Here is a 144179-nt window from a genome sequence, read left to right as displayed (position 1 = left end):
TGATAGGCAACTAAGCTAAGGCTTTCAAGGGAAATTTGAAAGGCTCAAATTACACACAAACTATAAAATGAGTAATATGCACTTAGGCCTCTTAATAGGACTGCCAGTGGCCAATTTGTTGCACTTTAGACCCCAGGTTTCACAGGCAGTTGAATAAAAGTGTACTTCCCTGGAGTGTAATAACAGCAAAATAGGACTGACCAGGGGTGAATCCTTTTCATCTGAGTCACTCAGTAACATGCAACTACTCTGTAAACATAACAGTAGATGTTGCTTCATCAGTTCCTTCCAAGCTTATCTGCTGTAGAAAAGGTTAAGCATGTTGACCAGGTGTTGCCTTTTGTGATATGTTTATTTTATTAGTGCATGTCCTTGAACTAACGCTGCATTTCATGTACCTGCCAGATAAGTGACTGAAGGAACTTGGCATCTGGGACTGAGAACTCAGGGCAGGGAAGATGGGAAGGAGATGGCTATATTTCAGTACAGATAAGGAGTTCCAATTCTCATGCTCATGTGAATGGCAGGGACAGAAGTGGCTCACCTTGTGGAGGACAGATTTGCAAACATTTTACTCTTCAAAACTGATCTTGGAGTACTAGGAATCAGGTCCCATTTCAAAATCCCCCTGTTTTTTCCCTGCTGGCATCTACTTTAGCCTGTGAGGCTGTCTCTGTTAGGTGGGACATTTTGGGATAATGAGAAATCTCCCAAAGGCTTATCCATTGCCTAAGACAGACAGGTGGGTAAACTTGAGGAACTCCTTTCTGTAGACTGTCACTGATGGTACTAATCCCAGCATAGACTGGTTTGCAGCCTGTACACACCACCTGACATGGATTCATTGCTTCCAGAGGAGCCTGGACTGACCTGGGCTCAGGCATGTGCCTAGCCAAGCTAAGAGACAAAAACTACTCCAGCACAGTGAAGGCTTACTTCAGAATCAGAGCCATTGAAAAGCATGTGCTTGGCACTGACCTCCCTGTCCTGTGGTCCCACTTTGACCTCCAGGGTACTGCTGCAAAAGGAATTCAGCATCCTCCAGTAGCTGATGGGTCTTCAGGTTCAACCTGGCAGTCAAGGGCCAGGTGGGTCCAGCCCCACACCAAGAGGGTCCCTGAGAGTCAGCTCTTTGTCCTCTTGCTCAAGACAGACTGCTTCTCTTTCACTCTGGACTTCTGCACCTTTCTTCCTTTAGGAATGCACCTTCAGCAGCCCCATATGGAAGCACAGCAGGAGAAACCTTCTCCTCACAGATGTCTCTCAAACTGCTGCTTTGTTCCAGAACTAGCAGATGCCCTTTATTTTAAGTAACCTTTTTGTCAGATACATACTTTAAAGGCCACTACAACACTTCATGGTTTTAAATTATTTCTATTGCACATGCCCACAGTTCACAGTTAGCCACAGAGTGATTTTCTCCTTCGTATCCCTCCAGTTGCCCACAGCTACTGGCCACACACAGATTCACTCTCACTTTACTCTGAGGGCTTGGTTTCACAACTCTCCATCAGCAATTAAAACAGAGATGGAGCAGATCAGCTGAGAATTTCAGAAGTTCTGATTTTGCAGCCATTTGCTTCTGTTAGAAGCTGAAGACAGAGACCACTAGCTCATCTCCTATCTGTCACTAAATGTCTCAGTAGGAAAACAACATTCCCTTACAAGTGCTATGGAATCTATGGAATGTGTTCTGAGCTCATCTGAATGCAGATGCTGAGGTTTGATGCTTATTATAAATGAGCACAGTTAGCACACAGGCATCAGGCCTGTGATCCTGCAGTGTCAATAACTCCACAGCTTCTCTCTGGTGTTCCTCTCCTTTTTCTTCCTTTGCCTCCACACCATTTTCTTTTCCTTACACTTTCTCAAGCCTTAAAAGCCCTCCTGTTTTTAGTATTTCTGTCTGCTTTGGTTTTCTTTATCAGGGATTTGCTCTCCTCTCAGTTCTCTTGGCGATTCTCCATTTCCCTCGTGCAAACCAAGAAATTCCCAACAGCTGCACTTCCCATCTTTTGTTTTGCCATCATCGTCATTTTGTTTGTGTGAATGTTCGGAGAGTGTGAGGGGAACCCAGCCAGCCAGTGACACGGTTTGAATCCCACAGTAACTGCAGGTGGAGCCAAACACTCCATCCATCCTTACAGCAGCTGCTTCCCTGGAGAACAGCAGCCACAGCTCAGTGACAAAGACCAAGCTCAGAGCCCCAGGAGCACCTGGGAGAGCCCAGAGCTCTGTGCCCTGACACATACATTTACCACCAGATTTCCTGAAGCCACACATCTGTACTTCCCCCTGCATGTTTTTGCTCTTGCTCTGTGCTGACTTTTTTACTTTTATAGCAGGCAGCTGTACTCTATGAAGAGGCTGGGCAGGATTTAATCAATAAATGTTAGAAAACTGACCGTTTTTCCCCTTATTTGCTCTCCAGTCTCTCAGCACCGCTTTCCCCCCTACATGCACTGCCTGGTTTTTCAGTCTATCACTCTCCTTCCTGCTCTAAGACCTGCACCAGCTGGTGCTGTAGTTGTAGGGTCAGATGCTCCCCCACATTGACCAGAAGTTATAACTGACAGTGATTCTGGACAAGCAAGAGTCATTGATGATACATATCAATGATTTTGAATAAGGGTAAGTACTGAATCCTACAAGCTCTCTCCATAACCCATTACCTCTGAAACATCTCTCTCTTTATGACTCAGCATCTGGTAGTCAGCTGAATCCAAACTTTTATAGTATTGCATTAAAGCCATCTTCAGAATGATTTCTTCATGTTCCTAGAACTGTACAAAACTGCAGGAGCAGTCAAGCAAAATACGCAAATAATTCATAGTTATCACAGCAACAATAGTAAAATATGTATTTCCTGCTTGTTTGTTTTCTTGGGGCTTTTTGATTAAGAAAATTATTCACATGGCATCAGATGTTTGGAAGGAAATCCATCTTGTGGTTTGTTAATCAGAACAATATACTCTAGACTATTGAGAGAGAGAGCTCTCAGGGCTGAAAGGCTCTGCCAGTTACTTCCTATAGGAAGATGATAAGAGTTTATATGCATTTGTTAGCCTGAAATTGGATGCTGCCTATCTGTAAACATTTCCAACCTGAAAGCACTTAAACATATGGTTAATTTTAAGCATATAAGGAGTGACAAAAAAATCAAGCTGAGTACTTATAACCTGGAACACAAACTGGTTGAGTTGTTGAAAACCCTCAAAAAAGCACAGAGGCCAACATATTTCAGAGATTTGGTTAGGAAGTTTTATATAGATTACTTCTTTTTCTCATCCTCTAATATTACACTAATATTTTGTCTTTATCATTAGCTCATGCATGTGACATCCCCAAGCACTACGATGTCTCTCTTGAGGAATGGTTGCATTTCAGCTGTCTCTGCATAGCTTATCAATTTTGGTGTTATTCTAGGGCTCCTGGTAAAGCTGTTCCATAATGGTGTGATCTTGTAAATAATCCATTATAAATTATTCTTTGTCTGCACACAGGTAAGCAAATGTCTCACACCTTTCAAATGTTGTTAGCTGAGGTGAAAAATCACCAGCTGGCTGTTGGTTTTAGCAGAACAATCAGCACGAAGTACCAAAAGGTGGCTATGTCTCTGCCCTACTGTGTGGCGTGATCAGCTTGAGGCTGATGCATTTTTTAGGTATGTCCTTTGTTTAGCAAAACGAGACAGCTGAGGACAGGATGCAGTCCTAGAGGCATGGTGAGCAGATCACATCTATCTTGTTCATCCATTTTTCCAGCTTTTGAGAGATCCACTGGAACACAGTATCACCAGAAAGATACGTGTTTTATAAATAAGCAATGACAGGCAAAAAGCAATTGAATTAGATCCCCAAAGCTTCACAAAGACAGATGATCCTTGAACACACAGCTAGGATATTAAACATAGTGAAAGTATAATTCTTAATTTCTAGGCATCTGCGAGAATAATTACCATTCTTTTGGGAGCATTGTAGTGACTGTAGCTGGTAGATGTCTAAATGAGACAATATTTCCTTTTGATATTGCATCATTAAGATAACTGATTCCTACACCCAGACAAATGTTTCATATAACTCTTTCCTCCCTTTTCTTAATGTGTGCAATTGTGAAAGAGGAGCACTGTGGGGGTTTAGTGGCTGTATCTCTATATGAGTCTGAACTGTGACATGGCAGACTTGCTGAGTTTATTGATTTTAATTTCTAATATTTGGGATTTATCTTCTCAGCTTTACTTAACAGCTCAGAATACTCACAATGTTGATACAGAAGACTGGCTACCCAAGGGCAAATTTCAGATCCTCATTTCTCCACCTGTGTGCTTATTTTTCTGCTCCTGGATGGATACCAGCTGCCAGGCTTTGATCCAGACTTTGATCAAGAGTGGCTGATGGGTACACTGTAAGAGAGCATTCTTCTCTCTCAGCCTTCATAACCAGAGCTCAAAGTATCGGGGGGCCTTAAGTGGATTTCCATGAGTATCAGAGGAAAAGATCAGGTATTCCCTTTGAAGAGCCTCTGTTATTGAAATCTAGATTATGACCTCAGATCTGGCTTGAAAACCCGTAACTACAAGGCACACATTACTTCTAGGGGATAAAAGGGTCTGAAAGGCAGGGGGTGATAGCTGTAGGTGCAAAGATATATTTTTTTCCCAGGAAGATGGCCAGAATGGTCCTGAAAGCAAAGACAGAGAAAACCTGGTGAGAAATCCCATTTCCAGGCTGTTACCTAGAACCATCATCCGGCTTTGCAGTAGTGAGGAGAAGTTTGGAGTTTTTGGTTTAAACCAGAGTCAGCAATTCTCAGGCCATTTCAGTATAGGAAGGAGTGTTGAGTTAGGTTGATTTCCTTACTAGACCATTTAAGGACCAAGCTAATAAGGAGCTTTATGACTGAGAAATCATGTCACAACATAGGAAAAGTAAAGAGATATGAAACAATAGATGGAGCATGTCTGTCATCCTCAGAAGAGGCATTTCTTCCTGTGGATCACTGAACTTTGGTGTCAGAAGAAACAATACCTGTCAATGATTTATGGTTCCCCTTACTCACTTAACTGTTCCTTTCCCCATGGCACCATTTTTATCTTCTTCAACTTCCTTGATGTCTATGAGGAAGGTATTTGTGCCCTATTGTGTCTCTGCATTCCAGCACTCAGAGCCATAGCCTGGATATTCCTCCAACCTTAGATATTGCTGCCAGAGAGAATTAATGGCCATAGGTCGCCAGGGGTAATGAACTCTAATGACTTCTCACTTGAGACTGTCTTGGTTCAGTAACACAAGGATTGATGTAAGATTTTTTTTAAAAGATATTTTACTTACATGATTCCTCGCCTTCTTTGGTCGCTCTACCCTCCCTTCCCTTCTCTCTGCCAGTACTGCCAAGACTGGCAGACCATTACTGCTTTCTCCATCTTCTATTTTGAGATGGGATCAACACCAACCAGCCACAGGGCAGGGCTCTGCCCAAAGCCTTTTCCAGTTCTCCAGCATGCCAAGGGGCAGCACGCATTCATACCCATTATGGTGCTACAGTGGACTCATCCATGGACTCACTTAGTCCTGCTGTGAGATTGCCTTGTCCCAGTGCTGTTTTCCTTGGCACAATCCATGAGACAAGAAAGAATTTTTGCATCAAAATTACTCCATCTCTGGGAAACATTTCCCCATGCAAGAGATCTACTGCATCCGTAATCGCGCTCAGCACTTGGAATGCGGTGACGTCTCCGCATTTCATGACCAAACATAGTCTTTGCCCTTGCCCAAGGGTGGAATAGGCTCTACCAGCATTACCCTGTGGTCCTCTATCTCCTGCATTTTTCATGCTCATTTTTATGTGCTTGGAGGAAAGTTGTGTTGTCTGCTGCTATGATGCCTCACTGCCTGGCAAAGGAGACTTGCTGTTTTTGTGGTATTTCTGCTCTCTCCTTTAGCTTTTTAGGCAGCAGCAAGTCAGTGTTCTGCTTTGTGGTTCTCTCCTTCTCAATGCTTCTGGTCTCATGAAAGTCTTTTCTAAAATTCATGAATGCTCATTGCAAGCTGACCCATAAGAGGCTCAGTGCTCCGGCTTTCCTTTCTTCTGGGACAATTTAAGTAAGGACAAGCCACTGTTTTATCTGATGATAGGATAATGCACCAGGGTGCAGTTCTACCACATAGTACTCAGGCCTGGATGCCAGACCAACTGAGACCAGTGTCACAGTAGGTTTATTGTCAGAGGTGCCAGAATGCACTCTTTGTACAGTAGCTTCAGATTAATCCTGGTATTAATGAGTCCTGAAAAGAAGCACAGAAGGTTTCAATCAACCAAAGCACAAACAGTTCTCACCTAGGGTGGGAGGGGAAATGATAAGGGTGATTTCATCCCTTCATGTCTAATGCAGACTATGACAGATGGGGGAACCATGGAGCATACAAATAAAATGGGACAGGAAGGAGAGCCTTCACAGTGGGAACATCTGACTGCTGAGTTATCCTCATTCCAGGTGCCTCTTGGGTGTTTGAACAGGAGTTACTTCATTTGCAGTCACAAGCACACACAGTTCCTCCCACAAACTGGTAATGCACTGACTCCTCTCCAGCTCAGTGTCTCTCACACTCAGTGCCTTTTCTTGGGAAAAGCTACTTCAGGTGTCCCCACACTTAAAAGTGCGATTCCTATTTCCAGCATCAGACTGGACATGTTCACTGCCAATGGCTTTCTTACACCTCTGTGCCCACAGCAAATAGACCCTGCTGATTAACACAGATGCAAACTATCCTTTTAGCACTGTGATTAGTAAAATCAGAATTAAAAAACAAGAGTTTCCACGTTTTTCCTTTTTTTCCTACTCCACAAATAAAATCTATGGATATAAAATATGAATAAATCTATGCAGGATGTTTTAGTAAAATATTAATAAATCCATAGAATTATGGATTTATTCAGGGTAGTTTTTTGGTATCTTCTGGAAACTGTAGCTCAGCTTGAGTTTGGATGAACATATTCATTGAGCCTACCAGATTAAGATTTGTCTCTGCTGATTTTCTAAAGGGGCAAATGAGCCCTTTAGCAGCCCCATGGCAGCCTGGCTAAATTGCTTATTGTGCTAACTAAATTAGTTATGGTTAGTTTGATAAATCTTCTCTACATCATGCAATATAGATAAAACTCAAGACAATGGAGCAGTACTACCCTTTAATAACTTGAATCAGATTGTAGGTGAGTTCATGAGCTGCAGTCCAAGAGAAGCAGTTTGCTCCAGGCATCTCTGCAGAGAGATGGAGGTTGAATATGAGAATAGAGGTAAATAATTCTGAAAGAGTTTTTAGAGGGGGTTCAGACAGAAGGAAGAGAAAGGTTTGGTAGCACAGAAGATGTACAGGTGAAGGCTGAAAAAAGAGAAAACAACCACTGTCAGGAACATTTCCACAGCCCAGCAATCAGCATCAAATACCAGTCTCTTTTTCTGTGCTCTCAAGACACTCCTAAAAAAGCAGCAGGAGCTGTGCACTGACCGAGATGTTTCCCTGCTTGAGCACACCAAGGCCTGATCCTTGCACAGGGACTAAACCCTACAAGGCTGGGGCAGCCCAGAGGTTGGAGCAGAGGAAATGTCCTACAGGGAAGGCTTTTCCTTGCATCACTAGATCAGACCAGCACTCATGCAGGAGGCATAATTAAAACACAGTGCATTGACAGATAGCTGCTTAATGAAAAAATTAACGAACCAGCTCTGGAAGATACAAATCTAAGGAAAAACAAACAACACACTGGTGCCCAGCCTGACAGTCAGGCTATCACAAAAAATTGGTTTCATTTTTTAACTACTGTTTGTCCTTCCCAACACTTAATTGTTGGGGGTTAGGTTTGCTCCTTTTTTACTTTAAAGAATTTTTTCCCCATAAGTTACCAAGGAGACTAAGTGTTGGATACTTAAAGAGTACTTGACCAAAACAAAGAGATGGCCAAAGCTTGATTGGGGGAGGTTTTTCTTTATCTGTTGTAACTCCAGAAGGGAGGGGGTAACTGCCTTCCATGATAACAAGCCAGCTGTTAAAAACTGGGTGGGGTATTGTCTCTTATCTCTGCTCAGTCTTCCATTGCCTCCCAAGCCAGCTGTTAAAATCAGATGGAATAGTGTTTCTTATCTCTGATCACTCTTCCACTACCCCCATGGGAATATCTTCGGTTAATGGACCATTAAAGCTCACCAATGGCATGACACATTTCATCATCCTATTGTAAAATGCTCCACCCAGTGAGAAGGAGCCAAACCATTTCCACCAAGATAAAAAGGAGTCACAAGTGTCACCAGGCACTCTGGTGTTCCCACGAGACTCCCAAAGGAAGACCAGACCCACCTCAAGACCCTTGGCTGCACAGGATCATCATCTCTGCTTTCAACAGGACCACATCAGCCACTCCAGGAGGGCTGACTTTGGACTGTTTCCAACACCCTGACCAACAGGGAGTGTGGTTGTATTTCTGACTCTATCAGGGTTTTCTGGGATTCCTTGTTTGTTTGCTTATTCCTTTGTACTACAACATTTGTATTTTTAATATCCCTAGTAAAGAACTGCTATATCTATTCCCAAAACCTTTGCCTGACAGCCTTTTAATTGCAAATTTATAATAATTTGAAAAGGGGAAGCAGGGGGGGCTTACATTCCAAGGGACACTCCAATCTTCCTTGACAGATACCTGTCTATCCAAACCAAGACAATGTCCTGTGCATTTTTTCCATTTTTCAAACAGTTTGCACCCTTGAAGCCCATTTCCATATGGTTCTGGGGAGAAAATGTTCAGTCCAGGCTCCACCTGCAGTGACAAAAAATGTTCCCAGGCAGAGGAGGGTAAAAGGTATGCCTTCCACTTTTCAGGTTACTTACTTGCATCAAAAGAAAATCTAGAAGAGATTGATGCAGGAGAGGAGCTACAATTGGAGATGAGAATTAGCACCATCTCCATAGCACTGGGGAAGGAGATTTCCAGCTGGCCTATGCAAACAAAGCCGGGGGTGACTTCAACTCATTAACTCAGCATAAACCATTTTCCTCTTTTCTGTTGTACTCTTTTTTCTGCCAGATTAGTGAGCTGAATCAGCATAGAGAGGGTCCTACAGGTGCCAGAGCTTGGATAAGTGGCAGCATTTAAAATGACTGGAGAGAAAAGAAGCTTGGTGAACAAACAGTATAGGCATCAAGAAGAAGATCTTACCCCATCTGAGAATAATGTTAGTCTGTAAAATTGGTGAGACAGGGATTGTACTTCAGCACATCTGTGCACTTTTTGATCTGTACTTACATCTGTGGAAGACAATTTATAATACAACCAGAATAAAGTATAAGCTATGATGAACATACCACCACCTCTACATAGGAGTATAATATAATCTCTACAATATAATTGGTAGGTGGGTATGAAAAGCAGTGATCAAGGTTATGGACAGCTGCTGTTCCTGGAGGACCAGTGACATTTGTAAATTGTGCATGGATTCTCCCAGAAGTCTGTTTAACATCAGTTGAAGTACAAGCCACTGCCATTTTCTGCACCTGTGGTTACAGCCAAGTGTATTGGACAGAGACCTCCTCCAGCCTTCACAGAGGACACCTGGCCCCCCTAGGACCAGCTTAGCCGGACTGTGCTAATCCTGATCTCCTGCCTGCCAAGAGGAATGGCAGAGTCCCCTACAAACACCCTCCCCTACTTACTGTACCTGCTGTCAGTGGGAGAGAGATGCCTCAAAGGTGCACAAAGGACAAAGGAGAACAGGCTGGCTCTTCAACACCAGCTCGACACTCTCACACTGCCAGGCTGCCCTGCAGACTGGCCTGGGGTAGGTGGCACAGCTACACAGCCACTTGCATGACGAAACCAAACAGCCTCCTTGGTGCCACTCAGCCCTGGTCATTCAGGAATGAGTCACAGCAGTGGCCATGGCTTTCCCCTGTTCCAGAGAGTCCCAGCATACGCATTTGTCACCTGCTGACCATACACTCAGAGATTCTCTTTTTCCTTTTTTTTTTTTTTTTCTTTTTTTTTTTATTTTTTTTTCTTTTTTTACAAGATAGTGAAGCTTATGGTGTATCTGATTAGCTAATATCTTCTTGGTGCCTGTGGGAATCACTATATCCAATGCTTTTAGAGAAGGTATTTGTACCACTTTTACCTGCCACTCTCCATATCGATCAATTGCTGCTTTCAGGAATTTATTTCTACCATATTACAAATATCACCTTACTTCAAATCCACTCTGTCTCCTGGATATGTGTTAGCAGGAGAAGTATGGCTTGTGTTGCATTTTCTTAGACTATTATTCTATATTAAAAGAAGATTAATTATAATGACTTTGTTTAAAATGTCATGGTGCGATGACTTTCAGTTCCCCTAATTTAAGGTACTTAAGGCTACTCCTCCTGTTGTGTGTCCTGTGCTTGCATTATTTATATTTTTTCCTCCAGTAATTTTTCCTTCTGTGAAGTCTGCTGGGTAATAGCACTGGAGCCTGCAGGCTCACATCTGCAACCAGTACACTGAGTGTCCCCTGGGAAGGGGGACTGCCAAAGGAGCAGCCTCTAAGAGGAAAGTGAGGAGCTTTCTCCAGGTCCAGGACTGGCCCCTACCCCTGCCAGGCTTGGGCAGAGACACACGGGCAACTCAACACAGGAAGAGAAATTCAAAATGAAACCTCTGTCAGGTAAAACATTATAAAGAACAAATAATAAACAGTCTGCTCTCAAATATAAGAGAGTGAAGAATGCTTGTTTATAATCTCATCTGGTACAGAAACAATATAATATATAGTGTTATACTGCATGATACATAGGATATTTCAATGGGGGTGCAGTATCTGGAAACAAAACTTCAAAAGAAGAACTGTTTTTCAGCACTTTATGATGAGGTACATTCTTCCCTTACAAGGTCCTCACACCTAAAGTCCAAATGCTGATCAAAAAGTGTCGTGGTTTTAATTCAAACCTTCTGCTTCTCAGTGCATTGTCACATGGAAATCTATAAGCTTCTGCTCATCCTTGCTTTACAAAATAAAAAAAAAAAATTGAAAGTCACCTAAGCATAGTCATTATTGCTTGGCTGCTTGCCATTTTAGACAAAATCTGCTCAGAAGAGAAGCCTTGAGCATTGCAGTCACACCAACAGGAGATATTTGTCCATGGTGAAGACCTCCCTGAAGACAACAGCAATACATCATTGGTAAATTTAATCTATTGCATCACTAGTTTGACACTCCCAGCCTCCACCTGCAGAGAGTTCCCAGGGACTTGGTGCTGATCCAACTCGTCTCCTGCCTATATCCAAGGTAGCATGCCAATCAAGGATGAAGTGGGAAGGGAAGCTTTGGAAAATACTACCACATAAATGGAAAAAAATTGGAAAATTCCTAGCTTGGGTTAATTTCAGAAATTGTCCAAGAATCTAGTGTCAGCAAGCTTTCAACTTGATGATGAAGGGGGGAAAAAAAAAGGAAAATAAAAAAAATATTCCTAGCTGATGGAAAGATAGACATAAATACATAAACTAAAATTCACTGAGATATAGTAGCTTCCAAGTCAGTTACTGACAATAAAGACAGTATCCAGGATATGTTATTTGTTTATATTAATGAAGGAAAAAAAAAAGTAAATCCAACAAATTGGGAGCATGGTGCAGAGAGAAACTTCCTGGGTCATAAAGTCCAGACTATGAGTATCCCAGGCACCACATAATTGACTCCTTTTCATCTGAGTTATCTCTGGTCTCCTAGATTGATGTGGAAAGAATGTAAAACAGGAGATATTAACAATAAGAAAGTAAAAAATGACTGTGTCATAAACAAAGCCACACCAGCACTGAGAGCAGCCACAAACATAACAATGCGTAAGGCTCAGACAGGTAAGGCAAAGACTAAAGTGTAATGAAAAATCTGATTAATTTTTGAAGAAATGTGTTGTGGTCTCAACAACCTGTACCACAGGGGTGGCAGAAGGGCTCCTGGGCAGGGCATGGAAGGAGGGACCATGGATGGGGGGCTGTTTGGTGCCTCACTTCCACTGTGTGCTGGGGTTTCTTCACTCCTACCTGGTGGTCTGTGAACACTCTCCACCAGAGCTTCAGCCCATGGTGATTAAATGCTCAGCTTAATACGACCAGAGGTTGACAGGCATGGGAACTCAGCTGTGTCCTGCAGGGATAAACCACGTCTCTGGCAAGAGATGTCCAGAGCTGCTGATTCACTGCTTTTGCCAAGTGGTTTATCATCACTGTACTAGGCATCAGCATCAGCCCTCTCTTCCCTGTCCTGCAGCATCCACTAAGCTGCAGGGTTGTGTTTCCATTCAGTCTTCTTGCCTCCATCACCTTTCATTACGTCTAATTCACCTCTGTGAAAAGGGAGATTTGGGAGCTCAGTTCTTGGGTAGAGGTGGAAATCAAAGTCTTTATCTTTTGTCAAATTAAAGCCTCATGTCTTTTACAGAAAGGGAAGGAAAGGGGAAAACAATTCCAACTACACGAGGCAGAGGGAATTGATTGCAACCAGCCATATGTAATTGCATTGTGGAGGACATTTAATATTTCAACTCGATCTTTGCTGTATCAGGAAAGCAAAGAAAATCAACATATGAGGAAGAGAGAGACTGCAGTGTCTCTTGATTTGAATTGTAAATGCCCACAAGCAAAAGCATGAGGTACTTTCAGACAATCTGTACTGGTGTTGACTGAATGTATGTGACCCAAACTGCAGGAAGAACCAGAAATCCACTGCACCTGCTTGGAGACAACAGTGGCCCTAAGCCATTGCGGCAGGTCCCCAGCACAGCAGGTATTTAATCCAATTCTAGTAATGAATTATTCTCTCCCCTTCACTCCTGGGTAGCTACAAACACAGTGGCAAAGGGCTTTCAGACCCCTGCAAGGAGGAAAGAGCTTTGTATTGTACAGTCTTAAATGACCCTACCCTCAAAGCCAGACCTTATAACTCTGACTGGACCAGTGTGTCTGTAGCACTTTGGCCACCTACCACAGAAATGCAACTCCCTGAGGTGGATCAGAGCTGGCTCAAGCTACAGTTTACATCGCAGAGGGAATAATTGCCCCAAGAGCTCCATATGCTCATCCTTTCCCCCAGCCTAAAGCTGCCAAACACCTCTCTGTTTGTCCTGATCACTTCCACACTCACTCAGCCAACTGCAATCCAGCTGTACATATTAATTATTGTGAAAGAGGGGGAGATTTACTCATTGTTCCAGATGATTAATCAGCTAGTCAGGCATAACACCACCCATGCTATCGTAATTGCAGTCAAATAATAATGTTACATGTACTGCAATCATAGCCACCATCAAACACCGGAGGAGCCTGGTAATATAAGCAATGTCATCTCTTCACAGCCTCCACAACCTGAAATTTTCTAGAATCTGGAGTAAATTCTTAAAGACAGCTCATAAGATCAAGGTCTTGGTACAGAGGAAGACGGGAAACAGGCCAGTGATGGAAGCCACAAGAAGAGAGGCTTTTTGGACAGCATGTAGGGACAAGGATGCAAATCCCTTTAAGTTTTGGTTTTCCTGACCGGGTGGTACACATGTGCAGACAGGAGCTGGTCAAGAGGTCAGTGCACTACAAAATGCTGTTGCAAGTTGCCCCACTCCCTGCTGCTGGGACACATTCCCCCAGCCCTGCTGCTCATCCCAGGTGAGGGTGGAAGCCACCCCTCACCACCTAATGGAAAAGAGACACAGGGCCAAGCTCCTCAGTATTCTGTGCATGCAAAATCTTCTCTTGAGAGTGACCACCACAAAGGTGATCTGGAGAGAGAAGTGAGATTTCTTGGCTGATTACTCCCTTAAAATAAACTGCAGTGTCCCTTTTGTTATCCACTCTGGTTTTGAAGCAGCCTCTGAATAGCCGAGAGTGGGAATTTGTTTAAAAGGATTTACCAGGTTTGCATCCTTATTTATTGCACTTCCTGGTTGGCTGAGTAAGTACCCCAGCCATTGGGTTACCTTCTCAGTAATTCTCCATGCACAATTGGCCCTCTCATCTCACTGACCTCGTCACAGAACTTACTGCAGTGAAATGTCTCTGCTAAATTTCTGTTCATTCATTCTCTTCATTCAGATCTCAAACCAAAACCATAAAAATATTACTATTTATCCCCCAGTCCTGTTGCACAGAAGCCACAATGTGCATTTCTTGTCTGCATTCTCCATTTCACACAGGATCGATACCTTTGCCAACTTTCTAAACCAGTAAACTTCTGAGAAGGGATCGTAGTCTTGCGTCCTGAAACTGGGCTGCAGCAAGGAGCAATTTTCACTGCCTATATATTCATATGAGTACCCAAAGTATGTATTTACTAGGGAATGCAGGTGAGGATGCCCCAGGGCAGATCCAGAATAAACACAGAGACCAACAGTGCAGTCCCCAAAGCCAAACACACACGTAGTAGGCAAGGGCACTGTCTGTCTACTCAACTGTCTCAACCCCTCTCAGATTCCAAAGCTGCTTTAAAATACTGTGTGTGCTTACATAAATGTCTTTAACTCATTATAAGTTTGGGGCAAGCACCTGACTTCTACCTCACCACTCAAAATAAGCTCAACAAAGAATATTTCTCTACCTGTCAGCCTTGTAGCACTACATCTTGCATCTTAGCACTGAAATGAAAAGACTAGATGATGTAGCCAGAGCCTAGAAAAAAGGATATAATGAAGAAGCAGCATGAGAACTTACAGTCATCACAGAAGGTGTAAAAAAGTATCTTCTGTACTGTTACTTTTTTTCCCCAGTGTGTATTTTGCCCAAGGCTGGTGGTATTCACTTGTTGAGCAGCTCTTTGGTGGTCTGCGGGAAGCTGATCAGTCTTCTCAGTGGGGCAGTTTTAGTTTGGAACAGATAATTTAAGACAAAGGCTGTCAGCCTGTTGTCTAGCTTACAAACAGTGGCTGAGCCTGCCCAAGGCCTGCCTTCCGGTGGAACTGACACAGGGATCTTTTCTCGGCTAAGTAATGAGCTCTATTGATTTTCCTCAAAAAGAAAATTGGACTTTTACAAACAACGCAACAAGCTGCTTGAGTCAGGATGTTGCTGAAGGGATCTTGTGACCACCACAGACTCTTGTGCTTATCATGAAAGAAAGTGGAAAAAAAAAACCTCAGCAGGTTTCTTCTGCAAGGGCGGGTTACACAGTCAAAAGCAAATCTCCCTCTTAATACCTTGGACAGGTACCAGACCAACATACCCTGCAGAGGAAATTGACATTCACTCCTTTGAAAAGCATCTGCATGAACAACTTTGTGCTTGTTCTTGTGAGTCAAGGCCAAAGACTGCACCGGGAGGCCACATCTCTCTCCAGCCTTTTCCCAGTCTCATGGAAATGCACCCACTGCTGGCTGGACACCTCAGCAGCAAGGACCACTGGGCCACTCCATTTAGGCCACCTGGTAGATCACTGCTGTTCTTCTGGGCAAAATAACTCCAAGGGCTGAGACCCTGGCAACATCTGTCAGCTCTTCCCTGAGCTATTGAGTATTTTGGACCTTCTGAGGAAGTCTCATCACATGGCAGAACACATGGGATTGTCCTCTTCATTTACATTAGATTAATCAGGTCTGGCCAGCAAAGGTTCAGTTCTTACCTCCTAAAGCTTAATATTATTAGCTATAATCTCCATTTCAATCTCCAAACCTACAGCATATTCCTGAAGCTGATCTGTGAGGAGAAGAACATTCAGACAACTTCTAAACAATCAGTGGAATATGACTCCTGTCCCAGTACCTCTCCAAAGGTTCTGGTGGCCTGGTACAGAGCACAGAGCTGCACACCTGGGACCTGGCTGGGTCACTCAGGTTCACCTGGACACCTCTGTCCCCTCACTCTGCCAGGACAGATCATCCATCTCTCTTTCAGAGGGTGCCACTCTCTGTGCACCCTTCCACCCAAGCCTGGGCACCCTGATATGCAAGGATGCAAAGGCAAATCCCCTTCCTCTACTAAAAGTGATCATTGCAGAGCATCTGAAAGAATAAACCTAACCATGATGTGACAAGCTGGTCTAATGAGTCCAGGCTGCCCCCAGGAACCAAACCCCAGCAGGGTTTGCATTGTGCTCCAGCCCCTTTGGGCTGCCACATCCTCACATCAACCCCAGTGCCACCTCCAGTCCCCAGCTACATGCTTGCAGTCCCCAGCTACGTGCTTGCAGTCCCCAGCTACCTGCTTGCAGTCCCCAGCTACCTGCTTGCAGTCCCCCAGGAGGCACCACCAGCACCAAGGCAGGCAGGAAGGCAGTGAGGGTATTCCCTGGATATCCCAACCCCAAGGCTTTGCCATGCAGTGCATCCTCAGGCATCCACTGCTTCCATTGGCCCCAGAAGGCAGCAAGACACCCACGCAAAGCAGGAGGCAGCTTCGGCCTTGGTCTCATCTGTGATGAGGCAACACCCAAGAGCCTGACTGCTAAATGCCACTGCATCCAATTGTTCTTTGCAGTTTGACTCAGAGATTAGTTGACACCTAGCTTTGTCTTAAATTAGGTGCCTTTGGACTCTGAAATTAGGCACTTATGGGCAATAGTCTCTCTAAACAGATATGGACACCTATAGAAACCTACAGAGAAAAAAAGAAAACCCTAATCAAAGTTTGCAAAATTAGAAAACTAAAAAAAAAATCAATAGCAGTAAGCTCAGCAGAGACAAGAAGTGTTAATTTTGTGTTGGTAAATGGGAATTACAAGAAAATGGAAAATACATAAAATGGTAATTCAAAGTCACAAAAAAACACAATTAGAAGAAGTAGCTGACATGCTTACCTGGGCCAGAAAGGAACGCAATTAAAACCACAAAATAGGCTTTTCTAATATTTTCCATATCAGTAATTTTTGTGTATTATTTAGTGCATTATAAAATCTGGAGAAATATTAAAATCTCTCCAGTAAGCCAACGCCTTATTATTTCATTTTAATACATGAGGGGAAGAAAGTTTCACAAGAGCTCTGGCTTATAAAATGAGATGTTTGCCTTCCTAATAGGATAAATAGAGATCAGGGCAGCAAGCAAAGTAGAAGTAGCTATATCTGACCTAACTTGAAACACAAGAGCTTTGGTGATGTGTGTAAAGATCAGCACCACGTTGTAGTGATGGGCTCAGGTCCCAGCTGTCTGCCTGACCCAGCTCCTGTGTGCTGCATTGTCCCCAGGAACCAGGAGCAATCTGCTGTACCCAGCCCCACTGGCAGTACGTTGAAAGGAGGGGTGGAAAGGCAGAGGTGATCAACATCTCAGAGCAAGGCATAATAATCCCATTTTCCAAAGATCCCCCGCTTACAATCCCTCTTCCCTTTAATACCAACTGTGTTGTTTTAATGATGAATGAGCTTCTTTTGACCTGGTTTTGGGAAATAACAGGAGATCTCCAAAGCTCAGGCTAGCAATGCCTTCTGCAGACAAAAAAAAAAAAAAAAAAAAAAAAAAGTAACAAATTTTGCTCCCTGCCTTAATATAAGATGCTGATGTCACCTAACCAGATTCACACAACACCTGCCCTCCTTCTTAAAAATATATTAAAAGCAGCAAAATATCTCCTCTAACCTTGTTACCATCCCTTCAATAATTCTGCAGAATTAGGCTGAATGTGCTGATTATTTTCCATGTGCATTAATCATGGCTAAATCATGCTAGAGAAGAAAAATGTACAGCCTGCTGTTCCTTCTCAGCATCCTCCTCTCACCCTGCTCTCAGAACAGTCTCAGCCTGGAGGGCATCCTGCCAGTGTGATTAACAGTGTGAAGTGGGGAAGGGAAAGAGATGGGAAGATGAAGGAAAAAGACCTTTTCTTAAAACTCAGACATTGCTTTTGGCTTATGAGAGCAGCAAAACCTTGAGAGCATCATGTACATGCACCCATGAGCTTCCTCAGCCCATAAAATCCAGACATGATGGACTGCTGTCATCTTCTGCATGCCCTTCCAGTCCCTGTCCAGAGCCCCACTCCAAGCTTACATATCCTAACATAAGATTCATGAGAAATGCCTACCATCCTTTTCTATTTTTCTGCTGTGGCTGTGCTTATTAAAATATTCAGTAAAGGTTTAATAAATTATGAAAAGCTGTGAATGGTCAGCCTATTGCAGTAGAGTTGGATGGAGCCCACCAGGACGAAAGGTAGAAGGAAAGTATGCTATTCCCTCCTTGACCAGAATTCTCTTTCCCTGTGTTGCAGCTCTAGAGTAAACATTTTCCTAGAGCTGGCCAGGAGGTTCCCTTCACCGTGGACCAAGAGAAAGTGAGTGCTCAGGGTGACTCATCTTGCCTTAATGCCGACATTTAAACAGGCTGAATCTATTAAGTCCTGGACTGGCTGGTCACTGTACTGAGGAAGTTCCTAGACTATCATTTGGCAAGCATTGGAAGACACTTACATTCACCTGCTCGGGCTGGATTCTGGAGTCAAAGTGAAGCTGCATATACCTAGTTAGAGCTGTGAATGTCACATTTCAAGCTTGATTTGGCTACCACCTCTCCCTGCAGGGAGGCAGCTTGTGCTACCAAGCAGAGAGAGAAGCACAAGCTCTGATCCTCAGCCTGTAAACTCCTCCAAAGAGGATCCCTGCTGCTGACTCTCCTCCACGGCAGCTGCTGCTGTGTCAGAAGAATGGGTCCTGCCAGGAAGATTTTTCCATCTTGCTTTTCTTTTGCCAAAATCCTTGAGGGCACTGTCACTTTAAAAAAATTGCATCCAAAAGAAAGCGGATCTGAAGTGGCGACTACCTGGCAGAAGGAATGGATGACAAGGCCAGGAAGTGAGCAGTTAGTGCTGGGCTCTTTCCAGAGGCACTGTGGTCATGCCACACATTAATAAGTTGTGACAGGCATAAAGATGGGGAAACATCTGCCTACAAAGCCAGCTGCTTCATCCACAGATACAGTCACTGAGAAGCCTGAGAGAAGGTTTAGTCCCTGTCTTTGTGGAGCAAGGCTAGAGAGTGAATTCCCCTATCCAGAATAGGGGAAACCCAAAGTTCAATTATAAAGCCTCCAAAGATTGTTGATGCAGCTGGGGATGGAGAAATACACTCAAGTTTCATGTACCATGACAAAAGGATTAAGATACATGTCAGAGCACTTTGTGCACAGTGCCCAAGTTTTTCCCAAGCAAGTGCAAAACTCTCCCCTCCTGCAGTGTTTCAGAGAGAAAAAAGCAGGACCTTGCAGAAGGGTTTTTGCTGCAAGATGTTCCTCCTCTGGCCTGGAAATCCAAAATCTCTAAGTCATTGCACATGAGATTCACATTCTGTATTACAGCTGGTTCATGCTTATAGCATAATACTTTGGGTTGCATCCAAAACATGCTGAAAATTTTGTACTGTGAGGTGGATCAGATAGCAGAAGGCATGGAACATGACATGAAATTTCAGATTTACAATGGTTTTGTTCTCTGGGAACAGAGAGACATGCAGCAATCTGCTGTGACAGCAGGTGGCTTGAGGAGTATTTACTGAAAGATGGATTTTCCTCCCCATCATGCCCAGAGCAATGCAGTCGGGCAAAACAAAGGGATCACAAAAACTACACACAGTGACAGAACCAAAACATGGCACAAGAACAACGCCTTCTGGTGTTGTTTTGGTTTTGAGGGGGGCATCCCTTTTGAGTATTGAAAAGGTCCCAACACTGTCATCAGTCATTCAATCAGTTTCAAAACAGCTCAGAGAAATATTGTGGCTTTGTCCCTTTGATAGTTCAGGCACAGTTTGGGTTTAAGTAGCCCCTCTCTTTAGTAGTGAGGACTTGAAGCCATCCAGCTTGCAGGACATGGGATGCTCCAGCTTGCAGGGTCTATTTAAGTCCCATGAAGCATGGTTTTGTGCAAATCATCTTGGAGACAAGGCTGCCAAGCAAGGGCAGAGAGGGATCTCTGAGCTTCAAGGTGGAGAGTTTGCTTACTACCCTCAGCCCAAGGGACTTGGTATACAACTGTCTGGCCCTCCCTGTGCCACCTGACAGCTCTCCTGGCCTTAGGCATCATGCCAAAGGATTTGTCTAATGGGCTAACAAAGGTGAGAGCAGCTGAGGCCACTACAAACCCCCTGGAGAAGTGCAGCTGACACCTACCAACCTTTTCCATTAGATCACCTATTGCTGACTCCTGGTGTGATCTTGGCTTCTCAGTCCCATCATTACATCATCTACATTTTTATACACTCAGAAGCAGATGAATTAAATGCTTTTAAGGACATCCAAGGGAAAATTTTCCCTCCAGAGACATACTCTCATTTATACTTAGGAAGGGTCCAGTGCTACCCAATACAAACACTCCACAGGCTGGTTGTCTCAGTGCCTTATTATTGTGTTCTCCACGGACACTGGTCATAAAGGAAACAGGCAAACCTTTCCCCAGCATACATGGCAAAGGTCAGGTGAAGCCATCAGGCAGGGCTGGAGAACCGTGCACTCTGTAGGGTGTATGTCCCCTGTACCCTTGCCTGAGGTGGATTGCTCTGATCAGTACATTTCAAATAAAACACACTCACAATCATCAGCTCCAAAGGAAGAAAAAAATTTCTTGTAAGCTTCTCACAGAAGGGCCAGAGGACAGCTGGATCACTGCTTGGAAAGGGCAAAGTTGGAGCAAAGCTTAATATTAGATTAGTGAGAAGTCTATCAAAACACTCCAAAACTGCTTGTATGCTGTCTGAGTTACTACTGAAGGGTACCCTGAAGGTTTTCAATCATTTGCAAGGCCTTGGCACCAGTATTGATGTTTGCAACCTGAACTCACTTTGAACACAGTGTTCTCAGCTGTTGGCTGATGAAAAAAATCTGCTTGAGATGCTGAGGCAAAGATGTGCAAAAAAGAAGAGAAACCCATCTTGCTGCTTCTACAGGATTCTCAGGAACAGTGCACCAGAGAGGCAAGGACAGCCAAAAAGGGCCTGAAATAGTTGAACAGAAAGACAGCTTTGATGTGGCCTCTCTTGCAAGGACCATTCTTTCTTCTACCCCATCCTTTGATATTGTTCCTGCTTCTGCTTAGAAAATTAAAAACATCAGAAGTCAACAGTGGGCTACTCCTTTCCTTATGTGAATGCCATTGCTGATGGGAAAACATGGCCATCCACATGCCATTCTCCTGATCCCCAGAAACTCTCACATATTCTCAAAAATCCTCCCAGAGCCATGACTGGAGATGGCTGCCAATATGGCAAAGTGTGAACCTGCAATCCAGCAGCCTGTGGGCAAACGCTGCTCGTTCATATCCACGTTTCTTTCCAAAGCTCTGCTTTGGATTCCACACAGTCTGGTTCCTGCTGTGTCTCTGAGAGCCTTCAAGCACATCCCCTGCCTCCAATGAGAGGTCTCCATCCCTCCTCCTCTGAAATGACAGGCTGTATTAGACCGTTCAGAATCACATTTGGTTCTCATTTTTGAACAGACATCCAAGATATTATTTTTAGAAGAAGCTATACTGGTATTTGCAAAAAATAGCCTTCTTTGCTTTTATCCCAAATGGGGTCTTTTCCAAGCTTCTTTTCCTACTTTAGTCATATCTCTGAAGCTGTTTGCATTAAACAATCCAATTCCAGAAGCACATTAATCAGACTCTCTTTGGGCTCCTCTTGCATGTGCCTTTCTCTGTGTCATGAGGCAAAAATACAATCAGCTCAGCTATCACCTAATTCTCTTCCCCAGCAGAGGAAACCCCAATTTGAGGGCCATATATGAGTGATAGCAGGTCCATTCAGCATTGGCCTGATGCCACTGACATCCGTGCATCAAGAGGGAAGCCTCCCCAGACCTGTGCCCAACCACGAGGAGTCGGCCCTCACCAGTCCCACAGTTAAAAATGCAGATCAAGAGCCTGGTGCAAGTCATCAAAAGGAGAGGAGTGCTGCCAGCAAGGGCTGGCTTTCCCAGGTGCTGACCTGCCTGCCTGGCTGTGGTCCTATGGGGGCCCTCAGAAATTTGGTCTGGAAATGGTTTCTCTACTTGGCTATGTTTACAGCTCTGAGAAAACCTGGCAGGATATGAGAAAAGACATCCCTGATGGCTATGGGGGTTCTGCTGCCTGCTGGCAATGAAACTCAAGGCAATTCAGCAGCACAGAGATAAGCCATAAAAACAAAGACAGGTTTGTTTGAGTTTTCTTTAGCAGATTCCTAGAAAAAGACCTGGACTTAATGAGGTATTGCTGCAGCATCCAGAGGCAAGGCAAGCATGGAATGCTGGTGTGTGCAAACAGATTGCCAGCCAGCCTGCAGCCACAGGAACAGGAGGGCAGAGTAAGGCTGGAAGCCCCACAGTCTGGCTGCTTCCTCAGGGGTCTGCAGGTGCCCCTCAGGTGATGCTGTGAGCACTGGGGATGCACACACCTCAAGCAAGGGCCATCATTGTGGGCCTCGGTGATCCAGGCCTTGGTGATTCCAGCCTTGGAATCCAGGCCCTCTTGCCCACCACCAGTAAATTGTAGAGCTGTCTTTCCCAGGCATCATGGGCACCATGGACCCACAAGCCCACACAGACCAGAAACGTCCTTTCCCAGCAGGAAACCAAAAGGGACCCTAAAGACACCAAAGGACACAGAGAACAATTGCCACCACACCCAACACAAATCCGCCATCCCCAACCAGCCTCTGAGGACCACCGTGAGATTAGTAATGGGGTGGGCAAACATGCCCACACAGCATGAGACCCCCTCCCAGAGGTCCTCAGCATCCCCTACCTCCTGCCAAAAAGCTGGCCAGGCACAGCTTCACACCAAGCTGAATGAGATCAGCTTTCTGGTCCTGTTAAGCTTCATCAGCTGGCCCATGCTGAATTATTTAAAGCCATCTTTTATTAATCTACCACAGCTTTTTTCACTCAACCTCTAGCAAGTCACTTAACCACTCTGAACAGGTTGCACTGGCTTCATCCCCATGCAGTGATGCTGGCAGAGGTGAGAGGCACAGGCCATTACTCTGCTACTGCTTCTGAAATATTCCAGCAGACCAAAGTGGTCTGTTGGACAACAAGAGCGCTGGATTTACCCTCACTCTTGATGGGAGGTCTTAACTAAACACACAAGTCTTTTTGCTGGGTTATGACAATATTTTTGTTTAGAAAATTCCTGCTAGGATAGTCCACATACTTTTAAAACAGGCTCAATGTAGCATTTTGGTTGCAACCATGCAAATTTTGGTTACAATACTGCCAGTGCCATCACAGGGGCCAAACACCAGCACTAGGAATTGGGCACTGAAGGAAATATATCCCCAGCCCCACCCATCCCAGTGTCCATCATCACTTGAGCCCTGGATGCATGACAGGCTCCATGGCTGTAGCTCTAAGCCATTACTGGTTGGACCAAACCAAGGGTCATTTTTTCAGTCTCCACTCACTGGCAGGTGGATTTTGACAGCAAGACTCATTCTAGTTAAGCATTTACCACCAAGCCCAAGCAGCCAATTTCTGACTCAGGGACAGTGGCCCCACTCCTGCTCTGGTGAGGGATACACAGCATCAGCCTGCACAACTGGTGAGGAATTAGCTGCCCTCCTTCAGGCAAGATGCCATTTTTCCACATTTTCTTCTCCAGGAACGTAATTAATCTGTATGAAGCAATGCTGTTTTCTTCTCAGTTTGTGTCCACTGGCCTGATAAATGAGAAGCACAGGAGAAAACCCTTCCCCATGAGGCCTCTTTCCCCACTGAAGATGAATGTGGCAGGAGAATAGGGTGACAGCCTGCACTGAAGTGGTACCTGAAGTCCCAGCAGGTTGTGGCTCAATAATCCCAGAGGAAGGACGACCACATTCCCACATGGGCTGCCAAAGACAAGGCTCCAAGAGAAATTTAATTCATATCCACAGATGAAACTCCCATGTAACTCTGATCTTTGAACACACTCTGACATTCAGATGATGTTCTAGCTTTGCTGCCCACATAAACATCCACTGGGGCTGCTATCTGGGGGGAAGAGGGTTCTAAATATTTAATTTCAGTCTATTTCATCAAATATTTAATCTATTTAATATTAATTAAATCTTGGTCTGAATAAACAGCTAAAAATTCAACTCTTCCTCCAAACATCTGATAACGTGGAGATGTCAGTCTATGCAATCCCAAGTGAGATGTCAATTAATAAGAGGGGAGGGTCCTATCTTTATGTTCTCAGTTGCTGAAATTGCTGTGGTGGATGGTTTGCCTCCCATAGCATTTCAGACTGAATCCTTTTGCAGTTGGGTGTACAGGAGCATAATCTGGTTTACACCAACCATTTCCACATACAGCTTCACTGTGTCTCATTTTCCATGGACTTTATTTGTACACCCCCAAGTGTGTGTCCTCATCCCACTCCCAGTCACTGCTGCATCCTCAGCAGTGGGAATCCACGTAGCTAAGGTGATGAAAGCAACTACTGGGCTTAGGGCAAATAAAACCCAAGCCCCTCACAGGTGGACATCACTGGTGTGAATTGATTCCTAGTCCTTGACCACCCTCCTGACATGGTTGCACATCTCCCATATCACCCATCAGCATGGTCAGGAACAGGCATTTCTGGGAACAATGAGCAACAGCTACAGCAGGAGCAGATCATTTCCAATGCAAAGGTTTAAGCCAATTAACACTGGGCTTTAAAGGCAGTTGCCACCATTGCATCTGTTGCTACAACCATCTTATTTTACTACAGAAAACCCTGTTTGGACCAAATCCCGCCTATACCAGCCAGAACACACTCTCTAATTAGCCCCCACCGAGCCAACAGTGATGAAAGATTGCCCTGCATCCAACACTGCTTACCTTGCTCTCCTCAGTGCATGCCCAACTCAGCAGAGCAGCATTTAGCTTTTCTTTCCTCCCTGCTGCACTGTTTAAAAGCCATCTCACCCAAACACTGGCTGGTGTTGATGAAAGCAATTATAGTTTCTCCAAATGTATCGGATGTATCCTCATTATCCTGAGACAGCAATGCCAAAGGCCTAGATGGTAAATCTCTCAAAGTAAGCAAGTCAGGTGATTTCATTTGAACTGGACATTTTAACTCTTCTGTCCCCGTAAAATTTTGAGGCTGGTTTAAAGCCATAAGGTATTTGTTCTAAAATAATAAATGCAGGATTACTTGTAACTAACATCTCTGAAGTATAAATATTTGGGTTGTGCTTAGGTTACAGGTCAAATCCATAACCAAGAGAAAAAAAGGAGACTCCACTCCCTTGTCATATTGGCATGTGGTTGACTGCGGTCGTGCCACTACTCAGTGTTTTGGGTAGTCCCTGGGGAAAAGGAGAGCTCAGTGCTGCATTTGGTGTTGCCTGTGGAAGTGTGCCCTGTCTGGGTAACAGCGCAGCAGAGACAATGAGCATGGAGAGCTGTTTGTGCCAAGGAAAGGCTGCCTAAATTAACAGGAACTTTGTTCTGGCAAACCCTGTTCAAGGAGCCAGGTCAAGTATCTCTATTTCAGGTCAAGTATCTGCATCCTGGAACCATGAACAAACTCAGCCTTACACAGAGAGGACTTATCACTAGATTATCCAGGAACTGTGACTGCAGGAATAAGATGGGAAAGGGAGGCTCCAGCAGGATGTCCCAGTGCCCAAGCTGCCAGGTCTGCCACACTCAGGGTCCAGCCTTGCATGGTTTGGTCCGCAAGAGGAATAATTTGTCCAAATTTTTCTAGTGCAAAAGTTATCCTGGTAGCAAAAGACCAGAATTCAGCTTTTCACTCTTCAAAAAAGTTCAGTCAGTTCAGAAAAGAAGTTTGGGTGCAGTGTCCTAATTATTTATCTATACGTTTATTTCATTTTTTACTCGGGGAATCTTTCACTAACACCTTAAGTTGTCAATCTTAAGATGAATACTTTGCAGCAATGTCACGTGCACAGATGAAGAAAAGGCAGCCTGCACTAGAAATTATTTTATCAGAGATGTCCAGCAGTGAGAAGCTTGTTCTTTTCTTCTTTTCTGTGGAGAGCAATTGAAAAACAAACAAGAAAAAAAGGCCATAAAGTCATGGTCCAGCAAAACACAACTGTTTCAAACAGCAACAGAGCAATCTATTCCTCCATGTAGCAGCTGACTTAAAGCAAATGTTTCTCATGTCTGGGAGTGAACCCTGCAGCAGGTCACAGAGCTCTGGAGGACCTCAAGGCTGCTCCTGTAAATGTAATATCCTGGGCTGTGCCCAAACCAATTTGGGCCAAAGGCTGCAGGTGCTGCCTACAGGAAAGCAGGGATGCTCAGGTCAGCTCATCTCACCTCCTGATAAAACCCATTCACCCCATTACTCTCACACAGACCCAACTGCTGGCTTTTGACTCAAACATGCTTTTGAAAGCCATCCAGACCCCCCGCTGCAGAGCACTGCTGACAGGAAACACATGTCAGTGGAATTTCTCCACTAGTGCAAAAGGCACTGCTGGCCCCAGGAAATCCCAGAGCACCTAATGACCCCTGAGCCTCCTGGGAAGGGTCCTTACTCTTCACTATTCCCTAAAATCTGTTACAGGCCACTCTCAGAGCCACAGATGCAAAGCAGGACCTTAGATCCAAGCCAGCATGGATGCTCTCTCCAAACTTAGCCAAAATGGAACTGACGATCATAGTAACAGACTAAACTAGAGCCAGCTTAAGCAGTGCTGAGCTACTTTAAGCCAACAAGTTCATACCTTTGTTGATGACACCTGTGCTCAAGTGAAGGAGTTGTCTTCTTGCTCCTTTTATGGTCTATCCTCATGTCCGCTTGTTGGATTTGGGTGCTGAGACCCACCTCACACCCTCACACTCCTGGATGTGAGATGACATCCTCAATATTTGTGGTCCTCCTTGGGAAATGAATTCTCTACTGAAATGACCAAGAAGGTCTCCCAAGATGGAAGAATATTGAATGACAGCTCAAACATGAGTATCTCCATTCAACACCTCTCAACAACCCCTGTTCCACAACAGCAGGCCTCCTCCTCCTCCACTGCTCACATGACACCTCCCCCTCCTGGGACTAGCCATGGTCTGACACAAAAAAGGCATGGATTTCTGTGCCCTCCACAGCCCTGTTCACCATCCCCTCTGCTCAGCATGGAGGATATTTGGGATTGTGCTGTAGCCTCTCTGCACTGTGCATTCCTGCACTGTGATCCTCAGATGGAATTTCACCTGGATTTCCCAGGGCTCAGACTATGACATTTTCTGTTTCCAGAGAGGCTGGGATCTGGTCCTGAGCTTTTGTGAGCTGAGTGAGTACCAGTGGCTACTGCAAGGGTTGGGCTGACGCAAATTCTGTTCTCTCTTCACTCCATTTCTACAACTTGAGATAAGGCACAGAAATCACAGCTACTACAACCACTTCATAAGTCACAGAGATGTTCCTATAAACCCTCTGCAAAGAGCAGTTAGCACCAGAGATGATGAGAGCTGCAAGTGGAGCTGTCTGCCAGGGCACTGGCTGTAATAAAGGAGCAATCTCAATGGACTTTGAACTTTTCCAAAGAACAGGGAATTAGGAAATAAGACAAAGAGCTTCAACTGGTGAAAGTTGCACAGGCAGTGGGACCACCATCCAATGCAGAGGGAACCTTCCCCTGGGCAAGGGGATGTAGGGTGGGACTGGAGGTAGTTACAGCACAGGAAGGCTGATGGACATTGTCTGAAATCTGCCAAGGCTCCTCTGGGTCTGGGAAACTCATTTTGTGTGAGCAGTGTGACTCAGGCCAAGTCCCTCCCTTGCTGGAAAGAGGCCCCTCTATGTGACCAGCTCCTTGGCCCCCTGAGAACATGGACCAAAACCCCATGGAAACAAATGAATACATCAGTAGTTCTGAGGGAATCAGGGATAAGCCCTTGGGCAGGCAGCCACAGGTCTCTGCAAGGGCAATCCTGTTGCTCATGCAGCTGTCCCTGGAAGCATTTTAGGACATTTGCTCCACTAGACCAACTCACCTGAGCCCTTCCTGCACATCCCTTTGTGCCCTCCCTTGGGGCCCCACACAAGGCCTGGCATGCAGGGTCACCCCACAGAGGAAAGTGCTGGAGAAACATCTCCCAGGGCAGAACTGACAGTAGCTTCTCTGGCTGGTGTTTGCTGAGCCAGCCTGCCTAGCTCCCACCCAGCTGGGGAGACAGGTCCCCCTCCCTCCCCTCACACCATTAACCTTTCAGCCCCAAAATAAAAGGTTATAAAAAACAATCAACATTCATTACAGCCCTTAATGCATCATTTGCAAGGGAATGACCTGGAAGCAATGATGGGGAAGGAGTCATGAAGGGGAAGGGCCTCAGTCTCCCAGCCCCAAACCCACCAAAATACCCTACTGTCCACACTAGAGATTTGGCAGCAAGGATTTTGGCAACTGACAGCCAGAGGGGTGGAGCAAGGGTGATCAGTGGCTCTGGATCACCTCATGTCCCAGGAACTGACCCAGAGTCTCCCATGGGATCTGCTTTGTAAAACCTTCCAAGGCCATCATGGTCAGCCAAGACCAGAGTGGAAACAGGACACTCTACCCAAACCAAGTTCAACTGGCCTGCAAAGGCCACCACAAAGTGACAAGATGTTCATCTCTGGGCCACTATCAGGTGCCCTACACCCAGCAGTGATGCTGCCTGCACACCCTGGCCCCCTACCACCCTGCCAAGCACCTCCAACTGCAGCCCAGGGGCACTGGCAGAGTGGGACCGCTGGACCAGCAGCTCCCACACAGGACTCTGGTCATTTATTTTCTCCCCAGAAGCAGTTCCACATGGGAGAACCTTCCCCCATCATCTCCTTCAGGGAGGGCCTTGGCAGCACTGGTGGAAGGGCAAGCAAGCTCTAGCTCCTGGGGACTGGAAACAAAGGCCCACTCAGGTGGCCACTCCTGCATCTATCACAAAATGCTGCTTTCCAGCCTAATTGTTTCTTATCCCATTTGCAAACCGATTATTAAAAACCCTCACAATAGCTGCAAACACCACGCCAGGCAGGCATCCCCAGCAGTAGTGCCAGGCTGCACTCCCAGGTGCAAATCACACCCTCAAACCCCACGCTCTTTTCTTTAACAAACACATGAATGCCCTTACTGTGGCACAAAGAGGGGGGTGGAAATACCCAAGAAATATCAAGGACTCATTTGTTATTATGCCACTGCACAATGAACAGAGCCATTGTTCCCACCTGGGCTAACAATCCCTTTCAGACAACACGAGTGCTTTTCCCAGTGTGTTCTTCAAAAAATGGTAAGACCAAAGCTACCGGCGGATCGGTGAACAGTTCAGAAAATAAAATACAACAAAATAAAATAGCTAACATTATTCAGAGGATTTTCACACTTGATCTGTAAACGCTCTTTTATTTAATAAAAATAATCATCCATTATAGCAACTTCTGCTTGTGGTTTGGTTTTGTTTTGTTTTTACATTAAAGCACAGTTTATTTGCTTTCCTCACCTCTTGAGGATTCAGTTCTGAAAATGCAAGTGAATGTAAACACTGCTCTCCAAGTCCCAAGATGCATCTGGGGATACTTGGAGTTAATTAGAAAGTCAAAAGAGAGAGCAAAATCAACAAAACACTTCCCAAAAGTAAAAACGTATTTTTAAAGTCTCTTCCTGTGTACCACACAACTCCAGAGAAGGCAAATTCATTTATACATTCAATGTATACAAACTTTGCTTTCTCCAAACCATTTCTGGGACTTGTCAGCATTTGATAAAGCTGTTTTCCTAACATTAAAAGACTTGCAGACTCATTTATTTAAATAAATCAAAAGTTTTTCCTATAAATGTTCTCCAGAAATTTATTCATGGCACAAGGATGTTCGATTTGTTCTGTCCATTTTTTTTTTTTTTTTTTTTTTTTGGAGGGGGGTGGGTGGGTTGGTTTTTTTAGCACAAAGAGCTGAAAGCCATTTCAGGAAAGAGTGTAAAAGTAGTATTAACTCTCTCTCCTGCTCCAATCTCACAATATTTACACATTAATAAAGAAAAAAGAAGAAAAGCTTAATTACACTATAAAATAATGGAGAAACTGGAAGTTAAGTTTCCCATTTCAGAGTTTTGCCTTGTATAAGACTGAAAGAGGGATGCTTCCCTATTTCCTAGGAAAGATGAGACTGGCAGGTTAAAAACTGAACTCTTTCTTAATTGAGAAAGACAACCAGCCACTTTGCACAAACCCCTTCCCTTCTGCAGGACATCCTGCAGAAGTTAAACCATCACAAATCACCACAGATGAGATAACATGATATGCAGAGCCCTGCTGTTTGCTTTGAAACATTACCTATTTACAGTTGAGGTGGAGGAAGCAAGTGAGCATCGAACACATTTCAGTGCTGCAGAGTGGTATAATATCAAACAAGATTAACTCGTGGGGAGCTTGGCAGGGTCCCAAGGCTCACGTTGCAAGGGAGACAGTCTCTGTTGCCTGGGACATCCCTGCCTGCACAGCAAAGCCCCGTCGGGCTCTGCTGTCATGAGTAACGAGATGGCAGTTGCCATCTCAGCTGTGTTGTGTCACAGGCAACACAGAAATTAAACAGAAACAGGTATGACATTAAAAAATAGCAACAAAAATAGCCAGTCTGGTGAGGTCTGTGATCCTAAGCTTTACAGCCAAAACAACAACAACAACAAAAAAAAAAAGACAGGAATTTAGGAATTTGGGTAATATTATCAAACTGTCAGGTAGAGGGATGGCTCTAGTTGTTCAGTGGTTTCGAATGAGGGGCTTTGCAGGGGGTAGGAAAAGAAAGACTTTTAAAGTATCAAAGATAATTAAAGCATTCACAGTTTCAAAGCTGCTTGCCTTACAAAAATTAAGACATTCAAATTCAAGAATACAATACTGTATTTTACAAGGGGGTCCAAATTCATTACATATACAACAGGGGGGGAAAAAAGACACAACAAGATTAAAAAGCCAACACCTCTGGTGTGGCATACTCCCTCTTTATTGTTCCTCTTGCAGAGCTGCACGATGTTTGCCTTTAAAGAGTCAAAGTGAGCAGTCATGAGAATATCCACTGAGAGGTTCTGGCAAAAGAAAAAAAAAAAAGGAAAGAAAGAAAAAAAAGAACTAACAAAATAAACCAAGCAAGTCAAAGGCCATCCTCCCCTGGCAAGCCAAATGCCACAGCTTGGACCTGCACTTGCCTGCTGCTCCTCACTGCTGCTGCCCGGTGCTCCCACAGGCTTATCTCAGCTTTTAAAGGCTTCCTGCTCACGAGCTGAAGGAAACCATCCCATGCAAGCACAGCCTGAGAGAGACATACTTTACACTCCTACAAAGTCTGGATTAGTCCTGCCAGTAACAAAGGGTCCTTCAAACACTCCTTTTCCTCTCTATCCTGCAGAGGATCCTTTTGAAGGCCCGTCTGAAGTCATGGTTGAAAATGGTATAGATGACGGGGTTCAAGGAGCTATTGCAGTAACCAAACCAGAAGAAGAACTTGAAGAGGGTGTCGGGCACGGAGCAGCTCTCGCAGACGGCCGTCAGCGTGTAGGTGAAGAAGAAGGGGAACCAGCAGATGACAAAGACCCCGATCACCACTGCCAGCACAAAGGTGAAGCGTTTCTCCCGGTTCTGCCTGCCCCTCCAGCGGGACCCTTTGGTGTTCCTCTCCTCCTCTGTCTTCCTGGGCAAACTGTCCCCGGGCTTAATTTGGCTCAGCTTAGTCTTGGTCTTTCCTCTCGGTGGTCTCTCTGACTTCTTACACTGGTTGTTCTCCTGGTGCTCGGAGGAAGAGGTCTCCTCCATGTCTATGCCATTGACCTCTCCCTCTTGCCCACCACTGCCTCCTGCTGCCTTCTCCCCGTTGAGCTGTGCCGTGGCTGGCAGGTCCTCCTTGTCAGTCAAGCCATTCTGCTTCTTCTCGGGGCGCTCTGCCCGCTTGTTCAGCGGGACCCTCGTTCTCCTCTTGGCTATCTGGTAGATGCGCATGTAGACCAGAATCATGATGAGGCAGGGGGCAAAGAAGGAGCCAATGCTAGAAGAGATGATGTACCACTTCTCATCGTTGATCTTGCACTCTGCCACCCCCTGGTCAGCCTGCTGCCCGCTCTTCTTCTCGATGGAGATGAGTGGTGGGAAGGAGATGACAGCCGAGATGACCCAGACGATGAAGATGATGCATTTGATGCGTCGCGGGGTTCGCTTGAGGTTGTACTCGATGGCTTGTGTGATGGACCAGTACCGGTCCAGGCTGATGGCACAGAGGTGCACAATGGAGGAGGTGCAGAACAGCACATCCAAGGCCAGGTAGATCTCACACCAGACTTTACCGAAGTACCAGTACCCCATCACCTCGTTTGCCAGCGAGAAGGGGATGACCAGCGTGGCCACCAGGATGTCAGCTGAGGCTAAGGAGACCAGGAAGAGGTTCTGGGGGGCTTTGAGCGCCCGGCTGGTGAAGACAGCGATGATGACCAGGACGTTGCCAAAGACGGTGAAGAGCATGAGCAAGCCGGCCAGGCTGATGAGAGTGATGGTGGTGTGCAGAGGGTACGGCGTGCCCCAGCCCGGCCCGGCCCCGCTGTCGTTGAAAGTCCCATTGGTGCCGGGAGGGGGGTAGCCCTCCTCCTCCTCCAGCTGCCGCTGGTACTCCATGGAGGAGAAGAAGTGGCCCCTCTCCGTGAACGGGCTCTCCAGGTTAAACATCAACCCCGGCCGCGCGGACACCCCCGCCCTTCGCCCCGGCTCCACCCGCGGCTCCTCCGCGTCCTACAGAGCGGCCGGCCGGGGCGGGGCGGCGCGGAGCCGGGGCCCGGGGGGCTGCGGGCGGGCAGGGCGCATGCTGGGCGCTGCCGCCGGGACCCCCGAGCGCGGCGGGGCGGGCGGAGCGGAGCCTGGAGCTGGAGCTGCAGCCGGCCGCGGCTGCTCTGCCTCGCTCGCCGCCGAGCAGCTTTATAGCCCCGGATCGGGCCGGGGCTGCCGCGTCAGCCCCACGTGGGGAGCGGCCCCCGGAGCGCGCACACGCACACACAGCACAGGCACACACACGGGCACACATGGACGGGCAGGCACACACACAGACACGGGCACACACACACGAACACACACAGCCCCACGGGCACACCGCGCAGCCCCGCACGGCACGGACACTCCTGTCCCCGCACGGCCCTCGCTCGGCGCTCACACCGCCCCTGGCACTGCCTGTGTTCGCTCTCCCGCTCGCTCCCCGCACTCCGCACACACCGCACCCGCTGTCCCGCTGTCCCCAGCCCTGGTCTCGCCCAGCCCGGCTCTGCGCCCCGCCCGGAGAGAGGGGCGGCCCCCACTGTCCCGGGATGGGCGGCTGGAGGCGACAGCCCTGCGGCCGCCGCGCAGCCCCCGGGTGGACAAAGGCACTGGAAGCTGCCGCCCCGTTCCGCGGGTGCGCTGCCGGGGACCGGACGGGCTCCGCTCCGGCTGCCGGGGGCGCGGCCGTGCTCGCTGGGAACCCCGAGGGCAGCGCTCTGCCCACCGCCCCGCGTGTAGCAGCCACGGAGGGCTGGGCTGCCGGCCCGAGGGTGGGGGCGCCGCGGGGATGGAGGGGCCAGGGGGATGGAGGGACCCGGGGGATGGAGGGGCCCGGGGGGATGGAGGGGCACGGGGGGATGGAGGGGCCCGGGGGGATAGAGAGCCCCGGGGATGGAGGGGCCCGGGGGGATGGAGAGCCCCGGGGGATGGAGGGCCCCCGGGGGGATGGAGGAGCCCGCGGGGATGGAGGGGCACGGGGGGATGGAGGGGCCCGGGGGGATGGAGAGCCCGGGGGATGGAGGGGCCCGGGGGATGGAGGGGCCCCGGGGGGATGGAGGGGCCCGGGGGATGGATGGAGAGCCCCGGGGATGGAGGGGCCCGGGGGATGGAGGGGCCCCTGGGGGATGGAGGAGCCCGGGGGATGGATGGAGAGCCCCGGGGATGGAGGCCCCGCGCACGGAGCGGGCGCTGCCGGCGGGGCGGGCGGGCGGCGGCCCGGGCAGGCGGGGGGGCAGTGGCACCTGGCGGCCGTGGCGCTTCACTGCACCCGCCGGGCCCGGCGCCGTCCCCCCGGAGCCCCGGGACTCCCCCAGGGCCGCGGGGAGGGCGGGCTGGCCGAGCAGCACCGAGCCCGGCCCGGCTCAGCCCCGCTGCACCCCCGGCGGCCCCGGCCCGGCGCACTCGGTGCTGGCAGCCCAGGGCAGGGCAGGGCAGGGCAGGCAGCTGCCCACAGGGTGCCCCTCACCCGGAAAGCCTCCCCGGGCGTCCCCGACAGCACCAGGGCTGGCATCACCCACCTCCAGGGCTGCAGCAGCAGCAGCGTGGGCGCTCTGTAACAGCAAGAGAGCAATAGTGACCTCCGGGTATCCCACCCAGCCCCAGCGCTGCCGGCCCTCAGCACGTACAGATCACTGACCTGCAGAGCACACGGCCTCCAGCCCCTCGCCCCTCGCTTGCAGCCTCTTTTCCCTCGTTTTCAGACGGTTCTAGGGATGCTCACTCCGTGCTCCAGATTCAGGCTGCTCTCAGTTGCCGTGCTGAATGCTCGGGCCAGTGAACCGATTTCCTCTGCAAGAGGAAAGCCTTCAGGGAGGAAGGCCTGTCATCTTTGTCCCTGTGCCACACGCCGTGTTATAAGCCAGGCCCAGGAGCAGTGACGCCCAAGAGAGGGAACAGGAATGGGAGAGACAGGTCTGGGAGCCAGAGCACAGCCTCTGGGACTGGCACAGGGCTGAGGGAGGGAAAATGAGGGGGGATCCCATTGCCTGAGCAAGTGAGTGCAGGGCCCACTGCAGTGCTGTGTCTGGGAAAGGGGCAAAATGCAGAGAGTAACTTAAAACCTGTAAACTGAACCCAAGATGACTGACATTCCCACAGAAAAGATCTCTGTCTGAGGGTAAATGTGATGTATAACCACAGACTTCACTGCAAGGATGAGAGGACTAAGTCACCTAAGTCTCTGGCAAGGCCAGGTGAGAGGTCAAGGATATGCTGGACTCTGCAAACACCTCCTGCCTTCTGCTGTTTGCAGGGGGCTGCTGTGCTCTGCAGGATGCCTTCTGTGCCCGGCAGAGGGTCTTCCTTGGATAAGGAGTCTTGGCAGAAGCCTCCTTGGTCACTGCTTGGGTGGAAGGGCCCAGGACAGGGAAGAGTGCCCTGCCTGCACAATCAACCCCTTCTGTTTGATCCCAGTTCTGACAGCTCACCTTCACCAAGGCCACCAGAGACTGTCTGAGACACTTTTCTCAGACTTGGGATGAGACTTGGGATAGTGCCTCTGGAAACTCCCTGCCTTCCCCTCATGCTCTCTGCATTCCCCAACACAGAGAGAATGCCAATTTAAATGACAAAGCATGACCACCTGCCTTGATTTTCTGTCTCTTTTTGTAGTTAGACACCTGCAGTCTGCCCGGAGCTAAACACAGCCAACAAGTTGTTCCTGATCCACTGGATGGCAAAAGCAGCTTTGATCAGTTCAGTTTGCTGGGACAAAGAGCTCGAAGGGAACATGAGGCCAAAGGCTTGAAGAAAAGGGTTTGTCCCAGAAACACCTTTAGAAAGACAGCTCTCTGCAAGTGGAGAACAGCTGGGATGGTATTGTGTTCATCTCAGGGAGGGGAAAAAACCTGCCTCATCAAAGGCACTTTCCTCTCATTGCCACCATTTTTGCGCGTGTGACATCTCTGTGATTTTATTGACACCAGAAGTGCTCAGAGCTGTCTGCAAAGTGACTCAGTAATGCTAGGTCTCCCCTTGATTTTCTCTGCAGGTTATCTCATGGCTCTGCCCAATTGTTGAGATGAAGGCTGGTCAGAAATTGCAAGGGCTGACAAAGTACCCTGAAGATCTCGCATGACAACCCGTGGCACATCTTGTCCTATGGGACAGACATCTTTGCAAGTCTATACCATGCTTGATGATTTGTAATATTCATAAAGCTTTAACTCCTGGAGTCCTGAGATTAGGCAGGAAACTTGAATTTTTAGCCCCTGGAAGACTGTAGAGAAAAGTTTCACAGGGACAGAAAACAGCTAGAAAAGAACATTTTTATATCAATTCCCTGGCGTTTGCATCCAGACGCTCAATTTTTGCATGCGTGCTGCTGACAGCGTTAATATGAGTAATAAGCCTCTGCAGATCAAACTCAGTCGACAAGTGTCTGACAAGACAGCCCAGGAAACAGCCTGTTCTCTGCAGCATCCCACACGGAAGACCTGCAGGAGCCTGCCCTTTCCCCAGAAAGCAGCTTGGTTTCTCCGCAGAGCCCCACAAGGAATGGGGCTCGCCAGACAAGGGGAGATGGCCTGGGTGCACACTAATGAGTGAGGCTGAAGGCTGTGATGGCTCCCCCTGTGCCAGCTCCATCCCGGGAGGGCAGCACTGCCCTTTCCCAGGCTCGCTGGCCGAGTTCGCATTCAGCACGCGCGCCTCGAGCGCGGCCCCCGCAAACAAACTGACCTTTACGGCTGGTTTCAGGTCATTAATTAGCCATGCTGCCTCCATGTTTATACATCTCTTCCACTCCTCGACTCCAGCATCGCTTCCAGCATCATCTCCATCACGGGGAACCGGGACCACTCTCCCCTTGTTGCCTCTTGGGGAGAAGGAGCCGAGAAATGTTCGTGCAGCCTCGGAGTTGTTCACAGCACGAAGAAAACCACATATGGAGAGAGAATCTCTGGAAAGAATCGCTATGGTAATAAGGCTGCAAAATGTGTGTTTTGAGCAAGCAGCCCCAGGAATTGTTTATTTCCAGAAAAGCAGTGAGATTCTGGCAGGAGAAAATTTAAAATATACTGGTGAAGGACCAAGGCTTGCTTTTTAGACAGTCCGGTTCAGGCCTAAAGAAACTGGACAAACCTAAGATTATGTCAAGGCATGGCAGCACAGACTCCTGGGGGAACCACATGAAAGGGGCAACCATTGAAAAGGTGCAGAAATTATTGCTCAGCAGAAGCTTTCAAGAGCAACTTGACACAAGCATAAAAGAGGGAAGCCTTGTAGCTGTGGGTGCTGTGCAGCCGGAGGTAAACAGTCACAGTTTGCCTTGTACGACATCTGTGAATTGTACTGATCTCAATATTTGCATATCCATGGCAGGAAGCCCTTTTTGTAGCTGTGTATTTTGATCATGCTACTGGGCTTATCTGACTGTATCAAAGCAGGTTGTCTTTCAGGAGGATTTGCCTTACTAAGTGTTCAGTTACTCTTGGGAGTAAGGCACTGAAATCCCATGGCTTGTGACACCCTGTGAACTAGTGACTGAGTAGCCCTTCACAGCAGCTTCAACTTGGTCAGTTTTCCTGCAGGTCCAGGACAAGCCAGCAGAGATGCATCCAAGTTACACAAAAAAATTGTTTTCCCTTTTATTGTGTTAGCTTTAAGAGGAGAAACAGGAGCTATCAGGGAAGAGGCACAAATATTCTGCAGGCAAACCTGGCTTTGCTGCGTTTATGGTGCTGCCCCTGCAAAGTAATATAGCAAGCACACCATCCATTTCCAGACAGATGTTTCTAATGTTGTGATTCCTATTTTCCTTCTATTTCTAAAATGAATTCAAATACTGTCAATGTGGCCACCTCTCCAGCTGCTTTGAGACCCCAGGCACTTTTCCTCCTACACACATTCAGATCCACAGCCCTTCCATTCCCCACCCCTACTGCACGTGAGAGTTTGGGGTTTGCTCTTTTCACAGATCTCACAGCAATAGCTCCTGCAGAGCTAGGCATGTTTTTCAACAGTTTTTCTGAACTCAGCTGCTGGATGTACTTTTCCAAGTTATTTGAATAAATCAGTAGGAAATGGATAGCTGCAGCAGTGGTCTGTGCTAGCACCTAATCCCCTTGTGAGCAGGGAGGCTGCCATGGTATCAGATGTTCAGAGGGGAAGGAAAGGAGACACACTGAATATTACCTACAGTGGCAGTTCTTCTCTCCCCCCATCTGCAAACACCTGGCTCAAAACAGCACAGGATGGATGCTGTGTGACCAGCTGCTCCTCAGGTGCTTTTTTTGCAAACAACTTGAAAGCTTTGCTTGCCTTTCCTCTGCTGTTCAGGTTGCCTGCCCTGTTCAGCAGGATTTTAACTACCAGATTTGATTGCACAGCCCTAAACCAACAGCCAAGAGAAACATTTCCATGCTACAGATTTTATAGCGTGGCAGAGTCAGGGGCGAGGCTGACATGGGGATTGTGCTCATGCAAGGTTTATTCACTATTTTCCCTCTTGCTTCTGCCTGGTGTCACAGTGGCCTCTGGAACATAAAAGGCTCGTTTCAGCACTGCAGGAGGAGCAATGCACAAGAAACCTCCCTGGCTGTCTGCATGTCATTGGCTTGTGCCCCTCGGGCACTTCAGTGCCTGTAGGAGAAGGGAGAGTGAAATGTGCATTTTCTCTCTGCAGCACCCACAAATACACATACAAACACGTACCTGTGTGCCAAGCACAAGCTGAGTGTGTTTTTATGAAGTGTTGTTTTCTTTATTCAGTTCCCTGTTTGGGACTTCTCCTTCCTCGCTGCATCCTGCAACATGGCCAGAACTAAACACCAGGGGGCCATCCCTCAGTGCCGGGGAGCAGCTCTATTCCCCTCCCCAGGCTCCCCAGCCTGCCAGCTCACAAGATAAATCCCACTGAAATTAGCCAAGAACAGTGGAAACATAGCAAAAAATAAACCAAACCGACTATGGAGCATTCCTAATATACTACAGGGACCTTCCATACTGCTCACTATCTCGCTCAGGGGACTGACTCATTGCCTCTCATAAAACCTTGCACCAGACTACAGTGGGTTTTTCCATACCTAAGGACCACAGGGCCAAAACGCAGTGAAAACATAGCCAAATCCTTCCATTCCCCAGCCTCCGGCCTCACTCCTGCCTGGAGGTTGCCCACACACAGCCTTGCTCCTGTAGGCACTCCCTGATCTGCTCCTGTGCAAAGACTCCCCTCAGCAGCAATGCCCAGCAAGAAATAACCAAGCCAGAAGCACTGCCACACTCCTGGAACCTGGGCAAGCAGGGCAGCGTTCCAGCCAGTCACAAAGGGAATGGCTCCTCAAGCCTGCACTGCAACAGCTCACCCCAAGATGTGGTAGATGCCCCATTCCTAAAAGTGTCCATGGTCAGGGTGGCTGGGGCACTGAGCAACCTCATCTAGCTGAAGACATCCCTGCTCATTGAAGGGGAGTTGGATTGGACTAGATGACCTTTAAACTGCCTTCCAACCCAAACCATTCTATGATTCTATGAAAAGCAGGTCATCCTGGGCATGCAGAGTGGCACCCAGGCCAGTATTCAGAGAGCAGAAAGGTTGGGGACTTTATAGCCCTCCCTAAATGAAAGCAATAAAGTTTCTGCAGCTCAACAAGCAGAGGCCTGAGCAGAGTCAGCCTATGTTTAAGACAGAATTGAGACTGCATCCCCTTAAACATTTCGTTTCCCAGCTGGGAGACACTGGCATTCAGTTACTCAGATGAGGAGTAACTCATCCCTTCAAGTTCCACTCCCCAATGCCCAAACGTGTGCACCTGCCCTTTCCCTCCCCGTTCTCCACCATCTACTTTGCTGCCTCTGGGGCAGGGACTGACATTCATTCAGTCCCTCTTACAAAGGCAGGCGTGCCCCAGGGGAGCTGTAACTCTCCGGTCCATCACCCGTCCAAACTCCTCCAGCACAGCCAGAGCAAAGCTTCCAGTGAAGCAAACAGCTCTGAAAAGAGATGGCACAACAGAGAGCAGCCACACAGTGATTGCAATTCCCACCTGCCGAGGTGTGGGTCTCACAGCAGGTTCAGGTCCTCATGGGCAAGGGGAAGCAGATCATACACCCTCTTCAAAAACCAGACCAAAGACACCTTTCTGTACATCCCTGCATAAGGCAGGTCTGCCACCTCTGTCTAACACAGTTTGCCACATCCACATCAGTGCAGGGTAGCAGCACTGGAGTTAAAAAGATCAAAGAGTCAGGGTGGCAGTAGCAGTTCTTGAAGGCTGAGCTGTATAAAATGTCCAGGGAATAATTGCCTGAAATTGCCGGGTTCCCAGAAAGCAGAGCACGTCAGTGTGGTTTCACAGGGAGGGAGGCACAGGGAACACAGCCAGACTTCCTGTGTTTTCCCTTATTCCTTACTTCACCATCTAGTGGCAAAAGCAAATAACACCGAGGAGCCATCCAGGAACGGCGGCAGCTTTGGAAGGAGACTGCTCCTGCATTTAGCTCCTCCTGCTCACATCAGCTGCCTCAGCTGGGGACACAGAGGAGGACACAGGCATCATCCAGAGCCCTGCAAGTCCCTCAGTCCTAAATCATGGCTCTGTATAAACACTCCTCTGCACAGGCTGAGTCCCCTCCCAGGTGAATCACTGCCCACGCCGTGCCGCTGTGTCCCCGCTCTCCCTGTGCCGACTGTAGCCCACTACCTTCTGTAATTCCTCCCCAGGCTGCAGTTCTTCCAGCCCTGCTCCTGCCCCAGCTCCCGAGGGGAGAGCAGGCATAGACAGCCCAGGCCTCCTGGCAATCAAACCCAGCACAGGCTGAGCCAAGCCCACAGGAAAAATGCCATGGTGAGCAGAGCCTTTCCAAGTTGAGACTTTTCCTTCCCCACCTCAGATGAATTGTTAACCAGAGATGCAGTGAGTAGAGGAAAAAAGGTGGAAAGAGACACGTACCTCCAAGGAAAAGCCTTCACAGTGGACTCAGCTGGGTGTTACAAGTACCTGGGGTGCTGGGGAGATCTTGCCTTCATCAGCTTTCCAGAGTTTTCTCCCTATGCTGCCCCTTTGCCATCAGGCCATGCCAAAGGGGAGAGTTCCACCAAGGCCAGGCCTCCTTTCCACATCCCAGGCACAATCCCTCACTCAGACATGGCAGGAATGCTTGCACACCATCTGCTCCGTGAGAGGGAAGAAGGGGACCTGTCTCTGCAGGGAGACTACCCAGAATGGGGAGGTCACAGTAGGTTCAGCCCCCAGAGCAGGGCCAAGTGCTGCCCCACATTTGAGCTCCAGCACGTCCATGGTCCAACACCTTCTTGGCCTGCGTGGTGATAGCCAGGCAAGTTAAAACCAGAGCAAAACCATCGTCATCTGGTGGGCAGAGGATGAACAGTTCTTCTCTCCAGGGCTGGGGTTTCCATCCTCATGGTGGTTTGCAGATTCTGCATCCATCATCATTGCTGTGCTCATTCCCACACTACTACAAGACAATTACCCCTATGCAGATTGCACGGGGATGGTGCAGATTGCAAGGCACAGTCACAGGAATATTGCATAGGGATATTACAGATAGCAAGGTACAACTTGTTTTTTTCCCTGAGAGACTCAAATTAAGTTTAAACACCAGCTTTTGATGTATTTGCTTATTCAGCACTGTCAGTTGCTTTTCAGCAATACAAACTGGCTCTCTCCCCAGGAAACATTTATCCTATCTGGGAATCAAGGGTGGTAATGTGTAATGAGGACAAAGCACTTAGAGAAGGCAGGCTGAGTGAAGCACTATATCTCCACTTGCACTTTTTCAACTCAGATTTTCCTTTTCCCTGGAAGCATCCTAGGTACCAAGGGAAATTCCTGCCATACAAAATTCAAGAGCAAAATAATCCATGCCATTCCCTGAAGTGTAACAGAAAACCGAGCACATGTCAGTAAGCATTAATCTCTGCTGCTGCAAACTCTTTTTTTTTTCTTTCCCTGAGAAGTCATTTTCAACCCTGAACAGAACAACGGCAGATTCTTCTGCCACAACTTTGTCTCTGCACTCTGATGAAGGATACAGCAGGTCAGTGGTCCCATCAACACAGGACACCATCCCCATTTTCACAAGCTTTGATGTCTTTAACACCCTCTGCCACTCCAAGAAAAACTGACAGGAGCCACAGCTGAGGGAAGGGAAAGGAGCAATCTCTGCTACTTCATGTATCTTCTGCTGTTCAGCTTGTCAGACCCAGTAAAACACAAGGGCAGGAGAAGCAAGAGGCAAAGCAATCCATGAGAAACACTGGAGCTCCCCAGACAGGGAGCACTGAACCCATCCTGAACTCTTTCTTTCCACTTGTTGAGGCCAAGCCATTTGCTGGGCAAAAATCGCAATGTGGAAACTGCCATACAGCATCCAAGCACTTCCAGAGGCCCTCAGACATGCAAAAGAAAACAGCACAACTGAAATCTCAGCACCCTTTCATTCTAGCTAGGCTAAAAGCATCCCCCAAATCTTCAGAAAGGCAGCTCACTGCTGCTGCAACTGGCTTTAACTGACAGCACATCAAAACCATTTTGTTGAGGAGCCCTTCTGATGTACCCACCCAGCTGCCAGGCTCACGGGCTTCCTAGGAGGGTTCTCTGTGTCCCTAAGCACTGGGACACCTTGCCAGGCCAGCAAAGTCCTCTGGAGCTGAAGTCACTGAAGATCACCATTGATTCCTTACTACAATCCAATTTCAGTTTTCTCTAAGCAGAACAAAAGACAAAAATGATAAAAAACAATAGTAACAAATATCTTTTAAAAATGTAAATTTTTTAACATTTCTGGGGAATTACGTGTCTGTATGAAATGAGAATGTCATTTTCTTATTAATACTTCACTAGCAATTTAACTGGGAGCATGTGGGTTTTCCTAAAGCAGAAATGATGAATATTATTAAACATTACACATATTTCAGAACTCTTTACCGGACTGTTAAGCATTTTGTGTCACTTCAAAAATTAAACCATCCATCCTTATTCCTAAATGGTTTGGGGCACAGATTGGCCACAGAATTGCTATTAAATCAAAATTCATTCATTTCTGAGTCTTGACATGCACCCCAAGCCAGATCTTTTATCTGGCAAGTACTCAGACATCCATCCCTTTACAAGGAATCTGAAACACAATGTAAAAACCTGGCTGTGTCCAAGGAGCCAGCAGAGAAGCTGTACAGCAATGCACAGCTGTGCCATGTGCAGCTGATCCATCTTTTTTATTTTCCTCTCCCAGCCATCTGTTCCCAAATCCTGTTTTTCTCTTGGTGTTTCCACTCCGCAATAGAACTGGAGAAAAAGAGCTCATAACCAATACAAAGCAAGTTCAGAACTGGCTGCACCAACAGGTTCATGGGGCAGAAGTCACTGGTCCTACACCATCTTTTTGCTCTCCCTGCCTTCCTCCACTTACTTCAGCTCAGCAGAGTGTGGGAGGCACAGGGCTGAGATACCTGGCTGCTGGCAAAAGAGTGAAATCTGAAGAGAGTTGGCCAGTAAGAGCACAAGTGGAGAGGCTAAGATCAGAGTTCATAGGAGTTGGAGAGTTTGCAGAGGAAAAAGAAGCAATGCCAGAGAAGCCCCTCCTTCTCATGGGGGATTCTGCTACTTCCAGATATGTTTCTGTTTTAAAGTGACATCAACCCTTCCCAACTTTCAAAAGCTTCCTCAGAAAAAGCAGTGGCCTCGCCTCAGGACCATCCATCTGGTGGTGCCACAGACCCAAGAATCTTGGCTGTGCTCTCCTGCCTGTCTATGCCTGGAGCTGCAGCCTGGGCTTCTGATAACATCAATCAAGAGAGGCTGGCAGGGTCCAACCCGCTCTGCACTTGGCTCAATTTGCTTTTAGGGAATTGCCTCCAGTGCCTTTCAGTCTTTCCAGGCAAACCTCTCACTCCCTAGTGCTGCTGGGACTCTCTCCTGGTCCCCCACATCAGAACCACATGGCGCTGTCTGATGTGGCTTTTTGGGAGGTTGGAAATGCCTGGCAGGCCTAAAAAGAAGTGCTTGACTTGGAGATGATTAAAAAGCCTGAAATCAGAGCTGCCTCACTGACCAGAAGCTCCATACCTAGTTAAATCTCTTGCCCGCTGCTGCTCTGGCAAGGATAGATAATTCTAAGTTAGTTATAACTTCCCACTCAGTTAACATTACTTGGCAAAGACCAAAAAAAGATTAAATGGACCCAAAAATCTTGAGTCATAAAGAAAGAAGAGTTTTACTGCACTGTCTTTACCATGGCTGTTTTCAAACATCTTAAGATTTTCAAGGAAAAAATGTATTTCCATTAAAACTGACCACATGAAGTTTGGAAATCACTTCGGGCAGTACAGCTGTAATAATGCAGGACAAAATGCAAACCAGCTCAAGCAAAGCCAAGTACCAAACTACAGCAAATTAAGGATTCATTATGAGTCTTAACAAAGAAATACTTTACTAATAGAAAAGAAAAAGAGGGTGTTGTGGAAAGAGCTTTTAAAAGGGAACACTTGCCTGCAATTTTGCAGATAGCATCTTACTTGGAGGCAGTGGGGTAAGATTGATCTCTAAAGACTCTTAAAAGGTTTTGCACAGGAAAAAAATAGTTGCAAGGCACATAGTCAGATCATTAACTGTGCAGCCCAGGCTGCCAGCTGCTCACTCAGAAACTCCAGATGGCTCCTCCTCTAAAACATCATCATTTGATCTTGGTAATCAAATTATCTCCCACTCCTACAATCCAAAGTGAGGCAAAGGTTGAACGAAGAGATGATGTATTTTATTTGACTAAGATTGTGAAAATGAAACAAATTAGGCTTTCAAGGCACTCAGCCTGTTCCAATTGTATCAAAGTTAACCATCTCCAGCCCTCTAACACCTCTTTTTCTACCATGACCATCACAGAGTTCACAGCACCAGGTTATGCTCTATAGAGTTACCCAGTGTTCAGCTTTTATGCAGTGCACTATGTTTGTACACTAAACAACACAGTGAGTATCTAAAATGCTCAGTGGAGAGCAGGACCTGTCCCTAGAGAGCAGTGCTGAGATCCTGGGTATCCTGCAGCACTTGGGCTGGATTAATCACACAAACATGTCATCTGTTTGTCTCACCAGAGACACACAAGACACCGTCTGCATATTTCTGAGGACTTTTGTACAGCCTTAAGGACATGTGGTGGCAGAAACAAGACACATTCTTCACTTTTCACTCAATTAAAGCCAAACAGCATGGTTCTTGATGCCAGGCTTATCTGGGTATGCTCACTTCAACCATCTGAACAAAAAGTGGTCACAACCAGCACGTACCCCCCAGTTCAGGTGGCTGCCAAGTTCTGGCTGACACCAGTTGTTGGCAGGATGCTCCCTGTCATAGAAGGGTCAGGGAAGATTCCTTTTCTTCTCTCTCTTTTAACTATGTGAATTTCTTATGTAGCTTTCTACAAAGACTTCAAGAAAGAAAATAAAATCCAATGAGCAGTCTCCAATTTCTCTTCCAAAAAACAGTAATACCAGAAGTTTCCCAGTAGTTTCAGAAAATGTTGGGCTTTGGCAGTTTAAAAAGGTCAGCTGAAATATTCAAAAGTCACATCTTCCAAAACAATGAGCTCTTACTAGCATGAGGAGAGTATTTTAAATCCTGGCATTATTTAAATCAGCACACCATGAAAAATTTCATATTAATTCTGTTTTTTATACCTAGTTGCAAGAGATGATGGAGGACAATTATAGGTAATCAGAAAAAAACAATTAATTATGGCAGAGGGTGGCCTACATCTGAAGTATAAATCCCAATCTGATCCTTGCCTAGTGGGATTATTCCTCACCAGAGTTTAGTACTAAACTTTATCATCCACTCATCTTTAATTTTCATAACAGAACTGTACTTTTATTTCACAAAGCAGAAGTACACAAAGAACAAAAGAGGTTGCTAAAGGCGATGAACTAGGAAAAAGACTCAGAGCTGGGACTAGAAAACCACAGAGAAAGGCAGCAAGAATTATCACAGAATGGAAGAGGTTTTGTTTGGAGAAAGCTAAAAAACTAAAACTCCATGACTTGGACAAAAAAATGCTACAACTTATGAAAATAAACTCAAAAATTTCAAAAGTGGTGAAAAGCAGATGAACAGGAAAAAAACTGTTCATAAATTTGTAGTTCTACAAGAACTAGGAGTTACCAAATGAAATAAGGTGGCATGGTTTGAAACAAACAAAAGGAAGTACTTTTTCACCCAGCACATAATTATATTGTAGAATTATTAGACACAGGATGTCGCAGAGGCCAGAAATACAGAGGGATGTAAAATTAAAAAAAAAAAAAGTTTCTTCTTCTTTCAAAAGGAAAAATAAAGTTTGCTTCATCTCTCAAGGTTACTAAATGCAGTGATACAGATGCTGTTTCCTTTTTGCAAGCCCTTCATACTGTGGTTGGTGAGATCTGGAGCAGTACAGCAGAGGAACTGCACATCTGCACAGCCCTGCCAGACAGGGGTGGATGGCAGGTGGTCCAACACCAGGGCAGGGACTGCCATGCTGGGGAGGAGACTGGCCTGTTTTCAGACTGTCGGATCACTTACGGTTACAGGGACTCACTCTCCTCAAAGACCAACATTTAGGTATTTTGATCAGACCCTCTACTGATTTTCATCAGCAGGGATTTGATGAAATGACAGAAGCATTCCTTATTGCACAAGTGACTGCTGCACACGATGAGAGCTGGTTCCAGCTTTTTGAAGTGACCAGCTACAGTACTCTTTCCCCATGTCCAAACTCCTGAGGTCTTTCTATTCTGACTTCCAAGGACACTGGCTTTTTGTTTGTTTGTTTGTAGGACACAATGTAAGCATAACTTTCTTGAAGGAGTCTGTACAATGAGCTCCACAGAGCTGGAAGATATCGTTTTAATCAGTGCCATGGCAGCTTGGCAATATTGTCTTTTATTAAACCTGAAGATTAAATGCTGGTGTCTGTCTTTTAGGCATCACAATTCTATACCTACTTTAATTTTGTTGCTGCTGAAATGCATTTTGCACTAAAATCCAAGATTTATTTTCCCCATCAGACAGAAAGCTGTGGGATTTTTTTACTACATGCCCTACTAAATCATAACAAAATGAATATAAATTTTTTACCAGTATTTGCTTTACAGAAGGTCTCCAGTCTACATGACTCTGAGTAAAGAAGTTACTATCATCCAACTCTTGAAGTTTGCTGTAATTGCTGTACATGAAAATCTATATTTTGAGATCTTTTGTAGAGTGGTAATATAATGAGAAAGCAGTTCTTAATAATTTAAGGTGCTACAAAAGTAGACTTACACCAAGGTTAATGTCAAACTAGAAATACCAGAAAACTTTGAAAAGACTCAGTGGCAGCTTATTTACAAATATACTATTTATAATGAATGCATTGATACAGAATGACTCTTATAAAAAAGCAAGGCAATCTTTTATATAGACAGAACAACATTACAATAATTCAGATTAAAAGTACATTTTTGTAGACTGTTTACACTCTCGCTTAGCTTTTAACCACAAAATTAGTGTGGTCTGATATTTTTCCACAGCAAAGGTCCTGTGCAATCCTGGTTAAGATCTAAATCAGAATAATAATAAACATAATTTTTGATATTTGCTAATGTGAAAACAAACCCACTCATAGATCCTATCATTTGTTTGTAATCATCCTTACTGTGCCTTGACGTTTGTATTGTGCAAATTACTGCCAAATGCACGTTTCTAAATAGAAGCTATTCTGGCATGTCTGTTTGATACAACTGAGCTGTGACACTGACAGGAAAATGCTTCGTTGCATCCAGATAGGAAAAGGCTCCTAATATGGATTTGTGCTGATTCAGAAGTTTAATTCTTTTTTGGGTTAAAAAAAAAAAAAGGGGGGGGGGGGGGAGAGAAAAAATAACCTCTCAGAATTTTCTAATTGTTAAAAAAAAGATATTTCTCAAACTCAGAGGATTGAAGATGACACTTGAATTCCAGGTGACACAATGGGTGTAAGCACTAACCAGAGAGACAATCTAGGTACTAATTGTCTAAATCATGTACATGAGCAAACACAACCTTCAAGATTTCTAAACATGCACTAAATCAAAGAGAGGCACTGAAGCAAATATTCTACAATCCAAATCTTTCTAAAGAGGGTGCATGAAGGTCAATATTTCCATTGGCATCTGCCAAAATGAAAAGTCCCAATTATACAACTGTGTGACCCAACTTTACAAGCAGCATTTCCACTCCACTTATATCAGACAATTTTGGTGACAAACCTGAATATGAGACAGTGAGAGACACAATGTTAACAGGCTTATGCTAAAAAAACTTTTGCAAAGAATTATCAAACAAATTCCTATTTAGTAAATTAAAATGCAATATGTGACCAACATGTGTCACAACAGCAACTGTTCCTTCTTTTCATGGTTTAGCAAATCTCTGATCTGCTTTATACCTTTCCAGACTTCCACAATACTATGTAGTCTCTAATAATTTAGCTTGTTAAATCAAGGCATGATTCAGGATAGTGTCTATGGGGCATGAGTATGTATGTACACAGGCACAGAAACATACAAAATTGATATTTTGGTTATGGACAAGAATCAAGGTCATGATTTTCACCCAAAGTAAAGATTGTCACATTTTTCAATTAGCATTCTGAACTATTTCCCTCAGTATAGCGAGAAGGATAAACATTTAATACAAGTATCTGGGAATCACTTGCTTCTCAATCTTATTTCCAAAAATGCTCCAAATAATTAATTTCTCCACCTTGTCTATGCTTTCATACATGTATACACAAATACTTTTTTGTATTTATGTATACATACAGTTGTCAGAATGAAGTTCTTTCCATTCATACTTTAACTGATTATGGGCAAATAAAATTCTTAAACATGTGCAAGCCAGTATGTGTGTTCAACTGAATGTCACCAGGCAATAATAGCATTTAAAAACTACACCAGTTAACAATCCAGCATCCTGAAAAAGGCAAAAGTCTGTTATTTCAGGAGGTAAGACTATTTTGAATTATCAAAATGGATGGATTTATATGGATCTGTGCACAGATCTGGATACAAATCCATGTATTGTACTTGTATGGATTTATATGCTTGTATTCCCAATCTGTGCCAGATATTTAATACTTAAGCTTTCAGATAATTTTAAAGAACTTTTCAAATTCTTCTGACTTCTCACACTGCTCTTATTCAAATCTCCTTTGAGACACCGAAAAAATAAGCATTCACCTCAAAGTGTGTAAAATTAAACTCCTAAAACAGGGCTCAGGATTCTCTGGCATTGCAACAACCATACTAGTACAAAGATAGTTTGAAAAAAATATCCTGTTTTTAATATAGTAATGAATTAAAACATAGCTTTATTTATTCCTATTTATTCTGAAAAGAATAGCTTGTTTTTAAGTGAGTGTAACAAGCACTATTTTGGTAGCCAACTTCTCCACAGGAATTTATGTGAGAGAGGGTCAGCTCCAATCATACAGTCATTAACCATGTACCTTAACAAGGTGAATAATCAACATATTTACAAACTAAACAAATTCAATCCCTTGAACTCTTATAAAAACGGGACTGAGGAGCAGACAGGGAATGAGACCAAGACGTTTGGAAACACAAGGGGTCGCCACTTTTGCTTTAAGGAACAATATGAATCAAACCAGTTTCCCCCCTAGTGACCTGAGGGCACAAACACGGACTTTGCAGTATATTCAGTATTACAGTCTTGATACTAAGCATTTCAGCATCTTCATATTTTAACATCTTAGTGCTGAGAAAGACTAACTCAGGCAGAACTGTATGGAACTAGCCTTTTATAAACTAAAGTCTAAACTGAAAAGCTACAGTAGATGTAAAAAAAAAAAAAAAAAAAAAAAAAAAGGAAGGGGGAAAAGACAGAGAGTGTGTGAGAAAGAATAGAACATTACTTAGTAAAATCCAGTGACATCTACAATAGTTTTACAGCATGTTTAAGCCCTCTAAGGTTTTATATCTCCACCTGCCTTCCATTTAAAACTTACTCCTTATTAATGAAAAGACATACAACAAACCAAAATGCAAGTAGATCGAGGAAATATGTCTAAATAAGCACGTCTGAAAGCCAGAAATAATACTCCCAAACTTCTGCATGTGAAACAGATTTCTCATGGCATCCATTGATTTAATTTTGTGCAAAAGGTACAGTCCTGTAAGTCACACTACCCCAGCAGCAATTCCAGTGAATATAAACTGAACAGTTCTTGGGTAACCATGGAATGTGACTGCCTCAAGTTCTTACCCTCCTGAAAAAGGACAACTGGCCCTGCAAGTGCAGCAATAGTGTAAATCTCCCTGAAGCATCTTCTGCCTTCTAAACAGCCAAGAAATTCATTATAAAACTGAATGTCCACTACTTACAGTGTTTCTCTTGAGCTACCAACATCTCTGCACAAATGAAAAAGGTGCCTCTTTTTTAATAGATCGGTTTAATACTGAAACAGATAGGATGAAGTTAAAAAAGAATAATCAAGATACTGAACTGAATATTTTGAAGCAAGTGCCCCAGCTGTGGGGAAAAGTGCATTTAGTTCAGCAGCAAAACAGCACAGTGTGAAGATATTGTGCTTGGACACAGAAGTTCCATAATGGAAGGAGGTACAAGGCAAGTCAAGATATAAAACCATAGTACATTGTTAACCAACCTTAAAACTTACATATATTGCAGTGTTTAAAAGTAAGACACATTCATTTATTGTACAAGGTCTATAAGGAATCCTTAAAATTGCCTGTTGTAGTTTATGACTCAACATTGTAATAAAAATGTACATATATATTATTTCCTTGTCACTTAACTGTACTGTTAGACCTCATGGACTTGTTACTCCACACAATGAAAACCGCTCTTCACTGAGGATACTCCACATTTTGACCAATCTGAAAAGGTTTTACTTGTGCTAGAAAAGACCAACTGCAAAAGGCTCAGTTCAGATATGTTATGCCTGCAACTGATAACTCAGGGAAGCAAGACTTAAAAGGAATTCAAGCTTTTTTTTCTTTTCTTTGTGTTTTGACTGCATCCTTTTCACCTGCCAGTTGTTCTGATGAGTATGTTTTTAGTATACAAACTGGTTGATAAAAATTCATCAGCAGAGGCATATAAACTCTAGATATGATTGATTAAAACAGAGTAAATCAGAATAAAACAAAATCCAGTGATTTACTCTGACTGTAAACAATATAAAAACACCATTTGCTTCAAATCTCAAAATAAGTTAAAAGAAAATCACAACCTCAGGGCACTTGACCCTTTCAGGTTTTGACACAAAAAAAAAAAAAAAAAAAAAAAAAAAAAAAAAAAAAAAAAAAAAAAAAATAAAAGGGGGGGAGAGCAAAACAGAAAAGTTCATTATATAAAGGTTATACATTTCTCTTAACTGAAAGTAAATCTAAGCAAAACTGGTTTTGTCCCTTAAATTTAAACTTTAAGTTCATTGGCAATTGCTTTAAATGAACTGGCATTTTCAGATTATTCAGACAACTTCCATCAAGTTCAGCAAAGAAAACTTAGACAAGCATTTTTACAGAATAAAAAAAAAAATCTAAATGGCTATGATTCCTCTATTAGCAGAAACACATAATGCAGTCTTAAATTTGCCTTTTTATATTATTTATATATTTATATATATATAATATAATATAAACCACATATATTATATTATATATACATATACAGACAATTACAACATTAATGCAGTTTGTATTTTTGTACAGTGTATTGGACAAGTCGATGAGCATCAGACCATGGCACGATATGGTCCTTGCATTTTTAGGAACTGAATGATGAAGGAGGGTCCTCCTGCAACAATCTGAGGTGGAAGGTGGCTGAGCGGGCAGTTCTCAATACTCATTATTGACAGTTTGCTGCAAAGAGCCAGCTCAAAGGGAAGGCTGTGCAGATTGGGGTTGTCATTCAAATACAGTTCTTCCAGATTCTCCAGTGTACCTGGTTAAAATAAAATAATAAGTAGTAGTAATATCTTTATGATTCATGCAGTTTATAACTTTTTTAGACAGATGCTCTGAGTCCACTTGAAGACTGTTTCCTATACAGAACCTTGAGTCAGTGAGACTCCCGTTCTCAAGCACAGCAAGTTCTGTTCACCAGTACCTAAGCAAGAGCCAATTTGTTTTAGTTTCTCTGTAAAAATATCCATTAGTGCATCTCCTTTAGATAATACATGAACTGCAATTATAGAGAGTAAGAGAACTGAGAGAGACTTCACCATAGCCATTCAAGAGCTATGCAAGTGCAGGCAACATGGAACAGCTATCCATTCAAAAGGACCTTGGAAATACTTATACCATACAGGATGTAGTCTCTCTTTAAAAATATCTATGCCATTCCTTTTATGTAATTAGAATCCATATATTAAAGACCTGAAGCCATAACTGTCAGGTGTCGCAGGAAAAAAGCAGAAGAGTGTGACTTCTCTGCACATAAAGATTAACTTACAAATTTCTTAAACGGAACTAACAAGTGTGAAATTTTTTTCCTGAATTCAAATTTTGCAGTTTGCCTCTACTACAGACACTGCAATGCAGTGAACAGAGCAATGGAGAACAGAGCAATTTCTTCTTAAGACTTCCATTCCTCCTTTCAAAAACATAAAAGTCCTCCCCAAAATATTCCCCACTTTCCAATCTCATGTACCATAAACATCTCCTATAACCTAAGAGACAATTTAATCTTTCACAAGAGAAAGCAGTAGGCAGGACTCATGGCAAGGAAAACCAACCAAAAGGAGACGCTATAGAGGAAACAATGAGAAACAGTTGATAGCAGGATACAGGAAACAGTCACACCTGACAAAAAGTAACTATTCTCTCATCTGTGAAGACAACCAGCTTTAATAACCAAACTGTACTCCTACAATGCTATTTAAAATGTTCTTACTGATTCTAACTCCACGGTTTGTTTCCACAGCATCCAAACTCTCTCCACTAGCTCATAAATTACAAAGCCCTGGGTTTAGATTATTTTAGGTTTTTCTCACATTGAGGCACATAGAAGATGAGCAGCTGTAATGGCTCCTCACCAAAGATGATGTGACAGACAGACCATGCCTTCTTCTTCTGCACATCACTGTTTCTGACCACATTTTTCTTGGTGTAGCTTGTCTCATCATTTTTTCTTCCATAATAAGCCCAAACGTTAAGATTTTAACTTAAGTGCTCAGAATGGTGCTCTGGACCAGTATCATGGAAACCATTTATAGAAGAAACATGGGCTCTCAGTTTCAGATGCTCTGAAACCCACCTAGTCTGAATGTCTCAGGTAAGCCAAAAAAAAAAAAATCCTATTCCCTCCTTTCTTTTTGTAGATTTCCTCCATTTCCTTTTCTAACCTCATCAAGGTGAAAAACAATATGAGGGCCTATAAATAAAAGTGTGTGCAGGACTACCAGGAAAAACATTTGCTTTAAGCAGTCTACACTTTACACAAGGGTTTTGTCTACATCATGGCATTAGAGTAGGATCAGTGCACTTCCTTTCTCTCTCCAAGAATAGATTAATGAAGTGGAGTCATGGATAACACAAAAATTGTGGGAGAATTTGGAGATAAGGAATGTCACCATTACAAGTTGGTGTGTGTTCAGCAGCTTTCTGCAGCAGAACTGAAAGAAAATAGTGCATCCTTTCCACTACAGTTCAGCAAGATAAAGATGGTACCCTAGCGCTGCTCCTGTGGCACATGCTTCACATCAGGCTCTACATATTTAGAAATTTCAAATTAATTTTGTGGCTTTTACTGATGAGCAGAATAGCTAGCTATGATATGTGCTTTGCCCAGACACACTGCATCAAACCAGATAATGGGATCTTACCAATTTCCTCAGGAAGGTGTGTGAGAAGGTTCTCTCCGAGCCCAAGGTGCGTCAGATTGGTAAGGTGACCAATTCCTCTGGGAAGGGTGGTCAGCTGATTGTTAGTCAGAACCAATTTCTACGGGAAAAACACATTTTTACAAATTAGCTTAATGATTTTTGCTTGGAATGACAGCAAGTAACAGGACATGTAGCTGACAAATGAAGGAGTTCTACTCTCCCAAATTTGAACAAGAAAAATTTCAACCACTCAGCAACATTTCAAATCTCTATTAAGCATCACTGAAGGTAAAAATAAAAAGGTGCCTAATGAAACACATGCGTAAACATAGAAGATTTCACTAGCATGACTGAAATAATTCCTGGGGTAGTACTGCACTCATAGTACAGCAGTTAAAATCTTTTTCAAGTATTGACTAATAAAGCTGGGGAACAGTTAATAGGGACTAATTGTGGGTGGAGTTGCAGGAGACTCTTAACTTTTGTTTCTATGTCCAGTCTCAAATAGTTTCCACTCATCCAACAAGCTGCAATTAAATCAGCATAGTGTAAATAAAGGACGTAAGATGTTTATCTCGAGCAATTATTGTTTCACCTGCAGATCCTTGAGGTAAGCTATTTCATTTGGCAAGGATTCCAGTTTGTTCTCCTCTAGATCTAACTCTCGGAGTTTCCGCAGATTTCCAATTCCATGGGGAAGTTTCTTTAGGAGATTGTTTGACAAGATAAGAACCTCAAAAAAGAAACAACAAGCAAACACAGAATTTCAGCAACACAGTAAGTAAATAACAGATTAAGATAAATTTTAAAATATATTTTCAAGTAATGAAGTCCAATATTAGCCTATATTTACATTAAGGAAGTAGTTGAAAAATTAAAAAAATAAAACAAGTCAGTGATTTAACAACTTTTTGAAGTCCTTAATAATACAAATACATACATTAAGGATATACTTCTTTCAAATATTAGTATACGTAATAATAAATGCAAAGCAAAAACAATAGAAACCTTATTTCTTCAAATGACCAAAGAAAAACAATTTCTTCCTGAATTTGCCTATCATTTTGTTATGCTTCCTTATAGCCATCTCATAATCATGTTTCACATTATTTGCTGTGCTTGCCAAGTTCTCCTTAAAAAGTTTAGTACTTCCTCGTCTCCCTATGTCCCCTTTGGTTAGGAGCAGCAGCAAATAAACACACAGATGGGAGCACCTAAGCAGAACACCGGCTTTCCAAAATGGGCTGCCATCACACACCCACACCTACTACAGTGCTGTCCTCTTGTTTTTCTCCTCTTTTCTCAGTTAAATTATAAATACCCCAGGTTCAATAAGTATATCCTTATTTGCAGGGTCAGTTAACAGAGTTATTCATTATTCCACAGGCAAGTTAACAGGGGTTACACTAATACACCATTTCTCCTAATACACCATTTCTCCTCCAGAGAAATCCTGCAGTTCTTGGAAGTAATCAAGCCGTGAGTAGTCAGGTAATTAATTACTGATTAAACAATACTATTATCTAGTTCTTTAAGAAGGCACATTGAAACATGAGGATGTGAAAAAGCAGTCAGCATGGACCCTCGTGCCAGCCACACACAAGCAGCCAAGGTTGCAAGTGCCTGTCTTCTACCAATAATCCCAACCCTCACTGGCTTCATGTAATGTGAAAACACCACAGGCAGGAACAAAATAAAGACACGGTGAGAATCAAAGTGAAAATCAAAGTGGAAAAAAAGTCAATGCCTGAGGATGAGCACAAGCAGCATTTCAGTGGCCATCCTTTATGCACTACAACATGCATAGAACAGTGAGAACAGTAATGTTTTAATCACATATCAAGAAACAAAGGCAGGAACAGACAGTATTACCTACGTGCAATGCAGCTGACTTAGCACTGCTGTGGGAACCTTCACTTTTGTGTAAACACCGCCCAAACAGCTCTTTGTATTTGATTTTTTAATTACAGAGAAACACAGTGGTAACAGGTCAGCAAACCAAGCAGCTCTCCAGCTTCAGCAGCTGACAGACCACCAGCAAACCCAGCTGTTAGAGGTTACTAATTTCCCAATCACATCAACCACAGCCTTAACTTAAAAGGGAACTGGGCAATTAAGTAACTATTACTCTGTCATAATTTTTGCCCTACACAACAGGAATAATTAAATATTCCCAGAAGAAGTCACATTAGAAATTCGCAGTTTCAAATATGCCATTTGTTATAGTTCTTCAGCGGATTTTTCCCACCAGCTCACAGAGCCCACAAAGTCCCCTCAACTGCCCAAACAAGTACCTCTATCTTTCTGTCCCTCCAAGGCAATAATTTGTCTCTGCTGATGGTACCCTGAGAAACAGGATGAGGGGACAGAGCAGGTTTAATTCATGCTTTTAACCTACGAGTTCTTCCCCCACAAAGGCTGAGAATTCCCACCTGGCTGCCTACAAGGTTCACAGAGCTTCACTTAAGCCACCCCCAGCTGTCAAACATTTCATTATGTTTTTCTGATCTCTGTTGCTTCCAGGCTGGTCTCCAGGAATTGAACTGAGTTCAGCAACATTGTATTTACAACACTAATTCCTGTTGAGAAAAAATTTCTTTCTACCTGGCTAAAAAAACCCCTGTACATAGTGGTTTGTGCACACTCATCGAGAGCCTAAAGAACAACATTCAAAAGCTGTTGACAACAGCCACAAACAAATGCAACAGGGAATTAAACAGCACAGATACATGTAGTTATTTAGCTTTATTTGACCCAAAAGTAATATTACTTAAACCTGAAGCAGAGAATCCCTATGTTGCAAGTATTCACTTAGCTATCAATTTATACTCTTCTCACCTCAAGAGAAACAAGCCCAGATACATCCTCAGGGATTTTTGTGAGCTGGTTAGTCGCTAAGTTCAGCTCTACCATACTTGTCCAAGTCCCGAAGTCCAGGGGGAGACTCGTCAGCTGATTGTCCTGTGATTTAACATATCAAACATTTAGGGTCTGCCCTTGCAAGAAGCTGGGAAGGCATCTGACAGAATAAATGAACTGCTAACAGAAATACTTCACAACAACATAGTCGATAATGAAATCAGAAGAATAAAATGTTGGTAATTGGCCGATTTTTTTTTTTTTTCAAACTCCACCAAATATTAGTGTTACCAACCTAGAGTTACAGAATTGACTCTCTGTTACTAATATGAAGTGAAGTGGAAAAATTAGAATGATGCAACTCTCAAGATCTCACACAGTGGTTAACACTTTTTTTTTGTCCTATTTCTGCTGAATACAATGGATGGTGGGTTCAAAAAAAGAACAGAAAGTTCACCATAATACTGATAAACGTGCTATCAGTAAATGTTTGAATCCTAAAAATATATAGAGTTAAAAGAAAATCCAAACAAACCAACAAAGAGAATGAACACCACCACTAAATAAAACCACCAGAACCCCACTGAGGGGAAAAGACCCCAACAAATCCACAACCAAAAAAAAAAAAAAAAAAACAAAAACCAAAAAAAAACACCCATATACTTTAATGGCTCAGAGTAAAAGCATCTGAAATTACTCTGAACATGTTACTCCTCAAAATGTTTCTAAAATATTTGATTTAGACTAGACACCACAAAATCTTTTAAAAAATGGTCATACAAAGTTCTGGTTAACAGGCAAAGTTACAAATAGAGGTATGTGATAAAAAACTGGACTTAATGCAAATTGAGGATTCATTTGTGTCAAAGTGTATTCTAAAACAGTGGCTGAGCCTAGCTACTGCTCAAGCATTTCTTGAAATAAATCTATTCATAGAAGAATATCATCTCTTTTCCCTACTTTAACCATATTAGCACACTTAAAAGTTCTCTTGCTGTGTTCTTCAAGTATTCCAAAAGTCCCTAGACTTAGGTTTTGAAAGACTATATTATAAAAAATTGTTTTATACAATTCTGTTTATAATATAAACTGTAACAGTGTCTGAGGGAAAAATAAGCTAATCTACATGCTTGTGTCATATCCCATGTGGATATTCAAGAACTTTGCAGGCAGCTTTCTTATTTTCACTGCTCAAACTCAAGCAAATGTGACAAAATCTTAACTAACAAACATAAAGACAAATTAATAATATCTTGATAGCACAATTTTAGACTAATACAGAATTATTTATATATGTGATAGCAGCACCATCCACTTCAGCATGATAAATTCATTCCTTACATTATTAAGTCTGCCAAAATTCAAGGAGCACCAAACAGTGCTCCTCATTGATTTTACACAGTAGCATGTTTCTGTGCCTCACCTTCATGTTCAGCTTACTTAATACTTTAGCTCTAGAGAAAATTCCAAAGGGGATTTTATTGATGCGGTTGTGCTCCATGTTGAGAGAGTAGATTGTGGAGAACTGGGACGGGCCACCCACAGGATAGGACTGGAAGCAGTTCCTGGCCAATGTTAAACTAGTCAGTTTGACAAGGCTGGATAAAAGACCCTGTAGAAAGAAGAAAACCACCCAAGAACTTAGGACAGATTTATTTGAATGCATCTCTTTTCCCTTATGGGTCTAATTAAAAATGTATTTTCCCCCTCAAGTCCATTCCCTGAAGAAGTGTTGCAACACACAAACCAGTGTTAAATTTGATAAAACTTCCACCAGCAACAACCTCTGCTCATAATCATCAGCCACTACCTTATTTCCCCCTTCCTCCTTGCATGCTGACAGATACAAAAAAAGCAAATATACCACATTTAAAAGCACAAGTTTGGGAGGTTTGGTAACTATTTTCTCCTCTGAAAGCAATTTTTCTAATGACACATTGCTCCAGGAACACTGGGGCAGCGTGTCCATCCCCAGCAGCTATTTTGGCTCCAGCAGCTCACCCACATCCAAACAAGGCCCAAAGAAATATCAACCCCATACAATAGCTCACAAAAGAGGCATTTGATACAGTACAATCTTTGGTAGCCTCATAAAAATCCATATTGGGATCACAACTTGTCAGTGCCTTGTAATTATACCATAATAGTTTCAGATAATCTCAGACAGAGAAAAAGAATAGGATGGGTTTGAAAATTCAGTTGTTTTTCCCTCTTTCTAAAATATTCCTAAGTAGTTACTGCACCATTCCCCCCACCCTCTTAAAAAACGAAAAGAAGTCTGTAGTTAAACTGGATAGCAACAGCTGTCCTTTGAATCCAGACTTTCATTTCTCTTGACAATCTAATTAGATTTTAAAATCCCAGCAGCCCATATCTCAGTTTATCTGTTAGTTATGTGCCAAGCACGTTGTTGGAACTGTGGAGATGAATAATGAGATCTAAATTACTGCTGAAGTGTCACCTTTGCTTATTACTACACCAACTTGAAGCCAGCCCTATTTGCTTAAGTATTACAGAAATTGGAGATTTATGCATAGTATTACATACCATAAATAATGCAACATCTGCAATCAGGAATGAGCAGTAACAAGATAATGATTCCAACCATATTCCTAATGTCAGTATTTCTGGATTGCAATTTGAGCTCCATATTCACTGTAAATACGCTTTAAGAACATGGCTTTGCTGTTTCACCAGGAAAGCTCTGGCTACTTTTATAAATAGTTTATTATCATTATTGTAAATGAAATGGTATATAATAGGGACTTATCTACATGCCCTGGCTAAAATTTTAGACACTGGGGGCATCTCAGCAAATATCAGTGAAGCATTTTCCCCCCTGCAGATGAAATAATGGATCTTCAAATCAGTATTAATCTAACCTAATCATTAATTAGTATTATCTTTGGTTAGGAAATATTGTTTCTACCTATACTTCTTAATTAACAGATATTAAGTCCTAGGGTTAGGCAGTCCCTGAGCTCTAACACATTTTATTGCTTCAGATGGATCTTGAAATTTCAAAAAGCTGATTTTGAAGTCTGCTTGTATACCAAAAAAAAAAAAAAAATCTAAAATATGTTAGCTAAATCACTCTAATAGCCTAGAGTAATTAAATGCATTTGAAGGGAAGCAAGAGAGCTTTAGCAGTACAAAGAAAACAATGCTCTTACATCTATGAGAGCTGTGGCAGTGATGCCTTCTTCCAGCCCATCCTTTTAAGATAAAATATTTATTAGGCATTGTGTCAGCAGCTTCAGCTATGTTTTGAAATTCAGAAATTTCTTCTACAAATACAGTTCTTATTTTTAACAGATTACACTATAAACTATACACTTCTGCAAACTTAACTGTTAATGTATCACTGGCAAATATACCTGAAGAAGGCAGCACAGTCACAAAGAAGTTTGTATTATAAACGTGTTTTAAAGCAAGTAATCATCCCTCACATTAGCTTTTTGTAATTACACCATTGTTGCTTTTGTAATATGTCTGGGTGGGGTGGGCTAGCTTAGCTCTCATCCTAAAAGCAGCCTGGTAGTTTCACTCTAGCATTTTCTTAAATTATAGTCTTGCCCAAACGTTTATTAAATTCTCTGTTTCAGTCTATCATTGCTGAGTTCAGAAATTCATCTGTAGAAAACTGGTTACTTACTGCCCTTTGTTACTGTAAATGCTGTGACTAATTCTGAGTGCACTTTTTTCTTCTGTTTATAATTTGCTACATACATCTTTAGATAACCTTTTAACTCATTTTATACTAGTATTTTAGACATCTTGGGTCATGGTGATGATAGCTTAGGAAAGCAGTTTGACCATCATTAAAACAGGAGAGACTATAAACTTTATGTTGTGTCATGAAGTCTTCATATTAAAAGGTTCTAAAGAAATTGAATAAATATCCAAAATACGAAGCAATCACATCAGATTTTTTTTCTGTCATCTGAGCAATTACTTCTAGGCACTTCATGAAGCAGAAACACTGAGAAACACTTATCTAGATTGAAAGGTGGGAATCTGGACTCATTATTTAAGATTTTCTAAAGATACAGGACAGCAAATACAACCACATGAGTTGCTCCCAGTTTTGACTCAAGTTGTATGACATTAGTCCTTCTATACTGATTTAAATATATTAGGAATATTTACACGATTGACATAATTCACATTACTTTTGGGTTAAAACAAAGGGTATTTCTCTGAGTTAAGATACAAGATTAAATAATTTCCCATGTTCCACTCCCTTTACCGCCCTCCAGCAGCATTCCCTCCCCAGTCCATTCCCTCTGCTCCTCACCTCTGGTAAAGTAGAAATGTTGTTGTTCTCCAAGTTCAGCTCATCGAGTTCACTGCATTTTGCTAAAGACTTGGGAATTGCTGACAGCCTATTGTACCTCAGGCCTAGACGACTTAGACTGGACAGATTTCCTAAGGGTAGAAAACAGGTGTTATTATACTGTGAGAATCACACAAATGCACAGAACAAGGTGTGACTTCCGATTCTTCTGTTGCCTCTCACTCTACACTTCAAAATTTCAAATGGTGAAACGGAGCTATCATCCCAAAACAGGAGATACACAGATTTCCAATGCTGAAGTCAACCATACAGTAGATTGTGTATATTAAATATATTATTCTGAGGTTCTGCATAATATGATAAACAAGCAAAGCTTATGTCCTATTGTAAAAGTCCTTTTATCCTGATCTTTCTATCATACTATCATTTTCCAGATGTCCCCAAAATGACTTTTTAAAATTACAGACAGTATCATTCAATGCCATGACTCATATTACCAGAACCTGGGTGTGCATCATACAACTCAGATCCTGGCAAAACAATTTCCTCTGCAGGGAAAAAAAAAAAAAAAACATAGCTTTATCATCCTCCAAAAGCAAGAAAGCCTTTAATAGGTGATAGGAAAAACCCCAAAATTTCCAAGTGTTTGAGTGATACTCAAGGAAAAGTCTGGAGGAAGTCCACGAAAATCTGGACAGTAGTGAATGTAAAAATATTTCTGAATATTGCTAGGCTGTGGTCCCATTTGATATGTCTTTCTGTCAGGGAATAAAAATCTTGAGAAACCTGCAACTTAAAAATTTCCCATCTGAAGCTCCCTTTAGCTCCAGCCTTTACCAACAAGTACTAAAGACCAAAATCAGCTGCTCAAGGTTGTTGTTAAAGGGTGCAGGGGATTTAGTCTCTCCTGCAGGTAGCAAGGCCTTGAACTTCACTGAAAAGTTAGTGTCAAATTGTACAAAGAAACTTGACCTCTGGCTCATCCCTACAGTCAGAAAAGGTGTCTGTGCAGGTATGGACTTCACACTGGGGGAGCTTGTGAACAAAACATTTGCTGTGTTACACTGGCTTTTACAGCCACCCATGGAACAACACCTTTGTTCTGCAAATTGAACTACCAGACAGACACATTAGAAAGGAAACACAGGATTTAACAAAAGGTAGGATGAATAACCAGAAGTCATTTTAAAGGATGAAGGGGTCCTTAATATGTACAGTCTAACTGCTCGTTAACTGAAGGCTGTATTAGTGTCTATGCATGTGCACTTATACAAAGGTCACTGGAGCACAGCAAAGGAAGAAGTAAACAGAGAGTATGTCTGCTAGGCAGAGAAAAGCTTTCAACAAAACAAATAGCAAAATATCTCCTTCCTGAACCTGTCAAAATATACAGTAAAAAATGCCCAAACATCACCAAATAATTGGGAATGTAGATAATAAAAACTTGAAACTGGAAACAATTATGTATGATTCGCTGAGAAGTCACAAGAGTAGTGAAAGTGAAACAAAAATAAGCACAAAAAAAGAGAGCAGAAAACAAAAACCTTAGTTACCCCATAAAACTGCAACTGAAAAAAAATCCAAAACCCACAAACCCTTTAATATAGAAAAATTAACTCCATCTTACAAATCAAGAAAAAAAGAGGATGAGTTTTCAGTGCATATCTGATAATTATCTTAATAAGCTCTGCAACAAATTTTACTTAGTACCATCAACAACTAAACAAAAGTGAAAACAGGTAGCTACACATCATTGCTTAAATAGCGGTATCTTCAACTGAGATTTTGACTTCTGTTTTTGAAAGTGCTGGATTCTAAGCAAGTATAAAATTAATTTTTATAGAAGCAGCAAAGAAAATCTTCACTTAATCAGAAAAGGGCATTTAAAATCCAAAGCTCTCAATATTGCACTCCAGCGCACAAATCTTCATTTTTCCTGTTAAATCCTGCCATGCATATATACACTAAAGAGATTAATTAAGATATATTCTGATCCTACAGTCCATTAGTATAAAGACATAGATGTGTACGTAAATTAGCTTTTCATGCTGTATTTGTGAGATCAGGCATTCGTGGCTGAATAAGAAACTGGCCTCACTTCACACAAAAAACATTCTGTTACAAGGCTCCAAGATCATTAAGATTTGCCATCCTACGGATGAACAAAGCACACCCTGACTGTATTTCTCTGAATTGCTATTTAATATTTTACTAAAGAATGAACAACAAACTTTACACTAAATAAGATACAAACCTACTATTCTTTTCACTACCTAAAACATGCGCTAGATGCTGATCTGGGTTTTTCAAGGGAAAAGGATGAACAGGGAAGTAGACAGCGTGATGCCAACTGTTGCTTAGCAATACAACATTGCTGTGCCAGTTCCAGATTGTGAGCGCAGGCTGGATGTATATGGCTCTCTTCCTACCAGCAATGTGGCATTTCAGAAAAATTAAACAAGGCAGTCACTAGAGAGAGTCAAAATGTACCACAAAGAGGAGAATGACACACGTTGGCGATCCTCATTACATTATCAGAGAGGAGGCATAAATAGCAGCTCCCAGTAATTTCTCTTTATCATAAGCAGCATTTCTTAATAGAACTTTATCACTGTTTTTTTACTAGTAATCTTTCTTCTTCATGGGAAAGGCACACAAAGGCATTACAGAAGACACATCCTGTGTGTACTGCATTCCTTATGATTGTTTTACACACCACAGCACTAAATACAATTATTCCTGAGGACAAAACCAGTATGATTTCAGCTGGAGCTGCATCAGTAGCACCTCTCCCTCTGCTCCTGGAAGGACAGTCCTGGGCCCAGCTGATGCAGGCAACATGAGCCACCTTCTCATTTCAAACCAGAATTTGTTTACAGCTCATTTACAGCCACTCGGTCTTCTGTAAACAAGACTCAGGTATTTTTCATCCTCGGAGTGCATAGCGAACCTCACTGTGAATGCATCGAAGTGTGAAACCCTTATCAGCTTTTATCTTCCCATGCTGGACAAGCCAGATCTTAGTCCCACCCTCACAAAACAGGATGATCCCTACAGCTCTTCCCTCTGCCCAGTGCGTTCAAGTTAACTTTTCTTTTTAACAGGAATGCACCACTACAATGTTAACATTTGCCTCCATGCTCAGAGGCCAGCTAACATGAAAACCAAGTAACAAACTGTTTTACCATAGAAACCGTTGTAAGTTGCTCAAGACCACACCTGGTGCACTGAACCATCAAATGATCCCACTTACAGCTCCCTGAGCTCAGGGTTACCCAGCTGATACTCGTATCTGGAGTTGCTCTACAGTGCTTGCACTCATCTCCATCATTTCCAGCTCAGCTACTGCTTTCCCAGACGGAACAGCACCGGGTATCTGCTGGTGGGCTGTCAGCTTAGCTCTAAGGAATAAGGCAAGGAAGGTAACAACTGATCAGATCAGCTCAGTCACACTGTCATCAGGACCATTTGCAGTTGTACTTTTGTCACTGAAGCCGTACCTCAGCAGCTCCTCTGGAACAGCCCCTCACAGGTAATGACTCAGAAAACGCTGCACTAGATGTGCATGTACGTGACACTTTGAGAACCACAAACGAAAAGCAGATACCAGCACGAAAAGCAACAAGCAAAACCCCTTCCAACTTGTTTTCTTGAGAACCCGTTAGGAAAATCCTTGTAGAATCAACTGCCTTATTCATTGGTACTTCTAAAAATAGGATTGCAAAGCCTAATTAAGCCCTAAACTCACACCAGGCCTAAGCAAGTCACCAAAACATTGCTTTAATTCAACTTCTGTCAGAAACAGTCACTTTTGGGAATCAGGTTTCACAGACACCTTGTCTCAGGTCCATTTTCTCACCAGTACAATATGAACACCCATGAGCAGATCCCAGCTCTCAGGCTTGAACCAACCTAAGCACAGAATTAATAATCCCTTCACTGGAGTGACTTTATGTCTCTCTCAGGATTAGTTGCTTCATTTACACAGAAGTGAATTAAAAATCCTTGGAAGCATGCAAATCCAGAAATATTGAATTAAACTGTTACAATAAAAGGGATCCAAAATAGATGGTTTAAATTAATTCTTTATTAAAGGTACTTCAAAAATATAAATCAAAGGAAAAACAGGTGTTTGCCAATCCCAAAACAAAGAGAAGACAGGAAATAAAGCAGGAAATTATGCTAACAAAACAATATTTTTTTTAAAGATCACCTGAAGTGGTCTCTACATCTCTTTTTTAAGTATTTCAAAATCAAGAGAAAAAAGAATAATATAAAGAAATACAAATTCCTAATTCAAAGTCCTACCACTGCTTTTTAAATGGAGTGATAAATGCTATCTTCTTCTGAGATTTACTACACCTCTTCCTTTCCCTTCCTTAGTTAAAATAATCCTTCAAATTCCCTATCCTCAGATGAAGGGTCATTTTTTTTAAATGTGAAACTTAGTTCATTGAGCTAATCTGCTATCAGGATCAGTTGCTTTATTTTAAATAAACCAAAAGCATCAGATCAATTTAAAAATCTGTTCACTAGGGAAAACTACTACAGATAACGTTAAAAACACAAATTGGACTTACAAGAGCTGTGCACATCAAAACCCCATAAGATCATAATCAACAATATACGTGAACTTCAGCACACAATATAAAATTGAAGGAACTTGCTACAAACAACATGGCACTGTTAAGTATTTCAGATGGTCTAACTTGTATAAATATTCTTAGATTTTGATTAGACTCAATTTGGCACACAATGAACAGTCACCTACTAAAGAACATGTTTTACACGGCCACATGTTATTTCATAGAGTGCCATGTGCTTAATTCACTGAGCAATCTTCTAGCAAAGAAAAATTGCTGGTTTGCATACAGAAGATACCAGGTGTCATTTTTAATGAACAGAAAGCAAGAGGTACAGCCAAAATTAGTAATACTTTTTATTAAAAAATCAAATTTGATGTCACTTTAACAAAAAAATACATGAATTAAATTTAATATACCACATGGTATTGACTGCAGTGAGAATAACAAAGATGATAACATGAAATAAATTTCAAATTGTATGGGAGACAGTAAATATGCTAGAGATAGCCAGTTGTGGACAGAGATTAAACACTGCATTCAGATATTTCAACACTAGCTCCTGCTCTAAAATAGCCCTGAGTCAGAAGATGCCTGTACCACACTTTGTACTTGCTATACACTAGTTTTCCAGATGTCAGCCAAACTCTGTGACAACTTTTTAGCTGTTTAACAGATTTTTAGGTGAAAGGAGCTATTGGTGTGTTTAATCTAATCTCTTATCAGAAAGCAAACCGGTTCCCCTGATAACTGTAGAGTAAAATGAAAGGCTTCAGATAAGGTGTTTTAACCTTCAGTTGCACTCCACAAGCAGAGAGCAACAGCCCCAAAGTGACTGGTCCAACAAGATATCCCAAAAGAGATCTCAGTGATCTTGTTGCAGAGGAAACAAGAACAAAAACCCATAGTCATTATCCATCTGGTCGGGGGGCACCTTCTTCCTAAACCGAAGCCTGTAGGTTTGTATGAATTTAAATTCGTGTCACCAATCATCATCTGAAAGACAACAAATCCTCTACAATCCCTACATCCCTCATATTTAATATGCTCTGGCTAAAGGCTGATGCCCTAGAAAAATTAGGAATGGGGACGGAAGGGTGATGGGGGTGGAAGGGCAACCACGCTTAGCAGAATCACAGAAGAGAAGAGAATCCCTCCTGATCATTGCTACCAACTAACACAGCCAAAGCAAGAAATGTAATTATTCTGGTCCAAATACAAAAGTATAGTTAAACACAATACAAACTTTGACTTAATTTTACTGATTTAACAGTAAAGTGACTTTTAGTGTATTTTAAGTTTTCTTTTCAACCACCAATACCTCCTGATATAACAGGCAGCCCAGTGTAGGAGGCAAAATCAAATTCACAAATTACCAGTCAGCAGGGTCCATCATTTTTTGGCCTCCTCCAACCAAAGCACAGTATCCTCCCTCTGCAATGTCTAGGAGTTCTGATAAAGATGTTATCTATCAGTAAGCTATTTAACATTAATTTAAAATTAGTTTCTATCATCCCTACAAGTTTAAATACCATCTGAAAAGAGCAGAGTTGTCTCTACTTTCAGTCTGACTGTATCATCCAAAGACAGGTTTTCCCTCATTATATCAATATTAAAACACTAAATCATGACCGTATCAGCAGTCAGTTATTTTCCAACTCTGATTCCAGACCGTAACATTGCTGACTGTGTGAAAGATGCACACAAGATACTTGTGAGAAACAGAGGCTCAGGTACCCAACATGCACCACACACAACACCTGCATAAGGCTAGAGAGCACAAACTCTTAGTGACATGTTTCTGAAACTGTCTAAGCAATGAAAATTCAACTTTAAACTCATTTAATATGCATTAATCAAAATGCATGTAACTCACAGACCTGCTCGTCTCAATTCTGATGTGTTCCTTTGAATCACTCTTCCCTTGTGCCTGCTTCTCACATAAAGAAAATAAGATTATAGGCTTTTTCTTTCTGCAGTATACTAATCATTCCAAAAATGCTGAGCTGCAGTTATAATACATCCGTACACATTGGTCTCCGCATCTAATTACTGTGTGATGGTACAGGCATTCACTAAAATAAACTGTCCCCACTCTAGTCTTACCAGGATGAATATCCAACCAAAATACAAAATATTTTCATAAATACATTGAATCAATAAACTCAGAATTAACTAGCCACTAGAAGCTATCCTAACCTTTAATGAAAGCAGTACATATGCATTTAACTATATTTGGCTTGCACTAGAAATGTATTAATTAAAACATAAAAAGGAAATTATAATTAGCTGAAAATGATACAAAAATACAAAAACTCTTCACACTGAAACAGAGACAAAACCAACAGCTGGACCTTATTTTGAGCTATGAATGAAAGCATTACATTTTACTCAATTCACACTGCATACAGTAAGACAAAGCAACTGAAATTTATTTAATTTAATTTTTCATTGGTAGGGTTGTTTTTTTTCCTTTTTCAAATCACTGTTTAAAGCTTTTCTGGGAAATTAAACATTCATATAAATGTAAATCATATTGTATGAGCAGTTTATACCTAATTGGCAATGCAATAAAAACATTAACCTTTCTTAAGTGAAAGATGTGTTTAATTTTTTAAGTCTGCCCTACTATATAAAGCAAACATATAAAATGTTCAACACACAAATATACCTTCACAATTTTAGCTAATTAAGCAATGTGAGAATTATTTTATGGGGACCAAGGTTCCACTTTGTATCCTCCCTTCAACAGCAGCTGATGCTGTCCAATAGCAGATAACAGGAGAAGAAAACTACAGAAAGGGGAAACGACACACTGAAATTTCCTGAAGACGGAGGGAAGATTCGACAGTGACTTCCCAACGTAGAAGCAACTGTTATGATTTTCTTCTGCAAAACTGCCATGTCACACTGTGAGCTTTTAGCATCTATATCAACCCGTGCAAACACTGAGACCCAAATGTCCCCTGCCCATCACAAGCAGTACTGTCTGATCTTCACTAGTGTGAGGCAACACCTCACAGCCTCATGCCTACCCTACTGAACTTGGAGGTTAAAATGAACAAGTCACTTCCCATTTACCCTCCACTTGACATTTTCCAGTCAATTTCACTACTTTACTAAGTCTAGAATTGAAGGCAACAAGAGCCAGAAGTTTTCCTTTATGAGACCACCACGAGAACTAGACAGGGCTTACAGTAATACAAAAATTAGAATATAAGAGTGGGAGCCACTGTTTTCAATCAGATAAAGAAAAGGCTGAACTTATTGCAATTGCCCAATACTAGCAGAATCCAATTAGATGAGTTTAATTAACAGCATAGTCCAAGAACAAAACCTTGGACAAAGCACCAAATGTTGATCAGCTCTCCCAAAGTGAGCCTATGGAAACAGGCTTGATGCCACAAGGCACAGAATGCTCACTGACCAAAGCACGAGGTCATGCTTAAATGTTGAGAATATGAATATTGCTGTGAAAACTGGAGCAGAAGCTTCTACACTTTGCTCCATCAGAACAGTGAGTAATTAATAACAGCAAACCCACTGGTCACATCTGAACATTGCCCCTGATCACTGAGGGAGCTGCAGGTGCTCAGACATTTCAGAACATGACTCCTGTTTTTGCTAAACCTGCCAAATTTAAAATATAATTTTAAAGTAGTTTCACATTTCTTCAGTCACATTTCTTCAGAAATATCTTTACTTCTAGGGACTTAAAGCTCTCAACCACAGTTTTGCATAACCTGAGCTGTACCAATTCCGTACATCTGGTTCTGATCAGTGCTTCACGTTTTATCAGCTGTAGGTTTAAAGAGCACAACAGTCTTAGAGGTACACGGGGGTTAAACAGGTTAGAAGCGTGGTTTGGAGCACAATTTCAACCAGAAAAATCAGTAAATAAATATACTATTTAATCTCATGAAAGCTGTGATTTCAGCTTCTGAGCTATAGCGCCACACGAAGGGCAGGAGGGTAGTGTAGAGCTGTAAATACACCTCCCATTTTCCTAACCATCTCTTAGAAACAGTGCTAGTCAGACACTGGAAAGTGTGCCTATTAACAGAATTTTCTGTGCTTTTAGAGTATAATTTAGGAACATTTACAACTGACTATTCTTTTTCTTATTAAAATATCTGTTGCCTTAGATGTCTGTGAATATGGCACATTTGACTATAATCAAACTGCACACGTAAGCACACAAAACTAGAAAATTAAAAAGCAGATGAAGAATCTGGTATTTTTAAAAGCTGTAACTGTTTCTGTTATATTTCTTTGTCAAATAAGTTTTCCAAGCTTTTACATATGAAATTGTAAACATGAGCACATTTGTACAGAATGCTAAAATTAAAAGTTCAAAGAAGGAACACTTATAATGTGGTACTTGCAGGGCAAAATTATCTAAGCTATCTTGTAATCCTAAGAAACAATTTACTCCACCCAAAATTTGTTTTCAGTCTCAAAAGTCCAATTAATAAGTTTTAATACAAATGGTATGTTGTTCACCATCTTCTATATAACTTTTGGATATATTAGCGTGCCAGCTAAGTATACAGAGATAAGACACTGTGTAAATAAAAGTAGCTAACAATTCCACCACCCTCCAAAAGAAAAAAAAAAGAAAAAAAAAAAAAAAAAAAAAAAGAACACCACCAGAATATGGGGTGGGGGGCAGTGCAATCTGCAATGGAAACACTAAACAGCTATGATCCCACTATGATTTTGATTCTGGGCTTGAGTCTCTCAGAATGTGCTAAGCCATTCCACAAAGCTTATTTTTCTTACAGGAAGTGATCTAATATAAAAAGTACTTTACAATTTTCAATCAACAGAAATACAGATATGAATGTATTAAGCCAATATCTATAAAGCAAGGCATTAGGTCACTTCCTGACAACGAATATCTAAAATCGACATTTGTTACTGCACAAAAGCATGCTTCTACAGCATTAGTTGAAAGAAGAACTTGGTATTTTTACAAAGTGGGTATATTGGCTCTGCTACCTCTGCAATCACTGCTGATGTATAATCCCCTCCCTGCCACTCCCCTGCATGTCACCCTCACATCCCTTTCTCACAGCTCCAGCACATTTCAGTACATGCTGTTAGTTACCAAACAAGCTCTATTTTTTTAAATTGGGAAGATTCTGAAATCTTTCTGTGGTGAAACCAAAACTTGTTTAGATAGTCCAGCAGCTACTTTAACAGGGTTTTTTGATGGAGAGGAAGGAAGGGATCCCTTCTGAGGGGAGAGAGAAATAGAAAGCAAAGAGGGCTGTTTGTTTTTTCAAAACAGCGTGACAAAAAACATCCTTCTCAAGAAAAAATAAGGCCTCCATCAACAGGGTGTCAGCAGGGGAGGAAGGGACAGACCTGGCAGTAATGGAAAGTCTGGTCCATAACAGGAGGCTCACGGGCTCACAGAACATCAAATATTTATAATGAGCAAATGTACTTGTTCTGTTTCGTCCCTGGTCTGTAACTCGGAATTCGACTGAACTGAGAACTATTAACAGCACTCGTACAGTGAGTGTCCTGACACCTGGAAGCCTGTAAATGTTGCAAGAAAAGCCAGTCGTGGCAAACACCAGGCAGACACCCAGGAGCAGGGAAGAGACAGAAACTGCAGCGAGAGCTCCAAGGGCCGTCCCAGCCGCGCAGGCAGGCGGCCACGCGCCATTGACTCGCCGCGTTTTCCTCCCTACTCAAAGTTTCTCGCTGAACAATCCCAACCACAAAGCAAGCTGTAATCTAAAAATCATGCCACAACTTGCTTTAATATGTTGAACCAAAACTGCGATGACTAAGAAATAAAGCCAATGTTGCTGAACTGGCTACGGCTGCCTTTTCTGCAACATGCATAAATGTAGGCCGATCATTATCATTTAAGATGGAACCTAAAGTTTTTCCCGGCACTATTAAATTCTGTTTGCGAACCACATGAGGCACAAACACGGATTTCTGTTTAAATTCTTATTTAAATACTATTTTTCAAACTTACTGTTTACAAGAAAGATTTTCCAGTGGAGCAAAAACTGAACTAGAGTAAGGTTAATGACACAATGGCTCACTGCTGGCTCCTACCATTATTCAGCTGTCTTTGGTGGTTTCTTGAGCTCTAAAACACTGATATTCAGCTCAGATAAGCATGTAAAGAGACAGCTACCAACATTTAAAAGCAAGTAACTTCTAAACATTAAAAAGACAATGCAAGGGAAAAACTAAACAAAGAAAATAGAAATCCAGTCCAGCTAGGATGAACCTGGCTCAAAAGAAACCACCTAAGCTTAAGAAACTTTCTGAAGAAATAGGTGAGTCCAAACCATCTTGATTGCAGAGTGAGCAATTTCCCATCTATCACAAATGACTTCACTGCCTAATAACTTTGTGCCTGTCCTACCCAAAGACCTTTCCCGGTAAGTACAGTCTTGCACCATATTACAATTGAGATTTTCCTGGTCCTTTGAGAAGTTCAGTGACTACCAGGCACTAAACAACTTAGTAAATCATACTACTACTCCGCACAGGAATTAACAGCATTAGTCTATAAGCCTTGAATATGGAAATTTCACACTTGCTTAGGGAATTTTACCCATAATTAACAGCTTATCCAGGGAACCCACTCCCTAAATGTGACACATACACTATATATAAGTGTTATGTAAAACAACATTCAGCAAGATCTACAAAATAGCAACAAAAATAAAGGCTGTACTTATGAATGGTCTAAGTTAGATGCAAACTCCAGATGGAATGGGATTGCCAGAGCTTAAAAATATCATCAATCCAGGAAGAAAGTTTAGGTCCAGTGGATACATCATCAGTGTAAACTCTGCTCAGGTCAAACTTTCTCAACCAAAAGCCACAGTAACTTCATCCTCAACAATTTACTGCTAGAAGAAAAGCTGGAGTGTCATTAAATGGTTCATCACTTTACTATGTATTAAAGTACATTAATAAATGCTCAACATTGAATACCATTAAACTGATAATGTTCATTCTTCTGAGTATGTTCTGGTGACAGAGCTTAAAATCATGATGGCCTTGTTTTCAGTCTTTTTAAATCACAGCAGCCATCTTTTTCTGCCATCTGTTTAAAACCAGTTTAATGAGATAGGAAAAATCATATTTTGTTGTTTTATCCCATATGAGATTCTGAAACCAAGAGGGACTGTGTTTATCTTAGTCTATTTTTCCCAATGTAAGTCACAAATTCTCTGTATTCTATTGCGTAAGAGTACGATGACCTTGTGGACTTGGGAGATTTTTAAGATGTTCCACCAAAGAACATAACATATACATAATTTAAAACATTTATGATTTTATTTTTCATTAGGCAAAGATATAAGTTTAAATTATCTGCCAAAGTATTGCATTTCAACTATAAGTGAGCCTTTCATTTCTTTATATGCTCAGTTTCGTTACGGAATGAACAAACAAGCATTAGACATTTGCTTATAAACAAAGAACACCTTAAGATTTAGAAGTAATGGATTTGGATTTTTTTCACCGTAACTCTCCTTCTTAAGTAATTTAAGGTAACATTTAAGGTAGCAAGCACACCTTGCTTTAAATCCCAAGTGTGAAGCTGTGTTGAGCTGAGCACCAGTCATTCTACAGCCACCAACAAATACTCATTCTTAAATTTGTTCCCCTTACTAAACATTTTGAAATAGTGATTTATTTTCTCTTCTCCAGTCTCTTCACATACCTATGGTTTCTGGCAGGTCCAGGAGCTCATTGTGCTGCAAGTCAAGGTTGGTGATCTGCGTGCAGCTTCCAATCTCTTCTGGAAGATGTTCAAGCTGATTGTGCGCTACATCCAGCGTTATGAGGTTACACAACTCACCTAAAAGCACACAGGAAAACCAAAACATAAAGGACTTTAAAGTACAGCTCTTGACAATGACCTCCACACAGAGATTAATAGAATCAGAAGGATTTTGGGATAAGCTGAAAAAAAGCAACAGCTACCATAAAGTTATACATATAAAATAAGGTATTACAGGATCATAATTTCATCAGTGAGATCCAAAGCCTGATCAACAATTTTGAAAAGCTCAGATAAAGCTTTAATAGATTCTCCACAGAAATGTTATTTATTGATAGATTTTATTCTGACAGTTCAATCTGTGGAATACAGGTACAAAACTTGCATCTTACAGTTGTTTCAGGCTGACCAGAAGCTTAAAACATCACTAAATAAATGAACTGTATTAAATTTTGAGAAATTAAGATCTGTTTTTATATCATTAATTACTTTCAGGCACATAATAAACAATTAAGAGACAGCAAAATTATTTGGCTGACAACTTAGATAATCCAAAGTCCTGAATGCTATTTTTTAATATTTTCAGTCATCGAAAAAAGACAAGATAAGTAAAGTGTATGCAAGCAGACCTACAGCAAATCAAAGTTAGAAATAAAAGGCTTATCTGTTAAGCATTAAAAAAGTTTGGATTTGCTTGGAATTTAGAGCCACTTTAAACAGAACTGATTCACTTCTGACTTTTATAAAGTAATTTAAAAGCACAGCTAGGCACAACTCTCTGAACAGTAGTTTCACCTATTTTTAAGTCAAACACACTGTGTTCTGAGCAAAAAATTGTTGGGTTTGAAAAAAAGAAAAAACCAACTGTGGGCATGGATACAGGTGTATGTGTTCACATTTTTTGCATCTGATGGAGGTGAAATTAATGCATACGATTTGAACAGCTTCTACCCTCTCCAGTACAGATGAGGTCACTGCATTTGTATATTAGAGCATGACTCAGTGAGTAACAAATTTGGAAGAGTAGCAAATTCCTTTGGAGGAGCAAATGTCTATTTTTAAGCTTCAGCATTGTATCTTTGACACAAGGATTTTCTCGACAGGCCTGCAGGATTATCCTGGGCAAGTTCTGACGTGTAGAGTGTCTACTCATTAGGTCAGCAGATAATCATAACTGGTGATTTAATAAATCATAAAATACTATGAATTCAGACTCTGTATAGAGTTCAGACGTCATGTAGCCATGATACTCACCAAGTATCATGGAAGAATTGTGAAAGGCCAAGAAATAAGTCAACCTCACAGCTTCATTATTCTGTTTTTCTTAGATTGTTAACGAACCACTGATATGTTAACATATCTTATTTCCTGCACTAATTAACCCAAAATGGGATGTTTTTCTAGAAACTAAAAGGATAGAAAGTAAAGCTGGTGCTCAGGCAGCTACTCCATCACTGTGCTTGTCCCCTCTCTTACATCAGCAAGCGAGTGTAGTCCAGGCAACCAAAGGCAACAGATAAATGTGCTGTATCCAGCACTGCATAACCCACACACGTCAATGCCACCACCATGCAGAAAAAAGGAAACGTAAGAAAAAAACTGAGCAAGAGTTAATGGTGTGTGGCAATGGCATCTTTATTATTCATGGAAAAAGTGGGCAAAGTGTAAAATGCAATAGCAGGAAGAAAAGCTTGAGGAAGACTTAAATATCCCTCCCTTTAAACAAACAAAAAAAGAGCCTCACAAAACTTTATTAAGGTAACTGAAGAACCTTCACACACTTCGGGGCAATAGATTCCACTTCACGATTGCTGTTTTCATTTGTTTTTACTTCAGACTTTAACCAATGATGTCAAATTTGAAATATGGCATAAATTCCATTTCATCGTGCTGAGTTCTCATTTACTTGACTCTTCCCACTCTACATCTGCTGAAGTCAAAGCAATACTTGGGGGTTTTGCAGCAACATGTGCTGCACTTCATTTTTGCACCTGCTGATCTCTTTGACAACAGCAAGCTAAATGTTTGAAAAAAACATCTTACTACCTAATCCCGAGGAGGAAAAATAATGAAAAGTAATGCCTATGTCTCTAGAAAATTAAGGGCAACCAAACACTTTCGTTTTATTTGGATAGCCGTACTTAATATTGTTACACTAAAGATCCAGGCATTATTGTAAAAAGCAACAGTGGTAAGCATTTAATAAAAATATTGAATGTTAAAACAGATTAAGGACTGCCCAATAAATTTTAGACTTTAGAGCAGAAATCAAAAGTTAAAGCCCTATCATGAAGCATAGTGACTTAAGGAAAGGAATTCAAGAGATACAGAAATTCAGCTTTTAATTCATATTTCTCAGTAAGGAATCTTATTCTTGGACATAAAGAATCTTATTCTTGGACATACTTATAGTCTGACAGCATTTCATTAAAATGGGTTTATTGCCCCCTCTAAGGATAGAAGGAGAGGGGAGATGAAATGCTGTTGGCACTAAAATTTTTTCAATACTTGAATTACTGAGACACAAGAGAGAGCATGTAAGTCAATGCAAATCACTCAAGGTACATGTCTCCTGTTGCTTCCCATGATATATGGAAAAAAAAAAAAACTTACATCCAATATGCTTAACAAGGTGAAAAACCTTTGGGTGATGTGATAGAGATCTGAGGATCACAGAAATGAAGAGCATGAACCCAGCCTATGAACTTAAACACCCCATTTGAGATAGAAATGAAATAAAGTCTCAGAATTACTTCATAACCCTAACAGTACACATAGAAATAAGTTAAGTCAGAAACTAAAGATCAACTCCAGCACTTTAGTGAATGGCCCACAGGGAGACCAAACTCACACCCTTGGTGTCATGAGCACCATGTTCTAATCAACTGAGCTAAAAGATTTTTTACATTTTCACATGCAAAGGCATACAGAGGACCAGCTGTAGCCTGAGAACTAAAACACTGGGTGCCCAAGTACGTGTGAGGCCCAACACAGTGCATGAAGGGAAAGGCTCTTCAGAGCACCTCGCAGACTGAGGGCTGTTACTGCATGTGGGGCTTGAACACCTACTGTGAGTAAAAGGAAGAGCAACTAGGGATGGTAAGAGTTGCTAGGGAACCTCTAGGAACAGGAAAGGGAGGAATCAATGTAGCTTAGAAGGGCAAGTGTAGGAAAACAGGAATAAGGAAATAAAAGGGTCCAGTCCAATGCTGGTAATGTCCTGTGGCCAACCAGCACCACCTGTCTTCTCTTTAAGCTCTATTTTCCTGGGTAAGAAGCTCTCTGCTCTGAGTACCAGCAACAGCCCAGGTAATGTGACCAGCACTACTGAACACATCCCAGGCCGTGGCATGAGAAGGGCTCTGGGCATGGCAAGCACAGCCACCAGAGCAGCAGCCACACACCAGGGGCAGCTCCTGGCGCAGCTGAGTGACCACACTGACCTCCCCATGAATGGCCACACTGTGCACAGCACTGCTCACACCAGCACAAACACATGGCACAAGCAGTCAACACAACAAATAATGATCTGCAAATACAAAGAGGCCAAACTGGAGACCATCTGCATAATGCTCTTCCTAGGAGCTGATGTGGAAGTGTCCTTCCTTATTGTCTGAACAGTGGCAGCTGTACTGAGGAAATGCTTAAAAAAAAAAAGTGAAAATAAGTTCCACCAAGATACAACTAAAATCTGGCATTTTTGCTTTGCCAGAGTAAGAAGCGTAAGTTAAAATCAAAAATAAAGTTTTCCTAAAGCAAAGATTTGTTCAGGTCCAAAAAGAAAAATGTCTAATGATTAAGGAGCTCATGATCTTATTCATAGTAAAAGAATCAACATTTGCAAATTTTTTGTGCACTATGTAAAATTTGCTGAAATATGTTTTTATCTTGATTTAACAGAAATAAATCAGCTAGAAATGTGCAGCAGATCAAAATCAGCCTTAACCAGAAAGCAATTTCCTGAAGAAAACCCCATTTCTTTTCATCATGTGGACAACTCCTGCATCACTTCACTAAAATACTGTTCAAACACTCAAAATCCCTACAATAAGGCAAGCACTGCTATAGGGAAATAAGAACCACAGGTCAAATGAATGAACTATTTTTGCCACAAGTAATGCCCAAAACAGGTAAGTTCTAAGCTCACAGCAGTGAATAAAGGATTTTCTATAAACTACTTGCAACTACACTGAAGGGATAAATACCCTCACAATAACTAAAAGAATAAGCTAGGAAGGTGCTAGGGTTTGGCGTTAGTTGTTTTTTCAGGGAGAGGATTTTTTTTTTTTTTTTTTTTTTTTTTTTTTTTTTTTTTTTTTTTTTTTTAAGTATATTGCACAGTGATTGCAAAGGAAAAAAAAGCAATTAAAGCTCAAAGTCTGCCAAGAAAGCAGACAGGAATTGCATGTACTAGCTGGCTTGACAATAAAAGATTTTAAAGTAGGAGCAATGCCCATTTGAAAAACATGAAACAGTTTCTCTATAAATAACCTTCACAAAACAGTCAGTTACACCCTAGCATGTAGTTTTTAAAAATGTTAAAAGGCTCTAAAAAATTACATAATTCGAATGCATTTTTCAGAGAAGAAAGTTTGTGAAGACTCCAACCACTTTCCATTTAAAAAAAGCTTGTTAAAAATATAGCTAAGTATTCACCTCAATAATCCTTAAAAAAGGTGGGGTGAGCAATCACCCCACTGTTGTTCTTATACACACAAAGAATAAGTGCTATAGTATGACAATGCTAAATATACCTGCTTTTAAAAAAACAGCACAATGACTAATATTTTCAGCATAATGAAGCAGAATTAGAGCCCCATTTCATGGCCAACTTTGAAATTATGACAAGAGGGTCAGGTTACATGCCCTGACTTACAAAACTCCAGAAGTTCTTTTTGGCCATTTAAAACACAACCTACTGCTTCATCAAAAAACACTGAAGTACACACAAATTAACAGTTGGAGAAAGTATATAGGTCAATAGTAAAGAGGCTTCAGTGTCTCCAATCACTAATTCAGTCAGTGGGCACCACTCTTGGATGGCAAGCACAATTTGCAATGTAGCCTGTTTTCCACTGGATTAATGACATGCCTGCCCATGCTTAATCAGATTGAACATTATGAAATCCTTCACAACATGGTAAATCCTAGGCCAGATGACACAGCAAGAGGATCAAGACTCTTACGGAAATTAGAAGGAAGAGAAGAATGCAAATATTAGTGGCACTTCAGGCTGGTGTGTCAGAACATTGGTTGTATGCTAATTTGTAAGTATTAATTATCCAAAATCAGCAATGCTGGGAACAAGTTACAGAGAGTTCCCATAACTTTCATAGTTATTCATCTTTCACTTGGCTCTCTGCTGGCAAAGGAAAAAAAAAAAGGAAAAAGAATTTTCAGTCTACAAAAAGTCTTTGGGACAAGTTTCCTGATTTTAGAAAAAAATTAAAAACAATTTAACAGTTTTGGAATGTTTTGCCTTTCTATGAGATCCAAGTACATCACAGTGACAGACAGCCCGAGCTCTTTGTTCTGCATTACCAACTGCCAACAGAACAGGTAAGCAGTCAGAGCTATTCCCAATTATTACTGCAGAACTGTAACTTACACAGAAGCAGTACCAAGGAGAAGGAATGCAATTTTAATATGGTCATGTGTGACTTAGTGACTTAACTATTTTACCAAAGTTAAAATACTCATATAAGTAAGAAATAATCATGGTAATATTATTCACAATTTGCAGAATGCACACCAGGATCTAGTTGTGGGAACCACTCAAAAACACAGAAGTAAAGCTCAGCCGAAAAGACTCAGAATCTGCTGTAAAACAAGTTTCAACAAGACACAACGTCAGACTTTCTATTTATTGCTTACAACTGAAAGCAACAAACACAAATAAAATTAAAAACATGTTCAAACAAAATCCCAAACATGAAAAATGTAGAAAAATATCTTAGTAAGGGCTGAAGACAGGATTCGAAGTGGACAGCAGAACCTCATTTGAGTGCCAAGACAAAGGCAAAGTCTTGCAACCTAGCAGGGAATAACCCTGGAAAGAGAGACAACTTTGCACCAGGAGGTGAGAAACAGCTGCAGGGAAGGATCAGGGGCTCCTGGTGATGCTGAATCTGGGGTAACATCTGTATCCCATCCATTCTGAGTGGGGAACAAGCTGTCAAATAATAAAGGCTGCATTAGCAAGGGCAGTCTGAGGGAAGTGATTTTTTTCCCTCTATTCAGTACTTAGGAAAGTACTCAGTTAAAATAATTGCAGCATTGATAAAAAAAACACCACAATCCTGGACTTCTAACAGGCTGTCAGTATCTACTGGAATTACACTTGGGGCATCATCCCAGTAAGCTCTGCAAGTAGATCAAAAAGGCAGGACTTTTTTATCATTATCCTAAAGCCAGTTTGAAGAAAATGTAATCAGGAGGAATTTGACTAGCTGACAAGACAGAACTGCATCCCCACAAGAGCTTTCACAAGAATCAGAACCCAGATAGTAAAGCTGAAGCTGGTCAAAAGGAGATTCTTTACTTTTCCTGCAGCTCAAGAAAACCACCAGAACTGGATCAAATAAGCAGTCATTATCTCTGACTTCTAGAGAGCAGCACACATGCTTCAATGCCTATATTTATTTATTTATTTATTGCACTCCTGTTCACAACTTTGTGCTTTCGTAACATTAAAATACAAATAAATAAAAGTATTCTCAACCATTGTTTGCAGACATTACCACACCAATTAAGCCCAGAAACATAATTTTTTGTTGTTGTTGTTCAAATTGATGAAATTCAGGAAGGTGTTCTTAGATACAAAAAATGTAAACAAATATTTCTCTATATTCAGGTCTGCTAAAAAAAAATAAGGAAATGAAATTCAGAGCATCACTGAAAAGCTTTGCAACTAATGAGTCGTTTAACAAGGAGGCACACATTCAGCACGGAGTGAGTAGACCTGAACTAATGCAGCTGCACACATCTGGTCCACTGTCTATACTACTGAAAACAGAACAGGTGCAAGTGTCATGAAATAAAGTTTAGAGTTTCGAAGCAGTGAAGAAACCACAAATTATCTAAATATTGGGTAGATGGGGGAAGAAAAGAACAGAAGAGAGTCTCAAAGACATTCCTGGTCTGGTGTAGGCAGATTCCCCAAACTACATTCTAAAAATATTTCCCTTGCAGAACAGCCCTGACCAGATTCTCCTCAGAAAAAGAGTTACATTCACAGACAGAAAACACAATATTTGGAGTCTCGAGAACCTTGCAGAAACTATGTAAATGTAATTTCAACCACGCTGAAAATATTATTTCTATTTGAGTTGTGTGTGCTAACACGACAAAAATACTCAAAACTGGTGAAAGATGCAACCTTGTCTTTGCAAAGAAAATATTATCAACTTGACTGTGCAAAACAATTCCTTCAACACAACATGGAGGAATGCAATAAAACTCCAAATATAAGAAATTCAAAAGGCTTGCTTAAGTAACAGCCTGCGAACTGAAACATTTGCTTGGCCTCATCCCAAGACAATTCCTCTGGTTTTCATCCTTCTCATGCTGACTGCCTGACTCACCAAAGCATTCACATTCTTCCACTCCAATCTTCCACTTTTTGATCTCAGTGGAATGGACAATTTACCAGATAAGGAGATGAAGCTGGTGTCCACCTTGTGAACTCATCCCCACAACTATCCCTTCAGATTGTCTTTTGGCGAAGTCTTCACATGGAAACCTTTCTGTTGTTTTATTTCATGGATGCCACCAGAAATCGAACAGCCAGGTGAACAGGTAAGTTCTGCCTTGCACTTGGGGTGTGTGTGTGTGTGTGTGTGTATACACATATATTCAACATCTGTGCAACAGTGACCTTTATGGTCAGGAACAAGATTCAAAGCAAACTTGGTGACCTTGCTAAAGATGAAAGGCATTTATAGGAGTTTAAAGGAAAAAAACAACCAAGCCTTTGGAAGAAGAGTGTACTGAGAATTACTAAAGAAACAAGCTGCACCAGACTCAGGAAATCCCTGATTCGAAAATAGCTGGATGTGGGCAAGGAGTCAGGTTAAGCCTCATATATAAACTTACCCTGTTTCTATGCACGTTTGCCTAGGGCTAGACTCAGAACCAGGATATAGGGCAAGATGCACTCTGAAACAATTTACCACCACTGTTAGGCATGATGCAATTCATAAGAAAGGACATAAGAGTAGCTTTACCATCTAGAAACTCCCATCAATGGATCCTCACCACTATACATAAAAGCATTATAAAAAATTGTTTTGGGAATTCCAGTAAGCTACAGCAGCTTCTGAGATACAAGACATGGAAAGCAGCAGCAAAGGGAGAAAAAGATCCTGAAAAAAGCTGAGCATTTTTAACAGCTCTCTGCAGACAGCAATCCACTGTTCCTCAGAGCACCTGCAGTGCACTTGACACGTTTATATACAAGAGCAACCCTACCTGAGAGGCTTCACAGTGAGCTGCAGCGAGCCCAGCTGATCCTACAGCTCACTGTGGGCCAAGTGCAGTCCTGCTCTCCCTGTTCCAGTTCATGCTTTCCCACTCCTCCTCCCACACCAGTTCCAGGCTGATCTGAAACTACACTGATTTCAACTACCCAAAGTAACAGACAACAAAAGTAGCATCTGGGAAGCTGCCAGGAGGGGAGTGGATACTGCCAATTTCAGTGCCTTGAAGCTGTTATACATCAGCGCATCTATTTCATTAAAACCCCCACTAATTCACCTGCAGAGCTTTTGGCTAAACATAAAAAACCCCAAACCAAAACGAAGTATTTAAGTGTTTTTACATCTTATTCAAACAAATATATTTATATTTGAAAATACAACATACCAAGACTTCAGCTTACTATGCAGTTGACTGAAATAATTTCAAATTGCATTAAAAACGTAAAAGCAATATGGATGTTGCTAGAAAAGTGTTAAGAGAAGTCTGATAAATACAAGCAGAAATACTAAATTATTTAGTATGCACCTACTTATAATAAAGCTAACCTATAATAAAGCAACTGGATGCAATGGAATGAGAGGTGGTTAATTCTGGGGGGGGAAAAAGACCAGAAACACACACATCTTTTTACTAACTATAGATAATAACATTTCCTCTTTCTCACTAAAATGTTTGTTTTAAATGCAAAGCAACTTTTCCTCAAGTGTAGTCACATAATTAAAGTTTGTTTAAAGACCAAAATAGAATCAAACTTTAGCAGCTCAGAGCTGGCAGGTTCACCTCTTCTAGGTTTTCCACAAAACAACAAACACCTTAAATAGGTCAGTTGTAAAGCAGCTTCCAGGACCACCTGAGAACAAATGTAGGCACAGAGGGAAAGTGCTGCTTCTAAGAACAATGAAACTCCACTGGCACAAAAATCAATTCAAAGAGATACTGGTTATTGGAAGAAGGTCTTAATTAATAGAGCACTTAAAAGTGCCTACATTCAATTTATTTCAGTGAGAGTAGAAGGACAATAACCTTTATTTTATAAAGCTGGAGACTAAAGATTCCTAGAAAAGCAATGGGATGACTGCTCACAAATTAGGTGACCACTTATTTTAAAGCAACAAGGTCGTAAAGTTGGAATGCCATTTATTCTTATAAAAAACTGAAATTTTTTGTGTAGTAACAGTGAAAGTCATCACAAGTCTGTAGCACCAGGGTAAGACTTAATGCCATCCCTCTTTGAAGGAACAATAACAAAATTTTTCAAACTGAAGTATGGATCTTTAATTTTCTTTTTGTCCAGACCAACCTTTTGTAGCACATGTACTTTCAAAAGTCATAGTAAAGAAAACCCAGGATTCTTTGCACAGTGTGCACCAGATCAGCAACATGAGCACATCGTAGTTAACTACTGCAAGACTCTTCCTTGCTGGACAAGTCAGCAGGTTACATAAGCTTTGAATTTTTAAAAATATGAACAAGCACACTAGCATGCCATTGTGAGCTTTAGGCCTCAGAACAATGGGGCATTTTTAAAAAGAATTTGAAATGCTCCACATGATATTGCTTTGTAAAAGATAATGGCTTCATTTTACTTCCCGCTCTGCAGCAACAAAACTTTCTGTGTTATTTACAAGCTGATAATATGAGTGCTTACTAGTTTATAGTATTTAGAGACTGTATTATAAAACATACAAGGGATTGAAAGCATTGATACTTAAAAGGGAACGGGTTTTTTGAAGTGCGTATGTGAAATGTAGAGAAATAGTAAGTGCTTAAAGAAAAAAATTCCATTGGAAAGTTAGAAATACAGCTCTCAGAAGTTTCGTTTTTCAGTTGTGTTTTCAACTCAATTATTTAATTAAAAAATTAACAAGCAAGTGAGTGAGTAGAAATTAATTACAGAAGTTAAACTATCTTATCTGGTTTTACTCCGATGAAAAAGATTTTCACGTGCTTGTACTATGAGTCTTGGCAGTTTACATTATTTGTGTTACTTAAACACCAATTAATTCTATTTTTCACCTGATTCAATTTCAGGCAACCTAGAGAAATTTACTTTGAATAAAAAAAGATGCTGTTGAACGTGGTTGTGAAATGATGGTCTCCTTTGAAATTCTTCATAAGGGTGACAGTTGTCTTGCATTTGTGCCTCTAAAAGGCCTTCCACAATGAGGTGCTGACCCGTAACAAGGAACATGAGCATTATCACAGTTCAAATAAAGGCAGGACTAACTGCTGGATACAAAGACAGAAGCAAAGTAGTTAATGTTCTCAAGCTAGGGTTTCACAGAGAACTGAGAACGCTGCCTGTATACATATCAAGACAATAAAAAAATTACAAAAGAAACAAACAAGTCACATGTTCATGACACAAGTGCCTACTAATTTTCCCATGAAGCAGTTGCACATGATCTCTTTCAAGACTACTGTGAACAAACACATACAGACATTACATACTTATATATAAACCATATTCAACAAACAAAAGAAATAAAGAGGTTTCAGCAACAGCAATGCCTGCAGTATCAAACACACCTAAGAGATGTTTCTAAAGCACAACATCAAACACTAGCATCCAACACCTTCACAGAAGTTTTTTCTTCACACACTACTAGTATTACTTTAAATTTATGCAGCACTATCCCCAGCTGAACCTCAGAAGATGGCTCTTTGCTAGATTAACTAATAACTGAGCCACAAACAGAACCAGGTACAATATTGACAATTGTATAACAGCTAAATTGGCCACAATTTCTTCAATGAATGTAGAAACACGCAGTATGCTAGGTTTTCATCAGCCCCATGGTTTCCAGTATGATTTGTTGATCAGTAAAACATTCAACGAGACTGTTGAACTTAAACAGAAGTGTCAAAATAGGTGAAAATTGTAATTCCTTTGTTCTCCCAGGGGAAATTCAAAGGATTGCTGAGATGCTCGTGGCAACTCAAAAACCATGCGGATTAGAAAACACACCCCATCGACCATTTCATTTCTGCCTAGCAAAAAAGTGCTCCTGTGGCTCCAGCAGAATCCATCCCCAGTAGCTGCCAGAGGTGGCCAAAGGCTCAGACCAACAGTTGGCATCATCACTGCATTTCTTCACTCCTGTTAGCACGGACAGAGCTCTCTGTACTGAGCATTGCTGGTAACTGCATCTGCAGTTTCAGGCACGTCCAGGAGTTCCTGCCATCACGAACATGTTATCTTATGTATCTTTCATATCAATGTGCAAGATAAAGAGCAAACATAGCTGGTTTGAGAAAGATCTATCAGGATTACAAACAAGAGCACTTCCCAAGCTTTGCAAAATTAGTGACCATAGGGGTCGCTTCAGTAGGAACACACTCACACACTGGCTTGGACAACAGGAAAAAGTCCCACGGCAGCTTTTGGAAACAGGGCATGGGAATTATTACTCACAGTGTTACAAGGACTTTCACAAGGTTTTTTTATCACACTTGAAGAAAGTCAAAGTAGTTTCTCAATTGCATGAAGTTTATGCTCCCCCATCCCCTAAAAGGGCTAAACTATACTTTCATTTTAAAAATCGGTGATATATAGAAAAAAACCTATTGATTAACAGAATCAGACTTTTATAGGGCACACACATTGTTCAAATATTGCTTGAGAACAGTATTATAAAGACATATTTTCCATGAAGCAGAATGTATTAGGAACAGCATAGAAATTCTTGATATACAGCTTGTCCAGCACATTTTGTGTAATGAACCATTTAAATTAATAACACTTTCATACTAATTCACCATCTTTCAAACTTTTGTAACAATATTTGGAAAAACAAACACTATTCATTACAAAGTCATAAGAATAATCAGCCACGTGTACAACACTTGGTCACTTCAGAATCCACGTATTAATATATTCATGACCTATAAAAGGCAGACACCTGCACAAATCATTAACCTAGATCATTAACTATTACAGCACCCAAAAGCTCACTCATGTTAATAGCATGTAGCTACCTATTCTACCTTGTATAATTGTGGTCACACCCCTCAGTAACGTGCTCATAATGTGTTTATAACTTGGAACAGCTCATAAACAATTTATAAAATATCTTAAAATAAACAGTGCCCCTGTATCTCTTTTTTTTAAACCATCTGGGCTCTCAAGACACAATATGTGAAAGTACAAAGCAAAGATGAAAACAAGATACATCTGATTTTAAGTTGACAGATGAAGAAAAAGGGGTTTTGTTGTTTAAATATATATATATATATACACAAGGTATTGACTATTCTCAAGCTAACAGTGGAACAGTATGATCAAAAGCATCATTTTATGTAATTTTAAATTAAGTGCAGTTGGAAAAGTGACAGTTTATGTATAATTAACTGAATGTAAAAACAGCATCACACTTTCATTTCAGTCAGCATAATCACTTACCAATTTCAGCAGGTAGTTGCTTGATTTTGTTCTCTCGTATGCTAAGCATGGTGAGTTTTGACAAGTTTTTGATATCCTTTTCCACAGTAGTTATACGATTAAAGCGTAGGTACAGAGTGGCGAGGGAGCTTAGCCTGTACACCACCGAGGGGATTTCTCGCAGTTTGTTATGCCGCAGGTCAAGCATGCGCAGTTTCTTCAAGTTATCAAGAGAGTCAGGCAAACTGGTGAGGGAGTTCTCACTCAGAGCCAGTGTCACCAGGTTCACAAGACAGCCCACCTCCGCCGGTAGGCACTGCAGTTTGTTACTGTATAAATAAAGTTCTGTTAACTGCGTTAGCTCTTTGATAGCTGATGGAAGCAAGTGTATAGACCTCTTGGACAAGTCCAAGCGCATGGAATTCTCTTCCCGGCATTTATTTAGCTCTTTGATCACTTCAGCATTGCTGGATTTTTTGCGAGTACCTGTGGCAGGATTAGGTCTTTTTATCGTATTGTCCACTGAAAAAGCTACCCCAGGCTGCGTGCTACTGGAGTCCTTCTTTCCATCTTTGGCATCTTTCCCTTTGGTCTTAGGCTCCTTTTCTTTGCTCTCTTTCCCAAACCCTCCAGAGGCCTTAGCCTCCTTCTCCCTTTCTTTTGACGATTGGACTTTTGGATCCTTCTCTTTACAGTCCTTTTCTTTTCCTAGATTACTACTCATGGTGACTCAACGTTCAGCAAGCACCACATGAAATCTGTTTCTGAAGTCCACAAGAACAATTCAATGCTGAGGCAACAAGGATCCTTAAAACACGAAAGCGTTGAACCCAGGGAGGAGCTTCAGAGGTGTGACACCCATTTGCTACATATTGGTTCTGAAGGCACTCTTTCCTAATCCCACTATCAGGAGATGCAGCTGTAGAGATCAGGTCAAATGCTCCGTATTAGTATTTCTGGAATATAGAGAAGAGAAGCCAAAGTTAGTGTAAATATAAAACTTCCAGTTAAATACTGAATGTTTCTACATCAAGCCTGTGCTCACTAACTCAGGTTAATGATTTGTCCTTGTGTTCAAATGTCAATGAAAAACCCAAGGCTAAACCAAAAATACTACACATACTGCTCACAAGACCCACTGTGGTACAACAACTGTATTAATTAGTATATGGGAAGGAAGAAAAATCACTATTTTTAAACATAATACTGCCTTCAGTAATACATTTGAGTCACCATCTCTTACCTAGTTCTTACAATAACCCCCTGGTCATCTTCATGTATATTCTCTGCCCTCAATGCCCAATACATACCTGCTATAATTTTAAGTGCCTGCCTCCTCAAACAAACCCATACAGGCTTATTCTTACAGCACAAAAGAATCTCAGTTCAATCTACAGTAAAACACAATATGCTACAGTAACACAAACACTTTGCCTTGAGACATCTCTTCTGACCAGCTCTGAACCACAGGTCTCTGCTTTTAATGTGGAGCAGAACATTCTCACCAGCTTCATGTACTTTGAAGAACCAAGCACAAGGATTTTTAAAATATACCTATAAAAAAGTCAGCCAAAAGCCCAGAAGAAATGCATTATGCTTCAAGGTAAGTAAAATTATGAAGGAATTTCTCTTGGGAGTAGGATACAACATATCTTCACCACATCTTGAATTTTCCCTCAATGACTATAATGCAGCCTAATAAGTGAACAGATGTCTGAAACCTATAAAGACCCATTTACATTTTTACAAAATCATCATGCATCATGGAAAGTAGCTTTTCTTCATGTTTCAATTCAAAACACATGACATGCCCAGTTCATGATTCTGAGTAATGTGGAAAGGTTTTTCAATGTATCTTTGTGGAAGAAAAGGAAACAATCGATGACAACAATATTTTCATGTCTCCATATTAGTCCACATTTTAGCTTCCATATGCAGTATCCACTGCTGAAGAAACGTCCCTTGTTTCCCAGTCACCTTGTTTAAATACTCTTAAAACCTCACAGGAGCTGTATCACTGTCCTGGCATTCCAACGTCTGCACAAGTTCATAAGGCTTGTAATCAAAATCAACTAAATAATAATTTGTATACTTAAGCCACCAGCAAGTACTATAAACACAAACATTTTTTAGCAGAGCTCAAGTAACCATTTTTAACTGTGGTCATGCTGTGTATGCTTACCTTCAAATACAAAAATGTACACGGAGAACACAAAGCTGCACACTTTGCTCTATATATGTATTCATTCATATTTTTTTTTAATAGGTAAAGAAAATCTATTTAGAAATTATCAGAAGGACAAGGCACTTTACCTTCAGCTGCAAATCCAGATGTTTAGTAACAACGCTCAAAAGAGAACCTGCCTCAGGAGGTGCCTTCCAGTCCTTCACCCTGATTCATTACTGCTGCAGCATCACCAAGTGTGCTACAAACACTGTAATAGCAAAAAAACCACCCCAAATAAACCCTATCCTCTACCCCAAAAAAAGCCCAAAATTGCCTCCAGTTCTTGTGTTCTGGACAACTCTGTTGTAATGGACCATGGCTGAATGCTAGCAGCAGCAAGCAAAAACAGTTTTTAACATGGAAATGTTCTGCACTGTTAAGTTTTCTAAAACAGCACAAGCCAGTTCTGTACTGTATCCTTAAGATTTCCATACGGCTTTTACACCATCCATTAATTTGACCTCTCCTCAAGATTACTAACCTCACCAGATTATATTTAAAACTTCTTCTCAGCAATGTATAATCTACACGCTCGTAAAACGCCAGTAATAGGAAACGTAATGACTCCCAATGCTAAAGGGTGGGAGCCCGAAAGGCTTGACAACATGTTTTCATTATGAAACAGTAACACAAAGGAATCAAGAACTAACACAGTTTCTGAATTCTGATAATGCACAGAAAAGAGACCTGTAGCAGTGCCAGAACAGCTACTGCTCCTCACTGAGTCCCCAAAGTGCGAAATACTCAAAAAGCTGCTGCTCTCTTGAGCTTTCAATTTAATCAAATTTAGGACCCACCAAGAGATTTGTTTCATTTCTTATGTGCACAGCAGCTGGAGGAGGTTTAGAAAGAGCCTCAGAAAGGAAAGACTGCTGGAGATTAGTGCTGCTGAAAGCAGCTCGGCAGTGCAAGTGCTCCAAATAATCTGCACGCATTTCACTGCCTTTGTTAGCAATAACTTTAATTGTACCTAGAAAGAAATTAAATGCTCAACTTCATGTAAGTTGCTCTACTGCAGATCATTCAAGTTGATGGGGTTACTCAGCTACATCAAGTTAAACATATACGTAAACTTTTGGTGGGCATAAGTATAATTACATATATTACAGAGAAAGTTAAATATGTTTGAAAAGGTTATGCATATTTTTTAAGCCCTTTTGGTTAAAGGACAAGAGTCACCATCAATTCTAAAGTACAGTCAAACAAGCATTCATTGTATCTCAAAAGGAGAGCTTCTTTTAGAGATATTTTTAGCAGAAGGAAATTCAGTGAAATTAGCTAGTTCTGCCAACTACTTCCATTTTCCAATGCTGTTCAAACTGACTTCCTGTCAATATTAATTGACATAAAAACATTTAACTATTATGTCTCAGAGAACTTGGAAAATTTAATAAGACTCTTGCTTGGCACAGTATGTGAGGGGAAGGAAAACTTTTAGAGACGTTAAGAAAAATAATCTCTTCCCTGTTCCCAATATTTTTTTTTTTTTTTAAATGACATATTTGTAAATAGCTATAAATAACCAACTTCAGAGTTTTGATTCACTCCTCCTGAAGCCTGGTGAACATAAACCAGATGTATTTAGTTTTTTCTGTCATCTGTAACTGATGAAACTTCAGAAACAGAAGCAACTTCAGCCTGAACTGTATCACCTTCCTTACTGTCTGGAAAAGAGGAACACATTTACCTTGTATATTTTAATATTTTAATTTTTTTTAATATGTACAAGTAATTTAAAAGAGATTTCAGGTTTTCTGAGTAATACAACCTAAAACATTTATGCAATAAATGCTTTATTAAAAGTGTGGTAATGCAGGAACATTTTGCAGTTCTAGGAATAACACTACACTAATCACTGCAATTTGGCAATACAAATACCAATGTTTCCTGGTCACTATCTCACACAATATGAGGCTTGAGATAAAAGATTTCAGCCAACTAATATTCAAGTAAGGCTGTAAAAGCCTTAACTGTCTCCTACCCCCTACTGCAAAGCGGTGGGACCCCCCAGAACAGGCTGTTCACCGCATGAATTACTCTCAGCAGTCCCCCACTTCCCAGAGGATGTGTTCAAGTGTCTTGTGACTTGCAATTATATAAAAGTTTCCTGTGAGTTCACAGAGATGGTTTGAAGAAGAAATCATTAAATGAAATAAAAGACTCTCCCACAGCTGAAACATTTTCCTCTCAAGTGACGAGGTTAACCAACAGCAGTCTTCTCTGCCAAAGGAAAATCATCGTGGCACGTCATCGTACAGAATGGTCACTTTACAGCACCACCTAAACCCTTACTGGCTCCTCTTCTGTGTTTCTGTAGCCAAACCAGGCACTTCAAACCGTAAACATTTCTGATATTCTAAGCATGTAATATCTAAGGCATCGTTTTCACTCAAGTGTAACACATTACACTCAACTGTAACAGAATTTTACTTCCGTAATGTAGCAAGAGACATACAGGCCTGCATTTGGAAAGGAATTTTTTTTTTTTACTACATGTGGAACTTTTTATCACTATAGGAATGATTTTTCTCTTCACTCTGTGTTTGTACTAAACTTAACCCACACCATGGCTAGGGCTTTTCAACCTAAATAACAGCAGAGGACCATTCTGAATATTAAACATGTCGAAGAAATAAGGAATCAGCTCATACCTAAGACTCTGGAGTAAGCAGACAACTATTCTACTACACAATAATAAATAAAATGTTTTGAGATTGCAATTCCGATCTAGGTATTTCTGATTAGTCAGCCCTAAGTGATTCCTAACAACAAGGCAGAGAGTTCAAATGCTATCTGGTAATTGCAGCAACACCTCTTCACAAACAAACATACACTAAAAAAAACCAAACTACCTTTTAAAAAATGTTTACCTTTTAATTAGAGCAGCATGGGATACATCAAAAACATTTCATATTCCAGTACACCACAAAGATGAACACATCAATAAGCAATGGATGAAATTTAAAGCTTAGCCCAAGTGGCTACAATGAATTTCCATTCTCAATACCACATATGCGCAAAAAAAAAAAAAAAAAAGCCAGCCCAAAAAAACCCCAACCACCAGTCACTACTTTCATTTGGAAAACCAAATAGCTTAAGCCAACGAGTCACTTGCAAACAAAGCACATTTTCTCCTACAATTTGCTAGCTTCAAACATCTGACCTACAGAGTTTTCATCTGCATAAGTACATTTTGGCTCCTGCCACTGCAGCCACCATGGACCAGCTGGGAGCAAACTGCTGAATCAGTCACCAGAGGTTGCAGAGCTCCTCTAAACACAAAACCTCACCCAGAAGTATGGAGACAGCAAGGGAACAACCAGCCATCACTCCACCAGAGATCAAAAACTGCCCCATCTATCTCAACAAGGCAGTGCTCCTGAAATATGCCAGCTAGACAGCTTCTCTTCTTTGGGAATAAACCTGTTATTCCAGAGTACAGGAATGGCTGCTGAATGACTACTCAACGGCAGCAAGGCAATACTGCCATGGGTCGTTGTGCCAGCCACCCTGGTTGGCTTGTTCAATGGAGAAGGCTAACCATTAAACTCATCTCAGTCCTGTAAGTGGATGGCCAGCAGATGGTTGTCCACAGACTATCAATTTAGCCTGATTTCAACACCCCAGGATGTGGCACCCTAATCCCTTCTCACGCTGAGGGAGCAGCTTGTTCACTGCAGGCACAGCCCGAGCCTGCAGAGCTGGGCAAGGAGGAGGCCTGGGCCCTGACAGCCCTCCAAGCCCTTTCAAACATCTTCATCAGCCACAGGACTGCAGCCAAGACCATCCTGGCTGTTTGCTGCTCCCACGGCTGCCAAACAGCACAATCAGCATAACCCAGCCTCGTATTGGAGCAAAACCCAGGGGTCGAGGGAATAACCGAACAAACGTCAGGCCAAGGGGGCAACAACTCCATTTAGATTATCTCTAAAGGCTTCCTAATGCTTCACCTGTGGTGTCTTAAATCTGCAGGCACATCTGTAACTATAGGCACCTAATTACAAGCCTTTGTGCAATTACACCTGGAGTCACTATAAATTAGCAAATGAGTTTCTGAAGATTTTGAAGGTTGATCATTGTGTGCTTGCAGAACCAGGCAGATCTCCCAGGACATCCATCCCAGCTTCTGACACAACCATGCCCTTCCAGGGCAAATGGGCAGACACATGGACATCGCTGCTGGGTTTGAAGCTTTGCAATTCATCTTTTCACTCCCTGGTCACCAGCTTTGCTGCTCTCTGGAAGTACCTCCCTGCACTAAGTGCCACGTCACATATCAAAGTCCAGAGCAGTCTGGACAGAAAGGCTCTACACCTGCAGACAGAAAGTCACCTATGCCTTAAGGTCCTAGGAGCAGAAATAATCTTTTGTGCCCTGCCTTTGAACTCACCTAGCAAGTACAAAAATATACATACTGTGATTCACTCTGTGTGCTCCAACATTATTTTTACGAAGTACTCTTTCTTTTTCTTTGCAGGAACAAAAACTCACTAGTTTTTTGGCCAAGTATAAAATACCACTACATGTTTTTGTAGAAATAGACTCCAAGAGCAAAGAATTCTGCTAGCTCGGTGCAGCAGCTAATTTTAATATGTAAAAAGGTACTTTCTGCATGTGTGGCCCCCCAGCATGTACCTTTTGAGCTGCTTGTCTCCATTTCCATGGCAACTCGCTGTATCAGCAGGCTGTGTAATCCTGCATAACATATGAAATTTGAAAATCCTAACTTTCTAGATGAAACCAATTTCCAGGATTTAGTGCAGATTCTAATATCTCTTAAAAGGGTCCTTCTAAATGGATATATTAGTCTAGGAAAACCTAGTTCTTGTTTCTGTGACCATACAACTCCTCTGTCTATAGTGGCATAAAACCCTCTGCAAGAGCAAGTACTCCCAACACACCCCATACCCTCCTTTGAATAAAGATCACTCACCTGTAGCCAAAATTTAACTTCCAATATAGAAGAACCTTTCACTATTACCACTACACAGCGCCCAGACACAACTATTCAGATCCCTCAAGAGCTCCTATAAACAAAGGAAGCAACCTGCCAGGCACTGTTTCGTTACAAATTTGACAGAAAATGGCACTGGTCCCACCAAAGGTGATGATACAAACTAGCATCAAGTATTTTTTGTTCATTCTTTTCCTCTGAGCAATAAAAACAACTTATCAAAACAAAACCTACTAAAAAGGAGACTAAACACGAATAACGAGCAAGTGAAAGCAAACACACAAAGCAACAGCAGACTAACATATTATCCACTAATCATCTATATTATCAACAAATTAAGTTATGTTGATTCTACAGAACAATTGGGACAAAGCACACACAAAACCCCATCACAGCTAAACAAAAAATTGCTCAATTATTATCTAGGGTAGCATCCCACCCTGGCCCATAAAAGCAACACAGAATTATCTGCCAAAAATCTTGTTCATTGTAGCAGTTCTCCATTTATTTATCTCTGAATTTGACACAGTAAGTTTGTTCACCTTCTTCAACATGCTTTTCTGTAATAATTATTATGATTTCACAAAATTCAGTGCTGGATGATTCTCAGTCCCTCAAATTTTCTGACTATATTTAGTGACTGTAAGTCACTGGATCCTTTTGCAGAGGAACACAATGCTAAAAAAAACCCAAACAAAACCCTATCTAAAAAACAACTTAAAATGTGTTTTTAACAGAATTCTGTACATGAAAAGGAGTGATAGTTCTTTACCTTCTATGTTCTAGCAGACAAAGCCACAATAACTATATTATTGCAGCTCAGCACTGAACAATATCTGGCCTCTCTTCATTTTTTTATTGTTTCTAGCTAAAATTATTTGCAGTTCTTGATCTTCAACTAAGACAACACAAGCCTGGACATATTTGTTTTATTGAACACCTAGTTTAAATATTACTAATGCATTGAAAAGGAAATCTGAAGTAACATTTACTTTTCAACTAACATTGTCAGTTTGGAAGATATAGAAGTGTCTGTCAAAGTCCAGACATGGACTTTACCCACATGTTTCCAATTACACATCTCCTCACCTTTCAAATCATTAACATATTTTGAATCTGACTAGTTCTTAGAAAACAACTAGCTCCTTGAACAGATCAGCATTCTTCCCAGAGAAAAGATAACAAGCACAATCAGCATCAAATTTGTTCTAAGTGTACATTTCTGCTTCATTACAACTAAATTAAATAAAATTTATTTGAAAATTGCACAATGATCAGCTAGTTGTTTCTGTACGACAGTACATTTTTCCGAAAGTTCACATTATATATTTAAATATTACAGGTAACCAAAAACAAATGTAGACAATTCTGGATGAAAACTCAAAAAGATCTACACATCTTCCCCCATTACTGCTTAAGCAAAGTTCTTTCCAGTAAGTTTTTTTTTGTTTGGTTTTGTAATCCGATTCTTTCAGATAAATGCATCTTCCCTGGTGAAAGCAAACTGATTCAGACCAGATTTATACATACATACATATATATATATGCATATATATATATATAAAATGAGGACAAAGAAATTGCTGTGTTTCAGGTAACTAGATTTAAGTTCAAATACTCTCACCTCTTTTATCCAGCAATCATTTGCCTAAACACAATGTGATTGACCACTTCTGTCATCCAAATACTCAGATGCAAGAACTAGAAACTGTCAAAGAGAAATGGTATTTTTCCTGTATTACGTGCACCCACTCCAGCTGGAGCCTCATTTTTAACTGCTACATTTTTGAGGTTAACTGCACTCTGCCCACTCAGTTACAACTGGATTTTGCATTATCCCCTCCCTGTCCTCACCCTCTTATGCTGCATTACTGCACATGGTTAAGCAGATTACCACATTCCAGTGGCCATCACATTCCAGTAGATTCCATGCTCTTGCACCACTGCTCCAAACGATGCTCAGCCACAGCTGGAGAAGCCAAAGGAACTCAGAAATACCTCGGGGAACTTTGCAAATTAACGGCACCACGGCAATGTAGGCTCATTATACACCCTGAGGAGGTGATGAAGAACAAAATTGCTCCCAAGCCTCTTTCAAAGCTTTCAACTGCTTTCCCCCATTGAGCAAAACAGAATTAAACACAACGACATAAAGCAGCGAAGTATTATTGAAACAAACAGATGCATTCCATAGGTATTCGGGCAGCCCTGTATACAGCCAGTGCTCTGTGACAAAGGCCTCTTCAATCACATTGATCTGTGTAAGACTTCACTCCTTCAAGCTGACATTCACCAGCATCTGCCTGTCAGCCCTCAGGGTTTTTCGGATTGTTTTGGGGTTGGAGAGAGGGGCCTTGAGGGAGCATGAAAATAGAGGGAAAAGGTAAAATAATTTACTTGGTTCAGCTGTTTGCAAGAATAACAGCTGGTAAAAGCACATTGCTTTGTTCAAGTTGAAGGTAATCTTAACACCAATTTCGTAACTATGGCATTTTTAGTTTAGATTAGGGACTTCAAATCTATTTTAATATCTGGTGCCACAGTGAATTTCACCAGATATTCACTCCTGGCCACTCAAAGTCTAATAAGAAAGCTACAAGGAGTTCCTGTGGCCACAAAGCTCTTAGTATTTCATACAGCCTGAGCCTGCTTCATCTCCTCAACACCAAGAGCTTCTGATACAAGGCATTCCCACAGAGCAAGGCAGACCCAGAGGGGCCAAACAGGCCACTCCTTTCAGCTGAGACACCCTCCTACTGTCCTTCCCACCTTCCTCTGGGTCACAACAGCCACACAGAGGAAAAAGCTCCTGCCTGGAGCACAGGCAAGCCGGGAAACAAGCAGGAGCTGGAGCAAGAACAAGGATGGGAGGCTGGAAGGCACAGGGGATGGGCAAGAGGCAGCTGATAAGAAATTCCACATAAGAGAGTATCACAGACATAAAAATACTGATAAAATAATCAGTCAACAGGCACCATTCCTGCTCCTACACACTGCGTGGAGAGGTCTTGGAGATGGCAAAAGTATGTAGTGATTGGAGAGGTATTAAACTGACAGGTATGGTCACCTTCACCACTGGAAGGCATCTCATTCACACCTCCCTAATTCTGATTGCTTTATATTGAAAAATTAATTTTCATAACTTCTTAAGAACGTTTTTATTTAGCTTTTTACATGTTTTCTTCCCCACTCAACATTGAATGCATTAGCATTACAAAAAACCCAAAAATTACAGCATTTGAATTTATTGCAAGTTCATCCACATTCTGACAGATTCCCAAGAGGATCCCAGAGAGTTCTTTCCCAGGATAGCAGATAAAAGTGAAACAGATAAGGATGAGAAGAAATCTCTACTCACCTTCCTGTGAAGAACCACGAAATGTCCAGACCTACCATGAATACTCTTCATGCTCCCCCCCACCATCACAGAGCCTGACGCACAAAACATCCTCAGCATCCTCAGCCCCAGCACTGAATACTGTTCTGCTTGTAACTTTGAGCCTGATTAAGAGATTATTTCACATATACTAACAATTCTGGAAAACACATGATAAATTGGGTCCCTTCACAGGAGCAAGATGTTTTCCTTCAAAAGAAAAAAAAGTAAAAAGAAAACCACTATGATCCCTTCCAAGTAGATTCTTCAAAATCTGTTCAGATGAGGCATCCTTTTCTTTTCTTAAAAAAAAAAAAACAAAAAAAAAAAACCAAAAGGTCTTCAATTATATTTTTCCTAGAAACAGTGAAAAACATGATTTCTTCTTGTCAAAAATCAGCTCAATGATAGACTGTTAGCACACTTGAAAGGCTTGCATTGCAAAAGTAGAAAGTAGCAGCAGTTCTAACCTGATAAATGACATGGAAAAAATTTAGATGCAATCTGAATAAAACAACATTGTATAAATATTGCAATGATACCTTTTACCTCACCACTTTCAAAAAAATGAAGTAAGATATGGAAATCTGAAAAAAACTGATGAATAAGCAGGCTAGCTTAGAGCTACACTAAAGTTCATATTGCTATCCTAACAAAATTAATATCAAAATATGCCTATTTATACTGAGTGACATTTTTACACCTTACTGTCCTTTGTTTCAGGCAGAAAACAGATGTCATAAATGTCTACATAATTCAGCAAGAAACTGTCTGTTTGTGAACATTTAAAATGCAACCTTTACAGCAGCTCAGGTGCAAGTCTCTCACCAGGCCTGCTGGTCTCCAGACATTTGTGCCTTGCAGAATCTGTTCCCATTGAATAAATGGACCAGAGGATTGCACTGAACTTTGCAAGCTGAGAACAGGTGACTCCCTGCACAGGGATTTCCCACATCTGCTCCTCTCTGACCTGCACAGAGGTGAGGATGCCCTCAGCTCCTTGCAGAGTGACCCTGACCCAACCTCCAACAAATGGCTCAACAAAGTGATGGAGCAGTAATTTTTGCACTAATGCACAGAGCAGGAGAGGGCTGTTTCAACCACCTAAGTGACATTCACGTGAGTTGCACAGGTTGAATCAACTCAGATTAAAAGACAGTGAGTCCTTTTCAAACCAAGTGTATTCCAAAAAGTATTAGACATATGCAGACAGCACTCAGAAAAAATATACAGCATCACAAATTGACTTGAAGGACTGAACAAATTTTAGTATGACAATATGCTCCAGAACAATATGTTCAAAATGAGGGATATATATATATATATATATATATATATATATATATATATGAACAGTATGAGAATACTGGGAAAATATCTGTGGATGTGAGAACAGAGCTCCTGAATGGAAAGAATAAGAAGAAACAGAAACACTGTACCTGAAACTCTAAAAACAAATAAAAATCAGTTCAACAAAGAAGCTGATTAACTAATTTTAACTAATACTTGCTACCTGCTTGTTCCTTTTTTACTCAACCATTCTCAAAATAGTGAGGAAGGAAGAAAAAAAAAACCCACAGGAATGACACTTCCATGGAAAACATAAAGGATGAGAAAAAGAAAGTAAACATCACTATGGATAAAAGAGAGATGAAACCCAGCAGCACGTACCTGAACTGAGACAGCAGTACAGGCTGCAAGGAACTCTGACAAAAGGAATAACTAAAGAGCAGTAGCAGGCACACAGGCAGGACATCAGAACTGGCAAAGTAGGATGTGTGGAGCAGGACCTGAACTGCTGCAATCCTTGCAACAGGGCACAGCCAAGTGCCACCCTCTCAGCAAGGCACAACATGCCAGAGCTATTCCTCCATCCTATCACAAGCCTTGCTCCATCCCTTCCTTTGCTGCAAGGCAAGAAACAGTCCAGTTACATCCAGTCTTTTATTCCTATCTGGGGGCTAAAGGATCAGCACATGTCTGAGGAAACCTCCTCTCCATCAGCCCCCAGCTCCTGTGGTTCTTGGACATAAGGTTGTGCAAACAGGGGCAGCTTCTCTCCCCTACAATTCCTCCTTCCTCCCCTTCTTACATTCTCTGACAATAATTCTTCAAACAGGAGGTGGAGAAGTTGCAATCTGAAAAGCTGAATATCACTGTGTGTACTGCACAAACTCCTACCAAACCAAAAGCTTCTGTAATTCTTACAGAGTAGCATAACTAGTCTGACAACTGTCAGTACTGGCTTAGTATTAAAGCATACTTAAATGCTATAAACATGAATTATCAATTTTTAAAAAACGAATATATACATAAAATCACTTTATATTAGATCAGCATCCTATGGGGATCAAATTCAGACATGATGCAAAGATGGAAATTCTAATTTTAAATTACTCTTGCTCTTTAAGGCTAAATTTGATCCATGCTTGTGGGGCCAGTTGTAAACATGACTGAGAAAAAAAGGTTTTAATCACAGCCTCTGTTTTTGACACACTGTATGTTGTCCTCTAACTCCTAAATTTCTCATGTCAGATCAGTGCAGATGATACTATTTCACTGCTCATTTTTCTCACAAGCAACTTTTAGCTGATTTTACAGAGCAAATAACACTACCACTAAAGCCAGACCAGATGATCCCTGCCAACACTCAGACTCATCACTGTGGGCTGCATTACAGCATGATCTTACATAGCACCATCTTGTTCCTACTCTTAGCATTTATCAATAAATTATTACTTTGATTTGGGAGCTCTTCATCTCTCTCCAGAAGAGCATGGTATCTTCAAGGGATGCTTCTACGGGTCCAGTTCTTCTCATATTTATAAACACACACAACTGCAGGAATTTGCTAGAAAATTGTCTATGTCCTCCATCCTTTAGCCATTATCATCAGGAGCTCTCATTTTGCTATTTATTATTTCTAGATACTATTTTAAATATTAAGAGGTTTGCATAAAAGCCACATTACTTAATTCAAGCACCACTAGCTGCCACCAGAAGTACCCAAATAGAAAGTTGGGACTGATCCGTAAGTGAGTTTGATAAACTTCACAAAGTGCAAAGTAATTCTCCCACCTTTATATGTATATGTATATATATATATATAAATATATATATATAAATGGTATAATAACAACTATGTCAGCATACCTCATACTGAAAAGTGACCCTTAAAGGCAAATGAAAAGCTTGACCTAAAAGAACCACTTCCTTGCACTGGCTAATTACTCTGTTCTGTGATCACATATTTTATTTACATTTGGCTGCAAGCACTAGGCAGTGGTAAAAGCTGCACGTTAATAACAATACCAATAATCAAAACCAAAGAGTAGCCTCAGATGAAAAGTGATCACAGGAGGTCAGAAAAAAGTCATACAAACAGCCTCCCCCATCTGACTGACAAGATAACTTACAGTGCTCACTAGCTGCTAATTAAGAGTTTTGGCGGCAAGGAAAATGAGAATCCAAATGGATCCTAAATGCTGTGATTCTGGACTAATCATCTCTATAATACATCAATAAAAACTTTATTTTGACCAGGGTTTCCAACAAAGTAACTACCTGAAAAGTGATCAAAAACTGGTGAAAAAAATATTTTCAGCATAATTAATTCTATTCTATTAACCATGTTCTGCCCATTTACTTCTGGTAACTGAAGAGCACCACATTTGTGGTAGATGAATATATACACACATCTGAAGTTCTTATGGAAGATACATCGAAGTGGAACCCCACAAAAGAAAACTTGTTAATTAGTTCCTTAGTTCCAAGCCTCATTTACTGAATTTACATGAAGATCATAACTAAGATATATCCAGAGCTGTTGCCCATCTCACTCTCCACTACTTGATAAAGTTGCTTAGAAAGGAAAGAAAACTTACTCTTGGAAAGGATTTAGAGTCTCAGGAGTAATTTTACATTGTGCACCTAGACAACTTGAAATTCAGCCCATGAGCTTTTACAGGCACCTACAACCCCAGCAGAACTTTTTGCTTTTTTTCTCACATGCCATACAAGTCATTGTTCTATCACTGGAAAAGTGCATGAGAAAGTTCAAATCATTATTAATTTCTATTTAGATAAAGCAACCCGAAAGTGGCACTCACGTACAAACCTTCCATGCTCTCTCCCCCTCTTCTATTTTTATTAGAAAACTTTGTACCTCTAGACTTGCATAAAGAGTAATTCAATGATGGAAGCATGGCAGTTACTTGGAAAAAGCTCAGGCACACACACATACCTGAACGTGGGCATTAAGATGAATGAAGGCAGGATACCTCATGTTACCTGAGGATAAGGGAATACAGACAAGCAGTAGCAATGAGTTGCTTTTATGCTCTGTACACACTTTTGCCTTGCATCAACTTGTTTCTGTGTCACAAAATAAGGCATTTACAGCCAAGATTAAAAAAATTTGTTCTGGACCATTTCTTTTTGTTGGAAGGTACTTCAACTATTAATTATGTAGCTTCAAAGATGAAGAGGGAGCAAAAATCACATTTGAGAAGTCCAAAGCAATGAGAAAATCAGTAGAATCAGCTCTCAAGCATACTTTGATCACCATGGTATACAACTGATCAGCTTATATTAAATGCTTCTGAAAGACAGACAGCAAGGTGGCCCAAAGAACTAACACATGCAAACTGTGAAAGTCTCACTGCTAACATAAAGCAGGTTTAAGTGGAAAATACAAAACAAACCAGTTTCAGTAGACACTGAAAAATCACAAGACTGAAAGCTGCGACAAACACAGATTTCTCATTCCAAGACTTTACAGGTTGAGAACAACACAAAGATTTGCCTACCAAGACTGAGGGTGTATGTCCATAGTTTATATACACCATGAGCTTTGAAGTTAAGATGAGAGCGCCTTTCTTTTAGTATTATTAATACAGAGGATCATTAAGAAAAATGAGGTCACATACAGACTACAACCATTTCAGGATCCTTTCAGGTCAGATGACTACTTGTTACCACACTGTACATTCAAAGATGCAACACGGTACTCTCACACAGCCAACAAAGATCTCACTGCAGCCATGGTTTTGTGCCCATTTGCCTTGCTTCACCTTCCACTTGGCTGGGAGGAGTGAGGAGTTTGGGACTGGGATCCACCTCTGTCCCTCAACCACAGTGAGCTTGGTGTCTCCAAGCTACATCCTAGGACTGGGTTTCAGCTCCCACTGGCTCACAGGAGGGAAGGCAGAGCTGTCCCACTGTCACTGCTGCTGGTAAAAACCTCCTCTGTAATTTGTGCCTTAATTTCTCTAATGCAAAAGGGAAAAAAGAGCACATCACATACAAAAACAAGAAAGTTTATTCAAGACTATAAAAGGCTACAAGGTTTTTTTGATACTGCAACAGCAAATTCAGAAATAACTGATTTTCTCAGGGCTTCTGAAGCAGAACACTTCACCAAAGGCAAACGCACATCTTGAGATGTGAGCAGCTGCTCCAGAAGAGAAAAACTAGTTCCTTGCCCTCCTCTCTCTCTCTCTTTTATTTTTACACAACCTGATTTTGAGAAAAACATTTGGGTTTTCGTTACCACAGGAGGGCAGGAGCATGTAACACTCCTGTCGATTTCTTCTTAGAGACAGCAGAACAAACAGTGGGAGCTGGAATGCAGAAAGAGCCAAGTCAGAGACCCGGAGCGTGATGAAAATTCAGTCCTACCAGCGGAGTTAACTGCTTGTTAATGAAGGCGTATGCATCCCATCTGCTGACTACAGAAGAGCTGGAATGGTTTCAAAAACAGCCCAAGACAGACATACCATCAAGTATGTGATGCGATGGTTGTGATCTATACTCAGAAGTTTACCCCACGGATTTTGGCAGGGCCGAGGACAGACCCAGACACACAGAGGCACCGAGGCGACAGGGCACAAACCGCGTCCTTGTCATGCGTTAACTGCCACTGCCTGGTGAGAACAGGAATCCTTCCAGTGGAATTTGTTTATTCATTAATTCTGATTTCAGGAGAAAGTTCTGGCTTGCACCCAGCAGCTAATTGGTTCAATAAACAGCATCTCGGTTTAGAAGAAGAAAACATGATACTACAGTGAGAGCATGTAAATGAAACCTTGATATCTGGGTATGACTTAGGGCTTCTCCAAAGAGCTGCACTGCAAAGAGGTAACTTTTAAAAGACAAGACAGGATGCAGTCTAAATGCAAGAAACAACTGCCAATGCTTATCTGAAGATTTCTTATGGGGAAAAGAGAAATTACTATTGTAAAAACGGCCCTAATGATTACCTAAAACACAGAAAATAAATTTATAGATGAAATCTCGGTGGGAAAAATCCATCTTGTTATATTTAAATTCTGAATTAAACTCACAGGTATCATACTTAAATTGTTCTCTCCTAGCTGGGCCTGCCACACATAATATGCTATAAAGCAAGCTGCCAAACAATTTTTTTTGAGTATTCCAAAAAGCAAATATGTAGCCCACCATGAAAAACAAATATGATTACCTGAAATCTAGAATCATCTACACACTGTCAGAGAGTTCAAAAGACCTGGACAGACATACCAAAACAAAGCCTGCTGCACAAAAACAAGCTTCCAGGTATTCATTTGTGCTATTTACTAATATAAATTTCTCTTTTCATGAAATCTAGAATTTTAAATTCAATAAAGCTTATGCAACTGCCAGTATTATAAAATTCTCTTTAATAAGCAATATTTTTGATTTTGTAAGTGCTGAACAATACCCATTAAATTTGAAGAACTACCAGAAAAGTAATTGTCATAGATTTAACATATTAACAAGAACATCTGAGCTGAGGCTTCATTTAACCCATACATCCCTTCAATAAGAAACTTGTGTAAATCAGTCTATATTATGCATATTATATATTCTTGGCTTTAGACCCTTTAATTGTACAATCATTTCTCTACATGAACCATTTTTGAAAGTCATGTACTCTAAGTGCTACATCAGAAGCAAGAGCAAAATGGGTTTTCATGGTAAATCTTCATATTCTGCTATGATCAGCATTTTGCAGGACTACAGAGATGAATTCTCTGTTAGCCCTTCACTTCCTTGTTTAGGACATCACTTTTTTGCACTATTTCTTTTTACAAAGATCTATTTTTCACTGCAGTGGCCTTTTGTTTACATATTAAGCCACCTGATGCCTCCAGGAGATACACAGTTTGCTAGTGAAGTCATTTTCTCTCTGCTACACACGGTGACTCCGTGTAACTACAGGCTTCTAAACAAGAGTTGGTATTTGTAGCAATCTGCAAAAGACTCCTGGCTGTGCAGTTATCCCTTGGAATTAAAAGAAATGCACAGTTCTGCTTTTCTGCAGCGGAGGGGGAAGGGGAATGTAACAGAGCACAAAACTCTAACACCACAATTTCAGAAACACAACTTCTCATCTAACGAAGAGAATAATGGTCATTCAATTATTTCTTTTCCTTGGACAGCTGCAGGTTGCTTGGGGGGGTGTTAAGCTGGGAGAGAAGCATTGAGAGAGATTACAAGGCAGTTCTTCTTTAATGAGGATGGAAAGATGTTAGATTAGGTCTAACACAAACAAAAAAATAAGACTGAAGCTAAGAGTCCAAACCTTTCCATGGCACAATGCACTTTACTCAGCACCTGCAGTTGCACTGTACACAGAGCTTTAGCTAATTATCTACAGATTTACTACAACCTTCACTACTGTGCAATATAAGCTTTAAGTTGTGACACACTGAATAGCTTTCTTTTGTTTAAAAGAGAAAAATCTATGCAACAGTTAAGAAACAGTAAAAGGGAGATTTTTTTTTTTCCTCTCTAAGCATTTTGACACAACGTGAGTATTTCCTCCCAGGACAATTCTCAATAACCACAATTAATGCTGTGTATTACAAAACAGATTATAACTTTCAGCATCAAAAAAATACACAACAGTCAGAAATCCTATTATATAGGAGACTGGACAGTTCACATGCAACAATTACACAGATTACCACTACTGGCAGTCACAGGACAGAAGCCTCATAACAAAGAGAAAGCAAAATACCCTATTTGCCAAGATTTAAATGGCTGGGGCACAGGCAAGAGAAAGGAAAAGGAAAAGAGAGAAGTCTGACTCTCCATGATCATTGCTGCACCACGGCTACAAACAAATATCAGGCCTCGGTTGTTTTGGCTGCCAGTCAGGTATTTCTTCATAAAAGTCATAAATATACTTACTTTTCTTCCCAGTCAAGACAACATGCCAGACCAATTAATTGTTCTGACCATTCAAACTGTCATGAAACAACTCTTCAGTTTTTGATTTAATACTAATTCCACTTAAGATGGAGACACTGAAAACACAGATCTAATACAACAGCAAATCCTGAAGTGGTTTTGCCATATTTTTGATGTACTAAACCAATATTATCTGTAATATCTAATAGATAATTAAAATCCATATGCATCTGTATGTAAAATATAGATACACTACAGCTTAATGCTCACAGGTATTGGGGTTTCAAGATTATTTTTATGCTTTCGCATAACATTATTTAACCTTGCACCTTCATGCCCATCCCTAAAAACAGTTATTCTAGACTTCTAATAGACACAATTTTTTGACAGGATAAGTGTTAAAAGTACTGTATCATAGTAATACATATGTTGTTTGCAGCACTATGCAGAATACTTCATACGTAAGTCAATCATCATACAGAAGCCCTAAGTAAATTTAGGATTCCTGCAATACTACCACTTGCTGTTTCAGAAAACAGTTTTTGTAATTTTAATTCTTACAACAAGCTCATTCTGCATGTCCTTAACCTGAATAACTCATACTGCTTTAATACATGCAAAGAAGTGGAAGAGTGACAAGCTACTAACATCAGATATATAAAAAAAACCCCTAACATAGCTTTCTTGCTGCAGTTTTCATACACTAAACCAGGTAAGACAGAGTGAACCCTAGGATTAAAATGGACTGGCCAAAATATAAATAATAGTTTCATGTACTACCTTTCCCAAAATTTGAAACATTACATTAACAACAAGTCTATAGCCACAAGAAAAGCTGGCATTCTCCAATGATATTAAAAAGTCTCTATGCCTCTATTAATCACCAAGATTCAAGTACGTGATACTAATCACTGTTCTGTTTAACAACTCTGTAAAGCAAACTTTTGACAGATAGGTGATGGCAATCTGCCACCAGTTCCCAAAAACAGTGTTTGCTTTCAGTCACATCCCTGTATCGACACTTTGGATAAGTTAACAAATGTTTCAGCACCAAAACAACGGTGGCACAATGTTTCACATTCCTTATGTAAAAAATATTCTCACAGACATCCATAGGGTTCCTGGAATTAAAGCAAAAGAAAATCTCAAGCAAACATGTTTTGCAACCCCAAATATAGTTAGTTTAGAAATAGTTGGTGAAAAACTGCTCAAGCTTGAAATTTTTTTGCCTCCAAGTGCATGTATCAACCTGTGGGCTGAAAGGAGTGGGAGACTAGAACATGGCTAAGGTAAAATTGCACCTCATTACAAACAAGCCTCACTATTTAATAAGGATGCACTTCAGAACCCCTCTCCAAAGCAATACCAACCACGAACAAGATCAGTGCTACAGAAAGAAGCTATTTTAAAGCCTAGCAGTCAAAGCAGTGAGTGAATTGAGATGTGCTGCAATATTTATGCAGCCATTATAATGCAAATGCGGAAGGTATTAGAAAGGCTATTTGCATTGGTGCACAGCCCCTTCAGTCTGCGCACAATGCCGAGAGAAAGAACAATTAGGATGCATGCATAACAAAAAGCCTCCGACCACAGGGTAGGCAGGTCCACTGAACCGGATACAATATCTACCGGATCAACAGGGCTCCATGGAAATAAATACTGCCTGCTGGATCACACCGCACCTCTTGGTCATACTTAGAATATGAAGCGTCCTTGGGCACAAAAGCGCGCAGAGGATTAGCACAGCAAAGGTGAGAGCAAGCTACAACCAATTTAATGCGAGCACCAGCCTCGTGTCTCACAAGGCAGCACCTGGGCTGGAGCACAGCTCAGTCCCCAGGGCTGCTCCCCTCAGCAAAACCCAACACCACTAACACTGCAGCAAGCTTTCAACTCGGATAAAAAATAATAATGAAAAACGGGTACATGCTTGCCTCTGGCAATAAATAAATAAATAAATAAATAAATAAAGCTCTCCAGCACTGGTTGAGATAGAAAGGGAGGTAAGCATGCAAACCGGGATCTAATGCACATCCACTCTGAGAAGAGACTACACTTCTGTAGAGAAAGCAAAAAGCAAACCAATAGACTCAAGTATTTATTTTTTTTCCAACACGTGCACCTTAATGGTAAAACAATACTAAAAGAACCAAGTATACAAGCAAGCCAGATTGTTTTAAAAAGTTCTTTAACCATGTGTCCTAGTATTTATCTACACCAATTCACAGCCTCGTACTATATCCTCACACCAGTCAGTATGTCTGCAATTATGTGATGGGCTCTGTTCTCTCATTTCTCTTCTAGAGCATTACAGATAAAGTACTTCTTAAATTGCAACAATCTTAAACCAGTCTAAAACCACCACACGGCAGAAATTTACTTCTTTTAAAGAAGTTATAAGCTGTCCATATTTTCTATGCAAAAGATACGTTACCTAGACGTTAATGGTGGAAAAAAAATCTTAGTAATTAAAATTCCCTTTTCATCCAGAGACCGGGATATGCCTTTATTGAACCAAATTTGATGTTGGAGAATTCCCAGATTTATAATAATACGTGATGTGTATTTCGCAACAGAGTCAAGGCAAAGCAATGCAGCAAAAAACAAGCAGATTAAGGTTAATGGCTAATACTGCAAACATTACCTTGCTTATTATAACAACCTGTTACATTTTATCCCGGTCCATTTTGTAACACAGCAAGACCACTGTATCAAACAGACTAGACTATGTCAGCCAATACAATTTCCACGAAAACCAGAGTTCTTTTTATCAGTACAATCAGTTGTAACTGGCTTTTTCATCTTCACTACTGCATCCTTCCCAGCCCTCTCACACACAACAAACCCACCAAAAAGAGAGAGGTAGAAATATCTCCTCTGAGATACAGTTGCATGCGGTAAAAATAAATACAAGGTATCACCACGACCGAGCAGAAAGCAAACCTCACTTCAATTAAAAGAGCATCCACTGAAAAATAAAATCAAAAGCAATGAGCCTCGAAGCATTCTGGGTGGGAAATGCCAATGGCCACGCTGAACGGGAGGGTCTGGCAGGCGGGACGTGAGGACATGGCACCAGCTTTTCCTGCAGCCAGGAACAGCACAGACACTCCAAACCCAGGTGCTGGGGAGAGCAGGGCCAAGGGGGGCATCAGGGACAGCCATCCCAGGGCCTCTGGTGGACTTGGGAAGGGACAACGCTGCCTTCCCCTCCTGCACACAGAAGTTTTCATCTTTCCTCAGACATGAAGGAGACTCTCCTCCTAGAGAGACACAGCTCCTTCCCAGCACCCACCCGAATTGTCCACAGTGGTATTTTGGAACCACTGAGGTCTCTTAAGGCAATTTTATTTCCTTGCTACAATACTAAACCCTCCCAAAACAGAGCTTTGTTGTTTACTGGGCTTCCTCAGCCTCGTCAAGAAGGGATCGCAGGATGTGATCCTTATTTCAAACACGCAGAAGATGCTTTGACAGCCCCAATTCAATTACAATGCATGAGCACCGTGCCCACATGCAAGCACCTACATCCACCTATTTCACGGGTGCTCGACACAGGTCGGCAGCTGCCAGCTCGCAGGGTGACAAGCCAGGACTGCCACACACGCTGCTCCAGCTTTTCTAGAAAGCCACAGCCAAGTCACAATCAATCCAAAGGTTTCCTACAAGGCACACGCACAGCAGTGATCCTCTGAGCAATTAATTTCTGCACAGAGGCTAACAGCACAGGAAGACAGCTGGAGAAAATATTCCTTGTCCGAAGGAATCCCTTCAATCATACAAAATTCCTGGAGGAGAATACACCCGTCAGTGCGATTTAAGTGTCAACATAACAAAGGAACGCCCCTCCCAGCACCTCCTGCCTCACAGATACACCAGGCTGGAAAGGAAAAACTACACCGAGAACAGCAGCTACTCGCTACCAGAACTGTTCATCGACCCTCCCTGGCCATCACCACAAACAAAACATTCTGGGGATTGTTTCTAGAAAGAGAAGATAGAGGGACGTGGAAGAAGACAGCATCCTCTTAGAGGATCACTCAGTATTCCCCAAAGGAAGGCTGTGGACACAAGGAGAGCTTTGTCTGGAATCATCTTTGTGTATTACAAGGTTACACATAAAATTAGTTTTGCCTAATATACATGCTTTGCCTTGCCACACGCACAGAAATGCTGATGGCTGACAAACGGCCTAAAATTAAAGGAATGCAGCTTCAAATAAGTAAAATAATCTCCCATTTTACTCATCCAGAGCAAAGACTAGTTACATAGAAAAACAAAATAATTAAATCCAAAATATTCAAGGGGAATTAAGATGATAAGGATGTTACTAAAATTAAAATGTATGCACAGTAGTGTAATAATAAATTCATAAGATACTGTAAATCTTTCCCAAAACCAGACTAGGTTTATATCAAGATCACCATACAACATATGCCTGAAATATGGCTGTAAATAAGTGTGATTTAATTTGACCACCACCTACTTTAAGCCCTTGATTTTATAAATAGAAGTATATCATAACGACTAGTGATTAAAAAAAAAAAAAAAAAAACCCACAGAGTTTAGAAGGTAAAAAGAACAATATATACAAACACGCAAACAAGAAACAGCAGAAAATTAAGACCCTGAAGGTAATTACCAAAACAATCTTAATTTCTATTCTGGTAGTCAAAAAAAAAAAAAAAAAAAAAAAAAAAAAAAAAAAAAAAAACCCACCAAGTACTGCTGCAGTGACAGTACACACAATTACAACTCCTTGATCATGAATATTCTACCTCAGAAGTCTGCACATGTGCAGAACTCAATGCTTCCACAGTCCCATCTCAAAAACACAACTTAAAAATTACCCGGACTATTTCAGCACTTTGCAATTGTTTCCTCACACACTGAGACTTTTTATTCCACGTCCACGCCTGCTCCTAAATAGGATGGACAAGTGAAGCAGCAACACAGTTTCAGCAAACTTCAGTTCTGGTGGATTGCTGTGCAGTTCACGCCCAGCCGCAGTTTTAGTCAAAGCGGCCGTTCACCTCACTAAGGTTACTACAGCTCTTGAAGCATGTCCTAGAGAAAGACACCAACAACTCGGCAAAGACGCCTTCTGCAGCCACAAATACACGCGGGAAGCTGTCACACCGCTTTTCTCTGTCACACCTCTCTGCTTTAAATACCGGGAAAATCACCTGGCTAGACAGGAAGGCGACGACTTTTGAAAGGAGGTTCTGCCGCTGTGTCTCCAGCAGCCCCGCCGCACCGAACACGTCGGGTGAGACAGGAAAGGAGGCTCAGCCGAGCGAGGGAGGGGAGGGGCGGGCGGGGGCCGCGCTCAGTGACACGGGCAGAGGCGGCTGTGGCCATCCCCGCACGCCGGCAATCACCGCCCCAGCCCTGCCACCAACACCCGCCAGCCCGCTTCATCCCCCTGCCAGCTCCCGGCACCGAGCGCCGCCGGGGGGGACAGAGGTGAGCCTGTGAGACGGAGCTTCCTCCTTTCTTTTCGTTGTTATTGTTGTTGTTGTGGCGGTCGCTGCCATCGCCCGGCAGCCCCCAGGCCGAGCCCCGCGGGGGCGATGGCGGCCCCCGGCCCGGCCCTGCCCGCCCCACCTGCGCCGGGCCCCGCGGACCGGGCGGGGCAGAGCACAGCAGAGCAGAGCAGAGCGGCCCCGCCGGGGCGGGCACGGGCTCCCCGCCGCCCCCACCTGCGCCCCGGCCCTCCCGCCTTTGTGCCCGCGGCCTCCCGCCGCCCCCGGCCCGGCCCGCTGTCAGCCGCCGCCCGGCCGAGCCCCCCCGGCCCGCCCCGTACCGTGCGGCTCCGCCATCCTCCCGCGGCGCGCCCGGCACCGCTCCGCGCCCGGCCCTGCCCTGCCGGCCACCGTCTGTGCGCACCGAGCCGTCACGGGACCGCCCGCCCACGGCCCTCCCGCCGCTCTGGGGCGGGCCCGCCCCGCGCCCACACCGAGCGCTTCCAGGTTACGGCGGAAGCGCCGCGTTGCCCGTGGCGACGGCGGGAGCGGGGCCGTGAGGGGCCGGGCGCTCCCGGGGCCCGGGCCGGCTCCCCCCGGGCTCGGGCAGGGCCGCCCCGCGCTGTCTCCGGTGGTGGGTTCCCGGCCCCTCACGGCCCGGCCAAAGCTGCCGTCGGGCCGGCGCCGCGGGATGGCCCCGAGCGAGGAGGGGAACCCGTGGCTCGGGCTGTCGGTGACCCACTGCAGTTCATTAAAGTGTTACAACAACCAGGAAGTGTTTTCCTGCCATTCCAACAGCTGAGCTGGCGCGTTTGCCCCCAGCGCGGGCAGGATGGGGAATTGTGGCGGGCTGGGCTGGTGTGGGGCACTCCCCTCAGGGCCGGGCAGGGCACGGCACCGCTCCGGCCGCAAAGCGCCTCCAGAGCCCGCCGGGGAAACGGGCCTGGGCACCGGCACATTCCTGGGGCTCTTTTTTCCACGGGACCATCCCCAGCTGGCAGCTCCTGTAACCTCGGGCCAATGTGCCGACTCGTCTGTCTGTAGCACACAGCTCAGGCTGAGCCCAGCCAAGCTGCCTTTGCACGGGATACCTGGGAGCCGCAGGACAGGGCAGAAAGTGACAGCCACACCTCTGTGAGGACAGATACACTCCAGTGTGACACAGCACCTGCCACCAGTCGCCCTTTCATTTAGGACGGGCTTTAAAAGCAAGTTCTTTGAGGACTCGTTATAACAGAACTGTCAGTATTTTGCTGAGAAAGGTTTAGTTTTTTAATGCTCTCAGGTGGTTGCAATCAGTGCCCCTTTCAAGCCCAGATTCTGCACGGCAGTAGTATCTCAACTTTATAATTTCTAAAATACATTCAAATTAATAGGAGTCTACTAATTGATCGCAATACTTGCTAGTCTGGACTGGTCCCACAGGTCACCTTCAGCAGCTACTTCAGCAGAATCAAAACCATGAGTAAATTTGGGAGCCATTTCCTACATCAGATAGTCAAATTTGACTATCTGCTATTTCCATCACATTTTTTACAACTTTTGGCAATCATCTGGGCTGGTTTCAGTGAAACAAGGCTATTCACATTCAATTATCAAATACCAAAATTGTGCCAATTGCCTTTGTGTGAGTCTTTGGCAAACCAGACAGTTCAGTGTGGTTATGTGGGCTTTTACTAATAAATGCTGGACAGCATTAAAAGCAGAACTGGATTTTTGGCATATTGGATCACAAGACAGAAGGCAATTGACATTTCCTAGTGACAATATTTCTTACAATGACTGGATGTTTATTTGCTGTTATTAATCAGTAAAACGTCATTGTGGACAGTGCAGGATCCTCCATAAGACGTGGAAATACACACTTTGCCTTGAGAGCTTGGAGCCTGAAAATAATGTTTTCTTGTAAGTCTTAATTGAACACAGTCATTTGCATTAAAAGACTGGAGTGTTGTAGGGAAGATCTGAACGTTTTGTTGCCTGTGTACCTTTACATTTCTCAGGCCCTTTGTGTGCAAAGTGTCACTGCCCAGTTGCCTTAACATTGAGATATTTACAAAGGAAATGTGCTACATGTGCTCTGGTTCTGTTAGAGATTCTACTTCTGTTTCTACTCGCTTTGCTTTAAAAAAATATTAATTAAAATCTAAAGAAATGTTACTTTATACTCGAAAACCCTGATTTGTTCTGAAAAGCTGATATAAAGCAGAGCAGGACAATTGTCACAAGAGATAAATCAGCCAAGAAATTTACACTGGTAACTCCACCCTTCTGCTGCAAATCCTTAAATATGTCATATGAGATTAGACTGATACTATGGTAATACTTGTGCCAACAATCAGAACTAACAGACATTTTTGCAAAAGCAGAATTCATGCATGAAAGATTTGTTTTTAATCTGCCCAAATGGAGTAGTTAATTTTATACCCTCCTACTGGATGCTGGAAAGCTCAGCTCCAACCTACTCCCAGTCTCCATCAGCTATGTTTGTCTTCAGATCTCATTGGCACAGACCTGTCCCAGAGCAGAAGGTGACTATAAGAGTTCACAATCCTTACAAGTATTAGTGAAGACTCTCTCAGGATCAGGAGACTGTGCTGAGAGGCCTGAATTTTGAACCTTGTGGTACTGTGACTGAGTACCTCTCCTTAAGATATATCCACAGACAGCAAGTCAGAGGTTCCTCAGTGTTTGTTGTCCCAGAAACCCCACAGGACTGTGCAAGGACCTTGAATTATTGCCATCCACACTGAAATGAGCAGGAGGAGAAATATAATTAAAGAGCATTTCATAACCTACATGGTTCTGAATTAAGGTTTCACTGGTAATTTTGTTTGGACATTGCCTAACTTTTAAAGGCTTGGCTTTGCAACATTCATAATGTTCCTGTAACACCTGTAGCATTTCCTATGCTCCTGAAAAGGACAGCTGTTGGTGCAGGATCACACGGCATCACAGCACCTCCATGGGCCATCAGATGTGTGTCCCCACTCTTGTGTGTCCAGCACAGATTTCTGTCCCTTTTACTGAAAAAGAAACAGCAGAACTGGACTGTTATCCTCCATCCAGACCAGCAGCAGAGGGGGATGAGTGCTGGAATTTGGATTATTCAGTGGATTCATAAGACCATTCCTAAGGCTATTTAGTATTTACACAGTTGTTTCGAGCATGTTTCTACAAAACACTGTGATTTATTAAAGCTAGCTCTTACACAATGAACTAAAATAAAGCAATTAATTAGTTAAGCTTGCTTAAGCTGACCACAAGATCAATCTAGCAACTTCAGAAGCATCTTTGACCGAATTCAGATACCTCTTATATATAGTCCCACTTGCCTTTTCTTCATTTAGTGGCTGCCAGACTAATGAATTGACCCTTTCTCCCTCAGTCATGTGGCCTTTTCACTACCTCCTCCCAACTGTAGAATTTTTGTCATCCAAGTACCCGAAAGCCTGCTCTCCTCCCCCAGGCAGGCAGCTGCTGCTGCCTCAGCCAAGGACACTCGGCTCCAGTCGTTTCTGTGCTGCTGCAGGGGCAGACAACACAAGAGGCAAATTCTTTGCTGGCTGAGCCAACATGAAGACCAGCCTCAGGGAAGCTCTGTTCTGCTTCCAGCTCTGCAAGTCAGGATGTCCCAGCAAGCACAGCCCGTTGTGCCCCTTTCCACCCACATACCCCCCTGCTCTGCCCCCTGTGGGGCTGCTCCCCACAGCTCTCCCCTGCTACTCTGTGCCCTCCCAGCTGCCTGTGCCCAACCTCCACTCTCAGATTTGGATCACCTGTTCCTTCCCCAGACTGTCTTTCCTTTCCTAATCTCCAACAGGGCCTCCAACTTTGGTTCCCCATGCCAGGTCCTAGTCCAGTCTCTGCTCTGGTGCTTCATGTCACTGCCTATCCCTCTGACTTTCCATTCTCTCTTCTTTCTTTTTACTGAAGTTCTGTTGTGTCTACTGTCTGCCAGTTCCTTGCCAATCAGTCTCAACATAAAACTCTAGTTCTCAGTTGTCGTTTCATTCTTTCTGTATTTCAGTCTCCCACAATCATTTCTCAAATCTCAAAATTTCATACTAGGTTTTACCTTCCTCTCATCTACACCTCAATCTATCCAGACCTTCCCATCATATCCTATTCCTTTCCCTTGAACTGTCAGTTTACCAGAAGTCTCTTGGCCAAGGGTTGCAAGGGTTTTAGTTATTCTGGGGGAGAGAAGCGTGTTTTGAAGGCTGATGGCACAACAAATCCTACCTAATTTTGTGAGCACCATACCCATCATGGAAACAGTATATGCCTTTGTCATTCCCTCTTGTCTTCCCCTCTAATGGCACCTTGCCTCCACTGCCTTGATTATGAGTAGACAAAAACTGGGAAGGCTGGACCACTTGGCAGAAGGCAAGAGAGGAAGGCACGGAAACCAAACCTGGAGGATGCACATGGAAAGTCAGAGCCCTTGTCAATGTCTAAAAGCTGATAACTCAATGCAGTGGCTGACACCAAGCTCTGTCCCATTGAAATCAGACCCTGATCCCCCACAGCAAAAGCTTCTGCTTGGGGCAAGATGCCTTTGCAATACAAAGAAGGATGCAAAGAAGGGGAACCTCAAAATGTGGTTCTCTGTTGAAGGACTACAGTACAGTAAGATGTTGCTATTTTTACTGTCACTTCCTTTTATATATTCAGAGACAGGTCAGCGTACTCGAGTGGCAATAAGTTATTTTTGCTTTTTTCTCCAATTGTTTTTACAAAGCAAATGTATGATAAAAGGACAGAGTACCTATGTTCTCAAAAACAAGCAGCACAATTTAGGATTTTAGAACTGCCCTGTAAAAACTAGTTCTGGTCCCACCAGCTTCTACTTTCAACTCATTAGCCACCAATTCATGTCTGTTAGGAATTTTTTAAACAGGCCTCCTAGGTCTTACAAGAGCTCTTCCAGGTGGAAAGACAGGACATATCAGCACTGAAGCAACATATCCAGAATGTCATGCATGAAGTTATTTTCTTATTTACCAGTATGCACACAACCTTTTTCCAGTATGTGCTGTGTCCTAACTGCCCCAAGGCCAGCAGTTCTTTAGTTTGTTTAATCCAAGGGAAAACTGCAAATCCGGCAGGCTATCAACCAAGCTAATCTTCAATTATACAAATGGAGAGTCAATCAGTTCAAACAATTTATCTTTCAAAGTCAACACAACAAACAACAGAAACAAGAGCTTTTTCATTCACAACAGACAATAAACTGTATTTTTTTTTTAGTGTAGCTATTCTAGACAGGATAGTAACAGCTGTTAGAAACTCTTATTTTTCTCTGCAGTGAAAGACAGGGCAAATTAAAGGCTTCAGTTGCCTGTACTTTGAAAGAGGAGAAAGGCCAGAATGAAAATGCAGTTAAACTGAAACAGATGCTGATTATTCCAGCTCCAGTCAGGACAATCATGAAGAAACCAACCTTTCTTGATTTAATTTTCTTTTCTGGTACTTGCAAATCCATTTCTGACATCCCAGGACAACTCAAAAGGACAAAGCAGGATGCAACAGGACACTCTTCTCTTAGCTTCTCTTAAGCTAAGCACTCTTCCCTTAGCTTCTCTAAGCTTCTCTTAGCTTGGTCTGTAGCACCTGAATCTCAGTAGGTAGTGTGCCTTCCACTAACCACATCCAGGTCTAGTATAACTCCCACAACTAAGGGGCAAGAGGGGATGAGTATTCTCAAAAGTGAGTTTAAATCTACACAGGTTGAGCTTCCTCTGTAGTCAATAGGATAAGCCCTGTGCTCAGGCACTCTGAATCATATTCTGAAGAAATCACTTTTTCCATTGACCTCATGCAGACCCTGGGGAGTTGAGCTTTCCAAGGGAAAAGCCACTTCCTCCCCAGGAAAGTGCATTCAAGTCTAAGTGGCCCTGGGTTCACCAGCTTTTCACATGCCTCATGAGCTGCTCCAGTGCTGTAGGTCTGTGCCTGCAGGTGGTACAAGGCATCTTCTACCATTGTACCTGTTTCCCTTGGCTCTCATGGCAGTCTTCTAAAACTGGCTGGCACCAGCACTGTGGTGTGGTGTGGCTCAGATTTCATTTACACTGCATGTTGTTTCATGCCTTCAGAGATCCGTGGAGATTATTACCAGGCTGACTGGAATGGCATGGTGGGTAGGAATGTGAGTGCAGCCCAAGTTTTTCTCTGCTGAACTTCACACAAGGGCATATCCTGACTCCATTCCACATAAAAGAGGGAACAGGCTTCCACTTCCCTGTTGTACTCTCTGATCTTCCCGTTCTCAGCAGCCACAACAGAGTGGCAGTGTAGCCCCTCCTGAGACAGAGCCTGACCACAACAAGTTCTTAACTGTATCATTTTTAGCTGATAAAGGTGTGAAGCCAAAGGAAGGAGGCTCCTGCAGTAACCAAGAAAGGGGAAAGGTCTCTGGGAGTGGTGGCTCCAGGAAGGCAGAACAACTTTATTGCAAGTTTTTTTTGAGATTGCTGTAAACAACTCACCTGTGTCCTAAAAGTGGCTGGGAGTGGCAGCACGTCCATGCTGAGCTGTGTGAAACAGCTGCCCCTGCCCAGGCATGTATCACTGCCAGCAGGTTAACCCAGGCCACAGGCACAGGCAGTTTTCCTTGGGATTACAGATTGTCACTGCTGCAAGCTCTGCTGCCTGAAATGTGGAAGAAGAGCTGAATAGGAAAGTCTCCAGGAAGACAAACAAACAAACAAACACAACCCTTGTTCACATCCTCACAAACAGAAAAATATTCTTTAGGAGTGACCCAGGAAGAAGAAGTTGAGTTTGAATAAAGTATTTGCCTGTTGGTCTTAATAGCTGGAGCTCTGCTGTTTTCCCTTCCTCTTCAGAGTGCCAGCAGGGATTGAGCGCTGGAGCCAGGGCTGTATTTCCTGAAGGGTGACAAACAGCAATAAAGCCTAAAGTCAATTCCACACTGAAATTTTTACATAAATTGCTCCTTCCTGAAGGAAAGAGATGGATGAAAAATAAAATCAGAAAGTAGATTGAAATAAGTAATCCTACAGTTCAGTTCCAGGAAGTGAAAAGAACAACCCCAAAAACTGGTCAGGGAGCCAGGCATTATAGGGAGTACACCTATAAAGGAAGGTTTCAGCTGAGGATTTCTAAATTAAACCATGAAAACTAAATCATTAAGGTGCAGATAGATCTTCCAAAAGGACATCATGAAAGACATCCTGCCCAGAACCATGAGAACCAGAGCAGAGTGAGTGCCAGCAACCTTAAAATTTATTATTATTGTGGCAGTGCACTGGAGCCTTGATCTTTGTGTGGGGGGCTGTACAAGAAGAGTGTTCTGATTCACAGGCTGAAAGCCAAGTGTAAGACCAGAAAAATGACACACATTTGTCACAGGGAGCATGAGAGAAGAAAAGCAGTCAGAATGCTGCCAGGATTTTTTATAGGCCATACAGACAAGGAGAGTGTTGAAGAGAGCTCAGAAAGATTATTTTTCAATACACATTATTAAGAGCCTGGTTACAAGGATGGGAGGAAGCACAGAGATGTTTGAAATGGCAGCAGGTAGGCAGTGGAACTGGTCATCACAAGCTGATCTCAGGAAAAGAGCTGATATCCCAGTAATACTGTGGAACAGATGAACAGGGATGGGTTAGGGAAAGACGGATCTTGAAGAGGAAGGAGCGACACAGAGCGAAGGGCTCAGAACAGTCCTGCATTGTGAGCACAAGGGCTTGGTTATCCAAGAGTTTTCTTTCCCTCTCTTGTTTCTCAGGGGGAGGAGCGGTGTTTCAAGGGAGAATAATACAATCATTTGACTGTGCTGAGAGATTTATGGTTTGACTTTACCATGTGTTAAAATATTGATTCTCTTTCTAACATATGCTTGAGATATTGACAGTAGTTGTTTTCTATAAAGAAGACTGACTTCTGCAAACAAAAGGTGAGACTTCACGGTAGGATGCAGCGAGGATGGCTAAAAACAAAGTGATGTAAGAGAAGCACAAGTCTCGAATTTCTTCCACTCAATTAAATAAAGATAGCAAGAGAGACACTGAGCAGTGTGTGGTGGTGAGAAGCTGGAATAATTAAACAATAATCTGACAGACGGTGCACTTACGGGCAATTACAGCAAGCCTCTGCTGGCACTCCAGGGCACGGGGCCAAAGACTTGAGCGAGTCAAACCACACAAGTAGAGCAGTAACCTCCTAGAAATGCCAGTGTAGAGCATTTGGCTTAGGAGCCCAGAATGGGACTCACATGGAGCCAGGTCTCTGCATTTACCAGGTGTTAGCAGGAAGAGCAGCAGCCTGTCAAAAAGCTGCTTCTGTGTCCCTTGGATAATGCATTTCCAGGCACGTCTCCTTGCCTTTTGCATACAGCTTGAGGATCTCACTGCATCAAACAACAAACTTAAAATAAGTATATTCAGAAAGCTCAACTGAAAAAAAAAATCATTTGTCTGTCAACTCCCTTTCAAAAACAAGGACTGGGTTAAACACCAAGCTATCAAGCTTCAGGCTCTGAAGGCATTTGGGATTCCCACAGGGAGCCACGCCAGGCTTTCTGTTCCTTGCCTTACCCCACCCAGTAAACCCAAACCACCTTCCTCCTCCTGTCTCTGAAGCTGGGCTCTGTGTCCCATGGTACCACTCAGCAGCTTCGGGGACAATAGCATGAAATCTGCAGGTGTATTTGTGAAATCACTGGGATGCATTCTTCACCAAATGCTGCCACACTGCATTTCTGATCTCATCAGCACACAGGGAGGTGAAACAAGCTCTAGAATTTTAGAAAAGAAGGAAAAAGAGAGAGCTCCAAGTGGAAAGCCAACACAGATCAGGTGCTGTTAAAAGCCACTTAAACTGTCAATAAAGTATTTACTTAAACTCAGAACAGAAAGTCACCTTCAATATGGGTAGTTCTCATCAAAGTGGCTTTATTTTTAAACACTCCATATCTGGAGCTACTTGATTATACAGGACTCTGAACCAAATTTTTGCTTTTTAAAGTAAGGACTTGATTCCAGACTTTCTTGTCATATGGAAAACATGAACTTGAAAGACTTTGAAAGCAGAAGGAAAATAAAAAGTATTTAAAATGTATAAAGACAAAAACCAAGCCTCACAAACAAATGGGACTGGCAACATTGCTTCACCTAAATGCTTTTTTCTTCTACTTAGTAGGAGATGTTTCTCAAGACTTGAAATAAGTGTTGTTTTGTATCTGCAGGGCTTTCAGCAAGCAGTTGCCAAATTACGAAACCCTCTGGATTCCAGCAATGCACATCTCTGCTGTCTGCTGCACTCGGAGTATCTGGGAACAGGAGCAGGAAAACAAGCTTATCATTTATAAAATTATTGCTGGTTTTGTGGTTGTGAGGCTCTCTGCAGTGCACAAGAGTAACTTGTTTGTGACATCAGTAAAATAAGGATGTGCAACCTAGAGCCTGTTGTCCTCTCCATGGATCCCACACTTAGACTTTCTCAAATAACTCTGGGTTCCATCCCAAAGCCGAGTCTCAGGACTCTGGAAAGCTTCATGACATGGGGACACAACTTGAGACCTGGGCACAAGGACAGTCTTGTTCTGACTTCCTGAGCCCCGTGGAATGACACCGAGATAATGCACTGACTCAGCACAGTCCCATTGCAAGTGCACAGTGCTTTTTCCAGACGGCAAACAGCTTCCTACCTATTCCTGGCAAATGGAAAGGCCCGTGAGAGAAATGAATGGGTGCTTGAGCACATGTCAACCCCAGAGGTCAAAAAATGAGGTATAACTATGCTTTCTTTAGCAGAAGAGATTGGATCCTTCATCAGTAACTGGAAAATTCAGTTTTTCTTCTTGTTTCTCTGCTAACAAAACAAGGGGAATTAGGTCCTCTATGAAATGCTTTTCCCTTCTCTTAACTATAGCCAACACCATTCTAGTGAATAAATACCAGCCTTACTCAAAACTAAACCCAGTCCTGTTTTTAAGGCACTTTGAGAAGTAGGATATTAAGCTGCATGCCCATGCCTCCCTCCTCTCTCTCATCCAGAGCTCCCAGTCACGAAGGTGGTAACTATGATTTTTTTTTCCCCAGGAAAGGAAAAAAAGGAAGGAGGTGTCTTAAAAACAGACTTACTAGAAACTGTTGAAAACAACCTCCACAATCACGCCTGTCCCAGCGCTATCAGCTTCCTAGATAGGCTGCCAAACTGGCATTTGAGTAGCTAGGAAAATGGATCTAGTACAGGATGCCAGACTCCTCAGTCACTAAAATGGTCAAGTAACAAACTGAGTTGACCATTGTTATATGTGTGTATTATAAAATTGGCTTTTCGCAAGATGTGTGCTATATGATTAATAACATAGTAAAGATATAAAGGTATAAGTTTATTTCTGCTATTGGTAAGACTAGATATAAAGGGAGTAGTTGATGTAGCAGCTGCTTAAACTGTCTGTTTGGTTGGGATAACATCCAGTGAACATGTAAAGAAGACTCTGCTACTGATAACACCAACTATCAGCATCTATCACCCGCAGAAGGCACGGACCAAGGCCCAAGCTGGACGCGATAACAAGGACACAGCCACGAAACACGCATGCTCTAAAAAGGCGGATCCAAGGAGGGATCATGCAGGGCAGTTCCTGGAATATGGAAACTAGTTTATGGAATTTCATATATCGATATAACGAAAAGGGTATTTAACGAGTATCCCTGAGAAGGCAAGGTGTGGACTTGGCTGAGTGCCAAGTCACCCGGCCGGCCGTTTTTGGTTTTTTCTTATCTCCTAATTGTCTTAATTATTTTATTAAACATATTCCTTAAAATTTACTAAAAAGTGAACCTCGTTTTTCACAATTTGGGGGCTCTTGCCGGGATATACCTCGACCCTGAAACCCCAGGAAATCCACAGGGAGGGAGGCGCCCCGCCTGGGTTTTTGGCGGCCCAAAACTTTGTTTTTCCTGGTGAGAATTGGGGATTGCAGGTAAACATCCAAAGAGACAAGCAAGGAGAAAGAAAAAAGCAAGTAAGGAAAAGGGAAAAGGCTCCCTAAAACTGCAGTATTTTTTGCTCCGTAAAAACCTCGTGCACGAAGAACCTGAGGAAGAAAATGGTTGTGAGTAATTCTCAGGGGAGCGGGTTAAAAGGGGGGTCTGTGTGCTGTGTGAATGGGACACTGGCTGGGTACCTCAGACTGGTGAAGTGAGTGTGGTGTGGCTTCTCATGCTGTTCGTTATCTCGCAAGGGAAACGACTAGCACAGAGGTGAAGCAAAAGATAAAAAGTGTGAATGTGACCCCGGGTGATTGGGACGGGATCCCAGAGGAAAGAGGGGTTGTAAAAAACCCCGGGTGGCTGGGATGGTCCCAGGGAGGGGTTGGACCCCTCAAGGGAGCCGATAGTTTTCCTATACAACCCACTGGGAAAACGGGATACTGGGGGGGGGAAACGTTTGAACCCCCTGGTCTGGGACGGGGTCCCAGGAAAAGGGGTTCAACCCCTTAAAGGAAGAGAGCAAAGGACACCTAGACTTGCTGCTGAATTAAAAGGGTTACGTAAGACCCAAGAGCATTTAGGGTTTGGCCAAATATAGGTATTTTGGGGTTTTTGCCAGATTGAGGATAGAAACACAAAAAAGCCTTGCAGGTGTAAGGTCCAAGACACCTGGGCTTTGGAAAAGGCTGCCAGGTTGAGGAATACTAAAGGCTTGAAAAGTGTGATAATCTAAGAACATCTGGGGGTTAGTCAAATACCTATGAGTAAAAACTAACAATTTTTTTTTAAAAAAGGGTACCAATCTTTTTGTGTTGTCTTTGTGTAAGTGGAAGTAAGTGCAGCTGAAGAGGTGTGATTGTTGTGGAGTTTATTTGTGTTAAAGAAGTGAATTGTTGAAACGGTTAAAATGTCTGAATGGAAAAGGGGGAACTGCAAAGGAATTAATGAAGAATTCAAGTTCAAGAGGGCTGTCTAAAAAGAGAATTGGTGCAGTTTTGCAGATTAATGGGGAAATTCATTTTGAAGAGTTTTTATTGTTGTTGTTATTGTTGTTCTTGAGTGAATGTATGTATAATATAGACTGCTGAAGTAAAACAGGAGTTTTTGTTTTGAAAGATGGAGTATGCAGCACATGGTGCTGTGCTGCTGAGCTGATGAGTTTTCTGTGCCTCGGGGGAAAAAGGGAGGGGGTGGTGTTCGGGCTGTTGGATGGCAGAGAGGAGACCAGGCAGTGACTGGATGGAATCCTGAAGGTGGGACAGAAGCTTGGAGAGTCTTATGTTAGAGGTCTTGAAAGGTTTTTTGAGAATTTTGGAAATTCTTAGAGGTCTTAGAAGTTGTTTTTGTTTGGTTTGGTTTTTGTTTTTTGGGAGTGCATTGAAATTGCCTAAAGAGAGCTATAGGACATCAAATGCTGGGGGGTGACCTCAGAAATAGGAAGAAATAGTTTTAATGAAACAGGAGATTGGAGTCAAAAGAGTTGTGAGAGTTCTGGTGTTTGATAAGAAGGAATTAAAAGAAGAAGGAATTATGGATGAAATTAGATCTTTTGTTATTGGGGATTTTTTTAAACAAAATTTATGCTCAAATGCCATGAGTAAAATGTATGTTGGGAGTCCAGATGCAACCCAGATTGGAACCTGAAAGTAACACCCTATGAGATAATGTTTAAATTATGAAATAAAGAGAAATTAATGTTAAAAGGGTATAGCTTTACAGTTGCAAAAATGGGAGAGGAAGTTCTTTAACCCCATAGTGGGAAGATGCTTTTTCAGGTATTGCAGGCAACTGAAGCTGCGGTATGGCTGAAAAACTAAAGCTGCAAGTTTTGAATCAACGTCAGCAAAATCAAGAGACCGGTGTGAGAACCCAAGAATGAACTGTAGCATCTAAACCAGGTGATACAAAGTTGAATTTTAAACAGAGCTGAGTGGTCATGAACTGGAAAAGACTCAAGTAAATTTGGAAGTTATGGACAAAGGACTTTCTCTGCTTTACTTCTCTGCATAACACCTAAAAATCAGTCCAGTCTGTCAAATGCTACCTCTGTTTCTTCACAGCTACAAAGGAAATGGACTTTCAAGTAATTCTAGTGTGGGGAGTTGAAATTGAAATATGTAATATTGGTTTTTTTTTTTGAAAGTGTTTATGTCACTCCACTGTATAATATTGCAGGTACATGAAAATCACAAGAAGAAGACGGGCTCCATATCCCTAACATTTTGGCTAATTTATTTTAGGTTTTATATCTTACAGAACAAACAATATGTTTTTGCTTCTTTTATTTTTTCTATTTTTGTGTGTGTTTAAGGTACTTCTTTCATACTAACTTAAAGGCATTTTATTACTTATTAATCTGTTTTGTTTAAAGAAGGAGGGCAGAGAAGAGCGCCTATGTGAAATACCAAGAGGATATGTTAGTGCTCACAAAATATAGGGTGAACTACTACCCGACAGAGTGGGAACTAAGGAAAGAGTTTTCAACTAAACTGGTACTGTGTCAAAGTTAATACAGGAGCTGTGATTCCTTTGTGTACACACACAACATTTGTAACCAATACAGGACATTCTTCAGTTACGCTGGCAGCGTTGTCCCCACAAAAAAGGTACAGATAATTACTGATAGAAATCTAGTTCTGTCAGGTTTATTCTCAAGAGCAAATTTTTCTTCTACTATTTAGAAGTCATGAGAAGGGATATAAAGATTTGTTCTTCAAATGGGTGGATCAAAAATAATTTAAGGTACTAATTATATAACTTTATAAGGTGGAAAAACTTTGTCATTCGCCTCTTAGACAGAGGTTGAGATGTAGATATTGGTTGAGAAGTTTTTTTTTGTTGTTGTTGTTGTTCGTTTGTTTTTTTTCTTTTTCTATGGGCAGTTCTTTGTGTGTCTTTGTTAAGAAACTTTTGAAGGTGTTTTGGTTTTCTTTTTTTATATAAGAAGATGTCAGATTTTCTTGTGGAATGTAAGGAGAGATAGTATGAATGACAAGATACTTGCTGCTTGGAAATATTATTGTGGTATATGCAAAATTTTTCTAGTAGTTTCATTTATTTCCCTGCTTGATAAGTTACTATGAATTTTGCAGAAACTGTTTTGGAAGGTTTTTTTCTTAGTTTTCCAGCTGGCTGCAGATAAGACCTAGCTCACAAAACTGGTGGTGTTGATTGTCAAAGGGGGTTCTTATCGAAGTTTCTAAGGAGCATCTAATCTTTCAAATCAATGCATGTCAAATTGAGTGAGTGTGTTTGCCTTAGATAGAAATAAATCTTATAGTGTATGTATCTTTCTGAGTTCTCCTAAATAGTGAAGGAAAATCTTCTAGAATAGCAAGAATTCATTGTCTTCCTGCCCTAAGAATAGGCTGAGCAGAGGATTGGCCCAACAGAAACCTTCAATATGATAAAACTCGAACATCAGAAGGGGTAAAAGAAGTTTCTGTTGTTTTTTGTTGGTTTTTTTCTCTTCTTTCTTCTTTTCACTCTGTAGTTTAAGTTATTTTTTGTTGAGTAAATTTTTTTCTCTCTTTCAATTTCTTTTTAACCTGTCCCTCAATCCTAGTTACAGTTAAAAAGGTGGAAGCTTTCAAAAATTAAATGGTATCAGAAGTGACATGGAATAGTTGAACTAAAGATGCAGTTTTACTCGGAGTGCAGCTATGGCCAGCATAATTAATTGTCAGTTCTAAAAAGGCTTTGCAGCTGGCCTTTGGATTAAAAGACTTTACTGCCTTTTAGTGATGCATGTGTACATATATCCCAGTAAATGGGGATTACCAGTGCCTGTTGAGTGGGAAATACCTGAGGAACAGTGGAGAGAATTACGGTTAAAAAAAAAAAAAAAAAAAAAAGGTCAAAGGCAATTTGTCTGAAAACTAACAAACAAACAAAAAGAATTAACAAGGAAATAGAGGGCAAGACTGGGTTGGCCGCTGTACTTGCCACCAAGAAGATCATCTACTCCTGCTGTGGGTAGCAACCCCATAGGCATGGAGGGTGGAGGTATAAGCCATACCAGACCTCTGTTATTCCTTTTTCTGTCACTTCACTCATTCTTTGTCTTTTGCCTTATAGGATATTGGCAAAATCATGCTACAGATACTATTGAAAGTTCTATATGAAAAGACACTGAGGTTCCTTTCTTATTGCACATACCCGTATCGACAGTCACTGTTATAACCCATCCAAATTAGATAGTTGTATTCATAATTGGGAAAATATTAAATTGTGGAAAACTTAAGGACCAGTGGTGACTGGTTGGAAAGTAAGTGTCTATAAGAGGAAATAATGGAAGCTAGAAAACAAGGAATATGGCTCAAAGCCAAATGAATTATAAAAAAGAAGAGGTGGGGTTTGTTATATGTGTGTATTATAAAATTGGCTTTTCGCAAGATGTGTGCTATATGATTAATAACATAGTAAAGATATAAAGGTATAAGTTTATTTCTGCTATTGGTAAGACTAGATATAAAGGGAGTAGTTGATGTAGCAGCTGCTTAAACTGTCTGTTTGGTTGGGATAACATCCAGTGAACATGTAAAGAAGACTCTGCTACTGATAACACCAACTATCAGCATCTATCACCCGCAGAAGGCACGGACCAAGGCCCAAGCTGGACGCGATAACAAGGACACAGCCACGAAACACGCATGCTCTAAAAAGGCGGATCCAAGGAGGGATCATGCAGGGCAGTTCCTGGAATATGGAAACTAGTTTATGGAATTTCATATATCGATATAACGAAAAGGGTATTTAACGAGTATCCCTGAGAAGGCAAGGTGTGGACTTGGCTGAGTGCCAAGTCACCCGGCCGGCCGTTTTTGGTTTTTTCTTATCTCCTAATTGTCTTAATTATTTTATTAAACATATTCCTTAAAATTTACTAAAAAGTGAACCTCGTTTTTCACAACCATTGTTTCTTATCACCGAGCAAACAAACCCTGTTGGCAGGAAAACTGCTTTTGGAAAGTGATTCCCTGCTCGACTGAGATGGGCTCCAAATGCAAGTGTTCACATAATGCTGGACTCCAGGTGGCCATTGGCACTGTGAGGGACACTGGCAAAAAAACCTGGCCTACAATTTGATTTCAACATCTTGCTTCCAGCTCATTTCTGTTGCTCTGCAGGCCATATTTGTTACCACAGGAATAACTCCTGCTTTCACAGTGCAAAATGTTCAGTCATAACTGGGTATTCATTTTTGGCCATTGCCATATCTAAGATGCTGAATCTGTTCTTAAAAACAAACTGACAAGCAACTACAAAATACTTATCTGCAAATTGCATGTACTGTTTAAAATGCCCTGGTCTAAAAACATCCATCATAAAGCAGTGCCTTGTCCTTTCCCTTCCAGTCAGCACAAAATACTGATTGGCACATGGAAAAGCACATCAGACTAAGGAGCTTTTCCACTGAAATCAGTGAGAATGCTTCTGAGCACTTCAAAGGGTAGAGAAGGATGTCCCCAGCAAGCACATCCATCTTACAGCCTCATCAACACCAATCTTCTGACTAAAAGTGGAATATGTGAGGAAGGACAAAAAGGGCCCATGTGTGCGCTGCCGGGGCCAGCCCAGGAGGGTTATCAGTGTTGTCTTTGGCCAGCCCCAGGAAAGGCAGGAGGAGGAGCCCTGCTCTCCCCTCTGTGGACTCTGCTGGCCCCCAACCCAGCACCAGGCCGGGCTCCCAGCGAGGGGGAACGGGCTACCTGGAGGACTGTCAGCTTCCTACTCTAGGGTGCTTAGAGGAAAAAGGAAATCGTTCTGGAACAATGCAAACAGAGGCTTTAAATAACTATAAGAGAGGTGCCGCTTACTGGAAGTTTAAAGTTTTATCACTAACTGTCCCAGCAAACCTTGGATCCCACAGCCGGCAGGCCCCACCTGAGCTGGCAGAGGGAAGCGTGCAGACAGCACCACCGAGGCAGAATGGGAAAGAACTATTAGCAAAGATCATTTTCTCCCTGACTTTACTCATCCAGGGTCATTCCCTGTGCATAGAAGAAGCCAGGTTTCAGTCCCAGCACGCTGTCAGGAGCCGTGCCCTGCCAAGGCCGGGCTGGCCGGTTACCGGCCTGTGCCCATCCCCGGGCACACGGGCTGTGCGGGGCGCACGGGGAAGCTCATCAGCAAACTCTAAATTACAGCACCTCCCGAATCGGGGCTCGCCGGGGCACAGGGCAGGTGAATCCCCCTCGGCCCATGGCGGCCACACGGGGCTCCCAGCCGGGGCCGCTCCCGGGGCACAGATCCTCCCACAGGCGGCCCGTGGGGATCCCGGACTGGCCCGTCAGGTTCGGCCACATCAGGCTCTGGGCGTTCAGAGAGACAGCGGCTTTTACTGCTGTTGACATCTCAAACAGCAGCGTGATTCACACCGCGGATCCTCAGGCGCTGCCTGGAAACGAAAACCGGGACGCGTCCGCCCTGGCCACGCCCGTCTGCTGGACGGTGTCTGCTGGGGATTTTATTTACAGAAGCAGAAAATAAACCATAAAAGCGCCTCAAAGCCCGAGTTCCGCGGCGGGCCCCGGCGGGCGGGCAGGCAGCGGCTCGCCGGGGCCGGGCAGGCCCGCGCAGGTGGGACGGCTCCGCCCCAGAGCAGAACCCGGAGCAGCTGAGGAGGGAAGCGGCATCCCGGAATCCCGGGACCGGGACAACCCCAGGGAAGCCGCTCCCGCCGCGCCCTGGGCTGCCGCGGGGAGCGCCATGCCAAGGACTACAATTCCCATCGCGCATTGGGGCAGCCCCGTTAGGCCTACCACTCCCAGCACGCACCGGGGGCACGACCGGGGCGCGTAGGCGTGGCGCCGCGCAGTGCAAGCCGGGAGCTGTAGTTATCCCCGGGGGTGGTGCCGTGCCGAGCCGCCATGCCGGAGGGGACGGGAGCGCTCCGGGAGGTGCTGCCCAAGCAAGGTACCGGCGGCGAGCACCCCTGGCCCCGCACGCCCCGCCCGCCGCTCGCTCACGGCCCTTTTCTCCCTTTGCAGGGCAGCTGTCGGTGGAGGACACGGCCGCCATGGTGCTGTGCAAGCCCAAGATCCTGCCCCTCAAGTCGGTGTCGCTGGAGAAGCTGGAGAAGCTGCAGAGGGCGGCGCTGGAGGCGGCCCGGCCGCCCGAGGAGGCCCCGCCGCCGTCCGCGGGGGCCGCGCCGCCCCGGCCGTAGCGCGGGGAGGGTCGTGCCCGGGCACAGCCGCGATGGGAGGTAGCGCTGTGTAACGGGGCTGCGGATTACAGTGTGGCCGGAACGCGGGCGGCGGTGCCGGGCTGGGCGGGGAGGGCGCGTCGGGCGCTGCTGGTGGTGTTGGTGTAGAAGTCGCACTGGTCGCTGCCCAGGCGATGCTTTAAACCTGTCTTTAGAGGTACCAGAACCCCTCGGAAAGCGGGAGGAGGCGAGTTCCGCACGCTCCTGCTCCAAGCCGGGCTTACCAAACCCGCTCGAGCATTAAAGTGCTTGGCTCCTAGAACACAGCGTGTTCCCGGCCCTGGAATGGCTATTCCCAGGATTTCGGAACATCTGAAATCTCGGCATGGAACAGAAAAACAAAGGAGAGGCTCTACCGTGTTCCTGTGAGTCTTCCTTCTTGAAGAGTGAGCCGTCTTGTTCTCGAGCCAGGGCTTTGCAAAGCTCTGCGGCAAAGACACATTCCCACTATCTCTGCCAGCCTGGACGCTCCTACACAAGTCAGTTGTGTTTTCCAAAACAGATCTTGTAAATACTTACTTACCATGACCTTAATTATTCTGTGCTCTCCTCCTGATTGCAATACCAAAGGGCAAGCGTTACATGTAGTGCTTAATTTATTCTGTTTAAAATAAATAAAAAGGAGGCAGAAACAAGAGCTTCACAAAAAATATTTTTAATATGTTTTACCAGAACTTTTCACTTTTCCAGTTACATAGAAAAAAAGACAAGTTTGGTACATGGGGGCTGAAACCAACCAGTGTTCTCCCCTGAAACAGATGTATTCGTCTTGTGACCCAACTGTAGTTTTCTTGGGCTCTTTAAAACAAAGAAACTGCTATTTTTTTTAACTCCCAAAGCACAGTATTTCTTTAGCAGCAATGGAAATGGGATCACAGCAGCTTAACTTGACCCTTCTATAATAAACCTTTGTATAAACCAGTGATTTTATGATGACAGCACTGTCCTGGAAAGAGCGAGCGGCAGTCAGACATCGATGCACACATGGAATGATTGGTCATAAACATGGCACATACAGAGATAGCTTATTTCAAGGCACCACCACAGCAGAGTGGCCAGTTGTTCTACTATATGCCCAAAGAAAGAACACTTCTTCCTGAAATTTACAAAACTATTAAAAAAAAAAAAAAAGAAAACAATTTGTACCCAAAACATGTGCTCTTAAAAAAATACGAACTGTGCTAAGCAACTCTTACATTTGGTATGTCCTAGATGTGTATACATATATACATACACACACCAGAGGAGCCTGCGTGTTGTATATATCCATAGTGAGCTATGTTCCCTTTCAACTTATAAGGCTTCAGGAGGCAGTTCTCACATTCAGTAGCTTTCTAGCTTCAGACGACCTCCATCTCCTTCACTCACAAAACGCTTCCTTCCCCTGTAACAAAGTAGAAAGTATCTTTTCAGTGATTTAGAGTAGCGTTGCTTGTTTTTTTCTCGCTGAGAAGAATCTTCTCTTGGGTCTTAGAAGTCAAATATAAAGTGTAAGTTTAGCAGGGTTAGCAGTGATCACAATGTCAGCTCAGCTGCTAAAAAATGCTAGTTTGGAAACCGAGGAATGGTAGGTTTCTGCCTAAAAACTGAAGTACACAATCCAAAAATGTCTCTCAACATATAACAGGTAACTACAGTATAATCAAGCTTTTGATGCACTGATGACTCTCAACTCTCCCACACACCCAAACCCGCAAAACATTTGATACCAACACACACAGTTTTAAGCGTAAAGTCCACAAATGGAGGCTGTTCTTGATAAAGATGCTAACGTTCCAAGATCCAAATTTATCATAAGCTGTCAAGATGGTTTAAGAACTCTAACAAAACATCCAAAATAGAAAAGACCTGTCAAATAAATAGTATTCCCAATGCATAAAACTGTGAATAATATTTTAATATCCTACTTTAAAATTTACATATATTCCCCAGAGGAAATTAAACTTATTAACTGTTTTGTGACCAGTAAGGAGGTAACAGCATACTGATTAGGTACAGTTCACACAGGATTATTTATGCTACGAGTAACCAAGCCATAACAAACAAAAAGCATTATATGAATCACAGGACAGATATGAGAAATGGAGTGTGGAGAGCTTATCCCACATTAGTGTCCTGTTCCTTAATATAAATATTAGGACTGGTTGTCTCATCTTAGAACTCTACTCATGCTGTTTGGTTACTTGAAACCATTTTTAAAGGGGGTTTTTTTGGTGGTTTTTTTTTTTGTTTGTTTTAATTTCCCCAATACAGCTGACAGTATGTCCACTGTCACCTGTGTGGACATTGTGACACCTGGATCTTCCAGCTTGGTGCTACACTGATTTCTCCCAAGCAAATCAGGAAACCAGAGGAGAGGCAGCCTTTATCCTCTGGGGAGCACTGAGAGAGGGGTGCTGCCTGGGATTCACAGGAGGCTGCCTTTCCTCAAGTATTTATCCCAGCTTCAATAGGTTTCACATCAGTGCAGCTTCTTAATACACATTACCAGTCCAATCCTCCAGTTTCCACTTCCAATCAGTTACACTTTGTTCCTAAGATGCTACTTTCTGTAATCTATGATAGGAACGAAGAGCAGTGCCTTTGCCTATCTACAATGAAACAAGTACCTTGAAGGGCAGAGGTCTCTCAGTGGTTTGGAGATGATTCCAGCCTGAAAGCATTCCTCTACAAAGCGCTCAAGCACAGAATAGGAGTGTGGCACATCCAGGTTAATGTCTGGGATTTCACAGTAAACCCGTTCATAGCCCTGCAGTGTAAGGATTCAAATCAGCTCTGGGTTATTCTAGGATTTTATCGCAATGTTTTTAAATACCTTTCTGCATTCCAGAGGGTTTATTTTTTTAGTACGGTTTCACAAACCTAAAGCGTTGCAGCTACAAGTCAGTAGAGAAATAAGTTATGTAACACCAGCCCATACCATGGCATTATACAAATATCTATCTGCATAAAAACACAACCTGAACTTTAGAAATCAAAAATCCAGACAGTATGTTAGCTTGCCTGTTACTACATGGCAAATATCATGGGAAGAAAATTACTAAGTATTCCATGTAAGTGAACAAAATGTGGCCACAAATGACCAACACAAGTTTGTGCAGCAGGGGAGAGACTGGAGACAACCAGAGATGACTTCATCAATTCCCACCAGCAACACAGCTGGGTCAATTTTTATATAAGTGTTGATGTGGTCCCCAGTCTGCCCTGGGACAGAAATGCTGTCCTATACTCATCCTGAGAAATAAAGTCACAGATGATTCCAACTGTGCAAAATACTCGTTTCTATACTGCTCTACTTGACACTTGTAATTAGTAGGCCTTTATTGCACTACTTCAGTCACAAAGAACTACCAGATAAAAAGACAAATTTTAAAGATGAAGCAATATTGCAGCATTTCAGATTATCAGTTTTAACCATTTAACTAAATAAAGACAGCTGGAAATTTTGGAAGACCTTAAGCAAAGCTCTCTAAATGCCATACTTACTCTTTTCATTTGGTCCACAGTAATGACAGAAGACTTCCACAGAGTTTTCAACAAATCCAGTATCATTTTAAAGGTCTTTTCTCCAGTTGACTCCAAAACCAGTACAATGGCCTAAAACAAATCATGCAAGTGTTTTGACTAAAATGAAAACACTGGCTCAGGTACAAGGTGTGTGATCATATGAGGTACAGAAAGGAGTGAATGTGTTATTATGAACTTTCTGGGGGAAAAAAGCCCATTTACTACATGCACTGACAATTTCAGGATTTTATTATTATTAAACAAAAAACTGATGAAAAGTTCTTTGGATAAGATAAAAGGTATGAAAAAACCAGAAAGGACTAGTCAGAGTGAAAAGCATTTCCTTTCTGTCTCTGGTTTCAGCACTACATGACTATATCCACGTGGCTGCCACAGCACAGATGGCAATTAATTAATTTTGTGAAATTAATTTTGCATCCATGGGGTTTTAATTTTGTATCCATGGGGGTTTCTTATCTTATTATTTCAGAAGGACTCAGAAGCTTAAAATCTGCAATACTGCACAACCCCCATCAACTGAAATGATTCTGTAGTTCTATTGTGAAGGAATTTTCTCTAACAAGTCGATTTACTGAAAAGGAAATTTTGTAGATTGTGGGTGCTCAGCTTTATTGGTAAACAACCATTTCCCAATTTTGCAGATAAAAGAGTACAAATGGGAACAGTCTCCCATATAGGCTGGGTCTGAAATCTGTAAGCTTTTACAATTGTGCTGGGTGAAACAATCCCACCCTGAAAAAGGAAGCTCTATAACTTAACAAAAACAGGTAACACCCATTAGAATACCCAGATATCTGAAACTAGAAGGAAATAAACACCAAAACAAAGCATGGGAGGGTTTTTTTGTTGCTACTCCTCAGCAGAAAATAAACTGAAATCTTATTTTCAGGAACTTATAATAATCTGAATTCAACTATTTAATCCTCCAAAATTACTTCTGGATCTCCCCAGAGTCAGCAGCAGCTTACTTGTTGCACAATGCACACACAAATGAGCACACAAACCATTAACTTCACATGAAACAATTTAGTTATTCAAATAACAGAACAAGCAACCCCTAAGCTTCAGATGCCAGTTACATTATTTGCATGCCCACATCAAATTACCAACAATTATTAAAGGGACTGATTTCTTCTTACTTCATATACAAGTTCATGGTGAAAATGGGGTACTTCCAGTTCCTGAAGGCAGCGTTCTGCTTCCAATACATCTCCAGAAAGCAAATACTCTTTCAGCAACATATCAATCTATTGAATTTTAAAATAAAAACCCAACACTAATTAGATACAAAACTTAAAAGCTGTCAACTGTTTTGATAATCCACTATCAAGCCAGCAGCAAGTTACTTCCTCAAACTCACTGCCAATGCTTTTATAAATATAATTAAATTCAGGCAATAATTAAATGGAGACGTTATCAGTAACTTGAAACACAGTAAGCCAAATACCTATCCACAGTGGTGATACAGAAGCACCAAAATCATTGTTTTATAAGCTCTGTGTCACCATAAAAGGTGCATGTGAGTGTCATTAAGTTTATTTTCTCCTTTGAATGCCACCTCCTATCATCTGTTGCACTCCCAACCTAGAAATTGTAACATGACCTTTTCCTTTAGACCTGCTTACTTTATAGCATGGATCTCTAAACTTTCCTGTTTCTTCCTCTCTTTTTTCAGTCATTACTGTGCTTTTGATCAGCAATGCCAAAAAAATAAGTTTATCTAGTTTAGCCAGTTTCATCTTGGCTCTTTTAATTACTTCATCACTTTATACTGGGAGGTCTTAAAAAGCTGAATGCTTACAACTTTTGCTTAAAGCAAAAATAAACATATACTTGCAGAATACAATACAGAATGTTGTACTAGCATGCTCCCACCAAAATCAACAAAATTATCTACATCAGTTCTACTTCATATAAATCAATTATATAAAAAAGAAAGTCCAAACAACAAAACAAAACCAACACTCATGACATAAGACATCACTTTAGTATGGGACACACGTCTCTCTTCCCTCTACCCCGAACAAAAGGCTTAGACCAAGAGCCCAGTGGAGAGAGGGGAGCAGTGCCATTACCTCTTTGACCAGGTGTTTCACAGACTGCTGGCCCCCTCCTGCCCCCCAGACGCTGTCGATGCGCTTTCCTCCCTTGCTCATGCTCAGCAGCACCGTCGCTCGGTCCAGCGCCGCTCTAAAGGCAAAGTCAGCGCTTAAAACCTCATTACACAACTTCATCAAATGCACCTGCAACTTCCCCCATGGCCACTTCTCCTCAGACAGAGCTAACAGATCTTTGGGAAGGAGTCAGGGTTATCAACTCCACAGGGATCATTCGGATCAAAAAAACAGCAAATAATCTCCCCAATTTGTCCTTCTGTCACCCTTACACTCCTGCTCATACCAGGGACAGGTAGCAATCCTGCGATGGCAGTAGATTAAATCACCCATGCAGAACCTCAAACATCCTCACAAAAAACAGAAATGCAGAAATGGATTGTATCCAGACTCCTCCAAGAATGCAGCTTGGCAGGTGGATCTCAAACAAAAAAGGCCTGAGTTGCTGCCACACTCAAGAACAGTTTTCTACTGAAGTACTATTTTCCGTTTGGGTCTGAAGAATTATGAAACCTTTAGAATTTAAGCCAAAGAAAACACTTCAGAAGGTAAATACGTAGTTGGAAAAATAGCACAAGCTAGGGATGCCTGCCAGTTTATTGAAAAAGAATAAAAAGGGAAGTAAGGTGAAAAAAAAGCAGTCTGGGATACAGTATGTACCATCCATGTAAAGGAGGAACAGTTCTCCCAGTCCTCGTGCTGGGGGCAAGCCAATAACAATAACTATTCACCAAGATTTAATGAGCAGGAAAGACTGGCCAAGAAATAACAAAGGCAGCAAAGCATCCCAGATGTGCAGAATGCAGGCTACAATCCTTCAAATCACAGGACACATTTATATAAGTGACAGACAATTTTCTTAATTTGAGCCCCCAACGTAGGCAGCTAAGAACTGCTCTTCCTTGTCAAAGTGCCCAACTATAATCATTGCAAATGCAACTTCTGGAAGAAACAGGAGTTCAGCACCTCCATATCAAGCCTGAAACATACACTTATGGGGGTAAGAAAAATAAAACATGACTCATTATTAAAACATCCCTCTTTTGAAGAGGCAGTCAGAGATTGCTCCTTCAAACTTCTCACACTGACATGGAAAACAATTGTATTTCTTGACAAATAGAGCATTACAGAGAAAGTCTTGGAAATCACTGCACAAGCTTCAAACCTTTGTAAGGCAAAACAGTTAATCCCTTGTGTATTTCACAACATATTTACAGCAGCTGTCCTGATGCTATATTTACCCATTAATCACATTAAAGCTTTTTCTGAGACAAAACCTTCTATAACCATTTCTTCTTTCAGCTCATTTTTCACCCTGAAACATAAGCTGGACAACAAACCTGACAAACTGAACTCAAATGCATTAATACATGTTTCAGAACTCAGTATTTCTCTTCTGACTCGAGTCATTCTGGATGTTGTTGGTTTTGTTGCAGATTTTATGGGGGATTTTTTCATTTCAAATTTCAAAAAAAGGAAGTTAAAGAACTACATGGTTTATTCTGAAGCTGTAAATTCCTGATCATCATCTTTGACGTTGGGAATAGAAATCTGTCTCTATATAGAAAGCAAGGAAATTACCGAGCTTGGACACAATCCACAGTGCCTTTGTAGCCATCTATGTAGGTACTGCTTAGGATTCCATCTCCAACAGCTCTAGCAATGAACTGGCCCACCAACTGCAACAAAACAGAAGCATTTTTAATTAAATGCTGAATTTCAAAGAAGTTCTAAGTAGATAATTATAATGTGCTTGGTTTTCAGATTTTATTTAAATGAGCTGTTTCAAAGTGAAAACACAGCCTGGGTAATTGGGAGAGGATTACAGACAGTAAGAAAATCAATAGATATTTTTCAAAACACAGAGTCTATTGCAGTTTATTTGATCTATTTTAGCCACAAAAAGCTTTTGACTACTGACATAAAGATTTACAAATATACCTGTGGTGCCCTGGGAGAATCCAACACCAATTCAGGTAGTTCTTTGAGCAGTCTATCAAAGGATTTTTCCACATCAGTTTTGCTTACTACTGTCCCACAAAGGTCGGAGATAAGCTTGGATGTCATTTCCCTGTGACTAGCCTTCCCCTCTAATGCCAAGGAAACAGCCAGCACTGGCACACTGTATTTCATTTCACCAAGGTTTAAATTCTTCAGCATCTCCTAGATAAGATTTGAAAAACAAAACAATGGGATTTCATAATTTTTATTATTTAAATATATAAATAGGCATCAAATAAATATTTATGTGTTTATACTTATGCAAGTACATATATGCTTCTGCTCATGTAATTAATGTAACTGCTCGGGTATTCTTACAGTACATTTCTTGCCAACTTCTCTATAAACTCATTCATAGCTGGCAATTGCATTACCCTGTATGCCACAGCTTTGACCCCTAAAAGAAATAAAAAGGACCATAACATACCGAAACTTCATTAGTATCTCCATGTTCAAAATACTCCTGGATGATTGGTGTTAAAGTTTTTTCAAATGCTCTTTCATCAAGAGGTAAAACTACTGTTTCATAGACACAGTTCTCCTGTTTTAAAACACAACAAAAGCAGATAACCTTACTGTCTTTTCTTGTACCTTATACAGCACTAATAGCATCAAAATAGTGGGGTTTTAATTCTTAATGCTTTTTCTTGGTAATCAATATTCTGTCAAAAAACATTAGACTCTGTGTATACTAATAAAGTGCGGACAATGCTGGCTAATTGTCATACTTCTTCATATTCTGAATTTACTGTCAGCTGAATTCAACTGAAAGGCTGAATTTACTCTTAAACAATAGTAAACACACCAAACTCTGTTCCCAGGATTCAACTGATACCACAGGACAGCGGTCAAGTGCCTCCATACCAAAGGAGAGCGACAGAAGCCCCAGGCCAGCAGAGCTTCCCCTGCAAGTGGCACTGCCGCCCCTGGCAGGAGCCCTGCCTTGTTCCCTCCTCCCTGGTGACTGTGTGACCAGACAGGTGGTGCCATGCACAGCTCACAGAAAAGGCATTTCAGAATATTTGTGAGCAAAGGCATTCCCTGTGGGAAAAAAAGAGGCACACAGCAACTGCCTCATGTATCGCCTGTCCTGCAGAGTTCCAGCAGCACCACATCTCCCTGCTCCAATTCAGTTCCCTACTCTGCACCTACAGAAGCAACATTCAGAGCTGAACAAAGACATCTGATCAAAGATATTTTTCAACCAATGTTTAATGGGAAGAAACTCTTCATGATCAAGAAGTATAGTAGAAACCAAAAAACCTATCCTTCCATCACACCAAAGTTACACAGAATGTTCATTCTTCATTAAACTTTGTTCTATGCACTAGCTCCATTTTTAATGGCTATTTCTGTTAATGTAAAGCATTGAAGTTTAGGGAAAACTGATCCTGGGAAAAGGTTTGATATTCTCATGTACCATTCTTTAAGCAGCTGTGCTACAGCAAACAGCCTCTACTCAAAGGACCACCACTGTTCTGCTTATGCCATACAGACTGTACTTATGGTCAGTCTTGCAACTGTACTGATCTCAGAGACTTTAGCAATCTCTGTTTGTAATCACAGTTTCCCTTTCAATGATGAAAGCCCCACTGCCCAATAAGCTTTGCTTTCTTTCCCCTTCCCCCAGTAATATGGCTGTAAGATACAATCTTCCATAACATATTCTAAATAAACATATGTCAACAAAATATCCAAGCTATCAACTTCATGAACTGTTTATACCAAGACATTGGGTGGGCTGGGAATACAGGGAAGAGAAGAATCTATAAAGGATACTGTCCCCACTAAACTGCCTGTGTTGCATTTTTAACACAGTGTCTGTGTGCAATATGGGAACAGCACTGCAACATCCACCTCCACAGGAACCAGCAGTGGAGAGCACACCTGGGAAAGGGATGCTGCCTACTCAGGCACAGAACGAGGGCTTGGGGGTAAGATTTGTGAGTATTACATTGTGAATTCTACACCAGCTGACTTTTTACTAGCCAATAATCTATTCTTGAGCATAAAAATGAGCATTTCAGTGCAGCCAGGCTGACATTCATGTTAATTCACAAGGCCATTGAAATTGATAAAAGGAAATATAAACCAACACTGCAAAGAAACTATTTGCATACCTGGTCATCATCATAATTAGGATCCTTAATATCTACTTCTTCCACATCATACACTTGACCTGGTGTTCCCCAAACTCCTTTACCACCTGCTCCACCTGGCAAAATATGGGAAAGTAAGGACTGCCAGTTTACAAATAACACTTCTGATTTCAACACAACATTCTTTCACTTAAAAGTCATCTATCATTGCTTGTGCCCATCTCCTGACTAACAGTATATGCTGAAGAGTGTGTGTTTGTCTGACAAGTTCCCACTTCATCAGCCACTTCTCATCACTTTCCAGTAAGACACTACAAGCAGTATGGACTGCATGAGAATTACTGAATGTTGAAACTGTACTTTCAAATACAAATATGATTTAAATTTGCATTAGTAATAGTCCCATGAACCACCAACAGTTTAGATTTGTGTATTAAGCCTGCTAAGGAAATGTACTTCCCTCGAAGACAGATGTTGACTGATCACAGAAATATTAGATTTGCTGCCACCTGCTACTGCCACCCACTAATTAACATAAAGGGCCAAATGCCTGCACAGAGATTGTGGTTTATGAAAACGATTCCCAGCAGGAAAAACTGTACCGTGCTTTGAACAAATCCTTATCTTTCTCACCCTACTCTCTTCCCTAAGCTATACCAACCTTTCTTTGGTAGGCCTCTTCCCTTTCCAGACCGGGATCGCCTGTCCAGGAGTTTCCCCTTTGGGCTCGTTGGTACAACTCCAATCTTCAGTGTCTCTCCATTCTCACTAACAGAGTCTCCTCTCCCAGAATCTCTAGAAGAGTTTTTCCTCAATCGTCTCTTTGCTTTAGCATTTATTTTGGCTTCAGTAATTGAAGTTGCAGGAATCCAATTTCCATTGATTTCACTTTTTCGTTCCTCAGACACACCATTTTCTTCATCACCAGAAAATGGAGCATCATTTAGATTCTCAAGTTCTTAAAAACAAGACAGAAAAAAAAATCTTTTAGTTTTAAACAGCTTTATATTAGAATACCAAAACACACTGCATTTAGAAAGGATTATAACATCATATAGAACACTTGTTTTCAACAGTGTTAAGGCAAACATTGTTTTTAAGGTATGTCTACATATTGCAGCAATAAAAAGTTCCTTATTCCTCTGCACAAAATATCCACAATCTAAACAGAGCAGATGTCAAGAGTTGGAAAGCAAATTAATAAAACCATACATAAATACATAAACCACAGAAAACCCCACCCTTGTTAAACAAAAACTATCTGAACTCCTAAGTGCATTAGATCTAAGTGCCTCGTTCTCACTCCACCCACTCTTCTCTTGATTTAGAAACAAATGAAACTGCCAATACAGTACATTCTGTAGGAACTCACCGATGTTACAAGACTCATCAGCAAAGTGAAATTAACTCCCTAAATCATTGACCAACATTCCCCTTATTCAATTCAAGGAATTTCAAACACAGCTTACTAGCAAGTAAAGCAGCAATTAAGGCATAGAAGAATATAAAAACATCACTACTTTTTATTTTTTGTTTTTAAAGTTGGAGGCAGGGGGAAATGCTGTTTAATACAAAGCTTGGAGAGCTTGGTAATGAAGACTCCTAGAATACACAGTCCTTTGAATCACTGGGATCTCTCTTCTCTGTGGACTGTCCCTCACTGCAGCTTCATTCAAGACTTTTTCTGAACACAACACAACTGAATATAATAGGTTTGTTCTGTACCCAACAAAAAACTCTCTCAACTTAAGGATGTGTACGTATGTCAGAGCACCAAGAGGCACAGTAACTTCACTCTCTGAGGATGCTAATGTACATTTAATGTTTAAGTCTAAAGTCTCATTTCACAAACTTAAGATGTCCCCCACTTCTGCTGTGGGGTTCAGCAGAATGTCTGTCTCAGAGCATTATAAACAAAAGCTTTCACAAACTATTCTTCCCCTTCTTAACTAATCAAGATTCAAAAAGAAAAATAAGAAAAAGCACCTGAGAACCTGTTTACATTCCAGTGAGTACCCTGGGGGTTCTTGCAAATTAGAAGACACACAGAGAGAGAACAGCCTCAGCCCTGTCACACAGTTCTCCATTTCTTCAGAACTGAGTAGTCCTAAAGACACAACCCACAGCCCCACCACCAGCAGAGCAGTAGGAGTGCACTCAGAAGATGCTGCTTTTCCAAAACTGCTTTACAGAAAAGTTCACTGCCATAAACCCAGAATATGAAGAGTATTCAAAATTTACATTTGAACTTAGCTAATGTATTATTTCACCCTTCCAACACCTTTTATCAGCAACATGCATTTGGCAATATTTATCAGAATTATGTTTTTGCACTTCAAAACAAGTTCATGAAAAATAGTTTTTAAAGCAAAACAGACTAATAAAATATTGCCAATCTTCAAATATTTACCCATTCCAAAGAGTATATCAAACTGAGCAAACTTTGATGGAACTGCCTCCTTTGTGATCAAAGAAATAACATTTAGATACTGGTGTTCACAGATGTGAATGCTACAGCTGAGCAATAATGCAGCCATTCCAGACTAAGCTTCATCTTTCCACTCATTACTCCCACAAAAGCATTCCTTTTACGCTTGCAGCAGCAAGCTAAAAAAGAAAAGCATGCATCACATCCAGGAAAAGATTTCTCACAAGCAGCTTTCTCTGTTTGTCTAACATTTTAATAAAACAATGAGAGATTTGCATAAAGCTAACAGAGGGGGAAAAAAAGAACAAACGCAAACAGGTTTCCTTCCTCTCATTCCCCAGGAGACCCCATCAGCAAAAACCAGCTCCTCTCAGTCAAATGCACTCAAATTCTTCTTCATGCTCAGTCTCCCATGAATTTCTCCCCTTTAGACCTGAGACCTGGCTGTCCAGAAACTCCACTCTTCAACGACCACAGACTTTTTCCTCAGTTTCCAAAGAAAATGACCAACAATTAACACAAGTCAGTCCTGACTCTGACAGCCAAGGATTAAAGGGGAGGCTACAGTCCAACCTCCTTACACAACCCTAATCTCAGGTTCAAGACTAAAGGAAATCCTCCACAGGAAACATCCAACCCGTAAGAATTGGTATTTCTCACTGCACTACTACACTGTTTTTTATATAACTCTGTAACTTCCAGCTGCAACCTCTTTCTCCATAAATATGGTAACCAACTGGCCCTCTACTATTAGTTACCAAGTTAGGCTTGAAGAAACAGACTGAACTATACTATTTTTCAAAAACTTACAAAATAAAATAAAATAATAAGAACCTATAAAACACTGCAGATGATCTTTCCAGTTCCTCATTTTCACATCATTTAACATATATAGCCAGTAACAGTCTTCAATCAACTTTAATACTTTGCTTACTATATATTAAGAAGTTATCTAAATTTATCTCATTACTCTGCCATTACGCCTAGCAGTCTCATTTAAAATCTGTACTTTTATGGGCTACCTTCATTAACAAAGCCTTCTGCCAATTTAAACTGTCCAAACTCTGTCAACCCAGCTCTCCTGCAGCATTCTACTATCATCCAAATATAATTCTAAAACATTGAGAACCAAGGTGTCTTCTGCATTAACCTAATTCTGCTAAAATATCAGAAATCATATTGAGTATATTGCCACCTCAACTGCATTACCCACCATCTTACAATATATCCACATTATTCTGAAAAACATCTTTGACATGAAAGAGCCAGAGCAGACCATCATAACCTTTGGAAGATACAGAAAACAAAAGGAATCTATGTTACCCTGACTAAGCATCATAAAATAAATGTGTGATATGGACAAAACAGTCCATGTCATGGCAGTCTCTAACATGTACTTCCTAAATTTTTCCCATGCCAGCCCACTTCCAGTCAAGCCCTTCAACATTCGTTTTCCCTAATTTTAAGGTAAATTGTTGCATAAAAGCAGAATTTGTACCACTTAAACACATCTACACATTTTACTTTTAAGTTTATTCTTTTCTGCACACCAGCACTATTTGAACTCAGATGATAAGGAGAAAAGTACAACTACTATCCTGTAACTTAGAGAAATGCTAACTTAATTATTTTAATAATTTTAAATAAACATAATAGAGCAGGATTCTATGATACATAATTGAAAGAACTATTCTGTAAGGGTTTTTTTGTTTGTTTGTTTGTTTTTTGTTTTTTTTTTTTTAAACTAGAATTGTTAAAAAATTATCAGGTGGTGCATTTTTACTACAGAGAACATTTCCGGTCAGCTAAGCAATTTTAAGAAAAAAACCCCAAACCAACAGCATATATTACTTACCTGTTGGGGTAATATAAATGTGTTCCTTTTCTACTTCCATAGCTGCTTAACAGAGCTGATTGAAATGTGAAGTCTTAATGTTTTCCCTCCAAGGCCTAAACAGAAACAGAAATGCTTAGAGAACAAAAAACATTAGACCAAAGTAGAATGCAAAGGCTTTACTCACAAAATATAAAAATGGGGGGCTTAAGCTATAATTAACTACTAGCAACAGCTGAAAAGTTTCTGGGAAGGTAAATAGTGTAGCAAGAGAGAAGCACCACCCTCCAACACGTCTAAGCCTGGGTGCCTTAGCAGCTCTCAGTTCTGTGGCTTATAAAGGGGGCAAAAACCGTTATTTTAAGGCTAAAAGCCCCATGGATGCAGCTTTTTTTAGCTGATAAAAGCCACCTCTATCAACCTAGACTGTCCTGTTCTGCCAAGTGGTTATCTGTATGAGTGTACAATATCAATGTTACTATTGCATCCACAAGAAAAACGTTCTTCATGTGAATGATGTTGATAAAAGGGTACCAATTTATCGAGTTCAGCCCAGCCTTTAGAAAACAAGCTAATTTTTGATCCTCCCCTCAAGGACATAGTCTTTGTTTACTGTGTGTGTACATACAGCTATCAAGCTTTCACATCTGTGCTTCTGCACCCTTCAAACACTCCTTGCAACCACTATTCAATCTGCAAGGGATAAAGTTCTCCTTGTTTAAACACTTCTCTTTTTCTGCTCCTTCTTCTCCCCCTTCCTAGCAGCTGCTATTCTCCAAACCATCCCACTGTCACTGTGAACAGGATGGCCTCATCCATCTTTCCTTTATGTACACAAAAAATTAAGCAGTCCCCGAATTCCCTCATACACTTTTTCACAAATCCCTCCACAGGCCTGGGACTATCATCAGTATTTGTGTCTGTCCTGTAAGAATTCAGTAGCCCTTTTTTCTCCCTCCCATCCTTTGCTGCCCTGAAAACTGTTCACCGTTGAGTGGCAAGATTGTGACACCAAACAGCTGCATTCCCTTCCCCTTTTCTTCTCCTCCCTTGTTTTCCCCTTTCATGCCCACTTGCCTGCCACAGACCCATTAACGGTAAATGATTCATCACAGACCGTTGGCCATAAAGAAACTCTGGTTTGGGGCACAGCATTCAGCTGTCATGGTCTTGTATTTCCTAATGCCAAGCCAAACAGTTCCCAGCCTTGTGCAAGAAGAGTCTTCCTTGCCCCACACGGTTTTTTAAATAAACATTTTTCATGAGTTACCTCAAGCAATCATTCAGGAGTTCTCAAGCGTTCCCAGTCACTGCTGGTTGAGATATTCTTCCGTGTGAGTCTCAGTCAAATGTGCACAAACTACGTTCTAAGAACAGTTTTATCCTTCCCAGTGGAATGTTCCATCAGTTGTCCACCTCTTGGGAAAAGACAAGAAAGGACAAAACCTGTGTTAAATAATAATCACAGCTTTCATCATTTGTAACCAAGTTCTAAATTTCAAGTGGAGAAATGCTCTTCCTGTACAGGACCCCAGCTGAAATCCTCCACCTGTGGCAACGTAATAAATATCACCTCAACTTCCACATGATGTCATTCTGAGATTCAACACCCTGCTTGGTTTATAACAAGGATGATGGAATCTCCAAGCCTTACAAGTCCTGCTGACTGATACTGATCAGGAGATAGGAGTTAAACTCTCAGTTTACCAATGCACCTTCTCACTGATTCAAACCAGCAGATTGCTGGAGCTTCAGGATGCTGGAATTTATCACTGTATCCAAAACGCATCATTTTCTGATTTGCAGACTTACATCACACAGCACTACCAATAAAACCCAAACACAATTCGCAAAACTGCCTTAAAAACATCAGAATCCATGTTGGAAAGAGATAATTCAGGAACAAAATGGACAGAAGC

The 144179-nt window shown here is 41.9% G+C and overlaps 4 protein-coding genes across 4 annotated transcripts; 1 reads left to right on the top strand and 3 right to left on the bottom strand.

The window, feature by feature from the left end:
• Positions 1-30846: 30846 nt before the first annotated feature.
• Positions 30847-32807, bottom strand: ADRA2A (adrenoceptor alpha 2A). The gene has a single exon (XM_083867034.1). It carries the CDS (start codon positions 32589-32591, stop codon positions 31257-31259), a length of 1335 nt encoding a protein of 444 aa, XP_083723160.1. The 5' UTR covers positions 32592-32807; the 3' UTR covers positions 30847-31256.
• A 16004-nt stretch (positions 32808-48811) lies between these two features.
• Positions 48812-110482, bottom strand: SHOC2 (SHOC2 leucine rich repeat scaffold protein). The gene is made up of 9 exons (XM_083865896.1): positions 110418-110482; positions 85880-86814; positions 72940-73077; positions 60649-60779; positions 57775-57963; positions 56331-56453; positions 54088-54225; positions 53493-53610; positions 48812-51610 (listed from the first exon to the last, which is right to left on the bottom strand). The coding sequence occupies exons 2-9, from the start codon at positions 86580-86582 to the stop codon at positions 51402-51404; spliced, it is 1749 nt and encodes a 582-aa protein (XP_083722022.1). The 5' UTR covers positions 86583-86814; positions 110418-110482; the 3' UTR covers positions 48812-51401.
• A 17399-nt stretch (positions 110483-127881) lies between these two features.
• BBIP1 (BBSome interacting protein 1) lies at positions 127882-129446 on the top strand. Its single transcript, XM_083866024.1, has 2 exons — positions 127882-127967; positions 128042-129446. The coding sequence occupies exons 1-2, from the start codon at positions 127922-127924 to the stop codon at positions 128215-128217; spliced, it is 222 nt and encodes a 73-aa protein (XP_083722150.1). The 5' UTR covers positions 127882-127921; the 3' UTR covers positions 128218-129446.
• PDCD4 (programmed cell death 4) lies at positions 128938-143678 on the bottom strand. Its single transcript, XM_083866023.1, has 12 exons — positions 143531-143678; positions 142282-142376; positions 138660-138956; positions 138020-138114; positions 136327-136440; positions 135840-136061; positions 135480-135577; positions 133860-133974; positions 132924-133031; positions 131743-131853; positions 130866-131005; positions 128938-129640 (listed from the first exon to the last, which is right to left on the bottom strand). The coding sequence occupies exons 2-12, from the start codon at positions 142319-142321 to the stop codon at positions 129580-129582; spliced, it is 1401 nt and encodes a 466-aa protein (XP_083722149.1). The 5' UTR covers positions 142322-142376; positions 143531-143678; the 3' UTR covers positions 128938-129579.
• Positions 143679-144179: the final 501 nt, after the last annotated feature.

Source organism: Zosterops lateralis, assembly GCF_965231275.1.
Source record: "Zosterops lateralis genome assembly, chromosome: 8".
Lineage (NCBI taxonomy): Eukaryota > Metazoa > Chordata > Aves > Passeriformes > Zosteropidae > Zosterops > Zosterops lateralis.
Note: the sequence above shows the minus strand (reverse complement) of the source record. Positions and strands in the feature narration are given on the sequence as shown.

Coding starts and splice junctions, on each gene's coding strand:
- ADRA2A (XM_083867034.1), bottom strand. CDS start 32,591: ATGTTTAACCTGGAGAGCCCGTTCACGGAGAGGGGCCACTTCTTCTCC.
- SHOC2 (XM_083865896.1), bottom strand. CDS start 86,582: ATGAGTAGTAATCTAGGAAAAGAAAAGGACTGTAAAGAGAAGGATCCA. Junction 54,226..56,330: donor CTGGGCTTGTTTCTCTTGAG/GTGAGAAGAGTA, acceptor TTCTTTTTTGAG/GTTCTTATCTTGTCAAACAA. Junction 53,611..54,087: donor CTTACCTCAAGGATCTGCAG/GTGAAACAATAA, acceptor TTTTTCCCGTAG/AAATTGGTTCTGACTAACAA.
- BBIP1 (XM_083866024.1), top strand. CDS start 127,922: ATGCCGGAGGGGACGGGAGCGCTCCGGGAGGTGCTGCCCAAGCAAG. Junction 127,968..128,041: donor GGAGGTGCTGCCCAAGCAAG/GTACCGGCGGCG, acceptor CTCCCTTTGCAG/GGCAGCTGTCGGTGGAGGAC.
- PDCD4 (XM_083866023.1), bottom strand. CDS start 142,321: ATGGAAGTAGAAAAGGAACACATTTATATTACCCCAACAG. Junction 138,957..142,281: donor CATTTATATTACCCCAACAG/GTAAGTAATATA, acceptor CTTGTTTTTAAG/AACTTGAGAATCTAAATGAT. Junction 135,578..135,839: donor ATTCTCCCAGGGCACCACAG/GTATATTTGTAA, acceptor GTTTTGTTGCAG/TTGGTGGGCCAGTTCATTGC.